The sequence below is a fragment of the Anolis sagrei genome, chromosome 6, assembly GCF_037176765.1.
Source record: "Anolis sagrei isolate rAnoSag1 chromosome 6, rAnoSag1.mat, whole genome shotgun sequence".
In the NCBI taxonomy this organism is placed as follows: Eukaryota; Metazoa; Chordata; class Lepidosauria; order Squamata; family Dactyloidae; genus Anolis; species Anolis sagrei.
Genome location: NC_090026.1, coordinates 134,157,655 through 134,277,561, shown reverse-complemented (window position 1 = coordinate 134,277,561; position 119,907 = coordinate 134,157,655). Strand labels below are relative to the sequence as shown.

Sequence of the window (119,907 nt, the reverse complement as noted above, 5' to 3'; positions counted from 1 at the left end):
AACTTATTAATCGCCCTCCCTCCGAGAATGCTCTAGGCGATTTATAGCTAAATTATAAAAGATAAAATACATACATACAAAATTAAAAATTAACAGAGATCGAATGCTCTAGTAAAAAGCCAGGTCTTAAGTGCGAGAATAAAAGGCCCTAAGTCATGCATGGCTCTCAGGTAGGGCGTCAAGGAATTCCATAAGGCAGGGGCAGAAATTGAGAAAGCCCATCTGCGCCTGGTCCTTTTCAAGTGCACTTCTCTAGGACCCGGTATATGGAGTAAGTCACGTTGGGCTGATCGTTCCGACGTCCAATGATGGGAGAAGGAGAGGCGGTCCCTAAGGTACGATGGACCCTGGCCGTAAAGAGTTTTAAAGGTCTCACCAATGAAAGGTCTCACCAAGTTGAAGAAAAGCTATAGAGGTTTATTAGCGATTAACCTGAAAAGGATGCGGAGTAGCAATCATTCGCCAAGCAGAGCATGTGGTTACAGAAGTAAAGGCCATTTTTATAGAAAATACAGAGTTGTGAGTTTCAAAATTCCCGCTCCCCCCTCCGGCCCAGCTCAAAGGGGATTGGCTGATGCGCAAACAGTTGGGAGGAGGCTTGGCCGTCCCCCATGCATCAGGGCCAATCACAGGGCTTTCACAGTGCACCAGAGCCTATCAGGAGGCTCCTGCTGCCTCTACGCTCCAGCGAATCAGAAGGGAGGGAGGCGGGATGAAGGGAGACAATGCATTCTGGAGTGGATTATGACAAAATTGTCCCTGAGGCTTAGCGAGATCCAGGTGGGGGGTCTGCCAGCCAAGCCATTCTATTATGTTTGTGAGTGAAGGCAATAAATATATGTTAAAGAAATTCGAGTTTTCCTGTCGCCATCAGATATGACACAAAGGGGAAGACTTGGGTGGAAGTTCTTTGTGGAGAAGTTTGAAAGAAAAACGGCTTGGAGGAAAAGAGGACTTTTCTAAGGTCATATTCCCCCCATTGTTATATGATTAAAAAGTCTGCCAAACGGAAATCCTAATGGTGGCCCAACTCCGAAGTCAAAAGGATTTCCTTTACTATTGTCCATGCAAAGAATGTCCAAAGATAAGGGTCTTCTCATGATCGCTGATTGCTTTTCCAGAGGCAGGGCAGCTTCCTTGTAGATTTCCCCCGAGGAGAGGGGAAGGGGGCAAAAGGGTCAGGGCAAGGTCAAATACATGAAGGGAAATATAGAAATACAGGAGAAAATATGAAAATATAGAAATCATAATACAGAGAGTAAACCCAACTACCTTCCCCCAGTGTCCATAGGTTCATATTATTCATAGGAAGGTCCATAAAGGGAAATATCCACGAAGGGGGAAGAGAGTCCCTTGTTTGTGAGATGGGGGACCCTCGGGAGCCCAGGTGTGCCTCAGGTGGGAAAATTCAAATACCTTTGTGGCATGATTTTCAGTAATAAATTGGTTACTTTCTGCTGTAAACATATGAAAATAGGGCACAAAGCCTTGATTAAATGATACACACCAAACTGACCAAGGCTTAACCCTTATTATCCAGCCTGGTGTCCTTGCCCTTAGCAAAACTATAAGTTACTATCTCTTATGGGGGGGGGGGAGGTCATGTTCGACTTCACTAGCAAACAAACCACACAATAGCATATCCACACTCTCTTCTGGACTACAGTTCCCACCATCCCCTACACCAGGCCCTTTCGGAGAGGAGGAGGATCCAAATGCTCTGCTTCCAAGATGCAAGCTTGCTTCTCCTTGGATTTCTTTGAGAGCATCCCAATCCCCGCATATTCCCAATTTCCTATCCCTGGACTGCAACTCCCAGCAATCCTCCAGATAGATTAGATAGCTAGAGGTAGGTAGGTAACTTGATCAGGAGGACTGCTGGGAGTTGCAGTCCAAGAATAGGTAGAGAAGGACGAAAGGGGAGAAAGAGGAAGGGAAAGAAAAGGGGGGAAGAAGAGAAGAGGAAGAGAAGGAAGGAAGAAGAGAAAGAAAGAGGGAGGGAAGGTTGGCCACAGCAACGTGTGGCGGGTACAGCTAGTTCTTAATAAAATATTTACCACCCAAAGAATGGTTGCATTTACAGTGGGACCAGAGCTATGTTTCATGGGAATGCTGGATAGACATCTAGAAACAACATTTGGAAGATGCCGAGAGTATCTGGTCAGTGCAGTAAGCATAGCTTATCCTCAGAGGTGGGAGGAGGAAGTCACTGCCCCACTCAAGAAGAATGACTGGTGAAGAGAGAATGGCCGCCCAAAAGCCTTTCCCTGGTGCTCCCGAATGATGTGCAACTGGAGACGGGAATAAAAAGAGCGTGTTTATGGGGGGGGGGGGGAATTCGGGGAATCAATGGAGCCTCCGGCGACACAGTGGGTTAAACTGCTGAGCTGCTGAATTTACTGACCATACAGGTTGGCGGTTCAAATCTGGGGAGTAGGGTGAGCTCCCACTGTTAGCCCCAGCTTCTGCCAACCTAGCAGTTTGAAAACATGCAAATGTGAGTAGATCGATTGGAAGGTAACAGCGCCCCATACAGTCATGCCCATGGCCACATGACCTTGGAGGCGTCTATGGACAATGCTGGCTTTTCGGCTTAGAAATGGAGGTGAGCAGCAGAGTCCCAGAGTCGGGCAATCTGCAATGCATCATTACCATCTATATTCAGTCTCCTCTAAGGGACTCTGGGCGGCTTACAACACTCAACAAATACAGAAAATAATATAGGCAACAAACAAAGAGCAATAACCAATTATCACTACATAAAATTGAAAAACATACTGTAGTGAAGTGTGAATTTTGATCAACAATCATGTATAATCAAGGATATGTGTTTGAAGGGATGAGTATTTAAAATAGGATAACTGGGGAGATGGTGGCCGGCTCAGCTCACTCTGAGCTGGGTTGCCATGGTAAAAAGGGGAGGAGCCAACTGCCACTTGGCAGGGGCAGGCATTTTAAATAGTCAATCTGTGGTCAGAAAACCGCAGGGAAAGTTGGTTCTGCCATGTTGAGAATCAGAAAGGTTTAGGCTTTTAGCCTATGTGGTTTAGATAGGTCAAGTTGATTTATTTAGATTAGCAGTTAGTGTATGAGCAAAACGGGGGAGAGGATCCCAGCAAGAATCTTTACTCCAGTAGAGAAAACTGAGGGAAGAGTAGGCTAGTTCCTTGAGTAATCTGTTAAGGAAAGAAACACATTTTGAAGGAAATAAGTTTAAAACTCATCTAGTGGAAGGAACAGCCCTCTTAAGAGTTGTTTTATGAAATGTTAAAAATGTAACCACTAAAGAAATGTGCCTCTAGGAGTTAAGAAACATTGAAACCCTTAAGCTTCTTCCATACGTCAATAACCTTATCACAATTTCTCTTAAATCCAAGCCTCTGCTTCATATACTTCCAAGTCAAGCCGCACTACACATCGAAGAAAAATAAACAAAATATTACAGGCCAGTGGCTGTGTCACAGATTTTGTAAATCCATTATAAATTATAGGAGACTCTGACAAATCAGTGACGTCCCAATAACGGGTGGCGTCGTTACACATACTAATAAAAATTAATAAATAACAGTTTTAATGCTATTTGGCCTCTTAAAACAATATAGACCCCATTTAACTAGTCCATTCCTGTTGTCAGAATATCCAGCATTATGTTCTAATAGGCAATTCAAATCCTGTCCAACAATTAAGTCCTACCCCTCTGTTATGTTAGCTCCACTGGCTGCAGATCCAGTTCCGAGCACAATTCAAAATGCTGGTCTTGACCTATAAAACCCTATATGGTTCCGGCCCAGCGTACCTGTCCGAACGTACCTCCTTCTACACCCCACCTTGGAGTTTAAGATCTTCTGGAGAGATCCTGCTCTCGCCCCGCCCCTATCACAAACGCAGTTGGCGGGGATGAAGGACAAGGCCTTCTCGGTGGTGCCCCCCCCCCCCCCCCCGTGGAATTCACTCCCCGGGGAAATTAGGTCATCTTCATCCCTCCTCTTCTTTAGAAAGAAATGAAACAAGTGGATGTGGGACCAGGCCTTTGGGTAATCTTGCAGACTTGACGATGATAATGACGACAATGGCTACAGAAATGATTTATGGATAAGCCTAGTGGAGCCTACAATTACAGAACTCGACAGGACGACGGCCACCAAACTGGCTCTCCGTTTTACTGGACTTTATTGTATTAATTTAATGTTTTAACTATGGATAATTATTGATTTTAATATGTATTTGATATGTATCTTATTGTATTTTATGTGGAGGCATCAAATATGTGCCGGCTGGAAGCCGCCCTGAGTCCCCCTTGGGGGTGAGAAGAGCGGGATACAAATACCCAAAATCAATCAATCAATCGTTTCCAACAAACTGCACAACCTCTGAGGATCCCTGCCACAGATGTGGGTGAAATGCCAGGAGAGAATGCTTCTGGAACATGGCCATATAGCCCAGAAAACTCACAGCAACCCAGTGATTCCAGCCGTGAAAGCCTTTGATGACAAATTTCAATGGCAATTGTTTCTTGGAGCAGAGTTTGAGAAACTGTTCAAGAGTTTCAGTGGTTCCCAACCTTTGGTCTTCCTGTTGTTTTGGACTTCAAACCCCAGAATTCCCAGCCAGCTTCCCAGCTGCGAGGAACTATCTGCTCTCGATGTGAGGGATGTGGAAGGAAGGTGCAGCCCAAGACCATTGGACTCGAATGTACGATCTCTCAAGTCTGCTGATTCCCGTTTGAGGTTTTGGGGGTTTTGGTTTTGTTCTCCAGCAGGTAGGTTTCCCACATGGCTCAAAACCACTGCAAAACACTACGTTTGCCTTCACAATCTCTAAAGAAATCTGAATAGTTGGCTGGAAATAAGTCAGGCCTGGTTTACTTAGGCAACCCCTCATTGTCCAAGTATGATGGCCTTCCAAGTGGCAGTAGATACATGGCTGTGGACTAGGAACATGAAACACTTCAAACTACAAGAAAGGGGATTCCATCTGAACACGAGGAAGAACTTCCTGACTGTGAGAACCGTTCAGCAGTGGAACTCTCTGCCCCAGAGTGTGGTGGAGGCTCCTTCTTTGGAAGCTTTTAAACAGAGGCTGGATGGCCATCTGTCAGGGGTGATTTGAATGCAATTTTCCTGCTTCTTGGCAGAATGGGGGTGGACTGGATGGCCCAGGAGGTCTCTTCCAACTCTTTGATTCTAGGATTCTATGGATTGCGGGAGCAAGTGGTCGGTCTAGCTGCAGCTATGAGCCTATTGACAGCCTCTGTGTCCAGCAGGATTAACTGGTCGAGGACGGGCCCAGCAAGTGGCCACGGAGTCTCCAGTTCTCTCACTGTATCAATTGTGGCGGGGAGGTCCCGGCGTAGTAGCGAGATCTTGTCTGCAAAATAGCTCTGAAATACCTCGGCTGGAGGGGCCTGATCACCACTTTTTGGGATGGTAGGAACCGTTGTTAGAGATCGAATTATGTGGGGTTGATTTAGCCTCTGTTTAGCTAAAATGAATTACCGTGTCATAAAAGGATGCATGTCAAAAGTGTCGTCAACATGAAAGGTTTGGAAAACTCAGTCTTAGAGACTCTCTCTCTCTCTCTCTGGGGCCAAGGGCCACTGTTCCCTCCCATGTGAATTCTATGTCTATGTAGAATTAAACTCTTAGAGCAGCTCTTAGAATCACAGAGTGGGAATAGACCTAGTGGGCCATCTAATCCAATCCCACTCTGCCAAGAAGTAGGAAAATTGCATTCAAAGCACCCCTGATAGATGGCCATCCAGGCACTGTTGAAAAGCCTCCAAAGGAGGAGCCTCCACCACACTCCCTCCCTCCGGGGCAGAGAGTTCCACTCCAGGGCAGCAGAAAGGAAGCTTGCTCCCTCCTCCCTAGGACTTCCTCTCACATATTTATACATTTATACATGGCCCTCATCATTATGCTTATTTATGTCCCACTTTTTCTCTCTATATGGAGACTCAAAGCATCACGAATTAAAAGCATTGCAATATAACTTCAAATATACATCTATACAAACAGTATTAAACATCATGAATATTTAACCAAAAACAATTTTAGTTAAAGCCATAAAATCATATAAAAGCACAGCAGGGTTAGATTAGATGGCCCATGTGGACTCTTCCAACTCTTTAATGCTATGGTTCTATATGCTATGTCTTTATAGGGCTTCTCCCCAGTGTGAGTAATTTATGTGAACGTAGATGTGCACTCTGAGTAAAGCTCTGTCCACACTCCAAGCATTCATAGGGTCCCTCCCCAGTGTGAGTCCTTTGATGTGAACGTAGATTTCCACTCTGAGCAAAACTCTTTTCACACTCCCGGCAATTATAGGGTTTCTCCCCAGTGTGAGTCCTTTGATGTTTATGTAGACTTCCACTCGCAGTGAAGCTCTTTCCACATTCCAGGCATTCATAGGGTTTCTCTCCAGTGTGAATCCTTTGATGTGAATGTAGACTTTCTCTCCGAGTGAAGCTCTGTCCACACTCTAGGCATTTATAGGGTTTTTCCCCAGTGTGAGTCCTTTGATGTAATCGTAGATGTGAACTCCAAGTGAAGCTCTGTCCACACTCCAGGCACTTATAGGGTTTCTCCCCAGTATGAGTTATTTGATGGTTACGTAGACTTCCACGCTCAGCAAAACTCTGCCCACACTCCAAGCATTTCAAGGGTTTCTCCCCAGTGTGAATCCTTTGATGTGAACGTAGAACTGAACTACACGTGAAGCTCTGTGCACACTCCAGGCATTTGAAGGGTTTTTCCACTGTGTGAGTTCTCTGATGGTTACGTAGATTTCCACTCTCCGTGAAGCTCTGTCCACACTCCAGGCATTTATAGGGTTTCTCCCCAGTGTGAGTCCTTTGATGTTTACGTAGACTTCCACTATGAGTGAAGCTATGTCCACATTCAAGGCATTTATAGGGTTTCTCCCCAGTGTGAGTCCTTTGATGTGAACGTAGATTTCCACTCTCAGTGAAGCTCTGTCCGCACTCCAGGCATTTAAAGGGTTTCTCCCCAGTGTGAATCCTTTGATGTTTACGTAGACGTCCACTCTCAGTGAAGCTCTGTCCACACTCTAGGCAGTTATAGGGTTTCTCTCCAGTGTGAGTCCTTTGATGTGAACGTAGAGTTCCCCTCCGAGCGAAACTCTTTTCACACTCCAGGCAGTTATAAGGCTTCTCCCCAGTGTGAGTCCTTTGATGTGATTGTAGACCTGAACTATGAGTGAAGCTCTGTCCACATTCAAGGCATTTATAGGGTTTCTCCCCAGTGTGAGTCCTTTGATGTGAACGTAAATGTCCACTCTGAGTGAAGCTCTGTCCACACTCTAGGCATTTATAGGGTTTCTCCCCAGTGTGAGTCCTTTGATGTGAACGTAGATGTGAACTACGAGTGAAGCTCTGTCCACACTCCAGGCACTTATAGGGTTTCTACCCAGTGTGAATCCATTGATGTGATCGTAGACCTGAACTATGAGTGAAGCTCTGTCCACACGCCAGGCATTTATAGGGTTTCTCTCCAGTGTGAGTCCTTTGATGTATTTTCAGATATGCGTGCCACCTAAACCTCTTTCCGCATTCAGTACATTTATGTGCTTTCTCCTCCATGTTGACAACGCTATGTACCTTTAATTGTAACATGGACACCCGTCACTTCTCTTTCCATTTCTGATTACTTGCAGCAATGGTTTCAAATCGAAGAAAAGGTGATTCCTTCTGAACATTAGGAAGAACTTCCTGACTGTAAAAGCTGCTCAGCAGAGGAACTCTATGCCTCAGAGTGTAGGGGAGGCTCTTCTGGGGACTTTTCTACCGAGGCTGGCCATCTGTCAGCCGGTTTGTTTCTCATCATGCCGGGGCGGCTCCAGAAACCCACACGTCCCTGGTCAAGAAAGAAGAAGCAAAGGGTTAAACATGAAGCCCCAAACCTCCTTGAACACAAAAATTATCCTCTTTTGCCTCCGTGGATCATGTTGACCACGGAAATACCAAGACACAGAGGCATTAATAATAATAATAATAATAATAATAATAATAATAATAATGTATTTGTAGACTGCCCAATCTCCCCAAAGGGACCCAGCGTGGTTTCCAACCTGTATGGCAAACATTCAAAACAGGAGAACATCAGAACAAACCACATAAAAGCAGCCTAACTCTAAAACTTAGTAACAAACAAGTCATGCAACAATACAAACGTAAATAACCTATATGGTTATAAGAGTTAATATACATTTGACACTAAATAAAGGCAACTGAGAATGATAGCTGGAACCCTTACAAAAAGGTGACATGTTATGCCACAAGCAGCGGTCTGAAGTCAGATCCAGTCTCTAGACAAGGTTTAACCTATCTAGGCGAAAGTATAAGCCGGGCATATTAGTCTCCCTCCTCTCCATACATCAAAGGGCACAAGTGGGTTTTCAGCAGTTTTCTAAAAGCGAGGAGAGAGGGAGAAGTTTAAAATTCTTTTGGGAGGGAGTTCCAGAGGAAAGGAGTGATCACGGAGAAGGCCCCGTCTCTCAGTCCCACCAGCCACTCTTGACACAGGGGTGGGACCGAGAGCAGGGCCTCCTCTGCGGATCACAAGGCTCAGGCCGCTTTGTATATGGACATGAGGCTCTGCAAAGTCTGGGCCTGAACCGTTTAAGGCTTTCTAGGTAACGACCAGCATTTTGTATTTAATGTATTGTCGAAGGCTTTCATGGCTGGAATCACTAGGTTCTTGTGGGTTTTTTCGGGCTATAGACCTCACACCTCTGAGGATGCTTGCCATAGATGCAGGCGAAACGTCAGGAGAAATGCCTCTAGAACATGGCTCTATAGCCCGAAAAAACCTACAAGAACCTACTTTGTATTTAGCCTGGAAGCGGATCAGCAGCCAGTGGAGCTGCCCCAGCATGGGAGTTGTCCTCTCACGGTATGGCGCTCCGGCTAGCAATCTGGCTGCCGATCCCTGCACTAATTGCAGCTTCCAAACTATCTTCAAAAGCAGCACCACGTAGAGAGTGTTGCAGTAGTCCAAATGGGATGTGACTAAAGCATGGACTACCATGGCCACTGAGACACAACCACCAGCATCCAGGGAAATACAGTAAAGAATTTTCGGGCAGGAGGGACCTATATTTTATTATCCCACCACTGCCACCATTAAATATATGTGGAACACACCACACCCAAAAGAACTGGGCTATAAGGAGAGTAAATAGTAGAGGTGTGTGTAGCGTAGTTGTGGCTGAGCACTGTATTATTTAAATATATATGCTAGTGTGATACTGGAGAGAGAGACTTGTATGAGAATTGAATGAGAGAGGTTTGACTTTCAAAACACCTCACTAGGCCTTCAGCCTTCTCTGCAAAACAATCTTGGAGAAAAGTATCTAACACTAAGATTATTTGGCAGAGAAGGCTAAAGACCTAGCAAAACTACAACTCCCATGATTCCATAGCACTGCACTATACACACACACACAGAGAGAAATATATATACCCCATACATGCACACCCTCCATATGTGTATGTTTATGTATGTACATATGCATTTGTGTTCACAGAAATATATTTATTTATTTATTTATTTATTTATTTATTTATTTCACTTATACCCCGCCCTTCTCACCCCGGGGGGGACTCAGGGCGGCTTACAGGGGAGGGCACAATTAGATGCCCGAACACACAACAAGTAATACAAAAATAACAATTCAACACATTAAATTAAAACATCAGTACATAGTAAAATCCTAAAAACCTAAAACAATCTCATGTCAGGGTCCATATATCAGAGTCCATAAGTCCGTTCTACTCCGTTTGTCTTTGTCTATTTCCAGGTCCTTAAGTTAATTATCAGAGTGACCAAAAGCTTGGTCCCACATCCAGGTCTTTAGTCTTTTCCTAAATGCTAGGAGGGAGGTCGCCGATCTAATCTCCCCGGGGAGTGAGTTCCACAGGCGGGGGGCCGCCACTGAGAAGGCCCTGCTCCTCGTCCCCGCCAGCCTCGCTTGAGAGACTGGCGGGGTCGAGAGCAGGGCCTCCCCAGAAGATCTTAAACTTCGAGGTGGGATGTAGAGGGAGATCCGTTTGGACAAATACACTGGGCCGGAGCCGTATAGGGTTTTATAGGTCAAAACCAGCACTTTAAATTCTGCTCGGAATTGGATTGGCAGCCAGTGGAGCTGACGCAACAGGGGGGTGGTGTGCTCCCTGTACGTCGCTCCGGTGAGCAACCTGGCTGCTTCTCGCTGGACTAGTTGTAGTTTCCGAGCAGTCTTTAAAGGCAACCCCACGTAGAGTGCGTTGCAGTAATCCAGCCGGGATGTGACGAGAGCGTGGACCACCGTGGCCAGATCCGACTTCCCAAGGTACGGGCGCAGCTGGCGCACAAGTTTTAATTGTGCGAAAGCTCTCCCGGCCACCGCTGAGACCTGGGGTTCCAGGCTCAGCGGTGAGTCCAGGATCACTCCCAAGCTGCGAACCTGCGTCTTCAGGGGGAGTGTAACCCCGTCTAACACAGGCTGTAACCCTATACCCTGTTCGGCCTTCCGACTGACCAGTAGGACCTCTGTCTTGTCTGGATTCAATTTCAATTTGTTAGCTCTCATCCAGTCCGATACAGCGGCTAAACACCGGTTCAAGGTCTGGACAGCCTCCTTGGTGACAGGTGAGAAGGAGTGACAGATTTGGACGTCATCTGCATAGAGATAGCATCTTAGTCCGAAACTCCGAATGATCTCTCCCAACGGCTTCATGTAGATGTTAAATAACATCGGGGACAAGATTGAACCCTGTGGGACTCCACACAACAACGGTTGTGGGGCCGAACAGGTGTCACCCAATAACACCTTCTGGGTCCGTCCCTCAAGGAAGGATCGGAGCCACCGCAAAGCAGTGCCTCCGAGCCCCATGTCCATGAGGCGGCCCAGAAGGATACCGTGATCGACGGTATCGAAGGCCGCTGAGAGGTCCAGCAGAACCAACAGGGACACACTCCCCCTGTCTAGTTCCCTGCGCAGATCATCTACCAAGGCGACCAAAGCTGTCTCAGTTCCATTTCCCGGCCTAAAGCCAGACTGTGCCGGATCAAGATAATCAGTGTCTACCAGAAACCCCTGGAGTTGTGTTGCCACCACACGTTCCATGACTTTGCCCAAGTAGGGGAGATTGGAAACTGGCCGATAGTTGTCAAATTGAGTGGGATCCAGTGATGGTTTCTTCAACAGCGGTTTTATAATAGCTTGCTTTAAGCTCGCTGGAAACTCTCCTTTCTGTAAGGAGGTATTAACCATCACCTTCACCCACCCTGCCAAACCCCCTCTGGCTTCCTTGATCAGCCAGGAAGGACAGGGGTCTAGGATGCATGTGGTGGGTCGCACCTCTCCAAGGATCCTGTCCACATCCTCAAGCTGAACCAATTGAAATGAATCCAACAAAACTGGACAAGCAGATGCTCTCGTTACATCCCCAGAGACTGCCGTTAACATGACGTCGAAGCCAGACCGAATCCGCTCAATTTTATCCGCGAAGGATCGAGCAAATGCTTCACAGCGAGCCACCGAGTTATCCGGGGCCTCGCTTTTCGGCGGGTTTAACAGGCCCCTGACAACTCGGAAAAGCTCGGCTGGACGATTCTTCGCTGATGCAATATTGGCTGTGATGAATGTTTTCTGAGCTGCCTCTATTGCCACACCGTAGGACCTTAAAAAGGCATTCAGGTGTGTTTGAGCTAGATTGGTGGGATTCTGGCGCCACACGCACTCTAGCCTCCTCTTCTTTCGCTTCATTGCTGCCAGCTCCTCAGTAAACCAAGAAGCTGGTTTAGCTCGGTTACTCGAGAGGGGGCGTTCCGGAGCGATAGTGTCAATTGCCCTGGTCAACTCCCTATTCCAGCCAGAGACCAGAGCATCGACAGTATCGCTAGCCAAGGAGGTGGAAAAATCCCCAAGAGCCATCAGGAAACCATTTGGATCCATCAGTCTCCTGGGGCGGACCATTCTAATGGGTCCACCACCCCTGCGAAGGTAATGATACTCACAAAATATTTGAAAAAAAATCACAAGAGATAATAAAGATATTCACAAAAGCATTGTCTAAATATCTGTATAAGTATTTGCAGAAAATTATTCACAAAAATATTCCTAAAGATACCAACAACAATATTCATAAAAATATTTGTGGATAAAACTATAAGAATATTAATTAAAATGTTATTTATTTATTTATTTATTATTTGCATTTGTTAACCGCCACTCTCAGCCCGGAGGCGACTCGTGGCGGTGTACAGAACATAGAACATAAAGACAACAGTTACAGTAATCAGGATCATAACACACATCTTACTAACACACAACTAATTAAACTAAAAATCCGCTTCGTCTTGTTTGGGTCATAATCCATCTCGTCGTCATAGTCCATTCCGGTGGTCATACCAAAAACATAGCACTTAATTAAAGGCCTTTTCGAAGAGCCAGGTTTTCAGGCCCTTACGGAAGGCCATGAGGGAGGGCGCCTGTCTAATTTCAGCAAGGAGGGAGTTCCACAGCCGGGGGGCCACCACCGAGAAGGCCCGCTCTCTAGTCCCCGCCAAGCGTGCCTGTGAGGCAGGCGGGACCGAGAGAAGGGCCTCCCCGGATGATCTCAAGGTCCTCGTGGGCTGGTAGGCCGAGATGCGGTACTCAAGGTATTTTGGGCCGGAACCGTTTAGGGCTTTGTAGGTTAGCACCAGCACCTTGAATTGGGCCCGGTAGCTGATCGGCAGCCAGTGGAGCTGGGACAGCAAGGGCGTTGTGCGCTCCCTGCGTCCCGCTCCGGTTAACAACATGGCTGCCGCGCGCTGGACTAGCTGGAGCTTCCGGGCCGTCTTCAAGGGCAGCCCCACGTAGAGAGTGTTGCAGTAGTCGAGGCGGGATGTGACCAAAGCGTGTACCACCGTGGCCAAGTCAGACTTCCCAAGATACGGGCGCAGCTGGCGCACGAGCCGAAGCTGTGCAAATGCTCCCCTGGTCACCGCTGAAACCTGGGGATCCAGGCTCAGCGATGAGTCCAGGGTCACACCCAAGCTGCGAACCTGCGCCTTCAAGGGGAGTGCGACCCCGTCCAGCACAGGCTGTAACCCTATACCCCGTTCGGCCTTGCGACTGACCAGGACTACCTCTGTCTTGTCTGGATTTAATTTCAGTTTGTTCGCCCTCATCCAGACCGTCACAGCGGCCAGGCACCGGTTCAGGACTTCGACAGCCTCCTTAGTAGCAGGTGGGAAGGAGTGACAGAGTTGGACGTCATCTGCGTACAGGTGACACCGCACCCCGAAACTCCGGATGATCTCACCCAGCGGCTTCATGTAGATATTAAACAGCATGGGGGACAGTATGGAGCCCTGAGGAACACCACAGGTCAAAGGCTGTGGTGTTGAACAGGAGTCCCCCAATGACACCTTCTGGGTGCGACCCTCCAGAAATGACTGGAGCCACCGCAAAGCGGTGCCCCCAAGGCCCATCTCTGCAAGGCGTCCCAGAAGAATACCGTGGTCGACGGTATCGAAGGCCGCTGAGAGGTCCAGGAGCACCAACAGGGACACACTCCCCCTGTCTAGCTCCCGGCGGAGATCATCCACTAAGGCGACCAAGACCGTCTCGGTACCATGCCCCGGTCTGAAGCCAGACTGTGCCGGATCCAGATAATCCGTGTCTCTCAAGAATACCTGGAGTTGTGAGGCCACCACGCTTTCCATGACTTTGCCCAAGAAGGGAAGATTGGAAACAGGCCGAAAGTTGTCAAATTTAGTGGGGTCCAGTGATGGTTTCTTCAACAGCGGCTTTATAATAGCCTGTTTTAGGCTCGCTGGAATCGTGCCTTCCCGAAGGGAGGCATTAACCACCACCGTTACCCACTCGGCCAATCCCCCTCTGGCCTCTTTCAGAAGCCAGGATGGGCAGGGGTCTAGGATGGACGTGGTAGGCCTCATTCCTCCAAGTATCTTGTCCACATCCTCGGGCTTCACAAACTGAAAAGAATCCATCAAAATAGGACAAACAGGTGCTTGTGTCACATCCACAGAGACTGCATTTAATGAGGCGTCCAGCCCAGAACGGATCAAAGCGACTTTGTCTGCAAAGAACCGAGCAAATGCTTCACAGCGCGTGTCCGAGTTGTCAGGGCTCCCACCTGAGGTAGGGGGAGTTAAAAGACCTCTGACAATCCGAAACAACTCCGCCGGACGGTTTTTTGCAGACGCAATAGTGGCCGCAAAGAAAGTTTTCTTTGCAGCTTTTATTGCCGCGGCATATGCCCTTAAAAAGGACACAAACCGTGCTCGATTTGGCTCATTTGGGTCCGAGCGCCACACGCTCTCTAGTTCCCTCTTCCTTCGCTTCATCGCTGCCAGCTCCTCAGTGAACCAAGGAGCTGGTTTAGCTCGGTTACTTGAGAGGGGACGTTCCGGAGCGATCCTGTCAATTGCCCTGGTCATCTCCCCATTCCAGAGAGCGACCAAGGCCTCGACATGGTCACCTACCGAGGTGGCGGGAAAATCCCCAAGAGCCATCAGGAATCCGTTCGGATCCATAAGCCTCCTGGGGCGGACCATCTTAATGAGTCCTCCACCCTTGCGGAGGTTAGGGGGCGCAGTGAGCCTAAATCTGATCAGGAAGTGGTCGGTCCATGGCAACGGAGAGATGGACAACTCCTCCACACCGCCACCTTGCTCCCATCCCTGGCAGAAAACCAAGTCCAATGTGTGTCCAGCACAGTGGGTGGGGCCAGTTATTTGTTGGGACAGCCCCATGGTTGCCATGGCAGACATGAAGTCCTGAGCCGCTCCTGTGAGGGTCGCCTCGGCATGGATGTTGAAGTCCCCCAGCACAAGAAGCCGTTGGGACTCCACCACCAGGCTCGAGACCACCCCCGCTAGCTCAGGCAGGGAGACTGTAGTGCAGCGAGGTGGACGGTACACTACAAGAATCCCTATTCTGTCCCGGTCACCCACCCTCAGGTGGACGCATTCGAAATTTGTGGTCTGCAGGATGGGGCTCCTGGTCAGATGGATGGAATCTCTATAGACCACTGCGACCCCGCCTCCCCGTCCTCCGGTTCTTGGTTGGTGTTGCACGGAGAAACCTGGAGGACAAAGCTGGGAGAGGTTTACGCCCCCCGCTTCATCCAGCCAGGTCTCCGTGATGCACGCCAGATCTGCCCGCTCCTCCAGGATTAAATCCTGGATCCAAGTTGTTTTTCCGTTGACAGATCTGGCGTTCAACAACACCACCTTCAAACCAGAGGGCCCGCTCACCTGGTTACACCAATTTACCTTAGGAGACCGGTTGGGGGTTGTTAATATGGATAAGCAGTCCGAATTAGGCCGAATTCGAGGTCTCCTTTTCCCGCATCTCCTCCTTCCCACCACGACCTCTATGGGGGCCCCTCGGCTCATGGAACACCTCCCCCCCTCCATGCCGCAGTCTAACGCCAAGGTCTTACTTCCAGCTTTATTCGTTGTTTGACTTTCCGGTCTTTGCCAATCTACTTTCCTCCCCACTACCCCCCTCCCCACCTCATTTTTATTTATAGGGTCCAACCCACCTCCTCCCCTGTCCCCCACACTATACAATAGTAACAGGGATAACACACAGAGGGGGATGGGGGACCACATAGATAACAGCGATACAGGCGGTGTTGGATGTTCTGGCCACACCACTAGAATAGTTCATAAAGTGCACAATAAAGAGCTAGATCTAAAGTGCAATCGCTATAGTAGCTAAAGTGCAGTAGCTAAAGTGCAGTATCTAAGGTGCGGCACGGAGGGCTAGGAAGGGGCGAAAGTGCTAATGCGGTTGGCGGCACAGGCGGGCGCCTTAAAGTGCTCTCATCATAAAGTGCTGTATCTCGACCGATATAAGCCCGGAATGTGCAAGCTGGTATATAATCACCCTCCTATGGGGCTGAGATGGTGATGAATTAACTTAATGCTAATTGACCCAGATGGGGTCTCAAGAGTTCACAAAAGTATCTGCATAAATATTTGTAGAAAAATAGTCACAAAAATATTTTAATTCACAAAAATATTCAGAAATATATTTGTAAAAATATTTACAAAAATATTCTCTAACATATTCCTTAAAATATTCACATAAATAATCGCTAAAATATTGGCAAAATATTTGTATTTCTATTCACATAAAATACTCATATATATACACACAAAATATTTGTGAAAATATTCTTAAAATTACAGTATACACAAATATATTTGTATATATTTTTGCAGAAGAATATCCACAAAAATATTCATTAAAATATATAGGAAAAGTATTTCTAAAAACATTATCAGAAAATACTCTCAGAAAATATTATTTTGCCCAAGAAGGACTCAAGGAACGTGGAAGGCGCGGCCGGGTCATTCCGCCTGAGAAGCCGGCTGTAGCAGAGCACGCGATGACCCAACCTGGGCACGGCGCATTATTCCTGGAGAACGCAGAAAGAATGCTGGACCACACGATTAGCATTTAACGGCCCAGCAGTTTTATTATTAGTATTGTTGTTATTATTATTAACTTTATTTATACCCCGCTAACATCTCCTGAAGGACTCGGTGTGGCTTACAAAGGCCAAGGCCCTCAATAAAACAACAGCATAACAAATACAAATAAATATAAAATAGAAATAAATAAATACAAATAAATATGCTGGGGAAAGTGGAAGGCAAAAGGAAGAGGGGCCGACCAAGGGCAAGGTGGAGGGATGGCATCCTTGAAGTGACTGGACTGACCTTGAAGGAGACCCTGGGGGTGGTGACGGCCCACAGGGAGCTCTGGCGTCAGCTGGTCCATGAGGTCACAAAGAGTCGGAGACGACTGAACGAATGAACAACAACAACAACAAATACAACAATAAATAACTCATAAAGCAAACCAATAAACATTAAAGCAATAACAATAAAACATCAAGACAATACATCACGACACATTTAAGACTAGGGCCGGGCCAAATGTAATGAATAAATGAAAAGTGCTGGGCAGGACAGGTGGAATGTAAGGGTTTTAGGGCAGGTGCGATGTGCAGGCAGTCTTAAATCCCTTAAATTTCAAGGCCTGGCTGCTGACTGCCTGGGGGCCTCCTTTGTTGGCAGGTGGTTAGCTGTCCCTGGTTGTTTCTTGTCTGGAGCTCCCCTGTCCTCATTGGCTGTCATGATTTCAGAGTCTTTTAATCCTGGCAGCCAGGCTCTGCCCACTGACCCAAACCAGAGAAGCAGAGCCCGTGGTCAGCCAGGATGGACACAGGGGATGATGGGAGGGCACGGAAAGGCTGGGCTCTCAAGTCCACGACCCCCGAGTCAGGCCAGGCAGAGAAGAAGCCGGGAAGCCCCCCTCGAGGAGGAGGAGCAAGAGGGGAATGTCCGGAGGAAGGAAAGAAGGAGGGAGGGAGGGAATCCCAGGCTGGGAACCACCGGGGACAGCACGTCGCCTCCCAGGCAAGGGGTGTCCCGGGCAGGAGGCAGCCAGGCCTTGAAGCTGCGAGGCTGTTCAGTGCTTCTCCTCAAGGCGGCCAAAGGCAACACTCACACTGGCCTCAGGCAGGCAAGAGCGCCTTCTTCCCCCTCCCACCCTCCCACCCTCCCGGGACACACCATTCCACGGGAATAGGTTTACACCCCCCCGGCCTGCCTGAGATGCGGGCGAAACGTCAGGAGAGCGTGCTTCTGGAGCCTCATGGCCGGGCAGCCCCATGGAAGACTCCCTCCTGGGGGGTCCGGCCAGGGAAGCCTTCCTTCCTTGGGGGAGGCCAGGCGGGGAGGGAGGGGGGGGCAGGCCGGGGCCTACTTGGGCCTTCCTTCCTTCTAGGCCTCCTCGGGCCCTTTCCTTTCCCCTCAGGCGCTGAAGAGGCCGGCAATGGGGAGCCGGAGTCCGAAGAGGGGCCCGGGGGAGGAGGAGGGCCGGGCTGGGCCGCCCTCAGCGAGCGAGGCCTACTACTACTACTACCACGGGCTCACCTCTCTCCCTCTCCGTCTGTCTCTCCATCCGGGTCTTCCTCGCCTCAGGAGACAATGGCGGCTTTGGCGGCGGCGGGAGAGGCTGTGCTGAGGCTCACGAGAAGAAGGCCCGCCCCCTCCGCCCTCCCATTGGCCCAGCCCGTGCCGCCCCGCCCCCGGAGGCCCCCCATTGGCTGCCAACAGCTCTGCAGCCTTGATTGACGGGGCGCCCGAAGAAGAAGGGGAGAAGAAGAGGGCGGCCTCCCTCTGAGGGGAGAGAGAGGGAGAGTGGAAGCCCACACACACACACACAACACACACACAAACACACACACAACACACACACAAAACACACAACACACACACACACGGAGGGAGCTCGAGGAGAACCCGAACGTTGAGCGCGCCAAGGAGCGGGGAGAACACTGCGGCGGGGAGTTCCGCGGGGAAACGTGGCTCCCGAGGAGTTTCCAGGACAGAAGGCACTCCGCAGCACCCTCCCCCGGCGCCCAGGAAGCCCAACCCCCTCTCTCCTCCCCCCCCCCCCGCTCCCCACATTGCCCTCTCTCACCTTCAATTAATGTCCCAGAAGCACTCTCTCCTGACATTTCGCCCACCACAATGGCGGCACGCCTCCTCAGAGGGGGAGGGGTCTGCCTGTGGGAAACTATGTATGGGGCCCAGGGTGGGAGAAAGAACTCTTGCCTGCTTGAGGCAAACGTGAATCACCTCGACTAGCATTGCAAAGCCTCGCAGCTCCCAAGCCTGGCTGCTCCCTCCCTCCCTGCCTGGGGGTCCCTTCCTGGGAGGAGGCGATGAGCTGGCCCTGATGGACCCCCTCCTCCTGGGATCCCCTCTTGTTTTCTGCTTCCCTGGAGAGAGACGAGGACGCAATGGAACAATGGCTTCAAACTACAAGAGAGGAGATTCCACCTGAACATGAGGAAGAACTTCCTGACTGGGAGAGCCGTTCAGCAGTGGAACTCTCTGCCCCAGAGGGAGTGTGGTGGAGGCTCCTTCCTTCTTTGGAAGCTTTTAAGCAGAGGCTGGATGGCCATCTGTCAGGGGTGATTTGAATGCAATATTCCTGCTTCTCGGCAGAATGCGGTTGGAGCGGATGGCCCAGGAGGTCTCGTCCAACTCTATGATTCTATGATTCCCAAGTGTGGCTCTTGCCTTGCTGCTCTGATCCTGGAAGGTTCTCAGCACCGTCTCCCTTCCCACGGTCCCTCCTCCTTCCCGTGGACATGGCCCACCCGCTTCTCATGGGTCCCACTGGCTTCTTCTCTGCCTCGCCTGGCACCGTGGGGGTGGGGGTGGTGGTGGTCAGGGTGGCTGGCCAGTGCCCATCTGGGTTAGCCAATGACCACCTGACCTCCCACAGACAAGAGTCCTCCCTCCCTCCCACCCGGGACACCATTCCACAGACAGACATGCCCTCCACTCACCTCGTTTCCAGGAGACCTTCAACCTCTAAGGATGCCTTTAGCCTCAGGTGCGGGTGAAACGTCAGGAGAGAATGCTGCCGGAACAGGGCCAGGCAGCCCGGAAGACTCACAGGAGACCAAATTTTTTAATTGAATTGATTTAATGTTTTATCCATTGTAATTATTGTATTGTATTATGTGTAGATAGGGACAACCAATCGTTGCCAGCTGTAAGCCTCCCTGAGCCCCCCCCCCCCCCCCTGGTATGTAGTTGCATGAGAAGGAATCCCTTGGATGTTCCTTAGAAAGGAGTCGAGGCTTTCTTTGGAAAATAAAAATCCCAAAAGCTGAACACCACGTAGATTGGAACGAGGCTTCTGTCATGAAAAGCCCCAAAACAAAAACTGCAAGGAAAGCTGAAACTTTCTACTGGCCAAAAAGCCTTTTGGAAACCCTCTGGCCACCACCAAAATTAAGAGCATTGTTCAGCCCTTGGCTTACTTGAGGGATCTCAGGCAAGAGTGTGTTGGATTAGCCCTCAGGCTTGTGTTCTGAGGGAACACTAAAAGATGGTTCTGATTGTTGCAGGAAATGGCTTTTAAAACTTCACCCACAGAGGCACACGTGAGGCAGTGGTTGTGAACAACAAAACAATGGTGTTTATTTAAGAGAACTGGAACAATTCAGGTATCACACTTAGCTGTTTCAAAATACTGACTTAAAAGCGAGTGGTTACTCTAAACAGTTCAGACTTAGTTACACATGAGACACTTCTCTCTCCCTCCACTTCCTCTCTGACAGTAATGTCTAAACTCCTCCACACAGGCAGTCCTTCTCCTTTGGGACCTGTCTCTCCACTCCCCAGCTATCCTTCCCAAAGAGCTGTAATCTTCTCACTGGCTATCTCTGCTAGCCAACTGACCAATCCAGACGTCTCTCTCTAACCCTCTTCACCACTCCAAACTCCTAACACCTTCTCCCTTTGACACCCAGGTTCACTCTCCTTGACGGGGTTTCATAACCTTTCCTTTAATGTCATTTTTTTTCCTTTTACCAAGTTAGGCTCCGCCCACTCTCACTCAGCCAATTACAGTCCTCCCTCATTTCCATCCAAGGCTGCTCTTTCTGAACACGCCCCCTTCAGGAAATGAATAGCTAAAATGGATTCCCCCGGCACTCTTTCCAATTGGTCCAGCGAGCGGCAGCCAGATTACTCACCGGAGCATCATACAGGGAGCACCCCCCCCCCCCGCTGTGTCAGCTCCACTGGCTGCCGGTTCAGTTCCAAGCACAATTCAAGGTGCTGGTTTTGACCTACAAAACCCTATACGGTTCTGGTCCAGCGTATCTGTCCGAACGCATCTCCCTCTACGTCCCACCCCAGAGTTTGAGATCATCTGGAGAGGCCCTGCTCTCGACCCCACCGCTATCACAAGTGAGGTTGGTGGGGACGAGGAGCAGAGCCTTCTCAGTGGTGGCCCCTCACCTATGGAACTCACTCCTGGGGGAAATTAGGTCATCAACATCCCTCCTCTCCTTCAGGAGGAAGGTAAAGACATGGTTGTGGGACCAGGCCTTTGGGCAATCTGACAACTAGATAAGGACTCAGACGACTAGGACTGACAGGACTGACAAAGTGGAATTGGAATTTGGACTATGATGGCGAACGCTGAGCGTTAATTAGGTGAAATTGGTTTTATTGGTTTTATTGTTGCAATACAGAAACTGATTGTAATTGTTTAATTCCTGCTATACTGTTTTTATTCTACTGTTATGTTGATGCCGGCATCGAATTGTGCCTTTGTAAACTGCCCTGAGTCCCCTCCAGGGTGAGAAGCTCCGGGTAGAAGTAACCGAAATAAATAAATAAAATAAATCCCTGTACTTCAATGTTCTCTCTAATAGCTTTGTACCTCCCTCACGACATTTTAAGGCTGATGGAACTCTAAGGCTACTGATTGAAGGGAATTAATTTTATTATAAAACAACATCGGAATAGTATCAGTGCTACTAAGGCCAGATAATATTTGTGAGATTTTGTGAATTTATTTCGGAAGGACTATTTAGAGTTAACATACTGGAATTGGGATAAGGGATGCTAAGGACTGAAAAACACGGAAATGCTAGATCAGTAGAACTGGAAAAATCTTCCCTCCAATCACTTTTCTTTCTCTGTTTTATGTACTTAAAGAATACTCTCTGATTATATATCTGTATATTCATAAGAATTATAAGAATTAGTTGCTATCCAGACTTATTTTCACCTGCATAGGGAACGGAAAAGAGAACCGGAGGCAAATATTATTATTATTAATTAGCATTACCTATTGTCATATGCTGTAACAAAGTAGATTCATTAAAAAAACCTCAATATAGAGTCAAAATCAGCTCAAGAAAATTAGGAATAGTAGACAAATATATAAACAAAGGATAAAGGAAAATAGAAAAAAGAGTAGAGATGATGTCAACACCGAAAATGAAGATGGATAAAGACAGAGAAAAGGAGAAAGGAAAATACAAGGTAGAAAAGACTCGATAACAGAAGAATTCACTATGAAAAACATAATGCGGGAAATTTTAAAATTACAAACTGACGTGCAAATAATTGAAGAAAAACAAGACAGACAATATAATACAATTAAGGGAGAAATGGAAGAAATAAAAAAGGAATTCAAAGAAGTGCAAATGACAGTGAAGGAAGAAGTAAAAACCATTTATAGGGAGATTGAGGTATTGAAGCAGGGAAGAAAAGAAGACGCTAAAGAGAGCAAAACAATAAAGTATCAACAGAAAGAATTGGAAAAAACTGTACACTCAATAGAGAAAAAAATGATGACATTACAAACACAACAAGAAACCTTAGAGGTGAAAGAGAAAGAATACCAACTAAGATTTAGAAATATTCAGGAGGAAGATAAAGAGAATATTTTAAAGAAATACTTTAAAATATGGTGGCCCAACTGCTTCAGGTTGAGGATAATATCGATAGAGTCTATAGAATTCAATGAAATTATGCAAAAAGATATAATGTACCAAGAGATGTTATAGTGTGTTTTGGAAAGAAAAGAGTCTGAGACAAAGTGTTAAAGGAAAACGCTAGAACCCCAACATTTTACAAAGGAAATAAAATCGCCATCCTAAAGGAACACCCGATGGCAGTCTTAGAAAGGAGACAAAAGTACTTTTTTTCTAACGGATGAACTCAAAAAGAGAAACATAAGATTTAAATGGTAAAGAAGAGAGGGGATGTGAGGAAGCCGTGTAATTATCACTATCAACTTAGGAGCTGAATGCCAAGGGACCACTATTCAAGGGGGCTTTACTTATTTGATAGCGTAGCTTACGTTTAATAACCCTAATTTGGTCCTTCTTCTTCGTGTACAGGGCTGTTTGACTTAGAAGAAATTGTATCTGAGTCAAGGCTTGAGAAAAACAGTAACAAGTTTATTGGAATATAACAGGAGTAGAATACATTCAATGTTACTTCACTCTAGAGGCACAAACTTAGCTGGTTACATTTATAGAGTTTCTTGAATGACTCTAGGCACTAAACAGATTTCAAAAGGTTTCTTTAGGCAAATGTTTCTTTTTTTAACAACCGTTCCGGTAACACAAATAAGGCACTTGACTTATTCACCTGTATTGGCTCCAAGCCAATTCTTGATTCCTAATCAAAGAACCAGTCCTCCCTGTGGTTCTATCACTACAGGATTCCTGTGGGATTTCTACTTCCACACAGGATCAACTACCTCTGTAGTTCACAACTACAGATCAGTTCCTTGATCCTCTCACTGAAGAATCCTCTCCTGTAACTCTCTTGTTACAGACTGCTGATTCACAGATCAGTCCTCTTCTGTAACTCTCCGGCTACAGACTGATAACTTTCAAAAAGCTGCGCAGCCAAGTGGCAGTTGGCCCCACCCCCGTTGCTATGGCGACTCAGCTCAAGGCAAGCCAAGCCAGTTACCATCCCTAATAAAATACAATTCTACATAATTACCATTACTAACTATTGTCTAAACAATACATGACTATAGGAATAAAAATACACAACATCACACCTCCCAACCCATAGGGATTATTTTTGACTTTTCTACTAACTAGAATGGTCAAAAATAATTTTGGTGATCTCAACATCATATAACTATATACAAACCATATATTGATCAGTCATCCAATAATATTGTTTAAGGCATCCTGGACAGTGAGTCCGCAACAACATTGGTTCTACATGCTGGATATCAAAAGTATAATCTTGTAATAATAAACTTTAAATTTAATTCAGAAAAAGATATTATATGGGATGCATCGAAAGCATATATGAGATGACATTTCAACAAAAGGCAAAACTGAACAAGATTAGGAATGGAAAACTTAAAAAGGAAGAGGAGGAAATTATAAAAACAGAAATATATACAGAACTACAAAATAATACAGAACTACAAAATTGTTTAAAAATAAGTTTCAAAAAGGGATTAAATAAGGAGGGGGGGGGAAGGAAAAAGAAGAAGCCCAAGGTCTCAGATTAGTTCTCTTTTCCTTTGTTACGTAGGATATTGTGTGAAAGAAGAAATGTACAGCTTCACTTGAGGGAATCTGGAAGTTCAAGGGGAAACTTATCTAGTATTTGTAAGTCATACAAGTCTTGTTGTTATTGTTATTGTTGCATTGTTGTACTTTTGTTTACATGTGTATTTGTCACGTCTAGTCTTCATTAGAAAATGAAATGCAAAAAAACAAAAAACAAAGCATGAAAATCCTACTCGGAGCCACGCGACCAACCTAGAAGGGGAAAACCATCTCCAAAAGGACCAGAGGTTTCCTATGAAACCCTCGCTCTGCCTGTCTTCCCAGTCTCTGATACTGATATTAAAAACTGGAACATAGTAATGTATGTATGTGTATGTATATATACACGCTAAAACTGAGCACCTCACAGAATTGCTGCCACAACTACAAAAGTATATCAGAAAGCACACACCACCAAAACACTCCTAAATAGATCTACAAAGTCCACCAGAAAACGAGCACACAGACCGGGGTCTAATTCTAAGAACCTGGCCCTGAGTTGTGTCCCCAATTGCTCTGTTCCCCTCAGATAATCCTACGCAACCACACTTCTGCTTTGGCAAGTCTTCTAATTCATACACCCCACAACTGACGTTTGCCCCTGTTGTTGTTGTTGTGAAGTAGTGATAAGGCGGCCCCGACCTTCCTTCCAGTGGGATCATGACGTCTTCCATCTCTACGAAACAAAACTCTGGTCTCACTGAAAAAGAAACCTTAACCATTTGTGTCCAGCATCGTAGGCTTCTGAGTCCAATATTTCCGGGCCTTTCTGCAAAGGCACCCCAATATGATAAGAAGACCCCAAGAGTGTGCTCTCGTTTGTCAGCATTCATGAGCACTGCCATTGTCTTGTCTTTGATCAGAGCCTTCCAAACTGTGTGCCATCGCACACGCGTGTCCGCTCTAGCCCACAGGTGCGTTGCATGAAAAAGGGTTCCCCCCCATGGACGAGACCCTCACAGGGCATCCACTCCGACTCCCTTTAGCCAGGCAGGAAGGCACAGTCAAAGCCCTCCCAGTACACAGCCATACAACCTCAGCTCAAAAACCTCCAGAGGAGACTCCACACTCCAAGGCAGTCTATACTTCACGGGGGTTGGAAGAGACCCCCAAAGGGCATGGAGTCCAGCCCCCTTCTGCCAACCCGGAAGGCCACCCGGCCTCTCTTTAAAGATATCCACAAAGGCTAAATTGCTACAGAGGTGAAGTGCTGGTAAGTTCAAGTGTAGGTTCAGCTGTAATCTTTCTGCACAATTTGTGGCTTGAGTTACATTAATTACCACTAAAATTAATATGTTTCTAATTAAGAAAATAAAACCCCTTTGTGATGAGAAAACCACATGGAGCGGCTATAGAGGAAACTACAAAAGAATTGTATATACAATAAAGAATACATGAAACCTATATATATTATTATATTATATATATTGAAAATCTTATATGGGATTGGTTTAACCTCTGTTTTCTGCAATTGAACTATCATGTCATGAAAGGATGCATGATTAGTGTGTGTAAACAACATGAAAAGCTTGGAAAGTGGTATTTAGGTCAAATGCCACTGTTGTCTCCAGTGAAAATCTATGTATATAAAGCTCTGAACTCTCACAGAGGCTCTATCAACACTCCACGCTTTCATGGGGTTTCTCCCCATTCTGAGTCCTTTGATGGGAACGTAGGTCTCCACTCTGAGTGAAGCTCTGTCCACACTCCAGGCATGTATAGGGTTTCTCCCCAGTGTGAATCTGCTGATGTTTACGTAGACTTCCACCCTCAGTGAATTTCTGTCCACACTCTCAGCATTTTTAAGGTCCCTCCTTAGTGTGAGTCTTTTGATGTGAATGTAGACTTCCACTGTGAGTGAAGCTCTGTCCACATTTTAGGCACTTATAAAGCTTCTCCCCAGTGTGAATCCTTTGATGTTTACGTAGACTTCCACCCTCAGTGAAGCTCTTTCCACACTCTAAGCATTTATAAGGTTTTTCCCCAGAGTGAGTTCTTTGATGTGAACGTAGGCTTTCACTGCGAGTAAAGCTCTTCCCACACTCCAGGCATGTATAGGGTTTCTCCCCAATATGAGTCTTTTGATGTCTATGTAGACTTCCACTCTCAGTGAAACTCTGTCCACACTCCAGACATTTATAGGGTTTCTCTCCAGTGTGAGTCCTTTGATGGACACGTAGATGTGAATTATTATTGAAGCTCTGTCCACACTTCAAGCATTTATAAGGTTTCTCGCCAGTGTGAGTCCTTTGATGTCTATGTAGAAGTCCACTCTGAGTGAAGCTCTTTCCACACTCCAAGCATGTATAGGGTTTCTCCCCAGTGTGAATCCTTTGATGTGAACGTAGGTCTCCACTCTCACTGAAGCTCTGTCCACACTCCAGGCATGTATGGGGTTTCTCCCCAGTGTGAGTCCTCTGATGTCTCTGTAGATGTCCCCTCTGAGTGAAGCTCTGTCCACACTCCAGGCATGTATAGGGTTTCTCCCCAGTGTGAATCCTTTGATGTGAACGTAAAGATGAACTTTGAATGAAGCTCTGTCCACACTCCAGGCATTTATATGGTTTCTCTCCCATGTGAGTCCTTTCGTGTTGCTGAAGAGAATCCCTCCAACTGAAACTCTGTTCACACAGCAGACATTTATAGGGTGTATCCCCAGTGTGAGTCCTTTGATGTGAACGAAGGTTTCCACTGTCAGCAAAGCTCTTCCCACACTCCAGGCATTTAAATGGTTTCTCCCCAGTGTGAATCCTTTGATGTCTCTGTAGATGTCCCCTCTGAGAGAAGTTCTTTCCACAGTCCAGGCATTTAAATGGTTTCTCCCCAGTGTGAGTCCTTTGATGTGAACGTAGACATGAACTACGAGTGAAGCTCTGTCCACATTCAAGGCACTTATAGGGCTTCTCTCCAGTGTGAGTCCTTTGATGTATTTTCAGATGTGCGTGCCACGTAAACCTCTTTCCGCATTCAGTACATTTATGTGCTTTCTCCTCCATGTTGACAACGATATGTACCTTTAATTGTAATATGGGCACCCGTCACTTGTCTTTCCCTTTCTGATTACTTGCAGCAATGGTTTCAAATCGAAGAAAAGGTGATTCCTTCTGAACATTAGGAAGAACTTCCTGACTGGAAAAGCTGCTCAGCAGAGGAACTCTATGCCTCAGAGTTTAGGGGAGGCTCTTCTGGGGACTTTTCTACCGAGGCTGGCCATCTGTCAGTGGTACTTTGACTGCTTCTCCTGCATGACAGGGTTTGGACTAGATGGGCCATGCAGTCTTTTCTATGATTCTACTCTATAATCAAAAGTGAATTTAAGAATTCAGCAAGATCGGCGCCTTGAGAGGACTTCTTTTTCAAATCGGACTGGTTTGCGTATTGGACTTTGGCTTCCAAATTCCTCAATATCCACCAGATGTTGGTTTGTTTCCCATCATGCTGGGGTGGCTCCAGAAACCCACACGTCCCTGGTCAAGAAAGAAGAAGCAAAGGGTTAAACATGAAGCCCCAAACTTCCTTGAACACAAAAAATATCCTCTTTTGCCTCCATGGAACATGTTGACAATGGAAATACCAAGACACAGAGGCATGAAGAGTCTTCACGGACATACACAGAATAATAATAATAATAATAATAATAATAATAATAATAATGTATATGTAAACTACCCAATCTCCCCAAAGGGACCCAGCGTGGTTTCCAACCTGTATGGCAAACATTCAAAACAGGATAACATCAGAACAAACCATATAAAAGCAGCCTAACTCTAAAACTTAATAACAAATCAATCATGCAACAATGCAAACTTAAATAACCTATCCGGTTATACATGTGACACTAAAAAAAGGCAACTGAGAACGATAGCTGGAACCCTTATAAAAAGGTGACATGTTATGCAACAAGCAGCGGGCTGAAGTCAGATCCAGTCTCTAGACAAGGTTCAACCTATCTAGGCGAAAGTATAAGCCGGGCATATTAGTCTCCCTCCTCTCCATACATCAAAGTGCACAAGTGGGTTTTCAGCACTTTTCTAAAAGCGAGGCGAGAGGGAGCAGTTTAAAATTCTTTTAAGCTTCCAGAGGAAAGGAGTGATCACGGAGAAGGCCCCGTCTCTCAGTCCCACCAGCCACTCTTGACACAGGGGTGGGACCAAGAGCAGGGCCTCCTCTGCGGATCACAAGGCTCAGGCCGCTTTGTATACAGACATGAGGCTCTGCAAACAGTCTGGGCCTGAACCGTTTAAGGCTTTCTAGGTAACGACCAGCACTTTGTATTTAGCCTGGAAGCGGATCAGCAGCCAGTGGAGCTGCCGCAGCATGGGATTTGCTCTCTCACGGTATGGTGCTCCCGCTAGCAATCTGGCCTCCAATCCCTGCACTAATTGCAGCTTCCAAACTATCTTCAAAGGCAGCCCCATGTAGACTGTTGCAGTAGTCGAAACACGATGTGACTAAGGCGTGGACTACCATGGCCACTGAGACACAACCACCAGCATCCAAGGAAATACAGTAAAGAATTTTCAGGCAGGAGGGACCTATATTTTATTATCCCACCACTGCCACCATTAAATATATGTGGAACACACCACACCCAAAAGAACTGGGCAATGAGGAGAGTAAATAGTAAAGGTGTGTGTAGCGTAGTTGTGGCTGAGCACTTTATTATTTAAATATATATGCTAGTGTGAAGCTGGAGAGAGAGACTTGTATGAGAATTGAATGAGAGAGGTTTGACTTTCAAAACACCTTGTTTGTGACTCTCCAAAATATGTATCCCAATACCATAAACTGATTCCAAAATTTATTATTTATTTATTTATTTACAGCTTTTATATTTGGCCATCTCCTTTGATGTAAATCTTCACTTCATTAACTTGACACAAGTCATTGTTATAAGAAATTTTATTCTCAGGCACATAAAGCTTATTGGTTACACAGTAGTTTCTTCACAGTACATAGATCTACAAAGTACACCAAAAAAACGAGCAAACAGACCTGGGTCTAATTCTAAGAACCTGGCCCTGAGTTGTGTCCCTAATTGCTCTGTTCCCCTCAGATAACCCTACGCAACCACACTTCTGCTTTGGCAAGTCTTCTAATTCATACACCTCAAAACTGACATTTGCCCCTGTTGTTGTTGTTGTGAAGTAGTGATAAGGCGGCCCCGACCTTCCTTCCAGTGGGATCATGACGTCTTCCATCTCTGAGGCGAAATGCCGCTTGCTGCAGTGATCCTCTCGTGGAGGCATCTTCCCAATTTTGCTTCTAGGTGACTCTCCGGCATTCCTACGAAACAAAACTCTGGTCGCATTGAAAACGAAACCTTAACCATTTGTGTCCAGCATTGTATGCTTCTGAGTCCAATATTTCCGGGCCTTTCTGCAAAGGCACGCCAATATGATAAGATGACCCCAAGAGTGTGCTCTCGTTTGTCAGCATTCATGAGCACTGCCACTGTATTGTCTTCGATCAGAGCCTTCCAAACTGTGTGCCATGACACACGCTGTAGTCCACAGGTGAAGTGCTGGTAAGTTCAAGTGTAGGTTGAGCTATAATCTTTCATGCATAATTTATTGATTGAATTACATTAATTACCACTAAAATTGATATGTTTCTTTGTGATGAGCAAACCACATGGAGCAGCTATAGAGGAAACTACAAAAGAAATGTATATCCAAAGGAGTATATGAAACCTATCTCTATACATTATTATATTACATATACATGGAAAATCTTACATGGGATTGGTTAAACCTATGGTTTCTTAAATTGAAGTACCATGTCACGAAAGGATGCATGTCTAAAGAGTGTGTACCCAACATGAAAAGCTTGGAGAGTGGTATTTAGGTCAAATGCCACTGTTGTCTCCAGTGAAAATCTATGTACATGTAAGTCTGAACTCTCACAGAAGCTCTTTCAACACTCCATGCTTTCATGGGGTTTCTCCCCAGAGTGAATCCGCTGATGTGAACGTAGATTTCCACTGTGAGTGAAGCTCTGACCACACTCAACACATTTATAGAGTTTCTCCCAAGTGTGTGTTCTTTGATGTCTACGTAGATTTCCTCTCAGAGTGAAGCTCTGTCCACACTCCAGGCAATTATAGGGTTTCTCCCCACTGTGTGTCCTTTGATGTGAACGTAGAGTTGAACTATGAGAGAAGCTCTTTCCACACTCGAGGCATTTATAGGGTTTCTCCCTAGTGTGAGTCCTTTGATGTGAACGTAGAGATGAACTTTGAATGAAGCTCTGCCCACACTCCAGGCATTTATAGGGTTTATCTCCCATGTGAATCCTTTCATGTAGCTGAAGAGAATCCCTCCGACTGAAACTCTTTCTACACTCCAGGCATTTAAAGGGTTTCTCCCCAGTGTGAGTTCTTTGATGTTTACGTAGATGTCCTCCCTCAGTGAAGCTCTGTTCACACTCAACGCATTTATAGGGTTTTACCCCACTGTGTGTCTTTTGATGTGAACGTAGCGTTGAACTATGAGAGAAGCTCTTTCCACACTCCAGGCATATATAGGGTTTCTCCCCAGTGTGAGTCCTTTGATGTCTATGTAGAGTTGAACTTTGAATGAAGCTCTGTCCACACTCGAGGCATTTATAGGGTTTCTCTCCCATGTGAGTCCTTTCATGTTGGTGAAGAGAATCCCTCCGACTGAAACTCTTTCCACACTCCAGGCATTTAAAGGGTTTCTCCCCAGTATGAGTCATTTTATGTGTACGTAAATGTGAACTCTGAGTGAAGCACTTTCCACACTCGAGGCATTTATAAGGTTTAACCCCAGTGTGAGTCCTCTGATGACTATGTAGATGTGAACTCTGAGTGAAGCTCTGTCCACACTCAACACATTTATAGGGTTTCTCCCCAGTATGAGTCCTTTGATGGGAAGATAGGTCTCCACTATGAGTGAAGCTCTGTCCACACTCCATGCATGTATAGGGTTTCCCTCCAGTGTGAGTTCTTTGATGTGAATGTAGATGTCCCCTCTGAGTGAAGCTCTGTCCACACTCCAGGCATGTATAGGGTTTCTCCCCAGTGTGAATCCTTTTATGGGAACGTAGAGATGAACTATGAGAGAAGCTCTTTCCACACTCCAGGCATGTATAGGGTTTCTCCTCAGTGTGAATCCTTTGATGGGAACGTAGAGATGAACTATGAGAGAAGCTCTTTCCACACTCGAGGCATTTATAGGGTTTCCCTCCAGTGTGAGTTCTTTGATGTGAATGTAGATGTCCCCTCTGAGTGAAGGTCTTTCCACACTCCAGGCATTTATAGGGTTTCTCCCCAGTGTGAGTCCTTTGATGTCTAAGTAGATGTGCTCTCTGAGTGAAGCTCTTTCCACACTCCAGGCATGTATAGGGTTTCTCTCCAGTGTGAGTCCTTTCATGTAACTGAAGAGAATCCCTCCGATTGAAACTCTTTCCACACTCCAGGCATTGAGATGCTTTCTCCTTCATATTAACAGTGAGATGGGTGTTTAATTGCAACACAGAAACTTGTCTCTTCCAGTTTTCTTTTCGTATCTGTAAGACAGGTCACAAGTTCAGCAACATCTTCACCTTGAGATGATTTCTTCATACATTCCTGGTTTCGTTCCTCAACCCAAGAGGTGGCTCCATAGAATCCTCATTTCCCTGGTCAAGAAAGAAGCAAAAGGTCAAGTGTTGGGGCCAAAAATGTGTAAAGTGCATTTCACAAATTAGAATGGGTTACTGAGGAATGTAAAGAGAAAAGGGAGGAGGGAGCAAAGAGGAGCAGAAAGGAGTAAAGGAATGTAAATTGGCAGTGCTTGCGGAGTGCCGGGAAAAGACACCTGGGTGAGAGGTGGAAAGAGATCAAGTTGACCTGAAAAGGTGGGAGTGGGAAGAAGACGTGAGCAGAATGGGAAGAAATGGCTTTCAGAATTGCGCAGAAAGAGTAGTTATGCTTTGCTTTGGAACAAAGAGAACACAAGGGATTGTTGATAGAACAAAAGGGAAAACAAGAGGGTGTTTGTGAGCAGAAAGAGAGAGGCATTGGAGCAGAGGTGACAAGCTCTGAGGAGAAAAACGGGAAGGAAGGTTTCGATATCATGTGTATGCGTGTGTATGTCGGCATCAAATTGAGACTATAAGATCCATGATCCAGAGACAGAGAAACGTGGCACTTTTCTTGACGCTATCTTTGGCTCCTGACACCGACCCCCTTTCTGCCATCGCAGGGAAAGCACCATCCAAGCCTTCCTGGCAGATGGCCACCCAGCTTCATGGGCATGATGATCTGCCTATCTGTCCATATGGCCATCTGTCGGGAGGCGGCCCTATGGACTGACAAGCAGAGGATTTTATGTATTGTTTATGTATCACAAAGGAGATTACGACGACGCCTTTCTCCAGGACTGGCCCAAGGCGGCTCACATCGCATCACAAATATACAAACCAATCATTAAAAACCATAATTAAATACGTATTAGAGAGGTTCAACAATCCTTAAAAACTTCCCATATTATCAAATATTATCAGATTTTCATAGGCAAGGAATACTTCGAGACGGTCTTGCCAGTTTCTTCCTCTGAAATATAGTCTATAGTACCAAGCACTTGTTGTTGGAAAGTTCAAATGGGTGTAAACTTCCCACTGGGTTGTATCCGCAAGTGCCTGGCTTCAGTTCCAAGCTGCTGCAAAGAGGGAAGTCTTCCCGCCTTCCCACCCTGTCACGAGGGGGGGGGGGGAGCAGATTTGATTTCCTCACAGAGTTGGGAAGGACCCACCCAGGGCCCCCCGGTCCAAGGAAGGAAGGGAGGAAGGCACCCCCCAAGCCCTCTTGGCAGAGGGCCATCCTGCCTCCAATGAAAGAGGGCGGAGACCAGGAGCATCCACCCCTCCTGCTCGGCCTTGCTGTCTGCAGAAGCATTGGTGTTTCTTCACGTGGAGATGGACTGCTTCCTCTGGCCCTTCGGCCAGATCTGGACCATGGCCTTCCACCAGATGCCCCTCGCCTGCTACTACGGCAACCAGGGCGAGCACTTCCTGCCTGCCCTGCGGCCTGGGGCTCTGTCTTCCGGTGGACTGACACCCAGGGGTGTCTCCAAGGCCCAGCCCTCTGGAGCCCTAACAACAACAACAACAGCCTCCTTTGGGTGTCCCTCCTTTGGGGTCCCCCCCCCTCGCCACTTCAAGGCCTCCCTCCCTCCCCAATGTATTTATTGAGGCAGGAAATGGGGAGGAACAGACCCTTCCTCCCCCCCCCCCCCCCCCGTGGCCTGATCTGCTGGGGCTTCTCACCCCAACCTGAAACCTTTCCCATAAATATCTGCAGCTCCGCCTGGTCTTCTCTGGTTCTCTGCGCTGGGCACCGAGAGCAGGGCCTCCCCAGAGGGCCGCACTGAATACTCGTCTTTGCTATTCATTCTATTATTGTTGTTGTTATTATTATTATTATGACACAAACACACAATATTTCACAGCAAACGAGATTTCTATGCTGGATTTCGTGTCACAAAATCACAAGTCGAACACTTCCCAGGCGTTAAGGACTGTGTGTTGTATTTTCGAATGATGCGCACAGATCCAAGTCAGGAGGCCTTTTGCAGTTGATGGATCGTGATTCTGTCAACGTTTATCGTTCTCAAATGCCGGCTGAGATCTTTTGGCACAGCACCCAGTGTGCCCGTCCCCACTGGGACCGTCTGGACTGGTTGATGCCAGAGCCTTTGCAGTTCGATTTTGAGGTCCTGTCACTATTACTATTACGGTCGTTGTGTCTGTGAACCCAGATTCTGTCTTCTAAAAATACATTTACGTTACCGAACACTTTAAGTGATTTAGCAGCAAGTTAATGTTATTTAAAGTTCTTGGCTGAGTGGGGTTGGACTGGATGGCCCACGAGGTCTCTTCCAACTCTAGGATTCTAGGAAACTGTCATCAACTGACAGGTGCCACGTGCCAGCTTGCTATGGGCCTACTCATGGCGGCCTCTCTAGGGATCGGCCAGGTCCTCCAGAGGAACTCTATGGCCCCTGGGACCAGAAGCCGGGCCATTTCAGGGCAGTTGGGGGTTTCTGAGGTGTCAGGGCCTTGCAGCTCAGCCAGGAATGGGTACCCCATAGAGAGGGAGGTGTTACTGTGCATATGTAGGAACATGTACACATAAATAGCCATACGGAATTGCGGGAATTGTAGTTTTGCTAGGTCTTCAGCCTTCTCTGCAAAAAGGTATCTAACATTAAGATTATTTGGTTCTTGTGGGTTTTTTCGGGCTATAGAGCCATGTTCTAGAGCAGTTCTCAACCTGGGGTCCCTAGATGTTTTTGGCCTTCAACTCCCAGAAATCCTAACAGTTGGTAAACTGGCTGGGATTTCTGGGAGTTGTAGGCCAAAAACATCTGGGGACCCCAGGTTGAGAACCACTGTTCTAGAGGCAGTTCTCCTGACGTTTTGCCTGCATCTATGGCAAGCATCCTCAGAGGTAGTGAGGTCTGTTGGAATTAGGATAATGGGTTTATATATCTGTGGAATGGCTGGGGTGGGGCAAAGAGCTCTTCTCTGCGGGAGCTAGGTGTGAATGTTTCAACTGACCACCTTCATTAGCATTTGAAGGCCTGGCTGAGCCTGGGAAAATCTCTTGCTGAGAGGTGTTAAGATGTGCCTGGCTGTTTCCTCTCTGTTGCTTTGCTGTTGTAATTTTAGAGTTTTTTTTAATATTGGTAGCCAGATTGTGTTCATTTTCATGGTCTCTTCCTTTCTGTTGAAATTGTCCACATGCTTCTTGTGGATTTCAATGGCTTCTCTGTGTCGCCTGACCTGGTGGTTGTGAGAGTGGTCCAGCATTTCCGTGTTCTCAAATAATATGCTGTGTCCAGGCTGGTTCATCAGGTGCTCTGCTATGGCTGACTTCTCTGGTTGAAGTCGTCTGCCGTGCCTTTCATGTTCCATGATTCAAGGAAGGCCACCTGACTGGAATCTGCACGCATCATTCACCGATACATCACACAGTCCTAGGCACTTGGGAAGGGTCCGAGGTGTGACCCAATACAACAGCCAGAAGAGTGTCTGCTGTGGACTCCTCTTGTGGGGTTTCTAATAATAATAATAATAATAATAATCTTTATTCCTCCCCCGCCACCATCCATCTCCCTGAAGGGGACTCGGGGTGGCTTACATGAGGCCAAACCCAACGACGCAATACAATAAATGAAATCAAGACACCAACAACAACATTATAAAGGAAATAAAACATAAGAATACCCCGGTGAGCCCTGTGCCGGCAGGACTGAAGACCGACAAGTCGCAGGTTCGAATCCGGGGAGAGCACAGATGAGCTCCCTCTGTCAGCTCCAGCTCCTCATGCCAAGGGGGCATGAGAGAAGCCTCCCACAAGGATCATAAAAACATCAAATCATCCAGTGTCCCCTGGGCAACATCCCCAATTGGCAGACGGCCAATTCTCTCACACCAGAGGCGACATGGGGAGAGAGAGATGGAGAGGGTGGTTTGGGGGGGGGGGGGGGGAATGGGGCCGAGGAGGGCGGGGGAAGCCAGGCCTTGAAGCTGCGAGGCTGTTCAGGGCTTCGCCTCAAGAGGGATCACGGCAACAACACTCCCCATGCTGCTGGCCTCCCGCAGGCACGAGCGCCTCCTCCTCCCTCCCTCCCACCCGGGACACACCACTCCACGGGGATAGGACTGCCCCCACCCCCCACCTCCGAGGGATGCCTGAGATGCGGGTGAAACCCTTCTGGAGCCCCACGGAAAACTCCCGGCCAGCAGGCCAGGAGAGCCTTCCTTCCTTCCTTCCTTGGGGGAGGCCAGGAGGGTGCCAGGCCGGGGCCTACTTGGGCCTTCCTTCCTTCTTTCCTCCTTCCAGGCCTCCTCAGGCCCTTTCCTTTCCCCTCAGGCGCTGAAGAGGGCGGGAAGGGGGAGCCGGGGTCCGAAGGGAGCCCGGGGGAGGAGGAGGAGGGCCGGGCTGGGCCGCCCTCAGCGAGCGAGGCCTACTACTACTACTACGACGGGCTCACCTCTCCCTCTCTCCGTCTCTCTCCATCCGGGTCTTCCTCGCCTCAGGGAACAATGGCGGCTTTGGCTTTGGCGGCGGGAGAGGCTGTGCTGAGGCCCCCGAGAAGAAGCCCCGCCTCCTCCGCCCTCCCATTGGCCCAGCCCGTGCCGCCCCGCCCACCGAAGAACCCCATTGGCTGCCCGCTCGCCGCCATGCACCCTTGATTGACGGGAGCACAGGAAGAAGAAGAAGGGGAGAAGATGGCGGCCTCCCTCTGAGGAGAGGGAGAGAGAGAAAGGGGAGACCACACACACGGACGGAGGGAGGCAGGGAGGCAGGGAGGGAGGGAGGTGGCCCAGGCCGGAGGGAGAACCCCAACGCCGCGGGACCCTCTCGCAGAGCGCGCCAAGGAGCAGGGAGAACACTGCGGCGGGGAGTTCCGCGGGGCAACGTGGCTACCGATGAATGTCCAGGGCGGAAGGCGCCCCGCAGCAGCCCCCCACGCCCAGGAAGTCCAACCCCCTCTCCAGGCATGTAGCCGGGGGGGGGGGGCTTGAGGGGCTTCAGCCCCCCCCCCCCCGAAATCCTCATGGTGGTCTGCGAGAAGGCCTTCCTGGTGCCTTATTTAAACTGTGATGTTTGTTCCTATCATGATCTGATCACCATGCTCCATATCTCCCATATGCATGGAGGGGGTCTTATTGGGGTCACGATACAAAAGGTTTGCTAGGCTAGACCCTCTTTCACTCAGAATCAACCCCCCCCCCCGAAACTCCCCCCTGAAAAAAATTCAGCCCCCCCCCCCCCGAAATGAAATCCTGGCTACGGGCCTGCCACTCTCCCTCCACCCGCTCCCCACATTGCCTCTATCTAACCCTCCAAGAATGTCCTAGAAGCACTCTCTCCTGACGTTCCGCCCACCCCAATGGCGGCAGGCCTCCTCAGAAATGCTGGACCACTCTCACAACCACCGTGTCAGGCTACAAAGAGAAGCCATTGAAATACACAAGGAGCATGTGGACAATTTCAACAGAAAGGAGGGAACCATGGAAATGAACACAATCTGGCTCCCAGTATTAAAAAACTCTCAAACTGCAACAGCAAAACAACAGAGAGGAAACAATCAGGCACATCTAATCACCTCTCAACAAAAGATTCCCCCAGGCGCAGCCAGGCCATTGTATGCTAATCAAGGCGGTCAGTTGAAACATTCCCACCTAGCTCCAGCAGACAAGAGTCCTTTGTCTCACCCTGGTCATCATTCCACAGATATATAAACCCTTTTTCCTAGTTGCAACAGACCTCACTACCTCTGAGGATGCTTGCCATAGATGCAGGCGAAACGTCAGGAGAGAATGCCTCTAGACCATGGCCATACAGCCCGAAAAAACCTACAACAACCCAATTATTAAAATATCTGAGAAATATTTGTAGAAGTATTCAAAAAGGAATTGAAGAAATATTCATAAAAGAATTTGTATAAATATTCAGAGAAATTTTCCTTAAAGTATCCACACAAAATAGAAGGAGGGAGAGAGGGATGCCGCCCGGAAGTCCATCTGCACTTGAGAATCCAAGGGATTTTCCAGGGTGAGGACTCTTTCTTTTTGAATGGTATTTGGCATGACCTTAGTTCGTTATTCGTCGGGGTCGAGCTCTCCTCGGGATCGCCATGACCTCCCTCTCGAAGGTGATACCAATTTACCTCAACCAGCCAGGCCTTTCTCTTTCTGGCTCCCTTTCCAGCTATCTTCCTCACCATGACGGAAGCGGCTTCGGTTCAGGTATGTTAGGCGGGCACCACTTTCTATACCATTAGGCTTAATAATAAAAAGAGAGAGAGAGAGAGACGGACAGAAAGAGCCCGGGGATTGTTTCTACCCTATGCCAAAACAGGCTGTCACAGCTAATACCATCTTGCTTTCCCCCCACTGAATTGTGTGGCCCATACAACTTTCCTTCCAGCCAGCCTGTCCCCGACCTTGCCTCGATCTATTCCCGTGGCGGGTCTCCCAATACCATCGGCCCTACGCCTTGGTCTTCTACTCGATACCGTGTCTAGGGTGCCTCTTTCACCCAGCTATGTTGGCTGAACTCGAGGTCTTATTCGGACATTACATTAGAGACATCTCTCCCCCCCCCCTTGTTTGCCTGACCCGATAGCTCAGGTGCATCGACACAAAATGATAACAATAATAACTCAAATTATACGCACTCTCAGCCTTTGGCTTCAATGTAGGTTTATTGTTTTTTCTTTTAAAAAATTAAATAAGTAAGGCACAGAGAGTAAAATAGAGGTTTTTCCCTCTCCGTGTCTTCAGATGTCTTACAAACTTAAGGTGACCCAAGCCATGGTGCTATTATCTATGGTCTTTCGTGCATATTCTTTGCGCCAGCCTTCTACGCCGTCCGCATTATGCCTCTATCATTGAGCCTGGGTTTTTGTCGGGACCTTGTATAGGTTCCCACATATCGAATTGCTTCATCTAAAGGTCTACTTACCGACACCTACTCCTACTGGAGTTTTTCTCTTCCTACACATGGGAAAGATCGCTTCCTTGTGGCTCTGGTGCCAGTTTGCATGTTTCCTGTCTCAGCTTGCTAGTCTCCATGTGTGTATTCACAGACACCACAAAGAAAAATGGTGGGTTGCATACCTGGGACCATCTTTCTTCGAGTGGTGGTCTGTGAAGTCACACGAACCCGCCCGTTCCTCCCCTCTCATGCAAACCTCCCCCTTTCTCGCTGCCTCTGCGGCGAACGAACTGGGGAGCGTACGGCCAGGGGGCCCTTTATACCCTTAGGAGGAGTGGGCGGGCATACCGCCAGAATTCAAAAATAGGGCTTGAGAAGTTTCCGTTGATTCCTGCACAGACGCAGTAACTCCATATTTGTGAATTCACAGAGCACCACTTGAAGAAAGAAAGATGGTCACAGGTATGTAACCCATCAATATTTTGACTAACTGAAGCATAAGACTCCAACCCAGAGGGATGAGACTGACATAAAAAGAGGGGAAAGGATATCCAAAGGGACCCCAGCCCTACCTGCCTTTCCCGTGTAAGGTTTCGACCCTTCCGAATCTCCTTTTCATAAACATGTGTTTTATTAAGAAAAAGAGAAACATGGTAAGTTTACAATACAGAATGCTAAAACCATACAGTTCATTGAGTGTCTGCCACAACTACAAAAATAAAACCAGAAAAGCCACACGCCACTGAAACACTCCTATAGAGACACACAAGGTACACTAACAAATGAGCAAACAGACCTGGGTCTAAGGCTAAGACCTCTCATAAAGTCAGTGCTGTCCCCGATTATTATTCTCCTCCCTTAGACAATCCTATGGAAGGACACTTCTGCGCCTGGCAACACTCTTCCGATTCATACATCCGACAGCTGGTATTTGCCCGTTCTCGTTGCTGTTGTTGTGAAATGATGATAAAGAAGTCCCAGTCTTCCCTGAAATTGGTCCAAGAGTTCCCTTGACTCGGCAGAGTGCCGTTTGTCCATCTCTGATCCTTTGTCGATCTCCGTCGGCCAATCGCCTTGCGGGGATGACGGCTTCCTCCCGCCTCTGGGGATCAACAAGGCTTGCGGCCGTTCTCAGACATTCTCGGCATCTTCCCAATTTTGTTTCCAGCATTCCTATGAAACAAGACTCTGCTCTCTTTGTAAACGGAGCCTTAACCATTTTCGTTCGGCATCACATGCACCGCAGTCCAATGTTTGCTGCCTTTTTGCAAAGGAACCACAATATTATTTAAAATATCCCAATGTTGTGGTCAGATTTTTCACCATTTACAAGCATTGCCTTTGTATGTCTTAGATCAGAGTCTTCCAAAGTGTGTGACATGACACACGAGTGTGTCGGCTGCAGTCCACATGTACATCGCATGAAAAATGGCTCTCCCCCTCTGGAAAAGACCCCCCCTCTCAAAGGGCATCCAGTCCAACCCCTTCACCCAGGCAGGAAGGCACAGTCAAAGCCCTCCCAACAGACAGCCTTCCAATGACCTCAGCTCAAAAACCTCCAGAGGAGACTCCCAGGCAGTCTATACTGTTCGAACTGTGTGTAAAATGTGAATTTTCAGTTGTGAGTTTAAAGCTAACCGTGTGTATATTTGCAAAACCATCCAGCAAGGATGGAGTTAAGGCTACAGAGGGAGTGGCCAGTTCCTAGAGAGGTACATTGCTAATGTTTCCTGCTTCCTCTGATGTAAATGGACATTTGGCCATGACTTCGGAATTTAGACTGGGCGTGTTTTACTTATAAGTGTAGTCATGGTCGCCATTACTGAACGGAATGGGCTTACTGACCGGAGCTGTGTGATTGATGGGCTTATTACTTATTTATTTATTGACAGTATTTATATTCCGCCCTTCTCCGCACCCCGCAGGGGACTCAGGGCGGATTACAATGTACACATATATGGCAGACATTCAATGCCAAAGACACACAACAGATATAGACAGTCAGAGGCTCTTTAACTTTTCTGGCCGCCAGGGGAGCTGTCGCTTTCATCGTCCATCTACGACACCGATGAAGTAGTTCCACATTCCCTGCATGCTTTTGCTGGAGTGCTTTGCCGGAGTCTTTTTTATGGCCTCGTAAATCAGTTAAATTAGCCTCCCCACACATAGGTGGTACCTAATTTTCCTACTTGACAGATGCAACTGTCTTTCGGGTTGCAAAGGTTGACAACAAGCTACACAATTGGTCGGAAGCTCACTCTGACCCAGGCTGGCTTCGAACTCATCACCTTGTGGTCAGAAGTCATCTTAATACAGCTGACACTCAGATAGCTGCACCACAGTCAAGACCCAGAAGCCTCAGAAAAGCCAAACACAGGATGCAAGGTCTAAACACAGTTTTATTGTTCACAAAAGAGTCTTAGAAACACTTACTTCAGTGCCTCAAGTTCAACCAAAGAATTGGTATCAAAAACGTGAAATAAGCAACTAAAATATAACCCAGATTATCCTGGCGTATAATCCGGTTTAATTGAAATGTGAAGCAATCCTCTTTAAACTCACAAAGTCCAAAGAATGTTCAAAAGCACATCAGGTAAAGGCAAAAATAGAGCCCAAAACCGGTCCAAAGTCATAGCACGATGCAAGCAAGATGAATAAGTCCAAGAGGTAAAAAAGCGTTGTCCAAAATGGTCCGGAGTCAAAAGTGGTAGAGTCGAAGCCATCATTCACGGAATCACAAGAGGAAAACACCGGAACACGGGAACACAGGAATCTGTAGTCCAAGGACCCAAGCTCGAGAATTGTGGCAGGAAGAAAGATTCACACCCCAAAAAGAGACACTTTGCCTTCTGCAAAGACCCATTGAAACAAACCCCATTTATATCTTAAAGTTCCTCCTCAGAAGATGAGCTGCACCCCACCCTTTCTCCTAGAGAATCAGTCTTCTCCTGTAGCTCTCTGACTACAGACTAACCATTTAAAATGGTTATCCTGCCAAGTGGCAGTTGGCTCCGCCCCTGTTTCCATGGTAACCCAGTTCAACATAAGCTGAGCTGGCTGCCATTTCCCTTGGTTATGCAACTTTAAATACTTACCCTTTAAACGTCTGTCTATAATTATACATAACATCTATAATTATACATAACTGCAGGTTAAAAATTTATACTTCACCACAGTCCCGGTGCTTACACAAGCCGCTACTCTGTATATAGTGTAAATGACTTTATGACTGCAATAAATGCTGTTTATAGCTTACTTGGCTGGTGAGCTGTGCTGCTGGGATGGATGTTCCTCAACTGGGTGTTTGTGTGGGACCTGCCGGCTGCTGAGTCCTCACCAGAGAGCAGAGACAAATAGGATCTCGCACCCACATTTCAACACTGGAGTTGGAAGAGACCCCCAAAGGGCCCTGAGCCCAGCCCCTTTCCACCAGCCAGGAAGGCCACCCACCCACCCATCCCGAGAGGTTTAATCACTTCAGAAGTGGCGTGTCGGAGTGCTCAAGTGTAGGTACTGTTAGCACTTTGGTTATTTGCTCAATGTGTTGATTGAGTTGCAAGCATTACCATTAAAATGGATAAGTTTATAATTAAGAAAATAAAATCTATTCGTAACGATGTTTGTGATGAACCGCATGGAGCGGCGAAAGAGGAAACTATACAAGGATTACTTAGACAGAAAGATGATATGAAACATTTCTCTCTATATTATTATATTATATGCATTGGAAAATCTTATGTGGCGTTGATTTAAGCCTCTGTTTTGCTAACGTGAATTACCGTGTTACAGAAGGATGCATGTCAAAAGTGTCATCAACATGGAAGGTTTGGAAAGCTCATTCTTAGAGACACACACACTCTCTCAGGGGCCAAGGGCCACTGTTCCCTCCCATGTGAATTCTAGGTCTATGTAGAATTAAACTCTTAGAGCAGCTCTTAGAATCACAGAGTTGGAATAGACCTAGTGGGCCATCCAGTCCAATCCCACTCTGCCAAGAAGTAGGAAAATTGCATTCAAAGCACCCCTGATAGATGGCCATCCAGGCACTGTTGAAAAGCCTCCAAAGGAGGAGCCTCCACCACACTCCCTCCCTCCGGGGCAGAGCATTCCACTCCAGGGCAGCAGAAAGGAAGCTTGCTCCCTCCTCCTCCCTAGGACTTCCTCTGACATATTTATACATTATACATGGCCCTCATCAGAGCCAATCTTAAGAAATGGGGCTACAGGGTGGAATCCTCGGCATGCGAGTGCGGAGAAGAACAAACCACTGACCACGTGCTGCAATGCACCCTGAGCCCTGCCACATGCACAATGGAGGACCTTCTTGCGGCAACCCCAGAGGCACTCCAAGTGGCCCGATACTGGTCAAAGGACATTTAACCAAATACCAAATTTGCAAAATCTGTGTGGTTTTTTTTTTCTTTCTTTTTTTTTCTTTTTCTTTTTAATCTCTGTGTTTGTTTTGCTCTGTTAGAATTGTAATACAATGGTTGCTGATGACACGATAAATAAATAAATAAAAATAAATATCATTATGTTTATTTATGTCCCACTTTTTCTCTCTATATGGAGACTCAAAGCATCACAAATTAAAAGCATTGCAATATAACTTCAAATATACATCTATACAAACAGTATTAAACATCATGGATACTTAACCAAAAACAATTTTAGTTAAAGCCATAAAATCATATAAAAGCACAGCAAGGTTAGATTAGATGGCCCATGTGGACTCTTCCAACTTTTTAATGCTATGGTTCTATATGCTATGTCTTTATAGGGCTTCTCCCCAGCGTTAGTAATTTATGTGAATGTAGATGTGCACTCTGAGTGAAGCTCTGTCCACACTCCAAGCATTCATAGGGTCTCTCCGCAGTGTGAGTCCTTTGATGTGAACGTAGATTTCCACTCTGAGCGAAACTCTTCACACTCCAGGCAGTTATAGGGTTTCTCTCCAGTGTGAATCCTTTGATGTTTATGTAGACTTCCACTCTGAGTGAAGCTCTTTCCACACTCAAGGCATGTATAGGGTTTCTCCCCAGTGTGAATTCTTTGATGTTTACGTAGACTTCCACTCTGAGTGAAGCTCTTTCCACACTCCAGGCATTTATAGGGTTTCTCCCCAGTATGAGTTCTTTGATGTGAATGTAGACTTCCTCTCCAAGTGAAGCTCTGTCCACATTCCAGGCATTTATAGGGTTTCTCCCCAGTATGAGTTATTTGATGGTTACGTAGACTTCCACCCTCAGCAAAACTCTGCCCACACTCCAAGCATTTCAAGGGTTTCTCCCCAGTGTGAGTCCTTTGATGTGAACGTAGAACTGAACTACAAGTGAAGCTCTGTGCACACTCCAGGCATTTGAAGGGTTTTTCCCCTGTGTGAGTTCTCTGATGGTTACGTAGATTTCCACTCTCCGTGAAGCTCTGTCCACACTCCAGGCATTTATAGGGTTTCTCACCAGTGTGAGTCCTTTGATGTCTACGTAGACTTTCACTCTGAGTGAAGGTCTGTCCACACTCCAGGCATTTAAATGGTTTCTCCCCAGTGTGAGTCCTTTGATGTGAATATAGACCTGAACTATTAGTGAAGCTCTGTCCACACTCTAGGCAGTTATAGGGTTTCTCTCCAGTGTGAATCCTTTGATGTTTACGTAGATGTCCACTCTCAGTGAAGCTCTGTCCACACTCTAGGCAGTTATAGGGTTTCTCTCCAGTGTGTGTCCTTTGATGTGAACGTAGAGTTCCCCTCCGAGCGAAACTCTTTTCACACTCCAGGCAGTTATAGGGCTTCTCCCCAGTGTGAGTCCTTTGATGTTTATGTAGACTTGAACTATGAGTGAAGCTCCGTCCACATTCAAGGCATTTATACGGTTTCTCCCCAGTGTGAATCCTTTCATGTTTATGTAGACTTCCACTATGAGTGAAGCTCTGTCCACACTCCAGGCATTTATAGGGTTTCTCCCCAGTGTGAGTCCTTTGATGTGATCGTAGACCTGAACTATGAGTGAAGCTCTGTCCACATTCAAGGCATTTATAGGGTTTCTCCCCAGTGTGCGTCCTTTGATGTGATCGTAGACCTGAACTATGAGTGAAGCTCTGTCCACACGCCAGGCATTTATAGGGTTTCTCCCCAGTGTGAATCCTTTGATGTGAACGTAGACTTCCACTATGAGTGAAGCTCTGTCCACACACCAGGCAGTTATAGGGTTTCTCCCCAGTGTGAGTCCTTTGATGTGAACGTAGATTTCCACTATGAGTGAAGCTCTGTCCACACACCAGGCAGTTATAGGGTTTCTCCCCAGTGTGAGTCCTTTGATGTGAACGTAGATGTGCTCTCTGAGTGAAGCTCTGTCCACATTCAAGGCATTTATAGGGTTTCTCCCCAGTGTGAGTCCTTTGATGTATTTTCAGATGTGCGTGCCACCTAAACCTCTTTCCACATTCAGTACATATATGTGCTTTCTTCTCCATGTTGACTTTATGTACATTTAATTGTAACATGGACATCCGTCACTTGTCTTTCCCTTTCTGATTATGTGCAGCAATGGTTTCAAATTACAGAAAAGGTGATTCCTTCTGAACATTAGGAAGAATTTCCTGACTGGAAAAGCTGCTCAGCAGAGGAACTCTATGCTTCAGAGTTTAGGGGAGGCTCTTCTGGGGACTTTTCAACAGAGGCTGGCCATCTGTCAGTGGTACTTTGACTGCTTCTCCTGCATGACCGGGGGTTGGACTAGATGGGCCATGCAGTCTTTTCTATGATTCTACTCTATAATCAAAAGTGAATTTAAGAATTCAGCAAGATCGGCGCCTTGAGAGGACTTCTTTTCCTATCGGACTGGTTTCCTTATTGGACTTTGGCTTCCAAATTCCTCAATATCCACTAGATGCCGGTTTGTTTCTCATCATGCCGGGGCGGCTCCAGAAACCCACACGTCCCTGGTCAAGAAAGAAGAAGCAAAGGGTTAAACATGAAGCCCCAAACCTCCTTGAACACAAAAAATATCCTCTTTTGCCTCCATGGATCATGTTGACCACGGAAATACCAAGACACAGAGGCGTGAATAATAATAATAATAATAATAATACTAATAATAATAATAATAATAATAATGTATTTGTAAACTGCCCTATCTCCCCAAAGGGACCCAGCGTGGTTTCCAACATGTAGGAAAAACATTCAAAACAGGATAACATCAGAACAAACCATATAAAAGCAGCCTAACTCTAAAACTTAGTAACAAACAAGTCATGCAACAATACAAACGTAAATAACCTATATGGTTATAAGAGTTAATATACATTTGACACTAAATAAAGGCAACTGAGAACGATAGCTGGAATCCTTACAAAAAGGTGACATGTTATGCCACAAGCAGCGGTCTGAAGTTAGATCCAGTCTCTACACAAGGTTTAACCTATCTAGGTGAAAGTATAAGCCGGGCATATTAGTCTCCCTCCTCTCCATACATCAAAGTGCACAGGTGGGTTTTCAGCAGTTTTCTAAAAGTGAGGAGAGAGGGAGCAGTTTAAAATTCTTTTGGGAGGGAGTTCCAGAGGCAAGGAGTGATCACGGAGAAGGCCCCGTTTCTCAGTCCCACCAGCCACTCTTGACACAGGGGTGGGACCGAGAGCAGGGCCTCCTCTGCGGATCACAAGGGGGGGGGGTGTTTGAGAAGGGTGGGTACAAATATTTGAAATAAAATAAATAATAATAGTAATAACAAAACACCCGGAGGGAGGGAGGGGCGGAGTTGCCCCCCCACCTGCCTGAGATCAACTGACCGGGTGACCTGCTTCCCGGCTCGCCACTCTAACGGATTCCGAAAACTGCCCTTGTCTCCGTTTTCAGGCGCTTTTCCCTTCCCTTCCTGGTGGGTGGGTTGATGCCAGAGCCTTTCCAGTTTAATTTTGAGGTGCTCTTACTATTACTATTACGGCCGTTGTGTCTGTGAACCCAGATTTTGTTTTCTAAAGAAACATTTAAGTTACCGAACCCTTTAAGTGATTTAACAGCAAGGTATTTAAAGTTATTTAAAGTTATTCAAGCTATTTCACATTAAGTTAACGTTTAAGTCATTGACACTATTCATTTAATTCATCCATGAGGCATTAGGGTTTCTTCCCACTCTAAAAACAAAATACTAATTCTGTAATATAGTATTTCCAAAAAGACAATTGAAGGGAAAAAATAGCTTAAAACAAGCTTTGGAAGAAAAGTGCAAGAAATGAGGATGGAAATATGGCTGGAAATGAAGCCAGAAAACAAAAGAAAAAGAAAGAAATAAGAATGGGAATAAGGATGATCAATAATAATCAAAATTATCCCTCTCAGGGAGGTTCCAAATAATAATAATCATCATCATGATGATTCTCAAATCATGTCTTGTGTTTTAATCTTTGCTCTATATATTCTAATATACATTTTATAGTAATGTGCTCTAATACCTCTATTTTAAAGAATGTTTTGGCCGATCATGTGTTCTTAGCGGTGTTGTAACCTGCCTTGAGCCACGAGAGGCAAGGGAAAAATAAAACTTACTATTAATATTACAATCTTCCTCAACGTTCATGTAAACGACACCTGCAGCAGATATGGAAGGATGGATATCTTGAAATGCTGGGTTCAGACGTGCGGTCATGAAAACCCAAGTCGTAACCAAAATAGCAACAGCCCGGCAGGTCTGACTCCTCCGTTGGCCACCTTCGATGGTGCCACCCTATCTCCATCGACCACTGTTAAGAGCTTGGGTGTCATCCTGGATTCGCAGCTGACAATGGAAGCTCAGGCGGCTGCTGCCAGGAAACAGGCCTTTTTCCATCTACGACAAGCGAGGCAACTGGCACCTTCCCTCTCTGACGAGGCTCTGGCAACTGTCATCCATGCCACGGTCACATCTAGGCTGGACTATTGCAACACCCTGAATGTTGGCCTTCCGATGTCTACGACTCGAAAGCTTCGTATTGTTCAGAATGCGGCAGCCAGGCTACTCACATGAACGCCCACGAAATGCCACATAACACCAGTGCTGCAACATTTACATTGGCTTCCCACTGAGTACCACTGTGGCCTGTATAAGATGCCAGTTCTGACCTTTAAAACTCTTTACGGCCAGGGTCCATTGTACCTTAGGGACCGCCTCTCCTTCTCCCATCATCAGAGGTCCCAACGCCCAGCCCAACGTGACTTACTCCCTATACCGGGTCCTAGAGAAGTGCCCTTGGAAAGGACCAGGCGCAGGTGGGTGGGCTTTCTCTCTTTCTGCCCCTCCTGCCTTGTGGGATTCCTTGCCGCCCTACATGAGAGCCATGCGTGACTTAGGGCCTTTTACTCTAGCACTTAAGACCCGGCTTTTTACTACAGCATTTGATCTCTGTTAATTTTTAATTTTTTGTATGAATGTATTTTATCTTTTACAATTTAGCTGTAAATCGCCTGGAGCGTTCTCGGATGGAGGGCGATTAATAAGTAATTAAATGATGATGGTGATGATATACACGTTAAATCTGGGCAGCTCACGGAGTGGCTGCCACAACTACAAAAATAAATCAGAAAACACACACCACAAAACACTCCTATATAGATATACAAAGTCCACCAGAAAACGAGCAAACAGACCTGGGTCTAATTCTAAGAACGTGGCCCTGAGTCGTGTCCCTAATTGCTCTGTTCCCCTCAGATAATCTTACGTAACCACACTTCTGCTTTGGCAAGTCTTCTAATTCATACACCCCACAACCGACATTTGCCCCTCTTGTTGTTATTGTGAAGTAATGATAAGGCGGCCTCGACCTTTCTTCCGGTGGGATCATGACGTCTTCCATCTCTGAGGCAAAACGCCGCTTGCTGCAGTGATCCTCTCTTCGAGGCATCTTTTGTTTCTAGGCATTTTGTTTTCGAGGCATTTTGTTTCTAGGTGACTCTCCGGCATTCCTACGCAACAAAACTCTGCTCTCACTGAAAAAGAAACCTTAACCATTTGTGTCCAGCATCGTATGCTTTTGAATCCAATATTTCCGGGCCTTTCTGCAAAGGCACCCCAATATGATAAGAGGACCCCAAGAGTGTGCTCCCGTTTGTCAGCAATCATGAGCACTGCCATTGTCTTGTCTTCGATCAGAGCCTTCCAAACTGTGTGCCATGACACACGCGTGTCCGCTGTAGTCCACAGGTGCGTTGCATGAAAAACGGTTCCCCCAATGGACGAGACCCTCAAAGGGCATCCACTCCGACTCCCTTTAGCCAGGCAGGAAGGCACAGTCAAAGCCCTCCCAACAGACAGCCATACAACCTCAGCTCAAAAACCTCCAGAGGAGACTCCACACTCCAAGGCAGTCTATACTTCACTGGGTTGGAAGAGACCCTCAAAAGGCATGGAGTCCAGCCCCCTTCTGCCAACCAGGAGGGCCACCTGGCCTCTGTTTAAAGATATCCACAAAGGCTAAATCGCTAAAGCCCTTTGTGATGAGAAAACCACATGGAGCAGCTTTAGAGGAAACGACAAAAGAATTGTATATACAAAAAGAGTATATGAAACCTATCTTTATATATTATTATATTATATATATTGAAAAACTTATATGGGATTGGTTTAATCTCTGGTTTCTTAAACTGAACTACCATGTCACGAAAGGATGCATGTCTAAAGAGTGTGTAACCAACATGAAAAGCTTGGAGAGTGGTATTTAGGTCAAATGCCACTACTATCTCCAGTGAAAATCTATACTCTGAGGTTGAACTCTCAGAGAGGCTCTTTCAACACTCCACGCTTTCATGGGGTTTCTCCCCAGTGAGTCCTTTGATGTGAACGTACGCTTCCGCTGTGAGTGAAGGTTTGTCCACATTCTAGACATTTACAGGGTGGGTTTCTCCCCAGTGTGAGTCCTTTTATGTGAATGCAGACCTGCAATATGAGTGAAGCTCTGTCCACACTCCAGGCATGTATAGGGCTTCTCCCCAGTGTGAATCCTTTGATGTTTACGTAGACGTCCACTCTCAGTGAAGCTCCATCCACATTCTAAGCATTTATAAGGTTTCTCCCCAGTGTGAGATCTTTGATGTGAACGTAGGCTTTCACTGCGAGTAAAGCTCTTCCCACACTCCAGGCATGTATAGGGTTTCTCTACAATATGAGTCTTTTGATGTCTATGTAGACTTCCACCCTTAGTGAAACTCTGTCCACACTCCAGACATTTATAGGGTTTCTCCCCAGTGTGAGTACTTTGATGTGAATGTAGGCTTTCAATGCGAGCAAAGCTCTTCCCACACTCCAGGCATTTAAAGGGTTTATCTCCAGTGTGAGTCCTCTGATGTCTTTGTAGATGTCCCCCCTGAGTGAAGCTCTGTCCACACTCCAGGCATGTATAGGGTTTATCCCCAATATGAGTCTTTTGATGTCTATGTAAACTTCCACTCTCAGTGAAACTCTGTCCACACTCTAGGCATGTATAGGGTTTCCCTCCAGTGTGAGTTCTTTGATGTGAATGTAGATGTCCCCTCTGACTGAAGCTCCGTCCACACTCCAGGCATGTATAGGGTTTCTCCCCAGTGTGAATCCTTTGATGGGAACGTAGAGTTGAACTAAGAGAGAAGCTCTTTCCACACTCCAGGCATGTATAGGGTTTCTCCCCTGTGTGAATCCTTTGATGTGAATGTAGAGATGAACTACGAGTGAAGCTCTGTCCACACTCGAGGCATGTATAGTGTTTCTCTCCAGTGTGAGCCCTTTCATGTTGGTGAAGAGAATCCCTCCGACTGAAACTCTTTCCACACTCCAGGCATTGAGATGCTTTCTCCTTCATATTAACAGTGAGATGGGTGTTCAATAGCAACACAGAAACTTGACTCTTCCCATTTTCTTTTCGTGTCTGTCAGACAGGTCACAAATTCAGCAACATCTTCACCTTGAGATGATTTCTTCATACATTCCTGGTTTCCTTCCTCAACCCAAGTGGTGGCTCCATAGAATCCTCATTTCCCTGGTCAAGAAAGAAGCAAAAGGTCAAGTATTAGGGCCAAAAACGTGTAAAGTGAATTTCACAAATTAGAATGTGTTACTGAGGAATGTAAAGAGAAAAGAGCGAAGAAGAGCAGAAAGGAGTGAGGGAATGTAGAAAGGCAGTGGTTGTGGAGTGCCGGGAAAAGACATCTGGGTGAGAGATCAAGTTGACCTGAAAAGATGGGAGTGGGAAGAAGACGAGAGCAGAATGGGAAGAAATGGCTTTCAGAATTGCAGAGAAAGAATAGTTATGCTTTGCTTTGGAACAAAGAGAACACAATGGATTGTTGATAAAACAAAAGGGAAAACAAGAGGGTGTTTGTGAGCAGAAAGAGAGAGGCATTGAAGCAGAGGTGACAAGCTCTGAGGAGAAAAACGGGAAGGAAGGTTTCGATATCATGTGTATGCGTGTGCATCTCGGCATCAGATTGAGATGATAAGATCCATGATCGAGAGGCAGAGGAACGTGGCACTTTTCTTGACGCTATCTTTGGCTCCTGACACTGACCCCCTTTCTGCCATCGCAGGAAAAGCACCATCCAAGCCTTCCTGGCAGATGGCCACCCAGCTTCATAGGCATGATGATCTGCCTTTCTGTCCATACGGCCATCTGTCGGGAGGCGGCCCTATGGACTGACAGGCAGAGGAGTTTATGTATTGTTTATGTATTACGGAGATTACGACGACACCTTTCTCTAGGACGGGCCCAAGGCGGCTCACATCGCATTACAAATATACAAACCAATAAAACCGTAAATAAACACATATTAGAGAGGTTCAACAATCCTTAAAAACTTCCCATATTATCAAACACTGAAAGTTCAAATCGGTGTAAACTTCCCACTGGGTTGTATCCGCAAGTGCCTGGCTTCAGTTCCAAGCTGCTGCAAAGAGGGAAGTCTTCCCGCCTTTCCACCCTGTCACGAGGGGGGGGGAGCAGGGCCACCACCCAGGGCCCCCCGGTCCAAGGAAGGAAGGCACCCCCCGAGCCCTCTTGGCAAAGGGCCATCCTGCCTCCAATGAAAGAGGGCTGAGACCAGGAGCATTCACCCCTCCTGCTCGGCCTTGCTGTCTGCAGCAGCAGCATTGGGGTTTCTTCATTGGGGAGATGGACTGCTTCCTCTGGCCCTTCGGCCAGATCTGGACCACGGCCTCCCACCAGATGCCCCTCGCCTGCTATTAGGGCAACCAGGGCGAGCACTTCCTGCCTGCCCTGCGGCCTGGGGCTCTGTCTCCCGGTGGATGGACACTCAGGCGTCTCCTTCCCTCCCTCCCCAATGTATTTATTGAGGCAGGAAATGGGGAGGAACAGACCCTTCCTTCCTCCCTCCCTCCCGTGGCCTGATCTGCTGGGGCTTCTCACCCCAACCTGAAACCTTTCTCATAAATCTCTGCAGCTGCGCCTGGTCTTCTCTGGTTCTCCGCGCTGGGTACCATGGCCCGTGCCGCAGGCCGGCCGGGACTGAGAGCAGGGAGATCGCACTGAATACTAATTCTAATATTAGCATTATTATAATACCATAACAACATTGGTGAGTTGTTATATTTGTTATTATAGATCAGAAGAACTCTCCAACCTCAGCCACACCCAGTGTTTCCTCCTTCCTTCCTTCCTTCCTTCCTTCCTGTCCAGTCAGGAATCCCTTGGATGTTCCTCCATCAACTTGTAAACCTTTGAAACCGTCTTGAAAACGGAAAAACTCAAGCAAATACTTTCAGTGACAGAATACTCCTCTTTGCTATTCATTCTATTATTATTATTATTATTATTATTATTATTATTATTATTATTCTGACACAAATACACAGTATTTCACAGCAAAAGAGATCTCTCTGCTGGATTTCGTGTCAGAAAATCACAAGTCGAACACTTCCCGAGAGTTAAGGACCGTGTGATGTATTTTCGAACGATGCACACAGATCCAAGTCAGGAGGCCTTTTGCAGTTGAGGGGTCGTGATTTTGTCAATGTTTATCGTTCTCAAATGCCGGCTGAGATCTTTTGGCATGGTGCCCATTGTGCCCATCCCCACTGGGACCGCCTGGACTGGTTGATGCAATCAGAGCCTTTGCCATTCCATTTTGAGGTCCTGTCACTATTAGTATTACGGTCGTTGTGTCTGTGAACCCAGATTCTGTCTTCTAAAAAAACATTTAAGTTACCCAACACTTTAAGTGACTGAGCAGCAAGTTAATGTTATTTAAAGTTCTTGGCAAAATGTGGTTGGACTGGATGGCCCACGAGGTCTCTTCCAACTCTAGGATTCTCTGAAACTTTGTTGTTTGCTGTTGTTCATTTGTTCAGTCATTTCCGACTCTTTGTGACATCCATGGACCAGTCCACGCCAGAGCTCCCTGTTGGTCGTCACCACCCCCAGCTCCTTCAAGGTCAATCCAGTCACTTCAAGGATCCCATCCATCCATCTTGCCCTCAGTGGGCCCCTCTTCCTTTTCTCTTCCATTTCCCCCAGCATCATACTCTTGTCTGAGCTTTCCTTTCTTCTCATGATGTGGCCAAAGGACTTCATTTTGAAAGTTCTATGAAACTAACTGTCGTCAACTTGGAGTCCTCGTGGACAACAAGTTAAACATGAGCCAACAATGTGATGTGGCGGCAAAAAAAAGCCAATGGGATTTTGGCCTGCATCAAGAGGAGCCTAGTGTCTAGATCTAGGGAAGTCATGCTACCCCTCTATTCCGCTTTGGTTAGACCACTTGACCTGGAATATTGTGTCCAATTCTGGGCACCACAATTCAAGAGAGGTATTGACAAGCTGGAATGTGTCCAGAGGAGGGCGACTCAAATGATCAAGGGTCTGGAGAACAAGCCCTATGAGGAGCGGCTTAAGGAGCTGGGCATGTTTAGCCTGATGAAGAGAAGGCTGAGAGGAGATATGATAAAGGCAATGTATAAATATGTGAGAGGAAGCCACAGGGAGGAGGAGGGAGCAAGCTTGTTTTCTGCTTCCCTGGAGACTTGGACGCAATGGAACAATGGCTTCAAACTACAGATGGCCATCTGTCAGGGGTGATTTGAATGCAATATTCCTGCTTCTTGGCAGAATGGGGTTGGACTGGATGGCCCATGAGGTCTCTTCCAACTCTTTGATTCTATGATTCTATGAACTAACAGGTGCCAGCTTCCTATGGGCCCACTCAGCCAACTCAAGGTCAAGTCCTGTCTAGAGGTGGGAGAGGCATGTGTGGGGCTCATGGGGGTTGTAGTCCAGAGCGCCCGTCTTCGTCCCAATGGATGCGAAGGGCTGACTCCTGCTGGGATTGGCCAGAGGGAGATGCCGGCACAAAGGAGCAGGCCCCTCAAGGTGGGACCCCATGGCGGCCTCTCTAGGGGTCAGCCAGGTCCTCCAGAGGAACTCTATGGCCCCTGGGACCAGAAGCCGGGCCATTTCAAGGCAGTTGGGGGTTTCTGAGGTGTCAGGGCCTTGCAGCTCAGCCAGGAATGGGTACCCCATAGAGAGGGAGGTGTTACTGTGCATATATAGGAACATCTACACATACATACCCATACGAAATTGGGGGAATTGTAGTTTTACTAGGTCTTCAGCCTTCTCTGCAAAACAATCTTGGAGAAAAGACCAAGTAAATCTACAACTCCCATGATTCCATAGCACTGCACCATACACACACACACACACACACACAAATATATATATATATACACACACACACACACACACCCCTTACATGCACACCCTCCATATGAGTATGTTTATGTATGTACATATGCATTTGTGTTCACAGAAAAATATTCGTAAATATATTCACAAAAATATTTGTAAAAATATTCACAAAAGCATTGACCAAATATCCAAATGAGTATTTGCAGAAAATTATTCACAAAAATATTCCTAATGATATCAACAACAATATTCATAAAAATATTTGCCAGCGAATCACCTCCCAACCAAGGATTCCCCCAGGCAGGCTTTGAAGCTGCAATAAACAAGCCATTAGAACCAAGGCCATCCAAGCCAGAACTGAAAAGTCAACGACAGATCCCAAGTGTAGACTCTGCAAGGAAGCAGGCGAAACACTCGATCCCATCCTCAGCTGCTGCAAGAAGATCCCGCAGACTGACCTCAAGCAGAGGCACAACACCCTCGCTCAGATGATCCATTGGGACTTGTGCCACAAACACCATCTGCCTGCCACAAAGAACTGGTGGGACCACAAGCTGGAAAGAGTTACAGAGAATGAACACGCCAAGGTACTCTGGGACTTCCGGATTCAGACAGACAGAGAGTTCTAGAGCACAACACTCCTGACCTCACAATCGTGTTAAAAAATCAAGTATGGATTGTCGATGTTGCAATCCCAAGTGACAGCAGGATGAAGAGAAACAACTGGAAAAGCTGATAGGACATGAGGATTTAAAGATCGAACCGCAAAGACATTGGCAAGGGGGTCAAGGCGGTCCCAGTGGGGATGGGCGCAGTGCCTCAAGACCTTGGCCTGCACTTAAACCACCTGCCAGCTACAGAAGGCAACCTGACTGGGATCTGCACACATCATTCACCGATACATCACACAGCCCTGGACACTTGGGAAGGGTCCGAGGTGTGATCCAGTACAACAGCCAGAAGAGTGTCTGCTGTGGACTCCTCTTGTGGCGTTTTAAATAATAATAGTAATAGTAATAGTAATAATAATAATAATAATAATATATCACACAGTCCTAGACACTTGGGAAGGGTCCGAGGTGTGACCCAATACAACAGCCAGGAGAGTGTCTGCTGTGGACTCATCTTGTTGTGTTTGAAATAACAATAATAATCTTCTTTATTTCTCCCCCGCCACCATCCATCCATCCATCTCCCTGAAGGGGCCTCGGGGTGGCTTACGTGAGGCCAAGCCCAACAACGCAATACAATGAATGAAATCAAGACACAAACAACAACATTATAAAGGACATAAAACATAAGAATACCCCGGTGGCGCAGTGGGCTAAAGCCCTGAGCCGGCAGGACTGAAGACCGACAAGTTGCAGGTTCGAATCCGGGGAGAGGCGGATGAGCTCCCTCTGTCAGCTCCAGCTCCTCATGCAAAGGGGGCATGAGAGAAGCCTCCCACAAGGATGATAAAAACATCAAATCATCCGGAGTCCCCAGGGCAATGTCCTTGCAGATGGCTAATTCTGTCACACCAGAGGCGACTTGCAGTTTCTCAAGGCGCTCCTGACACAACGAAACAAAACAAAATAACCAAACCAGCAAACAATATAAAATCCCAACATAATCCTTCCTGGCAGAGTCCCAGTGAGCGGGCCGAATGTCCAGAATGAAAGACTAAAGCTGGAAACACGGGGCGAGAGAGAGAGAGATGGAGAGGGTTGGTTGTGGAGGGGGGGGGGGAACTAACTCCTGAGGACTGGGGCCGAGGAGGGCGGGGGCAGCCAGGCTTTGAAGCTGCGAGGCTGTTCAGGGCTCCTCCTCAAGGCGGCCCACGGCAGCAACACTCCCCATGCTGCTGGCCTCCCGCAGGCAAGAGTTCCTTCTTCTTCCTCCCACGCGGGACATACCATTCCTATAGGGTATGTTTCCAACCCCCCCCCCCCCACCTCCGAGGGAGCCTGCCTGCCTGAGATGCGGGCGCAACGTCAGGAGAGCGTGCTTCTGGGGCCTCTTGGCCGGGCAGCCCCACGGAAGACTCCCTCCCGGGGAGCCCGGCCAGGAGAGCCTTCCTTCCTTGGGGGAGGACAGGCTGCCAAAGCCAGGCGGGGAGGGGGCTAGGCCCGGGCCTACTTGGGCCTTCCTTCCTTCCTGGCCTCAGGCGCTTTCCTTTCCCCTCAGGCGCTGAAGAGAGAAGAAGGGAGGGAGGCCAGGAGGGCGGGAATGGGAAGCCGGAGTCCGAAGGGGTGCCCGGGGGAGGAGAACCCCGACAAACTCACCTCTGTCCCTCTGGCTCTCTCTCCATCCGGGTCTTCCTCGCCTCAGGGAACAATGGCGGCTTTGGCGGCGGCGGGAGAGGCTGTGCTGAGGCCGCCGAGAAGAAGGCCCGCCCCCTCCGCCCTCCCATTGGCCCAGCCCGTACCGCCCCGCCCACCGGACGCCCCCCATTGGCCGCCCGCCGCTCTGCAGCCTTGATTGACGGGGCGCCCGAAGAAGAAGGGGAGAAGAAGATGGCGGCCTCCCTCTGAGGAGAGACAGAGAAAGAGGGAGACCACACACACGGAGGGAGGAACGGAAAGAGGGAGGGAGGGAGCGAGGGAGGTGGCCCAGGCCGGAGGGAGGACCCCAACGCCGCGGGACCCTCTCGCACAGCGCGCCAAAGAGCGGGGGAGAACACTGCGGCGGGGAGTTCCGCGGGGCAACGTGGCTACCCAGGAGTTTCCAGGATGGAAGGCACCCCGCAGCAGCCACCTCCCCCCCCCGCTCCCCACATTGCCCTCTCTCACCCTCAATGGATGTCCCAGAAGCACTCTCTCCTGACGTTCCGCCCACCTCAATGGCGGCACGCCTCCTCGGGGGGGGGGGGTCTGCCTATGGGAAACCCTCTCTCTCTCTCTATCCCTGTGGAATGGGGTCCAGGGTGGGAGAAAGAACTCTTGCCTGCTTGAGGGAAAAGTAAATCACCTTGCTTAGCATTGCAAAGCCTTGCAGCTCCCAAGCCTGGCTGCTCCCTCCCTCCCTGCCTGAGGATCCCTTCCTGGGAGGAAGCGATGAGCTGGCCCTGATGGCCCCCCTCCTCCTGGCATTCCCTCTTCCCAAGTGTGGCTCTTGGCTCGCTGCTCTGACTTCTGGAGGGTTCTCAGCATGGCCTCCCTTCCCACGGTCCCCTCTTCCCGTGGACACGGCCCACCCACTTCTCATGGCCCCACGGGCTTCTTCTCTGTCTCGCCTGGCACCCTGGGGATGGTGGTGGTGGTGGTCAGGGTGGCCGGTCATTGCCAATGACCACCTGACCTCCCACAGACAAGAGTTCTCCTCCCACCCGGGACACCTTTCCACAGACAGACATGCCCCCCACTCGCCTCGTTTCCAGGAGACCCTCAACCTCAGAGGATGCCTTTTGCTACAGGTGCAGGTGAAACATCAGGAGAGAATGCTGCCGGAACAGGGCCAGGAAGACTCACAGCCAGCCATTGACATCGGAAAGGGCGACTGCTGTGACCCGATGACCTCCCTGATGGCTCTCCCCATTGACTGACCTTGAGGCTGTCCTTACACCTGGGCCAACTTGGGCCCCCCTCCAGGTGTTTGGACTCCAACTACCACCATTCCTCACACCCCGACCCTTTTCCTTTCCTCTTAAGGGGCTGAGGGGGGAAAGGAAGGGGCCTGAGGCTGTGAGGAATGGTGGGACTTGGAGCCCCAAAAGGTTTTTAATTGAATTGATTTAATGTTTTATCCATTGTAATTATTGTGTTGTATTATGTGTGTATAGGGACATCCAATCGTTGCCGGCTGCAAGCCTCCCTGAGTGCTCCCCCCCCCCCCGGGGGTTGGGGGGTGTTTGAGAAGGGTGGGTACAAATATTTGAAATAAAATAAATAGTGATAGTAGTAACAACAAAACACCCAGAGGGAGGGAGGGAGGGGCGGAGTTGCCCCCCACCTGCCTGAGATGAACTGACCAAGTGACCTGCTTGACTGAGTGACCTGCTTCCCCGGCTCGCCACTCTTAACGGATTCCGAAAACTGCCCTTTTCTCCATTTCCGCAGGCTGTTCCCCTCCCTTCCTGGCGAGTGGGTCCGAGGGGGCCCACTCCCCTTCCCCACCACCCACTACACACCCCACTCCCCTCTCCCTCTTATCCAAATGGTGTTTCCCCTCATAGGCCTGTCCTTGTGCCAAGCCCTGGGTCCCACACGTGGTGCCCGCCCCAGTTCCTGCTGAAAAACATACGCATAGCAATTAAAAATAGTCTTTCAAACGTCTAAAGCGTGTCAAACATACCAAAAGACTCCCAGCAACTGACCCCCATTCTTCCGTCTTCCTTATGGGTGGGCCACCTTGACCCCCAAAGGCTTGCTTCGGTAGCCAGTCACCTGAAGACTCTTCCTACGCTTAAGAGCGAGGCAGCGGTTCTGATGCCACGGGGGAGGGGGTTCCACAGCCCGGGAGGGGCACCTCCGAGAAGGAAGGACCCGCCGTCTCTCGTCCCCGCCAACCGGGGCTGCGATGGAGCCGGGACTGAGAGTGGGGCCTCCCCAGAAGAGCGCACTGAATACTAATTACAATATTATATGTATTATTATGATATCATAATAACTTTGGTGAATTATATTTATTATTATAGATCAGAATAATGTAATAAGAAATTCAATGTGCAAATTTGATAAATGTGAATTTAATAATGATGGGTGGGAATGAATGGAAGGATAGAATCATAGAATCAAAGAGTTGGAAGAGACCCCATGGGCCATCCAGTCCACCCCCATTCTGCCAAGAAGCAGGAATATTGCATTCAAATCACCCCTGACAAATGGCCATCCAGCCTCTGTTTAAAAGCTTCCAAAGAAGGAGCCTCCACCACACTCCCTCCGGGGCAGAGAGTTCCACTGCTGAACGGCTCTCAGTCAGGAAGTTCTTCCTAATGTTCAGATGGAATCTCCTCTCTTGTAGTTTGAAGCCATTGTTCCATTGCATCCTCGTCTCCAGGGAAGCAGAAAGGAAGCTCCCTCCCTCCTCCTCCCTGTGGCTTCCTCTCACATATTTATCCATGGCTATCATGTCTCCTCTCAGCCTTCTCTTCTTCAGGCTAAACATGCCCAGTTCCTTAAGCCGCTCCTCATAGGGCTTGTTCTCCAGACCCTTGATCATTTTAGTCACCCTCTTTCTCTGGACACATTCCAGCTTGTCAATATCTCTCTTGAATTGTGGTGCCCAGAATTGGACACAATATTCCAGGTGTGGTCTAACCAAAGCGGAATAGAGGATGGGGAGCATTACTTCCTTAGATCTAGACACTATGCTCCTATTGATGCAGGCCAAAATCCCATTGGCTTTTTTTGCCGCCACCTCATGTGTGGTTGGAGTTAATAATTTTGGAAGCACCCGTATAATATTAAGGCCTGCAATGACTAACTCCCTGCTTGCTGCTTTGTGATTAAAACCTGTTAATGAGATCGGAAGAGTAAACTCTGATAAGAACTGGGACAGTGATAAAGGAAATGTTTGCAACCTTCCTTAAGTTAAGAAGGAAGTCAACACAAGCCTTGTGTTTGTTAACACCAATCCAGAAGATCAACACTGAGATGGATGCAGGATGGAAGGCGCCTATCATTAATTTACAACTTGGGGACAACATCAACAGAATATTTCTATAAAACACTCAGACTAATAATGCTCAAAGTGTGGCAGACCTGAGGAGTCTGTCCACCGCCATGCTCTGCTCCATGGGAAGGACAGAGGTGGTGTATTCGGAGAGTGTCAGATGTGCTCTGGGAAAGCATGATTCTGGTCACTTTGGGGCTTCTTTCTCAAGGGAAGAGGAGGAAGGAGTGCGCTTTTGGAGTCTTGGATTTTGTGCAGGGAATCAGGTTCTGCTGTGTGGAAAACAGAGATCTGGTCCTTGGCATTGTGCTTAGGGAAAGAAGTTTTGGCATTTCGGTGTTTTGAAGTTTTGGCGTTATGGAAGTAATAATAATAACAATAATAAACCTTTATTTATACCCCGCTACCATCTCCCAAAGGACTCGGTGTGGCTTACAAGAGGCCGAGACCCAATACATCAATAAACAGCACAACAACAATACAACAGTAGGTAACTCAAGCAATAAACATTAACAATAACAACATGACGCAATTAAAACCAATGTCAGGGCCAGATGTAATGGTTAAAATTTAAGAAGCTGGGCATGACTGGGTATTTATTTATGTGTCGTGTCAGGGCAACCAGTCAATTACCAGTCAATGACCGGGTGAAATGGATAGATATTTTGGAGATAGGTAGGGCATGCAGACAGTCCTAGATCTCTAGTAAAGTGCATTTGGGACAAAGTGCTTGGAGTTTCCTATTCTGGGAAGGCGCACTGGAACGGTCACATTTTCAAGCTCCTCCTAAAGACTGCCAATGTTGGGCCATGCCTGATATCCTTGGGGAGTGAGTTCCAGAGTCGAGGGGCCACCACAGAGCAGGCCCTGTCCCTTGTCCCCACCAATCGTGCTTGCGATGCAGGTGGAATCGCGAGCAGGGCCTCTCCGGAAGATCAAAGAGATTGTGTGGGTTCGTATACAGAAATGCGATCACACAGGTAGGCAGGTCCCAAACCGTTTAGGGCTTTGTAGGTAAGCACTTGGATCTTGAATTGGGACCGGAAAATGAACAGCAACCAATGGAGCTCCTTTTTACAGGGAGAGGTTGACCTCTCCCTGTAAGGAGCACCAGTTGGAATTTCCGGCCCGTTTTTAAGGGCAGTCCTACGTAGAGTCCACAGCGATGGACTGCCGAAAGACTACTGCGACCCCCTCCTCCCTGTCACCCAGACCCAACCTGCTGGTGAACCCCGAATTATGGAATGATGCCTTGGCAGGCTGTAGGAAATCAGGGTCTGGCCTAAGAGGTGCTTCTCCAAGGAGGGAGAAAAGGATATGGTAATATTTGGATGCATGTGGACGAATGCGTGTACATGTGTGTGAATGTAATTCCCCTTTGTTTGTTAACCAATGTAATTGTAAATCCAATGTAGTTGCATAGAATCTGTATGTCTATCTGTGCAATGTCATTCTTTGTCTAAATGTTTTTCTGTAATCTGATATACCTTCTCACACTGGAAATTGCAATAAAAAAACCTATGCTTCAAAGTCATTGAAAAGTCATTCATGACAATAACTCTCCCAACTCAGCCACATCCAGCGTTTCCTCCTTCCTTCCTTTGTGTCAAAGTCAGGAATCCCTGACTTTATAAAGGAGTTGAGGCTTTATCTGGAAAATAAAAATCTCAAAAGCTGAACACCACGTAGATTGGAATGAGGCTTCTGTCATTAAAAACTGGAAGGAAAGCGGAAACTTTCTACTGGCCAAAAAACCTTTTGAAAACCCTCTGGCCACCACCAAAATTAAAAGCACTGTTCAGCCCTTGGCTTACTTGAGGTATCTCAGGTAAGAGTGTGTTGGATTAGCCCTCAGGCTTGTGTTCTGAGGTAAAGATGGTTCTTTAAAATTATACACTGCCACCATAGACTCTTGATTGTTGCAGGAAACGGCTTTTAAAACTTCACCCACAGAAGCACACGTGAGGCAGTTGTGAACAACAAAACAATGATGTTTATTTAAGAGAACTGGAAAAATTCAGGTATCAAGCTTAGCTGTTTCAAAATACTGACTTAAAAGCGTGTAGTTACTCTAAACAGTTCAGACTTAGTTACACATGAGACACTTCTCTCCCCCCACTTCCTCTCTGACAGTAATTTCTAACCTCCTCCACACAGACAGTCCTTCTCCTTTGGGACCTGTCTCTCCACTCCCCAGCTATCCTTCCCAAAGAGCTGTAATCTTCTCACTGGCTATCTGCTAGCCAACTGACTGATCCCAGGCCTCTCTCTCTAACCCTCTTCACCACCCCAAACTCCTAACACCTTCTCCCTTTGACACCCAGGTTCACTCTCCTTGACGGGGTTTCAAAACCTTTATGTTAAAGTCATTTTTTTCCTTTTGCCAAGTTAGGCTCTGCCCACTCTCACTCAGCCAATTACAGTCCTCCCTCATTTCCCTCCAAAGCTGCTCTTTCTAAACACGCCCCCTTCAGGAAATGAGTAACTAAAATGGATTCCCCCGGCACCTTTTCCAAAATGGCTGCCCAACTTCCTGGGCCTACTTTTCTAGGCTTTTCCTAGCCTAACAGGGAGGGAATTCACTACATTCCTCCATCAACTTGTAAACCTTTGAACCCCTCTTGAAAATGGAAAACCTCAAGCCAATACATTCAGAGACAGAATACTCCTCTTTGCTATTCATTCCATTATTATTATTATTATTATTATTATTATTATTCCATGTCATGAAAGGATGCATGTCTAAAGAGTGTAAACAACATGAAAAGCTTGGAAAGTGGTATTTCGGTCAAATGCCACTGTTGTCTCCATTGAAAATCTATGTATATGTAGGTTGAACTCTCAGAGAAGCTCTTTCAACACTCCATGCTTTCATGGGATTTCTCCCCAGTGAGTCCTTTGATGTGAACGTACACTTCCATTGTGAGTGAAGCTCTGTCCACATTCTAGGCATTTATAGGGTGGGTTTCTCCCCAGTGTGAGTCCTTTTATGCGAATGCAGACCTGCAATATGAGTGAAGCGCTGTCCACACTCCAGGCATGTATAGAGTTTCTCACCAGTGTGAGTTCTTTGGTGTCTACGTAGATTTCTACTGTGAGTGAATATCTGTCCACACTCCAGGCATTTATAGGGTTTCTCCCCAGTGTGAATCCGCTGATGTTTACGTAGATTTCCATTGTGAGCGAAGCTCTGTCCACATTCTAGGCACTTATAGGGTTTCTCCCCAGTGTGAATCCTTTGATGTTTACGTAGACTTACACCCTCAGTGAAGCTCCATCCACACTCTAAGCACTTATAGGGTTTCTCCCCACTCTGTGTCCTTTGATGTGAATGTAGAGTTGAACTATGACAGAAGCTCTTTCCACACTCCAGGCATGTAAAGGGTTTCTCCCCAGTGTGAGTCCGTTGATGTGAATGGAGACCTGAACTCTGAGTGAAGCTCTTTCCACACTCCAGGCATGTATAGGGTTTCTCTCCCGTGTGAGTCCTTTGATGTGAACGTAGAGTTGAACTTTGAATGAAGCTCTGTCCACACTGGAGGCATGTATACGGTTTCTCTCCCATGTGAGTCCTTTCATGTCGCTGAAGTGAATCCCTCCGAATGAAACTCTTTCCACACTCCAGGCATGTATAGGGATTCTCCCCAGTGTGAATCCTTTCATGTGATCGTAGGTGTGAACTACGAATGAAGCTCTGTCCACACTTGAGGCATTTATAGGGTTTCTCCCCAGTGTGAGTCCTTTGATGTCTACGTAGGACTCCACTCTGACTGAAGCTCTGTCCACACTCCACGCATTTATAGGGTTTCTCCCCAGTGTGAGTCCTTTGATGTGAACGTAGAGATGAACTTTGAATAAAGCTCTGTCCACACTCGAGGCATTTATAGGGTTTCTCCCCAATATGAGTCTTTTGATGTCTACGTAGAATTCCACTGTCAGTGAAGCTCTTCCCACACTCCAGGCATTTAAAGGGTTTATCCCCAGTGTGAATCCTTTGATGTGAACGTAGAGTTGAACTCTGAGTGAAGCTTTGTCCACATTCAAGGCATTTATAGGGTTTCTCCCCACTGTGAGTTCTATCATGTCGCTGAAGAGAATTCCTCCGACTGAAACTCTTTCCACACTCCAGGCATTGAGATGTTTTCTCCTTCATATTAACAGTGAGATGGGTGTTTAATTGCAACACAGAAACTTGAATCTTTCAGTTTTCTTTTCGTGTCTGTAAGACAGGTCACAAATTCAGCAATGTCTTCACCTTGAGATGATTTCTTCATACATTCCTGGTTTCCTTCCTCAACCCAAGAGGTGGCTCCATAGAATCCTCATTTCCCTGGTCAGGAAAGAAGCAAAAGGTCAAGTGTTGGGGCCAAAAATGTATAAAGTGAATTTCACAAATTAGAATGGGTTATTTATTTATTTATTTACTTTATTTCTATACTGCTTTTCTCAGCCCTCAGGCGACTCAAAGCGGTTAACAACATCAATGCAAAACATCACCAGACAAGTATAAAGCAATTAAAAACAGATTATAACATCAACAATTAAATATCAGTATAACAATCATTAGCGCCTCAACAGTAAAATCAGAATCCAGTCTCGTCATCCATTATTCCTTATTCCTATGTTCAATTACACTGTTTAATCGAATGCTTGTTCGAACAGCCAGGTCTTTACTTTCCTCCGAAACTCCAGCAGGGAGGAGGCCGATCTGATATCGGCAGGCAGGACGTTCCACAGCCGAGGGGCCACCACTGAGAAGGCCCTGTCTCTTGTCCCCGCCAGGCGCGTCAGTGATGCAGGCAGGACCAAGAGCAGGGCCTCCCCAGATGATCTTAGTGTCCTAGTCGGTTCATAGGAGGAGATGCGTTCGGAGAGGTAAGTAGGGCCAGAACCGTTTAGGGCTTTATAGGCTAAAGCCAGCACTTTGAATTGTGCCCGGTAGCAGACTGGCAGGCAATGGAGCTGGCGCAACAGAGGAGTTGTATGCTCCCTGAGTACCGCTCCTGTTAACAACCTGGCTGCCGAACGCTGGACCATTTGAAGCTTCCGAGCAGTCTTCAAAGGCAACCCCACATAGAGAGCGTTGCAGTAGTCTATATGGGATGTAACCAGAGTGTGGACTACCGTGGCCAAGTCAGACTTCTCAAGGTACGGGCACAGCTGGTGCACAAGTTTTAACTGTGCAAATGCTCCCCTGGTCACCGCTGAAACCTGGGGTTCCAGACTCAGCGATGAGTCCAAGATCACAACCAAGCTGCGAACCTGCGTCTTCAGGGGGAGTGTAACCCTGTCCAACACAGGCTGTGCCCTGTTCGGCCTTACGGCTGACCAGGAGTACCTCTGCCTTGTCTGGATTCAGTTTCAATTTGTTCGCCCTCATCCAGACCGTTACAGCGGCCAAGCACTGGTTCAGGACCTGAACAGCCTCCTTAGTAGCAAGTGGGAAGGAGTGACAGAGTTGGACATCATCCGTGTACAGATGACATCATAACCCGAAACTCCGGATGATCTCCCCCAGCGGCTTCATGTAGATGTTAAGCAACATAGGAGACAGTATTGATCCCTGTGGTACCCCACAAGACAATGATTGTAGGGCAGAACAGGTGTGTCCTAACAACACCTTCTGAGAACGACCCTCTAGGAAGGACTGGAGCCACTGCAGAACAGTACCTCCAAGGCCCATTCCCGCAAGGCATCCCAGAAGGATACCGTGGTCGACAGTATTGAAGGCCGCTGAGAGGTCCAGCAGAACTAACAGGGACACACTCCCCCTGTCTAGCTCCCGGCGTAGATCATCCACTAAGGCGACCAATACTGTTTCAGTTCCATGTCCCGGCCTAAAGCCAGACTGTGCCAAATCCAGATAATCCATGTCTTCCAAGAATACCTGGAGTTGTGAAGCCACCACACGTTCCAGGACTTTGCCCAAAAAGGGGAGATTGGAAACCGGGCATTTGTTGACTAATTCAGTGGGGTCCAGTGATGGTTTTTTCAACAGCTATTTTATTATAGCTTGTTTTAAGCTCGCTGGAATGCTGCCTTCCTGAAGGGAGGCATTAACCACCACATTTACCCACTCGCCAATCCCCCTCTGGCATCCTTCAAAAGCCAGGATGGGCAGGGGTCGAGAATGCATGTGATAGGCCTCATTCCTCCAAGTATCTTGTCCACATCCTCGGGTTTCACCAATTGAAATGAATACATTAAAACTGGACAAGCAGATGTTCCAGCTACATCCTCAGAAACTGCCGTTAATATGGTATCCAGACCAGAACGGATCGAAGCGACTTTGTCTGCAAAGAACTGAGCAAAAGCTTCACAGCGGGTTGCCGAGTTATCAGGGCTCCCATCCTGAGCAGTGGGATTTAAAAGGCCTCTGACAACTCAAAGCAGCTCAGCCAGACGGTTCTTTGCAGACGCAATAGTGGCTGCAAAGAAGGATTTCTTTGCGGCCTTTATTGCCGCGGCATATGCCCTTAGAAAGGTCACAAACCGTGTTCAGTTTGGCTCGCTCGGATCCGAACGCCACGCGCTCTCTAGTTCCCTCTTCTTTCGCTTCAACGCTGCCAGCTCCTCAGTAAACCAAGGAGCTGGTTTAGCTCGGCTACTTGAGAGGGGAAGTTCTGGAGCAATCGTGTCTATTGCCCTAGTCATCTCCCCATTCCAGAGGGTGACCAGGGCATCAACACGATCACCTACCGAGGTGGCGGGAAACTCCCCAAGAGCCATCAGAAATCCATCCGAATCCATAAGCCTCCTGGGGCGGACGAACTTAATGGGTCCCCCACCCCTTTGGCGGTTAGGAGGTGCAGTGAGTCTAAATCTGACCAGGTAGTGGTTGGTCCATGGCAACAGAGAGATGGTCAACTCCTCAACACCGCCACCCTGCTCCCATCCCTGACAAAAAAACAAATCCAGCGTGTGTCCAGCACTGTGAGTGGGGCCAGATACCCGTTGGGACAGCCCCATGGTTGCCATGGAAGACATGAAGTCCTGAGCCGCTCCTACTAGGGTAGCCTCGGCATGTACATTGAAGTCCCCCAGCACAAGAAGCCGTTGGGACTCCAATGCCAAGCTCGAGACCACCCCTGCTAGCTCAGGTAGGGAGACCGTAGTGCAGCGAGGTGGGCGATACACTAACAGAATCCCTATTCTGTCCCGGCCACCCACCCTCAGATGGACACATTCAAAATTAGTTGACTGCGGGATGGGGCCCCTGGTCAGAAGAATGGTATTTCTATAGACCACCGCAACCTCGCCTCCCTGCCCTCCGGATCTCGGTTGGTGCTGCATAGAGAAACCTGGTGGGCAGAGCTGGGTCAAATTTACACCTCCCGCTTCATCCAACCAGGTCTCCGTAATGCACGCCAGATCTGCCCGCTCATCCAGGATTAAATCTTGGATGAAAGTTGTTTTTCCGTTGACAGATCTGGCGTTCAACAGCACAGAGTTACAAGGGCGAGAGTCAGTCTGTGGGCTACTTATGCTAAACGCTGGCAGTGCTTCGATCCACGGATGTCACGCTCCCTCTCTATTCTGTGCAGCCCTGATCAGGCCATATGACCTGGAATCACCCTTCATCCAAATGTGGGCTCTGCAATTGAAGGGAGAGGTTGACTCGAAGATGGAAGAATGCGTCCAGAGGAAGAGGGCGACTCAAAGGTCAGGAGAACAAACCCAGTGAGGAGTGGCTTCAAGAGCTGGCATGTTCAGGCTGCGGAAGAGAAGGCTGAGAGGAGGCAGGGCCACGTGTCAAGAGGTGGGACCGGGGAATTCAAGGGGGGAAGGAGGAGGTCTCCTTTCGGCTGCCCTGGAGACTAGGAGGCAATGGAGCCATTGCTTCAAACTACAAAAAAAGGAAGGAGATTCCACCTCAACACAAACTGATTCCTCTCTTTCTGCCCCTTGTGGAGTGTGCTGGAGGCTCCTTCCTTCTTTGAAGGCTTGGAAATAGAGGGTGGCTGGCCATCTTTCGGGTGTGCTTTGAATTTTCTTGCTTCTTGGCAGAAGGGGGTTTGACTGGAGGATGGCCTACCAGGTCTCTCCCAACTCTAGCATTCTATATATGTGTATGTGTGTGTCACAAAAATGTAATATGGAGATTCGATAAATGTGGATTTGAAATCATGCTGTGTGGGACTGAATGGAAGAATGTGTGGACGGAGGTCACATGATGAAAATGTATTAAGAAGCGACGATAATAAAAACTGCGTTGGAAAAACTGAATGGCCATCTGCGGGGAGGGCTTGGGTGGTGCCTTGCAGGGGAAGACTGGGGGGCCATGGGGGGGAGGGGAGTCTCTTCTGTCCTTCCTTGGGGGAGGGGTCTTCCTTTCCTTTCCCTCCCCCTCCTTGGCCTGCAGTGAGACCCCTCTCTCCCTCCCCCTCCTTGGAGGAGACCTCTCCCCACAAAAGCCTCCTTTGGGACCCACCCTCCCTCCAAAGCCCCCCTCCAACCCCCCCTCCCTTCCTCCCAGCCTCAGGGGACCCTTTAACTGAAGAAAGAGGCTGAATGGCCATCTGCAGGGAGGGCTTGGGTGGTGCCTTGCAGGGGAAGACTGGGTGGCCATGGGGGGGGGGGAGGGGGGTCTCTTCTGTCCTTCCTTGGGGGAGGGGTCTTCCTTTCCTTTCCCTCCCCCCCCCCCCTTGGCCTGCAGTGAGGCCCCTCCCTCCCTCCCCCTCCTTGGAGGAGACCTCTCCCCACAAAAGGCTCCTTTGGGACCCCCCTCTCCCTCCAAAGCCCCCCTCCAACTCCCCCTTCCTCCCAGCCTCAGGGGACCCTTTAACTGAAGAAAGAGGCTGAATAGCCATCTGCGGGGAGGGCTTGGGTGGTGCCTTGCAGGGGAAGACTGGGTGGCCATGGGGGGGAGGGGGGTCTCTTCTGTCCTTCCTGGGGGGGGGTGGTCTTCCTTTTCCCTTCCCTCCCCCTCCCTGGAGGAGACCTCTCCCTACAAAAGCCTCCTTTGGGCCCCCCTCCCGTCCAACTCCCCCCCCTTCCTCCCAGCCTCAGGGGCCCCTCTCTCTCGCTCCGGGTGTTTGGGGCCCCGACTCCCGGCCTTCCTTCCTTCCTTCCTCCCAGCCTGCCTCTCTCAGGCCCCTCCCGTTCCCCCCTCAGCCGCCGCTTCAGCCGAAAAGGCCTGGGACAGCCTGACCCATTTGGCCTGGGGTTCCACTCCCCCAGTCCCTCACCCTCTCTCCCCGAACGGCCTCTCCCTTTCGCCCTCAGCCGCTTCAGCCGCAAGCGGGAAAGGCCGAAGCTCGTGGGGAATGCTGGGAGCCGGAGTCCGAAACCCCCGGAGAAGGGAGGGAGGGAGGGAGGGTTGCCTGCGCCCGGGGTGCTATCACTCCCACAGTCCCTTACCTGCTTGTCTCCTCTCCCTTCGCCCGCCATGCCGGCCTTCCCTTTCCCGCCCTCTCCTCCTCCTCCTCTTCCTCCTCCGGAAGTGAGCGAGCTCTGAGGGAAGTGTCCCGCCCTGCTGCTCCTCCGCCGCCTCTCTAGGAAGCGGAGTCCTCCCTGCTCGCTGGACTTCCGCCCGGCCCAAACACGGAGGAGGAGGAGGGGCGCCAGGCCTCACACGCCCGGCCCTTCTCCGCCTGATTGTGGGCGGGGCTTCTGCCTGGACATCCCCCTTCAAAACGGGAGAGCGGCAAGCAAGCAGCCAATGGGGGGCCTCCACGTGGCGGAGCGTCACGGGCTGGGCCAATGGGAGGCGGGGGAGGGGCTTCTTCCTGAGCGGGAAAACAGTGGGTGACGTCACTCCCTCTCCCTCTAGGGGGCGGGGCCAGGGGGGCTTGCAAGCTGTCAATCCGAAATGGAGAGCGCGAGGCAGCCAATGGGAGGCCTCCGGGTGGCGGAGCGTCCCGGGCTCGGCCAATGGGAGGGTGAGGAGGGGCGGGGCTTCTTATCGGACGGTTTTCCTCAGCAGAGCCTTGGCGTCTTGGCGGGAAGGCGGTTGGAGTCCAGGCAGAGGGAGAGAGAGAGGTGTGTATCTCATCCGGGTTCCCTCAGGCCACTAACTGACTGACTGACGGACTGACTGACTGATCTCTCTCCCTTCCTCCCGGCTCTGAGGAGGGATGATGGAGGGAGCTGGAGGCCGGAGCACCTGAGGGGAGGGAGGCAGGGATTGAGGGGAGGGGGGCCCAGGTAGGCCCAGGCCTCTTCCCAAGGGTCCCTTCATCAGCCACGGGGCCAGCTCCCCCTCCCACGGCTCTATTACCCCTATAAATGCCTGGAGTGTGGACAGAGCTTCACTCTGAGAGGAAATCTACGGAGACATCAAAGAACTCACACTGGGGAGAAACCCTATAAATGCCCGGAGTGTGGACAGAGCTTCATTCGGAGTCCAAATCTACGATCCCATCAAAGGACTCACACTGGAGAGAAACGCTATAAATGTCTGCAGTGTGGACAGAGCTTCACTCATAGTACAGCTCTAAAAATACATCAAAGGACCGACACTGGGGAGAAACCCTATAAATGCTTGGAGTGTGGATAGAGCTTCACCCAGAAGGGAAATCTACATAGACATCAAAGAATTCACACTGGGGAGAAACCCTATAAATGTCTGGAGTGTGGGCAGAGCTTTGCTCAAAGTGGAAATCTAAGTTTACATCGAAAGATTCACACTGGCGGGAAACCCTATAACTGCCTAGAGTACGGAAAGAGCTTTGCTCACAGTGGAGTCCTATGCTCACATCAAAGGACCCACACTGGGGAGAAACCCTATAAATGTCTGGAGTGTGGAAAGAGCTTTGCTCACAGTGGAGTCCTACGCTCACATCAAAGGACTCACACTGGGGAGAAACCCTATAAATGTCTGGAGTGTGGAAAGAGCTTTGCTCACAGTGGAGTCCTACGTTCACATCAAAGGACTCACACTGGGGAGAAACCCTATAAATGCCTGGAGTGTGGACAGAGCTTCACTCATACTACAGCTCTAAAAAGGCATCAAAGGACTCACGCTGGGAAGTAACCCTACGTGTGTCTGGAGCAATCGTTCTCAACCTGTGGGTCTCCGGATGTTTTGGCCTTTAACTCCCAGAAGTCCTTACAGCTGTAGGCCAAAACACCTGGGGACCCACAGGCCGAGAACTACTGGTCTCAAGTGTGGACAGAGCTTGTCACAGAGTTCATATCTACATAGACATCATAGAATTCACACTGGAGAGAATGGTGATAATCAGGGCCGGCCCTAGGTAATTTTCAAGTGTAAGCAAACATCCCCCCCCTCCAACCAATCACTGAAAAATAAAAGGTAGAAGGTAGAGGTGTTATAAAAGAGTTACCTTACACGCCAGATGTTTACTAACAACATTATGTTCGTATAGTTACATTACATAGAATTAGCACAAATTAGCTTTTTTTAGAATGCAAATATTTTATAAAACTTAGCAACAATTTTAAGTTTTTGTTATTTTTGGTCTACAAGTACTACACAAAGATTTCCTGGTCATGCTGTGTCTTCAGAAGATCTTTCAGACTTTGGGCTTGCTAATAACAGAGAAGTGCAGTGCAGAAGGGGCCTCGGTGCATCTACGCTGTGGAATGAATGCAGTTTGGCACCACTTGAACAGCCATAGCTCAATGATATGTAATCAAGCAAGCAATCGTTTTACAAATCCCAGGATTTCATCGCATGGAGCCATGGCAGTTGGAGTACCAAACTCCTTCAACCTGACCCTGCTTGATGGAACCACAACAACTCAATGCTCTGGAATCATGGCCCTTGTAGTTTGGGGAGGCACCAAAGCCCTTGTAAAACTACAACTCCTGTCATGCCATACCACTGAACCATGGCAGTGAAAAGACCTTCTCTGGGCCCTTCCACACAGCTATATAACCCAGAACATCATGGTGGAAAATCCCACAATATCCGCTTTGAACTGGATTATCCGAGTCCACACTGCCATATATTCCAATTTAAAGCAGAAAATGTGGGATTTTATTCAGCTGTATGGAAGGGGCCTGGGTTATCTGAGGTCCCTTCCACACAGCTATATAAAATCCACACTGAACCGGATTATCTGGCAGTGTGGACTCAGATAACCCAGTTCAAAGCAGATAATGTGGGACTTTATTCAGCTGTGTGGAAGGGGCCTGGGTTATCTAAACCCACTTACACACAGCTGCATAAAATCCAAATTGAAGTGGATTATCTGGCAGTGTGGACTCAGATAACCCAGTTCAAAGCAGATAATGTGGGACTTTATTCAGCTGTGTGGAAGGGGCCTGGGTTATCTGAACCCACTTACACACAGCTGCATAAAATCCAAATTGAAGTGGATTATCTGGCAGTGTGGACTCAGATAACCCAGTTCAAAGCAGATATTGTGAGACTTCCTGCCTTGATATTCTGGGATATAGGGCTGTGCGGAAGGGCCGTTAGTGAGGTATTCTTCTTCGGTGGTTCTTAATTGGGCTGGGTGGCCATCTGTTGGGAGGGCTTTGATGGTGTCTTCTTGCCTGGAAGAATGGGACGGGACTGGATGGTCCTTGGGGTCTCTCCCAATTATGAATCTGTGAGTCCATAAAATCTGTAAATTAAATTCCAAAGCATACAGACATTAAACCAGAATTAAACACAGGAATTATTTAAAATACATAAGTCCACACTGATAACCCAGTTCAAAGCAGATATTGTGTGATTTCCTGCCTTGATATTCTGGGATATGGCGGCTGAGGGGGGAAAGGAAAGGGTCCGAGGCTGTGAGGAATGGTGGGAGTTGGAGTCCAAGGTCCCTGGAAGGCAAGCCCGGGGCGGTGTGGTGGAGAAAGAGCCCTTACCTGCCAGTTGGCAAGCTTGATGAGCATTCACTAGCCTTGCAGCTGCAAATCCCGGCTGTTGCTGCTTGGGGGCATCCTTTGCTTGGGAGGTGTTGGAAGACCACTCAGAAACAGCCGGGGAATTCCAGGCAGCAAGCAATCAAGTGCCAGTTAACACCCCCCCCCCCCCCAAGCAGAGGATGCCTCCAGGCAACAACAGTGCGGCAGCCAGAACATTGTCCTCAATGAAAAGGTAGGTGAGCAGGCGGGCCGTCAGACAAGCAGCACTCTCTCCTGAGGTTTCTCCCGCCTCTGTGGCCAATGGCATCTCCAGAGGTTCTGTTGCTAGTGAAGCAAGTGGAGCGTTTCCCCCAGTCCCCTCCTGCCCTTCCCTCCCTTCCTCTCTCTTCTCTTTTGGAGGCAGAAAGTGAAGGAAAGTTTGGATCCCAAAAGGTCAGGAGGAGATGTTGGACGGGAGAGGAAAAGTGTCTCCATGAGACCCTGTATTGCGTACTCCTGATATAGAATCCTAGAATGGCCCTTGGGGAAGAGATCCCCAAGGGCCATTCAGTCCAACCCCCTTCTGCCATGCCAGAAGGCACAATCAAAATACTACTGATAGATAGACAGCCTCTGCAGAAAAGCCTCCCGAGAAAGAGATTCTATCACATGCTCAGGCAGCCTCAGTCGCTGTCCAGGAAACTCTCCCTCATCTTTCCAGTGGAAACTGACTATCTGGATACGTCGCAGTCGGTTTCAGACCGGGACATGGAACTGAGACAGCCATGGTTGCCTTAGTGGATGATTTCCACAGAGAGTTCGGCAGGGGGAGTGTGTCCCTGTTGGTTCTCCTGGACCTCTCAGTGGCCTTCGATACCGTAGACCAAGGTATCCTTCTGGGGTGCCTCGCGGGGATGGGTCTTGGAGGGACTGCTCTGCAGTGGCTCCAGTCCTTCCTGGAGGGTCGTACCCAGAACGTGTTGCTGGTGGACTCCTGCTCGGCCCCACAGCCATTGTCCTGTGGTGTCGCGTAGGGCTCAGTATTGTCCCCATGTTGTTTAACATCTTCATGAAGCCGCTGGGTGAAATCTGGAGTTTTGGAGTCCGATGCCATCTGTACGCAGATGACGTCCAACTCTATCACTCCTTTCCACCAGATGTGAAGGAGGCTGTCCAAGTCCTGAACCGGTGCCTGGCCGCTGTGACGGTCCGGAAGAGGGCGAGCAAAGCTGAATCCAGACAAAACAGGCCCTCCTGGTTAGTCGCAAGGCCAAACAGGGTATAGGGTCGCAACCTGTGCTGGACGGGGTCACACTCCCCTTGAAGGCACAGGTTCACAGCTTGGGAGTTCTCCTGGACTCATCACTGAGCCTGGAATCCCAGGTTGCAGAGGTGGCCAGTGGAGCGTTTGTACAATGAAAACTTGTGTGCCAGCTGTGCCCGTACCTTGGGAAGTCAGACTTGGCCATGGTGGTCCATGCTCTCATTACATCTAGGATAGACTACTGCAACACACTCTATGTGGGGTTGCCTTTGAAGACTGCTCGGAAGCTTCAAATAGTCCAACGAGAGGCAGCCAGGTTAATGACGGGCGGCATACAGGGAGCATACAACTCCCATGTTACGCCAGCTCCACTGGCTGCCAGTTTGCTACCGGGCACAATTCAAAGTGCTGGCTTTGGCCTATCAAGCCCTAAACGGCCCCAGCCCAATTTACCTGTCCGAACACATCTCCCCCTATGAACCATCGTGGAGATCAAAATCCTCTGGGGAGGTCCTGCTCTCCGTTCCACCATTGTCACAGGCGCGATTGGTGGGGACGAGAGACAGGGCCTTCTAGGTGGTGGTCTCCCAGCTATGGAACTTCTGTCCTAGTGAGATTAGGTCCACCCCCTTTCTCCTGTCCTTCAGAAGGATGGTGAAGACCTGGCTTTTTTTAGGACAATGAAGCAGCAATAGGAAAGATGACCAGGCCAATTAGATTTGATGCAGATGACTAGAACAGTTTTAAATTGTGTATTTTAATATTTTAATCAATGTTTTTTAATGTTTTTGTATTGTATGTGAATCTGTGTCCCGGCATTGAATGTTTGCCGTGTATATGCTGTGCTCCGCCCTGAGTCCCCTTCCGGGTGAGAAGAAGGGCAGAATATCAATGTTTTAAATAAATAAATAAATAAATATCTCTCCTGCCATTTGAACCCATGGCTCCCTTCTTCTGCCCTGGTCAGTCTGTAGAACAGAATAATAAAATAATAATAATAATAATAATAATAATAATAATAATAATAATAATAATAATCTTTATTTATACCCTGCCACCATCTCCCCAAAGGGGACTCGGGGCGGCTAACATGAGGCCAAGCCCGAAAATAATACAGCAAACATCAAAAACATCCGGACATCCCCTGGGTCCTGCCGTCCGAGCAAATGCACGATGGTTCACTTCAAGGATATGTCCTTTGGGCAGGGAGGGACCTTTTGGCTGGAAAAAAGGGGGTGCGACTATTATGTGGTGAAAAGCCTTGTCTCCTTCCAGCTGCTTCACTTGACAGAGCCCACAAGTAAGTGCTGGGTCGAAGGGGGTCAGTCTTGTCTCTCTTCAACCCAGAGATTTTGAAGTTGGCCAAGTGAAGCGACTCACCTGGAAGCGGGTCTGTGGGCGAGCAAACGGGTGACAGATCCCAGCTGCAACTACTACTCAAGGAATGGGGATGGGCAACAAAGGAGGTGTGACTCTTATGCCAAGACGACTACAGGCTCTGAAATATGAGATCCAGTTCCTGTAACAGTCAAAGGCATATGAGATCTCTGATATCATTCTCCCTGTGGTGCCTCCGGCCACTGACCATTCCTGGGGGCAGGAGGGGCTGGGCGGGGCTTGCCCACAACATTACTCCCCTCTTTCCCTCCAGACCATCATCATGAAGGACTGCATCATCCGGGGGGATCTGGCCAACGTGAGGGTGGGCTGCCACTGCGTGCTGAAGAGCCGGAGCATCATCCGCCCGCCCTTCAAGAAGTTCAGCAAGGGGTAAACGCCGGGGGGGAGGGGGCAGCCCTGCAAAGCAGCAAGGTCAGGACTCTCAGGAATCGCGCCTTTGCCAAAGACACACAGTAGTAGTTGTAGTAATAATAATAATAATAATAATAATAATAATAATAATAATGTTTATTTCCTGCCCCATCTCCAAGTTGGACTCGGGGCGGCTCACAACATAATCAAAACAATAAAATACAATACATTACCTAAGGCAGGATAAACAATAATACCGACAGTCAACATAAGACAAGATAGTCTAACAGTACTCAGTTCTGGTAAATCCATGTTCCTAGATGCCCGTGTTGGGATTTTCCTCCACGCTTTGGAGAGCCATTCCTATGAAATTAGGAGAAAAATGGGTAGAAAGTCTAAGGGCCTTTTTGGGGGTGGCACCCTGTCCTCGGAAAGCACCCCCAGAGAGGTTTGCCTGAAACCTGCACCAGAGCCAGAGCCTTTTCTCATCCAAGCAGAGGCTGGGTGGCCATCTGTCAGGAGTGCTTTGTCTGTCGAGTTGGAAGAGTCCTCGTGGGCCATCCAACCCAACCCCCTTCTGCCAAGAAGCAGGAACATCTCTGTGACTTCCTTTTTGTTGCCTTTCCAACATAGCGCTGTTCCATTTTCCTGCTGGTTTCATTTTGGTTTTTACCTCCTTGAGCGTGTTTTATTTTCCGGGGATTTCTCTTCTTGCTCTGGCTGTTGTTTGCAGTCCGCATTTCATGCTTTTGATCTTGTGAGCAGCCCTGCAATTAAGGCGGCTGCCCGTCCGTCTGTTCACTAGAGGCATCTGTTTGCGGCAGACATGGGCCAACTTTGGCCCTCCATCTCAGGGGTCTTCGAACTTTTTAAACTTTTGACCCTGAGTGAGGGCCGGGTAAATGACCTTCGAGGGCCGCATCCAGCCCCCGGGCCATAGTTTGAGGAACCCTGCTGTAGATGTTTTGGACTCCAACTCCCAGGATTCCAGGAGGCTCCTTCTTCAGAGGCTTCTAAACAGAGGCTGGACGGCCATCTGTCAGGGGTGCTTTGAATGCAATATTCCTGCTTCTTGGCAGAACGGGGTTGGACTGGATGGTGGCCCAGGAGGTCTCTTCCAACTCTAGGATTCTATGATTCTATTCTATGATTCCTCTCAGCAGAAAAGGAAAAGGAAGGGGCCTGATGCTGTGAGGAATGCTGGGAGTTGGAGTCCAAAACACCTGGAGGGAGGGAGGGAGGTCCCAAGTTGGCCCATGCCTGGCCTATGGGTAACAATGGAACGATCTGTGATTTTGGCCATTTGGACCAGGAAAGGCACGCCAGTTACACCCTCCCGTCTAAAGACAAGCAAACACAGGAGTTGATGCTTTTTTAAAACTTGGTGTTAATGAATGTGGGCATTCCTTTCATTTTAAACTGTTTCAACGCGTGTGCTGCCAGTCTTGGGCTGGGCTTCTTTGCCCCAAGGTTCGGAGAGCAGTCTGGAAACGTTTTGGGATAGGGCCAAAGGCACAGAAGAAGTTCTGTCCGTGGAGACCCACAAATGCCCCCCCCCCCACCATCTCTGAGAACAGGGCCTCAGCCTTCCAGCCACCAAGGAAAAGCGGAACTCCTCCGTGGCAAAGGGGGGCAGGGCCTGGAGTTTGTTTGGGGCAGGGCAGATGCGGCTGCAGGAGGGTGCCCAGCCCAGCCCAATGTGTCCTGGCCTTGGGCCCTTGACCCCTTCCCCAAAATCCACCCAGCTTTGCCCCCCTCCTCTGCTCCCCCCCCCCCCCCAGGGTGGACTTTTTCCCGAGGGGCCCTGCTCTTCACCCTCAGAGGCCTGGGCAGGCAGTGCTGAATGCGTGCTGGCTTGCGGTGTCTCCTTGCAGGGCCGCCGGTGTGTCCTGAAGGACTGCTGAAGGATCCTGGACAACATGGTGTTGCCCCCAGAGACGGTGGTCCCGCCCTTCACGACCTTCTCGAGATGCCCAGGTCAGTGGGGGGGGGGGGGTGTCGGAGAGAGGTGTGCATGTGTGTGCGCGTGAGGGAGGCCGGACCCCGCGATGCAGCCCTTTTCAAGATCCTTGCTGTCCCTTCTGCAACAGCAAGGGTCTCCCTCTGGCCAGCTCAACCAGGTAATCCCAACTGGATCCCCCCCCCCCCCACGAGAGGGTTTCCTCTTGGGGCAAACCAAGAATGGGCAACTTGGAAGTCCGTGAACAGACTCAGAAGCGGAGTGGGCAGATCCAAAGGGAACCTGGCCAAATGGCACCACCTAAAAGAATCCCACACCTTGTGTGACTGTGGAGCAGAACGGACAACTCTGCATCTGCATGCTTGTCCACTGTGCCCTGCCTCATGTACAGAGGAGGAATTGTTGGGAGGCTACAGACAATGCCGTTGCTGTGGCCCGTTTTGGGTCAAAAGATATTCAGCCGCCTGCACTCTTTTATTTTTTATCAGTTTTTGTACTAATGTATGCAATGCTTTTGATATGAAATGAGGGTCCTGGCCTTGTGCTCACGCACCCCTCCCCTCTTCAGGGCTCTTCTCTAGAGAATTCCCCGAATGCTGCCAGGAGCTGATGACACAGTTGACCACAATCTTCTGACGCACCGCCTTGCTACTGTTGGAGTCAGGGGGAGAGCTTTAAACTGGCTGTCCTCCTTTCTTCACAACCGTGGACAGCGAGTGGAGAGGGGAGGTCTGGTCTCTGAGAGGTCCCCTCTCTCTTGTGGGGTTCCTCAGGGGGCCATTCTCTCCCCTCTGTTGTTTAACATCTATATGCGACCACTTGCTCAACTTGTTCGAAGTTTTGGGCTGGAGTGTTACCAGTACGCTTATGACACTCAGCTTGTGCTGACAATGGAGGCCCAGGTATCCGCCGTGAGCAGAACCGCCTTCTTTCACCTGCGGCAGGCTACATGGCAGGCCCCCTCCCTGTCCTGTCATAAGAAAACCACATGAAGCAGCTATAGGGGAAACTACAAAAGACTTGTATATACAATAAAGAATATATGAAACCTATCTCTATATATTATTATATTACATATACGTGGAAAATCTTATATGGGTTTGGTTTAACCTCTGGTTTCTTAAACTGAACTACCATGTCACGAAAGGATGCATGGAGAGCTTGGAGAGTGGTATTTAGGTCAAATGCCACTGTTGTCTGCAGTGAAAATCTATGTATATGTAGGTTGAACTCTCAGAGGCTCTTTCAACACTCCACGCTTTCATGGGGTTTCTCCTCAGTGTGAATCCATTGATGTTTACGTAGACTTCCACTGTGAGTGAAGCTCTGTCCACATTCTAGGCACTTATAGGGTTTCTCCCCAGTGTGAATCCTTTGATGTTTACGTAGACTTCCACCCTCAGTGAAGCTCTTTCCACATTCCAAGCATTCATATGGTTTCTCCCCAGTGTGAATCCTTTGATGTTTACGTAGACTTCCACCCTCAGTGAAGCTCTTTCCACATTCCAAGCATTCATATAGTTTCTCCCCAGTGTGAATCCGCTGATGGTTACGCAGACTTCCACTGTGAGTGAAGCTCTGTCCACATTCTAGGCACTTATAGGGTTTCTCCCCAGTGTGAGTTCTTTGATGTGAACGTAGGCTTTGACTGAGAGCAAAGGTCTTCCCACATTCCAGGCATGTATAGGGTTTCTCCCCAATATGAGTCTTTTGATGTCTATGTAGACTTCCACTCTCAGTGAAACTCTGTCCACACTCCAGACATTTATAGGGTTTCTCCCCAGTGTGAGTCCTTTCATGTGAATGTAGACCTGAACTCTGAGTAAAGCTCTTTCCACACTCCAGGCATGTATAGGGTTTCTCCCCAGTGTGAGTCCTTTGATGTGAACGTAGACCTGAATTATTATTGAAGCTCTGTCCACACTCCTGGCATTTATAAGGTTTCTCACCAGTGTGAGTCCATTGATGTGATTGTAGACCAGAACTACAAGTGAAGCTCTGTCCACACTTCAGGCATTTATAGGGTTTCTCCCCAGTGTGAGTCCACTGATGTGATCGTAGACCTGAACTACGAGTGAAGCTCTGTCCACACTCCATGCATTTATAGGGTTTCTCCCCAGTGTGAGTCCACTGATGTGATCGTAGACCTGAACTACGAGTGAAGCTCTGTCCGCACTCCAGACATTTATAGGGTTTCTCCCCAGTGTGAGTCCATTGATGTGATCGTAGACCTGAACTACACGTGAAGCTCTGTCCACATTCCATGCATTTATAGGATTTCTCCCCAGTGTGAGATCTTTGATGTCTACGTAGATGTCCCATCTGAGTGAAGCTCTGTCCACACTCCAGGCATGTGTGGGGTTTCTCCCCAGTGTGAATCCTTTGATGTGAATGTAGACCTGTACTCTGAGTGAAGTTCTTTCCACACTCCGGGCATTTAAAGGGTTTCTCCCCAGTGTGAGTCCTTTCATGTGATCGTAGATCTGAACTACAAGTGAACCTCTTTCCACACTCCAGGCATTTGTAAGGTTTCTCGCCAGTGTGAATCCTTTGATGTCTATGTAGATGTCCCCTCTGAGTGAAGCTCTGTCCACACTCCAGGCATGTGTGGGGTTTCTCCCCAGTGTGAATCCTTTGATGTGAATGTAGACCTGAACTCTGAGTGAAGCTCTGTCCACACTCCAGACATTTAAAGGGTTTCTCTCCAGTGTGAGTCCTTTGATGTGATTGTAGATGTGAACTACAAGTGAAGCTCTTTCCACACACCAGGCATGTATGGGGTTTCTCCCCAGTGTGAATCCTTTGATGTGTACGTAGATTTCCACTCTGAGTGAAGCTCTTCCCACACTCGAGGCATGTATAGGGTTTCTCTCCCATGTGAGTCCTTTCATGTTGCTGAAGAGAATCCCTCCGACTGAAACTCTTTCCACTCTCCAGGCATTGAGATGCTTTCTCATTCATATTAACAGTGATATGGGTGTATTATTGCAACACAGAAACTTGACTCTTCCTGTTTTCTTTTTGTGTCTGTAAGACAGGTCACAAATTCAGCAACGTCTTCACCTTGAGATGATTTCTTCATACATTCCTGGTTTCCTTCCTCAACTCAAGAGGTGGCTCCATAGAATCCTCATTTCCCTGGTCAAGAAAGAAGCAGAAGGTCAAGTGTTGGGCCAAAAATGAGCAGCACATGCAGTAATAGCTTAGGGTTGGAAAGGAAAAAAGAAATGGACACTTGAAAAATGGTACGAATATATGTGGGACCAAATACAACTGGATATTATGGACACCATAACAAGCAAAAAGACATGGTCAGACAAGCAGAAGAAAATTAAAGAAATTTGGACTCCATTTAAAAGATGGTTACAGGTCGTTAAACCAGACGATGAAAGCTGGAAGAAAAAAAATGGATAGAATCGAAAAAAAGGGTCATGTAACGGGAAAAAAGGATTACATTGTCAACAGGGAAGAGGGAGGGGTGGGAGTGGGGAGGGAGAAGGGGATGAAAAAGTATAAAATGTATGGTAATTATGGTTATGCATAATTGTTTTATAAGAATAATAAATAACAATAATTAAAAAAAAGATAGGCAGTGGTTGCGGAGTGCCGGGAAAAGACATCTGGGTGAGAGGTGGAAAGAGATCAAGGCATGACGATCTGCCTTTCTGTCCATATGGCCATCTGTCGGGAGGCGGCCCTATGGACTGACAGGCAGAGGAGTTTATGTATTGTTTATGTATCCCGAAGGAAATTACGACGACGCCTTTCTCCAGGACGGGCCCAAGGCGGCTCACATCGCATTACACATATACAAACCAATAATTGAAAACTGTAAATAAACACATATTAGAGAGGTTCAACGCTCCTTAAAAACTTCCCATATCCTTAAAAACTCCCCCCCCCCCCCGCCACTTCAAGGCCTCCCTCCCTCCCGTGGCCTGATGTGCTGGGGCTTCTCACCCCAACCTGAAACCTTTTCCATGAATATCTGCAGCTGCGCCTGGTCTTCTCTGGTTCTCCGCGCTGGGCACCGTGGCCCATGGCGCAGGCCGGCCGGGACCGAGAGCAGGACCTCCCCAGAAGATTGCACTGAATACCAATTCTAACATTAGCATTATTATAATACCATAATAACTTTGTTGAGTTGTTATAATTGTCATGATAGTTCAGAAGAACTCTCCAATCTCAGCCACACCCAGCGTTTCCTCCTTCCTTCCTTCCTTCCTTTTTGTCAAGTCAGGAATCCCTTGGATGTTCCTCCATCAACTTGTAAACCTTTGAAACCCTCTTGAAAACAGAAAACCGTTGCACTCCAGGTCAGGAAGAAGCCCTCTGACTTTAAACACACCACACAAAGAGTGAAGAAACAAATCTTCTTTTATTGAAGCTTAGCAAATGACCAGAAGAAATAAATGCTTATAGGAAAATTGAAAGGTTTCAAAAAGTAATTAGTCCATAAAAAGGCGTAACATAAAGCAATGTCCACACCAGGAAAAAAAAGCAATCCTAGACAGCATTAATCCAGACAGGAATCAAACAGCATGCAAAAATAACCCAAAAGGTTAAAAAAAAAAACTCCACAAAAACAAGATCCCTTGAACAGGCTTTCCATAGCACATGAACTTGGTTTCCAAATGATGCCTAATCTAACAGGTTTTCCCTTGAAGCAAACTTTATATCCCAAGACTCAGAAATTGGTTTCGCTTCCCCCCACATTTGCCCCTTATCAGACGAAGCCTTTCAGAGCGACGTAAACACTGAGTTTGCTGTCGATTGTGGCTGATCTCCAGTCGCCTATTCTTCAGCTCCCTATCTGGCTGCTCATTAAAATTCCCAGGTGACAGATTGTTTTCCAAACCCAAACCTTGAGAGCTCACAGGCAGACGGAGTGAATTATCATTGCTAGGCCCAGCAGGGATATTCTCATGAGAAACTGCCCTTTGCACTGGGGCCTCTCTGTCAATGTCTGACTGAAAATCATTGGCACATCAGGATTCTGAAAGACAAACACAGGCTGATTCCCAACAAAAACCTCAAGCAAATACTTTCAGTGACAAAATATTCCTCTTTGCTATTCATTCTATTATTATTACTATTATTGTTTTACTGACACAAACACACAGTATGACACAGCAAACGAGATCTGTATGCTGGATTTCGTATCACAGAATCACAATTCAAACACTTCCCAAGCTTTTAAGGACTTTCGAATGATGCACACAGATCCATTTCAGGTGGCCTTTTGAGGTTGATAGATCGTGATTTTTTCAGTGTTTATAATTCTCAAATGCCGGCTGAGATCTTTTGGCACGGCACCCAGTGTGCCCATTACCACTGGGACCACCTGAACTGGTTTTTGCCAGAGCCTTTGCCATCGATTTTGATGTCCTTTTACTATTACTATTACAGTTGTTGTGTCTATGAACCCAGATTCTGTCTTCTAAAGAAAAATTTAAGTTACTGACTGAACATTTTAAGTGATTAAGCAGCAAGTTATTTAATGTTATTTAAAGTTATTCAAGCTATTTCACATTAAGTTAACATTTAAGTCATTAATACTTTTCATTTAATTCATCCATGGGGCATTAGGGTTTCTTCCCACTCTAAAAACAAAATACTAATTCTGTAATATAGTATTTCCAAAAAGACAATTGAATGAAAAAAAAAATAGTTTAAAGCAAGCAAAATCAAGATTTGGAAAGAAAGTACAAGAAGTGAGGAACTCATGTCTTATATTGTTTACTGTTTTTTTTTAATCTATTATGTTTTATTTTTTTTACTAATTTGTTGGAAACCGCCTTGAGTCGCCAATTGGCTGAGAAAGGTGCTATACAAATACAGTAAATAAAATAAATAAGTAAATATGACGAAATGAAGCCGCAAAACAAACGAAAAACAAAAAAATAAGAATGGTAATAAGGATGACTAACAATATTAATAATCCACATCTATATCTTCTATATATATATATAATAAAAGAGAGTGTTTGTATGTATGTACGTATGCATGTAAGTGGGGGAGGTGTATGTGGCAGCTTTCTGATTGGCTGCCACTGTGGTACTTTTTGCATATGGTCTCTGATTGGCCAGCCTGAAAACTCCAACATCCTCAAGTGGCTGAGAGGGTAAAGGAAATTTGCATATGGTTTCTGATTGGCCAGCCTCAACAGGAGCCCCTGGTGGCGCAGAGGGTTCATGAGAGAAGTGGGGACACGAGAGAAGTCTCCTATAAGGATGGTAAAACATCAAAACATCTGGGCAACGTCCCCTGGGCAGCGTCCTTGCAGACGGCCAATTCTCTCACACCAGAAACGACTCGCAGTTTCTCAAGTCGCTCCTGACACAACACCCCCCCCCCCCCAAAAAAACCATTCTAACATTCTCAAGTATATGAAAGGGGAAAGGAAAGGGCCTGAGGGACTTGCAGTACCTTCACTCACTCAATGAAACCACTGCAACCCTCATCCAATGACTGATCAAGACCAAACTTGTCACACAGGTCCCCCAAGACCCACTCTACATCCTGGTGCAGTTTGAGGGAGGATGGACCATGGATGACGGGACTTACAGTACTTTAACTCACTTCTTTAGAGCACTGTGTCCCTCAAAAATGACGGATCAGGACCACATTTGGCACACAGAGGCCCAATGGCCCACTTTACAACCTGGTGTGGTTTAGGGCATGATGGGCCACGAATGATGGGATTTGCAGCACCTTCACCCAATTCCCTTCCCACAGAAAACTGTAGCCCCTAAAAATCACAGACCAGGCACAAACTTGGCACAGAGAGTACTCATGATTAACTCTACATCCTGATGCAGTTCTAAGGGGGACAGGCCGTGGATGATGGGACTTGCAGTACCTTCATTCACTTACTGAAACTACTGCGACCCCATGACCCACTCCACATCCTGCTACAGTTTGGAGGAGGCAGAGAGCTTTATTTATTAATTATTTATTACGGAGATTACTATGCTGCCTTTCTCCAGGATGAGGTACAAAGGAAGACCGAAACTAAGAAAAGTCAAACTTGCATTTTGGACTTTAGGAGAGCTGACTTTCAAAAAATGAAGGAAATACTGAGCAGTATTCTGTGGACACAGATACTAAAAGACAAGGGAGTTACGGATGGATGGGAGTTTCTCAAGAGTGAATTACTCAAGGCGCAATTGCAATTGCAAACAGTGCCACCAAAGAGAAAAAAATAGGACAAGTGCAAAGAAGCCAGACACGGTCCTACAAGGGCCAGAAAAATAGTACAGGTCTATAACTGGCTTAGAAAATGGTGTCAGGAGGAACGCTTTGGCTTCCTTGACATGGCCTACTTTTCCAGGAGGATGGCCTACTGACAAAGGGATGGGGTGCAACTCACACAAGTAGGAAAACACCTTTTTATTTATTTATTTAAGATATTTATATGCTGCCCTTCTCACCCCGAAGGGGACTCAGAGCGGCTTACAAGGTATATATACATACAATATATTATTAACATAGTTCTATATCAGTTTTAAATATTGCTATATTGCACTATATCAATTATACTGTAATATTATTAGTAATATTACATGTAATATAAATATATAATTATAATATCATATTATTATTAGTAGTATTATATTGCTCACAGACTCGCAAACCTCATTAGGCGCACTTTGAACTAGGTCCACCGGGGGAGGGGGACAACAGCCTTGCGAACACTACCCACAATGTCAGGGAACTGCCAGAAAGCTAAATGGAGGGCTGCACAAACACAACGAGGACCAAGTACCAAAAGCACAATAATCCCAATCAAACAGCTCAGGGGAAGATCTCAGGGGCTCACAGGCCTTTACACTAAGGCACAGAGCGTGGGAAATAAACATAACGAACTCCAACTTTTAGCACAACACCATAAATATGATATCACAGCCATCACTGAAACCTGGTGGAATGACTCCTATCGCTGGAATGTAGACATCGAGGGCTATAACCTCTTTCACAGAAACCGAACAAAGGGCAGAGGAGGCGGAGTAGCCTTATATGTCAAAAACTGTTATGCTGCAGAAGAGATGCAAGGCAGCAATCCAAGAAACCAGCTTGAAAGCATCTGGATAAGTTTCAAGGGAACTGGGACTCTCGTTGTAGGCGTCTACTACAGACCTCCAAGCCAGGAGGAAGAACTTGATGAAGTCTTCTGCCAACAGTTGACCAAACAGGCACAGAGAAGAGATGTAGTAGTCATGGGCAATTTCAACTATCCCAATATTTGCTGGAAAACTCAGCCAAGAGTACAAGGTCCAACAAACTCCTTGCTTGCCTTGCAGACAATTTCATGGTCCAGAAGGTAGAAGAGGCAACAAGGGGGTCGGCTACTCTTGATCTCATCCTAAAAAATAGGGAGGACCTGATCGATGCGGTCGAAGTGGTCGGATCCTTAGGGGCAAGTGACCATGTGCTCCTGCAATTTGAGGTACAAAGGAAGGCAGAAACTAAGACAAGTCAAACCCGCATTTTGGACTTTAGGAGAGCCGATTTCCAAAAAATGAAGGAAACAATGAGCAGCATTCAGTGGACACAGATACTAAAAGATAAGGGAGTTATGGATGGATGTGAATTTCTCAAGAGTGAAATACTCAAGGCGCAATTGCAAACCGTGCCAACAAAGAGAAAAAATAGGACAAGTGCAAAGAAGCCAGAATGGATGTCCAAAGAACTTCTAACTGTGCTAAGACACAAAAGAGACATGCACAAGAAGTGGAAAAGGGGAGAAATCACCAAAGAAGAATTCAAACAAATAGCCAACTCCAGTAGGGAAAAAGTTCATAAGGCTAAAGCACAAAACGAGCTCAGGCTTGCCATGGACATTAAAAACAATACAAAGGGCTTCTTTTCTTATGTCGGTAGAAAAAGGAAGAACAAGGAGGCCATATGGTCTCTTCAAGGAGAAGATGGGGCAATGCTGACAGGGGATAGGGAAAAGGCAGAACTACTTAATGCCTTCTTTGCCTCGGTCTGGATTTCGAACCATGTGACTATTATAGTGGAGATAAAGCAAGTGGAGCCAGATGAAATAGAGGGAATAAAAACTTGGAGATATAAAAATTTGATAATCAAGACAGAAAAACTTAAGAAAGGACTATTAGAAGAGATAAAATGTTATTTCAAGGAAAATAGAAGCTCAGCAAGTATAGAAACACTCTGGGATGCAGCAAAAGCGGCTATTAGGGGTTATTGCACCGGGATTGTGGCGCAGCTGGCTGAGTGTCAGCTGCATTAAGATCACTCTGACCAAAAGGTCATGAGTTCGAAGCTACCAATTGTGTGTAGTCTGTGGTTGACCTTTGCAACCCAAAAGACAGTTGCATCTGTCAAGTAGGAAAATAAGGTACCACCTTAAAGTGTGTGGAGACTAAATTAACAGATTTATGAGGCCATAAAGAAGACTCCAGCAAAGCATTCCAGCGGGAAAGCATGCAGGGAATGCGGAAGTGCTTCATCAGCGTCGCAGATGGACGATGAAAGCGACAGATCCCCTGGCGGCCAGAAAAGAGTTAAATAGCCTCTGTGTATGTCTGTATATGTTTGCATGTCAAAAATGGGCATTGAATGTTTGCCATATATGTGTACATTGTAATCCGCCCTGAGTCCCCTGCGGGGTGAGGAGAAGGGCGGAATAGAAAAGCTGTAAATAAATAAAATAATTGCATAGCAAAAGAAGTGGCAGTAAAGAAACGGCAAGATAAAGAAAGGAAAAGAATGGTTAGAGAAATAGAGGAAACAGAAAAACGATTACAAAGTAAATACCAAGTGCAGGGGAAAGTAAAGTTGGAAAAATTAAAGAAGCAGTTAGAAGAAATGGATAATTTGGACTTGTGGAGAAAGGAGATATTTGTCAAAAATGATGTTCAAAGACAAAATACAAAGGCAATGAAAAAAATGGCTAATTGGACACAGCATATTATTTGAGAACACAGAAATGCTGTACCACTCTCACAACCACCAGGTCAGGTGACACAGAGAAGCCATTGAAATACACAAGAAGCATGTGGACAGTTTCAACAGAAAGGAAGAAACCATGAAAATGAACAAAATCTGGCTACCAGTATTAAAAAAAACTCTAAAATTACAATAGCATAACAACAGAGAGTAAACAATCAGGCACATCTAATCACCTCTCAACAAAAGATTGCTCCAGGCACTGCCAGGCCATCAAATGCTAATGAAGGTGGTCAGTTGAAACATTCACACCTGGCTCCAGTAGTCAAGAGTCCTTTGTCCCACCCTGGTCATCATTCCACAAATATATAAACCCCTTTTCCTAGTTCCAACAGACCTCACAACCTCTGAGGATGCTTGCCATAGATGCAGGTGAAATGTCAGGAGAGAATGCCTCTAGAACATGGCCATATAACCCGAAAAAACCTACAACAACTCAACAGCCACCGTCTGCACTTTAAATCACAACTATTATTTGAAAAATGCAAAAGAGAAATTTATTATTTTATTTACTTTGCTTATATACCGCTGTTCTCAGCCCGAAGGCGACTCACAGCGGTGTACAACATAGAAAAAACAGGGTTCAAAAATCAAGGCACAGTCTAAAACAATCCACAGTCCAGCATTAACAACAACATTATCATCAACAACATCATCAATTACTACAAAAGCCATTCCGCGTCGTCTCATTGTCCAAACCACAATCCAGTATTATTTTCCGTTATTCCATTCCTATCGTCCTTACCAATCATTGCACTTCTTGTTCGAACGCCTTCTTAAACAGGCAAGTTTTTAATTTTCTGCGGAAGACCATCAGGGAAGGTGCCAGTCTGATGTCCACGGGAAGGGTGTTCTCTCTCTGTTTCCCCCTCTCTGTCCACCCTTCCCGTGGACATATTAGAGAGAGAGAGAAAAGAAGAGTCACCCAGTTAAGGAATAAATATAATAAAAAGGCAAATTCAAGTAAGGAAATAAGACCCGTCGCAAACTAGGCTCCTGCGGGAGCAAACCTTGCCAGCACGTCCCTGACGTCACGAGACTCCGCCTCTCGCCCCACCCCTTTCTCCGTGCCAGCGTGGTTTTTCCTTTGCTAGCGCAGCATTGCCAGCGTACTCTCTCAGTTGGCAGACTTCAACTGAGAGAGAACGCTGGGAATGCTGCCCTAGCAAAGGAAAAACCAGTGTTTTTCTTCTCTAGCATGGAGAAAGGGGCGGAGAGAGAGGCACAGTCTCATGATGTCAAGGACGTGCTCGCAAGGTTTGCTCCCGCAGGAGCCTAGTTTGCGGCGGCTCTCAGAGAGGCATTTGAGGACTTGGCGCAGTGGGTTAAAGCACTGAGCTGCTGAGCTTGTTGATTGAAAGGTCGCAGGTTCGATTCTGGGGAGCGGCGTGAGCTTCCGCTGTCAGCCCTTGCTTCTGCCAACCTAGCAATTCGAAAACATGCAAATGTGAGTAGATCAATAGGTACCGCTCCAGCAGGAAGGTAACGGCGCTCCATGCAGTCATGCTGGCCACATGACCTTGGAGGTGTCTACGGACAACGCTGGCTCTTTGGCTTAGAAATGGAGATGAGCACCACACCCCAGAGTCAGACATGACTGGACTTAATGTCAGGGGAAAACCTTTACCTACCTATACAGAACAAATACATGGAGAAAGGTTTGATGAAAATATACCCAAGATATTAGAGAGAGAGGACGAGAGGAGACTGGGAGCAGAAAGAACATGTCAGGAAAGAGAGCCGTGGGAGGGGGGAGGGCTGCGGGCCCCGTGGCCCCTGAGGGCCCCTTGGGAAGAGGCCTGGGCCTAGCTGGGCCCTCCTCCCTCCCTCTCTCCCTCAGGTGCTTTGGTCTTGGGCTCCCTCCAAAATCTCTCCTCAGAGCCCGAAGGGAGGGAGGGCCCCACCTGAGCCAGGCCTGGCGGAGAGGGCGGAGGGGGAAACAGGGAGAGAGAGAAGTCAGTCAGTCAGTCAGTCAGTGGCCTGAGGGAACCCGGATGAGATACACACCTCTCTCTCTTTCTCTCTCTCTGCTGAGGAGACCCGTCCGAGAAGGAGCCCCGCCCCGCCCCTTTCACGGCCCTCCTCGCCCTCCCATTGGCCGAGCCCGGGACGCTCCGCCGCGTAGAGGCCCCCCATTGGCTGCCTGGCGCTCTCCAGTTCGGATTGACAGCTTGCAAGCCCCCCTAGCCCCGCCCCCTGAAGGCCTCCTCTCCCGTCTCGGAGGGAGAGGGAGTGACGTCACCCCCTTTTTTCCCGCCCGGGAAGAAGAAGCCCCTCCCCCGCCTCCCATTGGCCGAGCCCGTGACGCTCCGTCGCGTGGACGCCCCCCATTGGCTGCCTGGCGCTCTCCACTTCGGATTGACAGCTTGCAAGCCCCCCTGGCCCCGCCCCCTGGAGGCCTCCTCTTCTGTCTCGGAGGGAGAGGGAGTGACGTCACCAACTGCTTTCCCGCCCGGGAAGAAGAAGCCCCTCCCCCGCCTCCCATTGGCCAAGCCCGTGACGCTCCGTCGCGTGGACGCCCCCCATTGGCTGCCTTCTCTCCGGTTTTGATTGACGGGTTGCGAGGAGGGGCTGGAGGCCTGAAGCTTCTCGGGCAGGTGAAGCCCCGCCCACAAGCAGGCGGAGATCCTCCTCCTCCTCCATGTTGACGCCAGGCGGAAGTCCAGCGAGATGGGAGGACTCCGCTTCCTAGAGAGGCGGCGGCGGAGCATCAGGGCGGGGCGCTTTCCTCAGAGCTCACTTCCGGAGGAGGAGAGGGCGGGAAAGGGAAAGGGAAGGCCGGAATGGCGGCCGAAGGGAGAGGGAAGCAGGTAAGGGACTGTGGGAGTGGCACCCCCGGCGCAGGCGAAAAGGGTCCCTCCCTCCCTCCTTCTCTAAGGGTGTTTCGGGCTCCGGCTCCCAGCATTCCTCACGGTCCCAGGCCTTTTCGGCTGACGCGGCTGAGGGGGGAAAGGGAGAGGCCTGAGAGAGGCAGGCTGTGAGGAAGGCCGGGAATCGGAGTCCCAAACACCCGGAGGGAGGGAGGGAGGGAAAGCCAAAGTGTCTGTGCGAGAGAGAGAGAGAGAGGGTCCCCTGAGGCTGGGAGGAAGGGGGGGGGGGTTGGAGGGGGGCTTTGGAGGGGAGAGGGGGGTCCCAAAGGAGGCTTTTGTGGGGAGAGGTCTCCTCCAGGGAGGGAGAGGGAGGAGGGGCCTCACTGTAGGCCAAGGAGGGAAGGGAAGGAAAAGGAAGACCCCCCCCCCAAGGAAGGACAGAAGAGACCCCCCTCCCTCCCCCATGGCCACCCAGTCTTCCCCTGCAAGGCACCACCCAAGCCCTCCCCGCAGATGGCCATTCAGCCTCTTTCTTCAGTTAAAGAGTCCCCTGAGGCTGGGAGGAAGGAAGGGGGGGTTGGAGGGGAGAGGGGGGTCCCACAGGAGACTGTGGGGAGAGGTCTCCTGGGAGGGGGGCGAGGGAGGGAGGGCCTCACTTCAGGCCAAGGAAGAGAATGAAGGGAAAGGAAGAAGGGCTGCGAGCTCTCCCTCTTCCTTGGCCTGGAAACAGGACAAGGGCGGAAGAGACCCCCCCTCCCTCCCCCATGGCCACCCAGTCTTCCCCTCCAAAGCACCATCCAAGCCCTCCCCGCAGATGGCCATTCAGCCTCTGTCATCAGTTTTTTCAACACGGTTTTTATTATCATTAATTTTATTATTTATTTATTTAAAAGTTTTGTATCCCGGCCTTCTCACCTCTCTTGGGGAACTCAGACCGGTTTCCAACCATAATATCACATACAATCTATAAAACATCATAATACATATTACAGTAAAACATTAAAACAGTAAAACATTAAAACAGTTATTAATTACAATCAATAACTATCATGGTCAGTCGTCACACTAAAATCGTTGCTCATCATCCTCCATCATCACTTCTTAATACATTTTCATCACGTGACCTCCGTCCACACATTCTTCCATTCACTCCCGCATATCATGATATCAAATCCACATTTATCAAATCTCCATATTACATTTTTGTGACACACACACATATATATAGAATGCTAGAGTTGGAAGAGACCTGGTGGGCCATCCTCCAGTCCAACCCCCTTCTGTCAAGAAGCAGGAGAAGGGCATTCAAAGCACCCCCGACAGACGGCCATCCAGCCTCTGAGTCAAAGCCTCCAAAGAAGGAAGGAACCTCTACCACACTCCACAAGGGGCAGAAAGAGAGAAAGAGAGTGTGTTGAGGTGGAATCTCCTTCCTTTCCTGCAGTTTGAAGCCATGGCTCCATTGCATCTTAGTCTCCAGGGCAGCCGGAAGGAGACCTGCTCCTTCCTCCATGACTTCCCCGGTCTCACCTCTTGACATGTTGCCCCCATCCTGTCTCCTCTCAGCCTTCTCTTCTGCAGGCTGAACATGCCCAGCTCTTCAAGCCGCTCCTCACTGGGTTTGTTCTCCTGACCTTTGAGTGGCCCTTTTCCTCTGGACGCATTCTTCCATCTTCAAGTCAACCTCTCCCTTCAATTGCAGAGCCCAGATTTGGATGCAGGGTGACTCCAGGTCATATGGCCTGACCAGGGCTGCACAGAATAGAGAGGGAGCGTGACATCCGTGGACCGAAGCACTGCCAGCGTTGAGCATAAGTAGCCCGCAGACTTACTCTAGCCCTTGTAACTCTGTGTGTGATAAAGTAACTCATAAAAGAAAAACACACGAGTCTTCAGCTTTAAGTAGAAAAGAAATAAAGTTGTAAATCAACAGTGATAAATGCAAGAGACTCCACTTAGACAGAAAAAACGAAATGCAAAGATACACAATGGGGGATGATGAGGCCTGGCTCGAGAGCAGTACGTGTGAAAAAATATTGGAGTCCTTGTGGACAGCAAGTTAAGCACGAGCCAACAATGTGATGCAGCGGCAAAAAAAGCCAATAGGATTTTGGCCTGCATCAATAGGTTGTAAATAAGCAGTTGTCCTATTTAAATAAGCTTCAGCATAGGTACAAATTTAAGTAACTTCAATAGTGACACAAACAAAATATATATGGTTTACGACATAATTTCATAGGACATATCCATCAATGAACATATCAAACGTAAAGGCAGTTCACATTGTGTTTAGTCCACTTGAGAATATGTCCATAATGTTACAACAAAAGTTCACGTTGTAGTCCACAAACTTGAAAGTATCAAAACTGGAAACAGTTCGTGTTGCTTTCAGCCAACTCGAGAGTCCACATCAAGGTTCCTCGGGCGCTTTGTGTCCTTGTTTCAAGAACCAAATTCTCTTCTTTCATTAAATCAATGGTAATAGTACTTCTGTGGTTTTTACTAAATTTAGAAGGGACAAAACAATAGATATGCAAAGTGGCACCCTGTTATATTTTGAAAATTCTTATATACACAAAAAAAAGGAATTTACTTACTGCAAAGAAACTTCAATATAATGTAGCCTGTTTCTGTTTTCAATCGCGAGCAATAAGATACAAGAGGTTACTCCCTTTTAAGGATATCAGTTTGTTACCGGTGATTACAGAAAGCAAGTGAGCTCTAATTTGTCATTTCACCCTTGTTGCTGTACTGTTTGTAGTTTAGAGATCCAAAATGCTTCTCTCTGAAGTAAAGTGCTATTTTGATCTCCATGAGGCTTTGTGATTATTCTTTCTAAAGCACAGAATTTAAAACTAGTATATGAATGAGATTTTTCTATGAAGTGTGAGTAGAGAGTAGAGTCTGAAGCTTTGTTTTTGATACGAGAGCGATGTTCAAGAATTCTAGTTTTTAAGCCACTGCTTGTTTTACCAACATAAAGTAGTCCACAGGGACTTCCCTGGATCGGAACACTAACTTGTTTAACTTGTTGTCCATGAGGACTCCAAGATCTTTTTTACACGTACTGCTCTCAAACCAGGCATTGTTCCCCATTCATTTGATTTTTTCTGCCAAAGTGGAGTATCTTGCATTTGTCCTCATTGAACTTCGTTTTGTTACTTTTGGCCAATCATCTCTCTAATCTGTCAAGATCATTTTGAATCCTGCTCCTGTCTTCTGGAGTCTTGGCTATTTCTCCCAATTTGGTGCCATCTGTAAACTTGATGATCATGCCTTCTAACCCTTCACCTAAGTCAGGGGTTCTCAAACCTTTTGAACAGAGGGCCAGGTCACAGTCCTTCAAAATGTTGGAGGGCCAGATTATATTAATTTTTAAAAAAACCCATCGCAGTTTGGTTTTAGACCTGGCTATGGTACTGAGACGGCTTTGGTCGCCTTGGTGGATGACCACGGAAGAGAGCTTGACAGGGGGAATGTGTCCCTGTTGGTTCTTCTGGACATCTCAGCGGCTTTCGATTCCATCGACCATGGTATCCTTCTGGGGTGGCTCTCCGGAATGGGTCTTGGGTGCATTGCTCTGCAGTGGCTCCGCTCCTTCCCGGAGGGCCACTCCCAGTTGGTGAAGCTGGGGAATACCTGCTCAGATCGTGGCCTTTGACCTGTGGGGTCCCGCAAGGTTCCATTCTATCCCCCATGCTTTTTAATATCTACATGAACCACTGGGTGAGGTTATCCGGAGGTTTGGAGTTGGGCGCCATCTGTACGCAGATGACACCCAACTCTACTACTCATTTCCACCGTATTCCAAGGAAGCCTCCCAGACCTTGAACCAGTGTCTGACGGCTGTGATGGACTGGATGAGGACTAATAGGTTGAAGCTTAATCCAGATAAGGCAGAGGTCCTCCTGGTCAGTCGCGGGGCTGACCGGGGTATTGGGTGGCAACCTGTGCTTGACAAGGTTACACTCCCCCTGAAGGTGCAGGTACGTAGCTTGGGGGTTCTCCTGCACTCAACGCTGTCGCTTGATGCTCAGGTGTCAGCAGAGGCCAGGAGGGCCTTTGCACAACTCAAATTTGTGCGCCAGCTGCTACCATAGGCACACAAGGCCAAGAGTACCAGGAAGGCTGCGATGGCAGAAAGGGGGTTGGTGTCAGGAGCCAAAGATAGCGTCAAGAAAAGTGCCACGTTTCTCTGCCTCTCGATCATGGATCTTATAGTCTCAATCTGATGCCGAGATGCACATGCATACACATGATATCAAAACCTTCCTTCCTGTTTTTCTCCTCAGAGCTTGTCACCTCTGCTCCAATGCCTCTCTCTTTCTGCTCACAAACACCCTCTTGTTTTCCCTTTTGTTCTGTCAACAATCCCTTGTGTTCTCTTTGTTCCAAAGCAAAGCATAACTATTCTTTCTGCGCAATTCTGAAAGCCATTTCTTCCCATTCTGCTCACGTCTTCTTCCCACTCCCATCTTTTCAGGTGAACTTGATCTCTTTCCACCTTTCACCCAGATGTCTTTTCCCGGCACTCCACAACCACTGTCTATCTACATTCCTTCACTCCTTTCTGCTCCTCTTCGCTCCCTCCTCCCTTTTCTCTTTACATTCCTCAGTAACCCATTCTAATTTGTGAAACTCACTTTACACATTTTTGGCCCCAACGCTTGACCTTTTGCTTCTTTCTTGACCAGGGAAATGAGGATTCTATGGAGCCGCCTCTTGGGTTGAGGAAGGAAACCAGGAATGTATGAAGAAATCATCTCAAGGTGAGGACGTTGCTGAATTTGTGACCTGTCTTACACGAAAAGAAAACAGGAAGAGTCAAGTTTCTGTGTTGCAATTAAACACCCATATCACTGTTAATATGAAGGAGAAAGCATCTCAATGCCTGGAGTGTGGAAAGAGTTTCAGTTGGAGGAATTCTTTTCAGCGACATGAAAGGACTCACATGGGAGAGAAACCCTATAAATGCCTGGAGTGTGGACAGAGCTTCTCTCGGAGGGGACATCTACATAAACATCAAAGGATTCACACTGGGGAGAAACCATTTAAATGCCTGGAGTGTGGACAGAGCTTCACTCAGAAGGGAAATCTACATTCACATCAAAGAATTCACACTGGACAGAAACCCTATAAATGTCTTGAATGTGGACAGAGCTTCACTCAGAGTTCAGGTCTACGATCACATCAAAAGATGCACACTGGGGTGAAATCCTATACATGCTTGGAGTGTGGGAAGAGTTTCACTCAGAAGGGACATCTACAAAGACATCAAAGAATTCACACTGGCGAGAAACCTTACAAATGCCTGGAGTGTGGAAAGAGGTTCACTTGTAGTTCAGACCTACGTTCCCATCAAAGGATTCACACTGGAGAGAAACCCTATAAATGTCTGGAGTGTGGACAGAGTTTCACTGAGAGTGGAAGTCTACGTAAACATCAAAGGACTCACACCGGGGAGAAGCCCTTTAACTGCTTGGAGTGTGGGAAGAGCTTTGCCCGCAGTGAAAACCTACATTCACATCAAAGAACTCACACTGGGGAGAAACCTTATAAATGCTTAGAGTGTGGATGGAGCTTCACTGAGGTTGGAAGTCTACGTAAACATCAAAGGATTCACACTGGAGAGAAACCCTATAAGTGCCTAGAATGTGGACAGAGCTACACTCACAGTGGAAGTCTACGTTCACATCAAAGGGCTCACACTGGGGAGAAACCCTATACATGCCTGGAGTGTGGACAGATCTTCACTCACAGTAGAAATCTACGTTCACATCAAAGGACTCACACTGGGGAGAAACCCTATGAATGCATGGAGTGCGGAAAGAGCTTCACTGAGAGTGGACTTCTACATAGACATCAAAGGATTCACACTGGTGAGAAACCTTATAAATGTCTGGAGTGTGGACAGAGTTTCACTGAGAGTGGACATCTACATAGACATCAAAGGACTCACACTGGGGAGAAACCCTATAAATGTCTGGAGTGTGGACAGAGTTTCACTGAGAGTGGAAGTCTACATAGACATCAAAAGACTCATATTGGGGAGAAACCCTATACATGCCAGGAGTGTGGGAAGAGCTTTGCTCGCAATGAAAGCCTGCATTCACATCAAAGAACTCACACTGGGGAGAAACCTTATAAATGTCTGGAGTGTGGACGGATTTTCACTGAGGATGGAGACCTACGTAAACATCAAAGGATTCACACTGGGGAGAAACTCCATACATGCCTGGAGTGTGGACAGAGCTTCACTCAGAGTGGAAATCTACATTCCCATCAAAGGACTCACACTGGGGAGAAACCCTATAAATGCTTAGAATATGGACAGAGCTTCGCTCAGAGTGGAAATCTACATTCACATCAGAGGACACACAGTGGGAAGAAACCCTATAAATGCCTGGAGTGTGGACAGAGCTTTGCCCAGAAGGGAAATCTACATAGACATCAAAGAACTCACACTGGGGAGAAACCCTATAAATGCTTAGAGTGTGGACAGAGCTTCACTCAGAGTGGAAATCTACGTTCCCATCAGAGGACTCACACTGGGGAGAAGCCCCATGAAAGCATGGAGTGTTGAAAGAGCTTCTGTGAGAGTTCAGACCTACATATATATAGATTTTCACTGGAGACAATAGTGGCATTTGACCTAAATACCACTTTCCAAACTTTTCATTTTGGTTACACACTCTTTAGACGTGCATCCTTTTGTGACATGGTAGTTCAGTTTAAGAAACCAGAGATTAAACCAATCCCATATAAGATTGTCAATATGTATAATATAATAATATATAGAGATAGGTTTCATATACTCTTTATTGTATATACAATTCTTTTGTGGTTTCCTCTATAGCCGCTCCATGTGGTTTGCTCATCACAAGGGGTTTTATTTTCTTAATTAGAAACATATCAACTTTGTAGTAATTAATGTAACTCAATCAGCAAATTGTGCAGAAAGATTACAGCTGAACCTACACTTGAACTTGCCAGCACTTCACCTCTGTTGCGATTTAGCCTTTGTGGATATTTTTAAAGAGAGGCCGGGTGGCCTTCCGGGTTGGCAGAAGGGGGCTGGACTCAATGCCCTTTGGGGGTCTCTTCCAACCCCAGTGAAGTATAGACTGCCTTGGAGTGTTTTGAGCTGAGGTTGTATGGCTGTCTGTTGGGAGGGCTTTGACTGTGCCTTCCTGCCTGGCTAAAGGGAGTTGGAGTGGATGCCCTTTGAGGATCTCGTCCATTGGGGGGACAAATGTCAGTTGTGGGGTGTATGAATTAGAAGACTTGCCAAAACAGAAGTGTGGTTACATAGGATTATCTGAGGGGAACAGAGCCATTAGGGACACAACTCAGGGCCAGGTTCTTAGAATTAGACCCCGGTCTGTTTGCTCGTTTTCTGGTGGACTTTGTATATCTATATAGGAGTGTTTCCGTGGTGTGTGTTTTCTGATTTATTTTTGTAGTTGTGGCAGTCACTCCGTGAGCTGCCCAGTTTTACCGTGTACATATACATACACATACATACATTACTATGTTCCAGTTTTTAATAAAACGTGTGTTTGCTGAAAGTATCAGAGACCGGGAAGACAGGCAGAGTGAGGGTTTCATAGGAAACCTCTGGTCCTTTTGGATATGGTTTTCGGGTTTGGGTTCTCCCTCCGGCCTGGTTCAGCCCCCTCCCTCCATTCCTCCGTCCGTGTGTGTGGGCTTCCCCTCTCCCCCCCCCCCCTTTCTGGTGGCAGTGGTGGGATAATAAAATATAAGTCCCTCCTGCCCATGAATTCTTTACTGTGTTTCCTTGGATGCTGGTGGTTGTGTCTCAGTGGCCATGGTAGTCCATGCATTAGTCACATCTCGTTTAGACTACTGCAACACTCTCTATGTGGGGCTGCCTTTGAAGATAGTTTGGAAGCTGCAATTAGTGCAGGGATCGGCAGCCGGATTGCTAGCCGGAGCGCCATACCGTGAGAGGACAACTCCCATGCTGCGGCAGCTCCACTGGCTGCTGATCCGCTTCCAGGCTAAATACAAAGTGCTGGTCGTTACCTAGAAACCCTTAAATGGTCAAATGTATATTAACTCTTATAACCGTATAGGTTATTTACGTTTGTAGTGTTGCATGACTTGTTAATTACTAAGTTTTCGAGTTAGGCTGATTTTGTATTGTTTGTTCTGATGTTATCCTGTTTTGAATGTTTGTCATACAGGTTGGAAACCACGCTGGGTCCCTTTGGGGAGATAGGGCAGTTTACACATTTATTATTATTACTAGCTGTACCCTGCCACGCGTTGCTGTGGCCCATTGTAGAGAAATGGGGAAAAAAGAAAAGAGGGAGAGCTGGTTTCTAAGCTATCAATACACAACGGAAGTGGCAAACTGTCACCCTAATACAGGCCCATTTCAGTCTCCTCGAGGCCAAAGGGTTCTATGGATGTGTGGAAGGGCCCTGGGTCACCTGAGTCCACACTGCCATATAACCCAGTTCCAAGTTACTATATAGGTATTGTTGTCATTATAGACATATAGCTATTATTATAGGCATTTTGATATTATTATTATTATAGATACAAATATTATTATTAAAGCTATATAGGTATTAGTGTTATAGATGTTATTTATTTATGAATTTCATATCAAAAGCATTGCATAAATTACTATAAAACTGATTAAAAACAGAAGGAGCAGAGGGCTCAATATCTTTTGAGCAAAAATAGACAACAGATGTATGGATATTATTACAGACCTATAGATATTATTACTTACTTACTTACTTACTTACTTACTTAGTCGATCCCTCGCTTTCCGAGGATGATTGTGTTCCAATATTCTTGTGGGTCCGTATGTGGCTGTGGAGCCCTATTCTTGCTCTGCATCTTCTTCCGCAGTGAGGGCATTGGTTTTCAGGTGGAAGGCGGTCCCGGTTGGGGTTGGCTTGACGCGCCTTCCTCTTGGCACGCTTCTCCCTTTCGCCCTCCATTCGTGCCTCCTCAAATTCTGTAGCACTGCTGGTCACAGCTGACCTCCAGCTGGAGCGGTCAAGGGCCAGGGCTTCCCAGTTCTCAGTGTCTATGCCAGAGTTTTGAAGGTTGGCTTTGAGCCCGTCTTTCAATCTCTTTTCCTGTCCTCCAACATTCCGCTTTCGTTCTTGAGTTCAGAGTAGAGCAACTGCTTTGGGAGACGGTGGTCGGGCATCCGGACAACATGGCCGGTCCAGCGGAGTTGGTGGCGGAGGACCATCGCTTCGGATTTTCCGGAGGCAGCGCTGTTGGAATCGTTCCAGGAGCTGCATGTGACGTCTGTAGACAGTCCACGTCTCGCAGGCATAGAGCAGGGTTGGGAGGGGAATAGCTTTATAGACAAGCACCTTGGTCTCCCTACGGATTTCCCGGTCCTCAAACACTCTCTGCTTCAGTCGGAAAAATGCTGCGCTTGCAGAGCTCAGGCGGTGTTGTATTTCGGTGTCGATGTTGACTTTGGTGGAGAGGTGGCTGCCAAGGTAGCGGAAATGATCAACATTTTCTAATGTTACACCATTAAGCTGTATCTCTGGCATTGGAGAGGGGTTGGCTGGTGCCTTTTGCTGGAACAGCACCTTGGTTTTTCAATGTTCAATGACAAGCCGAGCTTCTCGTATACTTCTGCAAAGGTGTTTAGAGTGGCTTGTAGATCTTCTTCTGACTGCGCACAGACCACGTTGTCATCAGCATACTGGAGTTCTATAACAGATGTTGTTGTAACCTTGGTTTTGGCTTTCAGTCTGCTGAGGTTGAATAGCTTGCCATCTGTCCGATAGATTATTTCCACTCCGGTGGGAAGCTTCCCATCAACAAGGTGAAGTATCATAGCGATGAAGATGGAGAATAGAGTTGGGGCAATAACACATCCCTGTTTGACACCTGATTCCACCTTAAATGGGTCACTTTGGGAGCCACTGCTGTCCAAGACTGTTGCCTTCATGTCATCGAGGAGGAGCCGCAGGATGTTCACAAATTTGTTTTGGTACCCGATTTTGTGGAGGATGGTCCAGAGACCGCTGCAATTCACTGTGTCGAATGCCTTTGCAAGGTCGATGAATGCCATGTACAGAGGTTGGTTTTGTTCTCTGCATTTTTCTTGGAGCTGTCGTGCAGTGAAGATCATGTCCACGGTTCCTCTGGAGGGGCGGAAGCCATTCTGGGATTCTGGGAGGGTGTCTTCTGAGAGGGGTAGAAGGCGGTTTGCAAGGATTCTTGCGAGGATTTTCCCAGCGGAGGTTAGAAGGGAGATCCCTCGATAGTTTCCGCAGTCTGTTCTTTCCCCTTTTTTGAAGAGGGTGATGATGGTGGCGTCCTTGAAATCTGCTGGGATTTTCTCGGTCACCCACACTTTTTCTATGAGCTGGTGGAGTTGGTGTGTCAGCTCAGGTCCTCCCTCTTTAAAGATTTCAGCAGGGATCCCATCTGGTCCACTGGCTTTGTTATTCTTCTGTTGGCTGATGGCATTGCTGACTTCTTCCAAACTAGGCAGTGCTGCAAGCTCATCCCTGGTTTGTTGTTGCGGGATTTGTGAGAGGACCTCTTCGGCCACATTGGAGCTGCGCTTCAGGAGGCTTTGGTAGTGTTCTTTCCAACGTAGTGCAATTGAGTTTTGGTCCTTCAGGAGTTTGGTTCCATCTGATGAGCGTAGAGGCTGTATGCCATGGTTTCTTGGTCCGTAGATGACCTTTGTGGCTTTGAAAAATCCCTGAGCATCATGGGTATCTGCCAGGTGTTGGATTTCTTCAGCCTTCTTTGTCCACCAGATGTTCTTGAGTTCTCTTGTCCTTCTTTGGACTTCAGCTTTTGCCCATCCCCACTGGGACCCTCTTGACCCCCTTGCCAGAGTCTTTGCAGTTCGATCTTTAAATCTTCATGTCCTATCAGCTTTTCCAGTTGTTTCTCTTCAATCCTACTCTCACCTGGGATTGCAACATCGACAATCCATACTTGGTTTTTCCCCACGATTGTGATGTCAGGAGTGTTGTGCTCCAAAACTGTCTGTCTGTCTGTCTGAATCCGGGAGTCCCAGAGGAGTTTGGCATGTTCATTCTCTGTAACTCTTTCCGGCTTGTGGTCCCACCAGTTCTTTGTGGCAAGCGGATGGTGTTTGTGGCACAAGTCCCAATGGATCATCTGAGCGAGGGTGTTGTGCCTCTGCTTGTGGTCAGTCTGCGGGATCTTCTTGCAGCAGCTGAGGGTGGTGGGATCTAGTGTTTCGCCTGCTTCCTTGCAGAGTCTACACTTGGGATCTGTCGTTGACTTTTCAGTTCTAGCTTGGATGGCCTTGGTTCTAATTGCTTGTTTATTGCAGCTTCAAAGCCTGCCTGGGGGAATCCTTGGTTGGGAGGTGATTCGCTGGCAAGTATTTTTATGAATATTGTTGTTGATATCATTAGGAATATTTTTGTGAATAATTTTCTGCAAATACTCATATCCGGATATTTGGTCAATGCTTTTGGGAATATCTTTACAAATATTTTTATGGATATGTTTACAAATATGTTTCTGTGAACACAAATGCATATGTACATACATAAACATATGGAGGGTGTGAATGTATGGGATATATATGTGTGTGTGTGTGTGGTGCAGTGCTATGGAATCATGGGAGTTGTAATTTTACTTGGTCTTTAGCCTTCTCTGCCAAATAATCTTAGTGTTAGACACTTTTCTCCAAGATTGTTTTGCAGAGAAGGCTGAAGACCTAGTAAAACTACAATTCCCGCAATTCCATATGGGTATGTATGTGTACATGTTCCTATATATGCACAGTAACACCTCCATCTCTATGGGGTACTCATTCCTGGCTGAGCTGCAAGGCCCTGAGACCTCAGAAACCCCCAACTGCCCTGAAATGGCCCGGCTTCTGGTCCCAGGAGCCATAGAGTTCCTCTGGAAGACCTGGCTGATCCCTAGAGAGGCCGCCATGGGGTCCCACCTTGAGGGGGCTGCTCCTTTGTGCCCACATCTCTCTCTGGCCAGTCCCAGCAGGAGTCAGCCCTTCGCATCCATTGGGACGGAGACGGGCACTAACTCCCCTCTTCGCATGAAGAAGGGGGTTCTCTGGGGCTTCAGGGCATAGTGTTTGGTAACGTAAATGCATTTTTAGAAGACGGAATCTGGGTTCACAGACACAATGACCGTAATAGTGACAGGACCTCAAAATGGAATGGCAAAGGCTCTGGCATCAACCAGTCCAGGCAGTCCCAGTGGGGATGGGCACACTGGGCGCTGTGCCAAAAGATCTCAGCCGGCATTTGAGAACGATAAACATTGACAAAATCACGATCCGTCAACTGCAAAAGGCCTCCTGACTTGGATCTGTGCGCATAATTCGAAAATACATCCCAAAGTCCTTGATGCTTGGGAATTGTTCGATTTGTGATTTTGTGATACGAAATCCAGCATAGAGATCTCGTTTGCTGTGTGTTTGTGTCAGAATAATAATAATAATAAGAAGAAGAATAGAATGAATAGCAAAGAGGAGTATTCTGTCTGAAAGTATTTGCTTGAGGGTTTCCATTTTTAAGAGGGTTTCAAAGGTTTACAAGTTGATGGGGGAACATCCAAGGGATTCCTGACTTGACACGAAGGAAGGAAGGAAGGAAGGAAGGAAGGAAGGAAGGAAGGAAGGAAGGAAGGAAGGAAGGAAGGAAGGAGGAGGAAACACTGAGTGTGGCTGAGGTTGGAGAGTTCTTCTGATCTATAATAATAAATATAACAGCTCACCAAAGTTATTATGGTATTATAATAATACTAATATTAGAATTAGTATTCAGTGCGACCTTCTGGGGAGGCCCTGCTCTCGGTCCCGGCTGGCCTGCTTCACGGGCCTTGGAGCCCAGGGCGGAGAACCAGAGAAGACCAGGCGCAGCTGCAGATATTTATGGAAAAGGTTTCAGGTTGGTTTGTTTTTGTTTGTTTGTTTGGTTTTTTTATTATTTATTTTTGTTGTGTCAGGAGCGACTTGAGAAACTGCAAGTCACTTCTGGTGTGAGAGAATTGGCCGTCTGCAAGGACGTTGCCCAGGGGACATTGCCCGGATGATTTCAATATTTTTATCATCCTTGTGGGAGGCTTCTCTCATGTCCCCGCATGAGGAGCTGGAGTTGATAGAGGGAGCTCATCCGCCTCTCCCCGGATTCGAACGTATGACCTGTCGGTCTTCAGTCCTGCTAGCAGAAGGCTTTAACCCACTGCGCCACCGGGGGCTCCATGTTGGGGTGAGAAGCCCCAGCAGATCAGGCCACCTGAGGGAGGGAGGAAGGTCCGTTCCTCCCTATTTCTTGCCTCAATAAATACATTGGAGGGGGAGGGAGGCCTTGGTGAGGGGGGGGACCCCAAAGGAGGGAACCCCAAAGGAGGTGGCTGTTGTTGTTAGGGCTCACGGTTGGGTGTGCCATGGAGACACCCCTGGGTGTCCGTCCACCGGGAGACAGAGCCCCAGGCCGCAGGGCAGGCAGGAAGTGCTCGCCCTGGTTGCCGTAGTAGCAGGCGAGGGGCATCTGGTGGGAGGCCGTGGTCCAGATCTGGTCGAAGGGCCGGAGGAAGCCGTCCATCTCCACGTGAAGAAACACCAATGCTGCTGCTGCAGAAAGCAAGGCCGAGCAGAAGGGGTGGATGCTCCTGGTCTCCGCCCTCTTTCATTGGAGGCAGGATGGCCCTTTGCCAAGAGGGCTTGGGGGGTGCCTTCCTTCTTTCCTTGGACCGGGGGGGCCTGGGTGGGTCCTTCCGAACTCTGTGAGGAAATCAGATCTGCTCCCCCCCCCCCCCCCCTCGTGACAGGGTGGAAAGGCGGGAAGACTTCCCTCTTTGCAGCAGCTTGGAACTGAAGCCAGGCACTTGCGGATACAACCCAGTGGGAAGTTTACACCGACTTGAACTTTCAGTGTTTGATAATATGGGAAGTTTTTAAGGATTGTTGAACCTCTCTAATATGTGTTTATTTACGGTTTCTATTTATTGGTTTGTATATTTGAATTGCGATGTGAGCCGCCTTGGGCCCGTCCTGGAGAAAGGCGTCGTCGTAACCTCCTTCGTGATACATAAGCAATACATAAAATCCTCTGCCTGTCAGTCCATAGGGCCGCCTCCCGACAGATGGCCATATGGACAGAAAGGCAAATCATCATGCCTATGGAGCTGGGTGGCCATCTGCCAGGAAGGCTTGGATGGTGCTTTCCCTGCGATGGCAGAAAGGGGGAGGAGCCAAAGATAGCGTCAAGAAAAGTGCCACGTTTCTCTGTCTCCCGGTCATGGATCTTATAGTCTCAATCTGATGCCGAGATGCACACGCATACACATGATATCGAAACCTTCCTTCCCGTTTTTCTCCTCAGAGCTTGTCACCTCTGCTCCAATGCCTCTCTCTTTCTGCTCACAAACACCCTCTTGTTTTCCCTTTTGTTCTATCAACAATCCCTTGTGTTCTCTTTGTTCCAAAGCAAAGCATAACTATTCTTTCTGCACAATTCTGAAAACCACTTCTTCCCATTCTGCTCACGTCTCCTTCCCACTCCCATCTTTTCAGGTCAACTTGATCTCTTTCCACCTTTCACCCAGATGTCTTTTCCCGGCACTCCACAACTACTGCCTATCTACATTCCTTCACTCCTTTCTGCTCCTCTTTGCTCCCTCCTCCCTTTTCTCTTTACATTCCTCAGTAACCCATTCTAATTTGTGAAATTCACCTTACACATTTTTGGCCCAACACTTGACCTTCTGCTTCTTTCTTGACCAGGGAAATGAGGATTCTATGGAGCCACCTCTTGGGTTGAGGAAGGAAACCAAGAATGTATGAAGAAATCATCTCAAGGTGAAGATGTTGCTGAATTTGTGACCTGTCTTACGGACACGAAAAGAAAACTGGAAGAGACAAGTTTCTGTGTTGCAGTTAAACACCCATATCACTGTTAATATGAAGGAGAAAGCATATCAATGCCTGGAGTGTGGAAAGAGTTTCAGTCGGAGGGATTCTCTTCAGCTACATGAAAGGACTCACACTGGAGAGAAACCCTATAAATGTCTGGAGTGTGGAAAGAGCTTCACTCGGAAAGCACATCTACGTTCACATCAAAGGACTCACACTGGGGAGAAACCCTATAAATGCCTGGAGTGTGGAAAGACCTTCACTCAGAGGGGACATCTACATTCACATCAAAGAACCCACACTGGAGGGAAACCCTATAAATGCCTCGAGTGTGGAAAGAGCTTCTCTCATAGTTCATCTCTACGTTCCCATCAAAGGATTCACACTGAGGAGAAACCCTATACATGCCTGGAGTGTGGAAAGAGCTTCTCTCATAGTTCATCTCTATGTTCCCATAAAAGGATTCACACTGGGGAGAAACCCTATACATGCCTGGAGTGTGGACAGAGCTTCATTCAGAGGGGACATCTACATTCACATCAAAGAACTCACACTGGAGGGAAACCCTATACATGCATGGAGTGTGGACAGAGCTTCACTCAGAGTGGAGACCTACCTTCCCATCAAAGGACTCATACTGGGGAGAAACCCTATAAATGTGTTGAGTGTGGACAGAGCTTCACTCAGAGTTCACATCTACATAGTCATCAGAGGACTCACACTGGGGTTAAACCTTATAAATGCCTCGAGTGTGGAAAGAGCTTCACTCAGAGTTCACATCTACGTACACATCAAATGACTCATACTGGGGAGAAACCCTTTAAATGCCTGGAGTGTGGAAAGAATTTCAGTCGGAGGGATTCTCTTCACCAACATGAAAGGACTCACATGGGAGAGAAACCCTATAAATGCCTCGAGTGTGGACAGAGCTTCATTCAAAGTTCAACTCTACATAGACATCAAAGGACTCACACTGGGGAGAAACCCTATATATGCCCGGAGTGTGGAAAGAGCTTCTCTCATAGTTCAACGCTACGTTCACATCAAAGGACACACAGTGGGGAGAAACCCTATAATTGTCTGGAGTGTGAACAGAGCTTCACTGAGGGAGGACATCTACGTAAACATCAAAGAACTCACACTGGGGAGAAACCCTTTAAATGCCTGGAGTGTAGAAAGAGTTTCAGTCGGAGGGATTCTCTTCAGCTACATGAAAGGATTCACATGGGAGATAAACCCTATAAATGCCTGGAATGTGGGCAGAGCTTCATTCAAAGTTCATCTCTACGTTCACATCAAAGGACTCACACTGGGGAGAAACCCTATACATGCCTCGAGTGTGGAAAGAGCTTCGCTCATAGTTCAACTCTACGTTCACATCAAAGGACACACAGTGGGGAGAAACCCTATAATTGCCTGGAGTGTGGACAGAGCTTCACTCTGAGAGGAAATCTACATAGACATCAAAGAACACACACTGGGGAGAAACCCTATAAATGTGTTGAGTGTGGTCAGAGCTTCACTCACAGTGGAAATCTACGTTCACACCAGCGGGTTCACTCTGGGGAGAAACCCCATGAAAGCATGGAGTGTTGAAAGAGCTTCTGTGAGAGTTCAGACCTTCATATACATAGATTTTCACTGGAGACAACAGTGGCATTTGACCTAAATACCACTCTCCAAGCTTTTCATTTTGATTACACACTCTTTAGACATGCATCCTTTCGTGACATGGTACTTCAATTTAAGAAACCAGAGGTTTAACCAATCCCATGTAAGATTTTCCATGTATATGTAATATAATAATGTATAGAGATAGGTTTCATATACTCCTTTGGATATACATTTCTTTTGTAGTTTCCTCTATAGCTGCTCCATGTGGTTTGCTCATCACAAAGGGGTTTTATTTTCTTAATTAGAAACATATCAATTTTAGTGGTAATTAATGTAATTCAATCAATAAATTATGCATGAAAGATTATAGCTCAACCTACACTTGAACTTACCAGCACTTCACCTGTGGACTACAGCAGACACGCGTGTGTCATGGCACACAGTTTGGAAGGCTCTGATCGAAGACAAGACAATGGCAGTGCTCATTAATGCTGACAAATGAGAGCACACTCTTGGGGTCCTCTTATCATATTGGGGTGCCTTTGCAGAAAGGCCCGGAAATATTGGACTCAGAAGCATATGATGCTGGACACAAATGGTTAAGGTTTCGTTTTCAATGAGAGCAGAGTTTTGTTTCGTAGGAATGGCGGAGAGCCACCTAGAAACAGAATTGGGAAGATGCCTCAAAGAGAGGATCACTGCAGCAAGCGGCGTTTCGCCTCAGAGATGGAAGACGTCATGATCCCACTGGAAGAAATGTCAGGGCCGCCTTATCACTACTTCACAACAACAACAACAAGAGGGGCAAATGTCAGTTGTGGGGAGTATGAATTAGAAGACTTGCCAAAGAAGAAGTGTGGTTGCGTAGGATTATCTGAGGGGAACAGAGCAATTGGGGACACAACTCAGGGCCAGGTTCTTAGAATTAGACCCCGGTCTGTGTGCTCGTTTTCTGGTGTACTTTGTAGATCTATGTACTGTGAAGAAACTACTGTGTAACCAATAAGCTTTACGTGCCTGAGAATAAAATTTCTTATAACAATGACTTGTGTCAAGTTAATGAAGTGAAGATTTACATCAAAGGAGATGGCCAAATATAAAAGCTGTAAATAAATAAATAATAAATTTTGGAACACAAATCAGTTTATGTTATTGGGATACATATTTTGGGGTGTCACAACACGGTGTTTTGAAAATTAAGGACTATGCATTTGTGGATTTTGCTGTGGGATTAAGAATCAACTCTGTTCTTTTTTATGGATTATATTTGCCTGCCTACCGGTTTGGATTGTTTTTAGATTTTCTTGCATAATCCTCTACTTGCCCTTTTCACCCTTTTTAATACTGCTTGTGATTATTCAGTAAACTGTGTCAAGACCCAGAAGCCTTAAGTAGAGCCGAACACAAGGTAAAAGGTTCAAACACAGCTTTATTACACAAAAAGAGTATTTTACAGCACTTAACTTCAGTGCAAAGAACTAAGACAATAATTTGGCATCAAAAACGAAGCAATGCCAGAAACAAAAATATAACCCGGATTATATTGCTGTTTAATCCGGGTTAACAGAAGAATTCAGCAATCTGCTTTAAAGTTTACACAGTTCAAAAGTACAATGACAAGTGGCAAAAAACGAAGTCTCAAAATGATGCAAGGTCCAAACACGAAGATAGCAATGGTTAAGTCCAAAAAGACAAAAGCGTTGGTCAAACCAGTCTGTAGTCAAGCCGTTGAGTAATGTAAACACAGCAACACAGGAAACGGTAGTCCAAGGACCCAAGCTCGAGAGTTGGCAGTAACAAAGATATATGTCCCATAAAGACACTTTGCCTTCTGCAAAGAGCCATACAACCAAAACCCATTTTTATCCTAAAGCTCCTCATTAGAGGATGATGAGCTCCCCACCCTTTCCTCATCGCTCTCAGCTACTTCCATCCCCGCAACTGAACCCAAGAGCCCATCTGTCAAGACTTAGATCTTGCCAAGTGGTCCCCGGTTGCCAATCCCCTGTGAAGGCCTCAAATTCATCACTGGAGGTGGGTTGGTTACAAATGTCCCTAAACACAGGTCCAATCCAGCTCATCCTCCTCTCCCATATCACTCCCAGACCCATCACTCCTTTCAAACCCCATGAAATCCTTGTCCTCTGTAGGAGCGCTAAGTATTTCCCAGATGTGCTTCCTCTGAAGCTCCTCGTCGGACTCTTGATCGCGAGTAGCCCGCTTTACTGCCCTGCTCTCCTCTCCATCCCCATTTCACAATTGGAGAAGCCCTTTAAAGTACCTTTAAATGTGTTTTAGTATATTATGTCCTATGGATATATTTGTAGCAAATGTTGATTTATATAACAATTTGTAGCAAATGTTGATGTATATAACAATTTCAGACCACCAGAGGAAGACCTGGAGTAAGGCCGAAACAGGTCGTGGGCAGCTGATTCATGTTCAACTCGGCATAAGAACACACAATGTCAATACCATTGCAGAGTGATTGTAAAATCCATGCAATATTGTTTGCGAGTAGACGGATGATTTATGTTCAGCTTGACCAAAAAACACACGGCGTTGATACCAATTCAGAGTGAGCCGTGTGTTCTTAGAGTGAGCCGAGTCTCTTGCCCAGAGACACCCGGCGTCCCTGGTTTCCTGGATTGTGGGATTTGTAGTCCAAGGGAGTCAGAGTTTGCTCTTTGGGGAGGGAGCTACAACTCGCACTCCCACCCAGCGCTCTGCATTATGGGACCTGCAGCCCACACAAGTCACTCCTGCCCCCTTTTGGGGAGGACTACAGATCCCATCACTCCCGGTTTCTGTGTTGTCATGCTTAACCGCTCTTGCCAGCCTTTCTCAAGGGAAAGGCAGTCAGCCCCACCCCCTTGCAGAGGATGTGTTATTGCTATTGCTGTTAGTATGCTTGTATCTCTCTCTCTTTTATCTCCGCCATTGGGGCCATTGAAGACCAATGTGATTTGAAATCTCCAACATGGAGACATATGGGATTATACCATCCCGCTTTCCTCTCAGGAATGAGGCTGGCGCTGTCAAAGGAATGCCATTTGATACCCTTTCGACTGCCCAGGCTCAATGTTATGGGATCCCAAGAGTTGTCGTTTCATTAGGTCCTTGGCCTCCTCTGCCAAAGCGCACTGGTGCCTTGCCGCACTAGACATCCCAGGGTCCCATACCATTGAGCCTGGGCACAGACAGTGGCATCAAAGAGCATGCCATACATCCATTCATGTCCTGGGAGGAGTGCCAGGCAGCCATTGTTGTTGTTGTTGTGGGTGGAGAACACCTGCCTTGATGAGATATATATTTCAACGAGGATCCTTAAAAGTCCTCAAGATGAGAATATGATGCGGCCACGGAAAAGGCCAGTGTGCTTTCAGGCGGCTTCCATGGGAGCCTAGTGTCAAGATGGATGGATGGACGGAGGAAAGCCCTCACCCCGCTCACTCTCCCTGAGGCTTCTCCTCCTCTTCGTCTCTCTTCCCTGGAATCCCCCCCCCAAGCCAGTCCTGCCCCCCCCCCCCACATGGAAAGAGGGAGGGAGAAGAAGGAAAGAAGGGGCCAGAGGAGAGCCACCCAAAGCGTCAAAGGCTATGGAGACCAAGAATCCCCCTGAAGAAGAGCCAAAGGAGGAACTGGAGATGATCGTGTCTCCTTTGGGGAAAGAAGGCTGAGAGATGGGGGCACGCCGTGTTTCCATGTCTGGGGTTGGGGTCCCATGAGGAAGGAGGGAGGGAGGGGCCAGCTGGGTTTACTAAGACAATGCTTACTCCTTCCTTCCTTCCTTCAACAGTGCAAACAATAAACAAGGTCATTAAATAACAACAAGAATGAATTAAACCAACAAGATGGCCAAGATGACACTATCAATAAAAAGGACTACTCAATATAATGCCTTCTTTGCCTTGGTCTTCTCACCAAAAGAAAGCCATCCTCAACCTCAGCAACATGGAGTGGATGAAGGATTAGAGGGCATCCAACCCCAAATTGGGAAACAAGTCGTTCAGGAATACCTGGCCACTCTCAATGAGTCCAAGTCCCCTTTCAGGGCCAGATCAACTACACCCAAGAGTATTGAAGGAACTAGCGGAAGTCATTTCGGAACCATTGGCAATCATCTTTGAGAGTTCTTGGAGAACAAGAGACGTTCCAGCAGACTGGAGGAGGGCCAATGTGGTCCCTGTCTTCAAGAAGGGAAAAAAGGAGGACCCAAACCATTACCATCCGGTCAGCCTCACGTCGATACCAGGCAAGATTCTGGAAAAGATCCTTAAGGAAGTGGTCTGCAAACACTTAGAAATGAATGTGGTCGTCGCTAATAGTCAACACGGATTTATCGATAGAGCTACAAGCTGGGTAGATGCGGGGAATGCCATGGATGGAGCGTACCTGGATTTCAGTCAGGCCTTCCTCCCTTCAACAAGGTCCCCAATGACACCTGGCAAAGAAACTAGTCTAATGTGGACAAGCCAAAACCAGTGAGGTGGATCTGTGATTGGTCAAGCGAACGAACCCAGAGGGTGAGTCTCCCCAAGGCTTCCTCCTCTTCTTCCTGGAAAGAAGTGACGAGCAGAGTGCCATCAGCAGGGCTCCCTCCTGGGCCAAGTCCTGATCAGGATCTTTATTGATGACTTAGATGAAGGGTGAGAAGGCGCGATCATCAAGTCTACAGATGGGACCAAATTGGGAGTGGGAGGCAATATTCCAGAAGACAGGAGCAGAATTCAAAATGATCTCAACAAATTAGAGGTGATGGGCCAAAACTAATAAAAAGAAGTTCAACAGGGACAAATGCAAGAGACTCCACTTAGGCAGAAAAAACGAAATGCAAAGAGACAGAATGGGGGACAATGATGCCTGGCTCGAGAGCAGGACATGTGAAAAAGATCTTGGCGTCCTCGTGGACAGGAAGGTAAATATGAGCCAGGAATGTGATGCAGCAGCAAAAAAAAAAAAAAAGCCAATGGGAAGTCATGCTCCCCATGCTGTATTCTGCTTTGGTTAGTCCACACCTGAAATATTGTGTCCAATTCTGGGCACCACAATTGAAGGGAGATGTTGACCCTAAGCTGGAATGTGTCCAGAGGAGGGTGACTCAAAGGACAAAGGGTCTGGAGAACAATCCCTATGAGGAGCGGCCTAAAGAGCTGGGCCTGTTTAGCCTGAAGAAGAGAAGGCTGAGAGGAGAGATGATGAGGGCCATGTATACATATGTGAGAGGAAGTCATATGGAGGAGGGAGCAAGCTTCCTTTCTGCTGCCCTGGAGACTAGGGCGCAATGAGGCCATGGAGGTGAGCACCTGACCTCGAACTCCCCAACAAAGATTGTACAATGAAGCTTGCGGTCTCATTTGGATAAAAGATTGGTCCAGCCGAAGCAATACTAAGAATCTGTCACTAGAGGGATTCGACCTAAGAAGGGGAAGGTATGCGTACATGTGGTACGACAAAAAGGAAAAAAAAACTGGGAATCATTTTCTACGATCGGCCCCACTCAAGATATGGGAAAGCTACATATCGAAATTCTACCAAAAAAACTCCAGTATGGGTCTTGCCCTTGGAAGCCGCCCAAAGAGGAGAATGGGGCAGAGGAAACGGCCAACGTATACAGAGAGCCTAAAAATACAAAAGGGAGCCTATGACAAACAAGGGGAGGTTGACCTGGCAGCTTGGGGGACCCCACCCATTACAGGGGTCCCAAAACGGGGAGGGCGCTGGCCCCTTTGTCTCTAGTAACTCTTATATACGAGTGCTGCCACCACTTAATTGACTTCAACAGGCTCCCTCCTGTAATGCACAGAATGTATGGGAGGCACACGGAGACGTTTTGTCATTCAAACAGGAAAAGAGGTTTATTTACTGAACAGGAAGTATCCGCCAAATGGTTGCCGTTTACTGGTTCAATGCTTCATGGTTACAGAAGGAGTCCACACTTGGACCACGTTAGCCAGGTTACACACCCTTCACCTTCCCACGGGAATCTTTGAATCAACGGTCTTAAAAGTTCCTAATACACAAGCAGCCCTCTCACCCTAGGGCAGCCATTCTCAACTTGGGGGTCAGGACCCCTGGGGGAGGGGGTCACCAAAGACCATCACAAAACACAGTATTGTCTGCATCATGGGGGTTCTGCGTGGGAAGTTTGGACCAAGTCTATCGTTGGAGGAATTCAGAATGTTATTTGATTGGGGGTGAACTATAAATCCCAGCAACGACAACTCCCAGGTGTCAAGAACTATTTCCTCCAAACTCCACCAGTGTACACATTTGGGCATATTGAGTATTTGTGCCAAGTTTAGTCCACATACATCATTGTTTGAGTCCACAGTGCTCTCTGGATGTAGGTGAACTACAACTCCCAAACTCAAGGTCAATGCCCACCAAACCCTTCCAGAACTCCCAGATGGTCATGGGAGTTCTGTGTGCCAAGTTTGATTCAATTCCATCGTTGGTGGAGTTCAGAATGCTCTTTAATTGTAGGTGAACTATAAATCCCAAATGACATTAAAAACATCAATTCAAAAAAGGCAGAAATCATATAGAATGCTTGAACTACACAGCAAGCGAACTAATTCATAAAGTCCAATACTAAATTAGAAACAAACAAGCCAGTGAAACAGACACCGACATAGACACACAAAGTGAACTAATAAACAAACAATTAGTCATGGGCACATTTCCACAAGCCTCGTTCCCTCTCCTTATCCCTTATTATTCTACTCCCTTTAAATAACGCGATATAATGACACTTCTACTTGTGATAAAGCTCTTCCAATTAATAAATCTTACAGCTGCAGATCTTCAAAAGCTATTCTTTCCCCGTCGGAATAAGACGTCCCTTCCCTCTCTGCGCGCAGTGTCAATTCACACTGTGGAATCTCACAGTAACTATCCAGTTTCTTTCTTCTTGCATTCTGAAGAAATAAAGCTATGCATTGAAACTTGTTTTCATGACGGAATGCATTTTAGTCCAAAATGTGTACAATACACCATACATGATAAAATGTCCCAACTATGTGCTTGCATTTCTGACATCCAAGAGTTGCTTTTGTACTTGTTAGAAATACCTTCTGATATCATTTATCACCATTCCCTCCAGTGTGAATTCTATGATGTCTACGTAGATATGAACTCGTGTGAAGCTCTGTCCACACTCGAGACCAGTGGTTCTAAACCTCTGGGTCCCCAGGTGTTTTGGCCTTCAACTCCCAGAAATCCCAGCCAGTTTACCAGCTATAAGCCCTTCTGGGAGTTGAAGGACAAAACATCCGGGGACCCACAGATTTGGAACGACTACTCCAGACACTTGTAGGGTTACTCCCCAGTGTGAGTCCTTTGATGTTTATGTAGATTGCCACTCTGAGTGAAGCTCTGTCCACACTCCAGGCATTTATAGGGCTTCTCCCCAGTGTGAACCCTTTGATGTCTACATAGATGTGAACTCTGAGTGAAGCTCTGTCCACACTCCAGGCATTTATAGGGTTTTTCCCCAGTGTGAGTCCTTTGATGAGAATGTAGACCTGAATTATGATTGAAGCTCTGTCCACACTCCCAGCATTTATAGGGTTTCTCACCAGTGTGAATCCTTTGATGTTTACGTAGACTTCCACTGTGAGCAAAGCTCTTCCCACACTCCAGGCATTTATAGGGTTTTCCCCCAGTGTGAGTCCTTTGATGTGATCGTAGATTTCTTCTCTCAGTGAAGCTCTGTCCACACTCCTGGCATTTATAGGGTTTCTCCCTAGTGTGAGTTCTTTGATGTGAATGTAGATGTGAACTCTGAGTGAAGCTCTGTCCACACTCCAGGCATTTATAGGGTTTCTCCCCAGTGTGAGTCCTTTGATGTGAACGTAGATGTGAACTCTGAGTGAAGCTCTGTCCACACTCCAGGCATTTATAGGGTTTTTCCCCAGTGTGAGTCCTCTGATGAGAATGTAGACCTGAATTATGATTGAAGCTCTGTCCACACTCCCAGCATTTAGAGGGTTTCTCGCCAGTGTGAGCCCTTTGATGTTTACGTAGACTTCCACTGTGAGCAAAGCTCTTCCCACACTCCAGGCATTTATAGAGCTTCTCACCAGTGTGAGTCCTTTGATGTGACCGTAAATGTCCACTCCCACTGAAGCTCTTTCCACACTCCAGACATGTATAGGGTTTCTCCCCAGTGTGAGTCCTTTCGTGCCTTTTTAGATGTGACCTACTAATGAAGCTGTGTCCACACTCCAGACATGTATAGGGTTTTTCCCCAGTGTGAATCCTTTGATGGATATATAGCTTTGAACTCTGAATGAAGCTCTGCCCACACTCCAGGCATTTATAGGTTTTCTCCCCAGTGTGAGTCCTTTGATGCCTACGTAGAATTCCGCTCTCAGTGAAGCTCTGTCCACACTCCAAGCATTTATAGGGTTTCTCCCCAGTGTGAGTCCTTTGATGTGAACGTAGCGTTCCACTCTGAGCAAAGCTCAGTCCACACTCCAGGCATTTATAGGGTTTCTCCCCAGTGTGAATCCTTTGATGTGAACGTAGGTGTCCACTCTGAGCAAAGCTCTGTCCACACTCTAGGCATATATAGGGTTTCCCCCCAGTGTGAGTCCTTTGATGTGAACGTAGGTGTCCACTCTGAGCAAAGCTCTGTCCACACTCCAGGCATTTATAGGGTTTCTCCCCAGTGTGAATCCTTTGATGTGAATGTAGGTGTCCACTCTGAGCAAAGCTCTGTCCACACTCCAGGCATGTATAGGGTTTCCCCCCAGTGTGAGCCCTTTGATGTATCTTCAGCTTTCCATGCTGACTAAAGCCCTTTCCACATTTAATACATTTATATGCTTTCTCCTCCATGTTGACAGTGTCATACACATTTAATTCTAATATAGACACCTGACACTTATTTTCCTCTTTCTGATTAGTCGCAGCAATGGGTTCAAATTACAGGAAAGGAGATTCAATCACAACGTTAGGAAGAACCTCCTGACTGTAAGAGCTGTTCAGCACTGGAACTCTCTGCCTCAAAGTGTAGTGGAGGCTCCTTTGGAGGCTTTTAAACAGAGGCTGGATGGGGCCCTGCTGAAGAAAGGAAAAGCAAAAGGTTAAACATGAAGCCCCAAACTTCCTTTACCTCCAACATTATCCTCTTTTGCCTTCATGGATCATGTTGAAAATGGAAATACCAAGACATAGAGCCATTACGTGTCTCAAGGACACACATGGAAACCAGCCAAAGTGGTCACAGATTCAGAAAAGCGAGGAATGAATTCAGATGCTTTGTGTAAACATAAGAGAAACAAAAACTTTCTGTGGTTCAAAGGAAGGAAAGTAGGAAGGAATGAGGGAAGGAAGGTATATAGGAGGGACAGAAGAAAGGAAGGAATAAAAGAAGAACAAAAGGATGGATCGAAGGAAAAGAAGGAGTGATGGGATGAAGTCAAAAAAGGAGAGAAGAAAGGAAGCCAAGAAGGAAGGAAAGCGGAATGAATTCAGATGCTTTGTGTGAATGTAACAGAAACAAAAACTTGTTGTGGTTCAAAGGAAGAAAAGTAGGAAGAAATGAGGGAAGGAAGGTATATAGGAAAGACAGAAGGAAGGAAGGAATAAAAGGACAAAAGGATGGATCGAAGAAAAAGAAGGAGTGATGGGATGAAGACAAAAAAGGAGAGAAGAAAGGAAGCCAAGAAGGAAGGAAAGAGGAATGAATTCAGATGCTTTGCGTGAACGTAACAGAAACAAAAACTTGTTGTGGTTCAAAGGAAGAAAAGTAGGAAGGAATGAGGGAAGGAAGGTATATAGGAAGGACAGAAGAAAGGAAGGAAAGAAGAACAAAAGGGTGGATCGAAGGAAAAGAAGGAGTGATGGGATGAAGACAAAAAAGGAGAGAGGAAAGGAAGCCAAGAAGGAAGGAAAGAGGAATGAATTCAGATGCTTTGCGTGAACGTAACAGAAACAAAAACTTGCTGTGGTTCAAAGGTGATTCAACAAACACAAGGAAGCAAGCAAGGAAGGAAGACAAGGAGGAAGGAATGCGGGAGGGAGGGAGGGAAAGATAGATGGGTGGAAGTAAGATATATTGGAAGGACAGAAGGAAGGAAGGAAGGAAGGAAGGAAGGAAGGAGAAAAGGATGGATCGAAGGAAAAGGATGAGCAAGGGAACGAAGGCAAAAAAGGAGAGAAGGAAGGAAGGAAAGAAGGGGAACCACTTTCTGTGTTAGAGGGTCACACTGAATTTATTGGGTCAATCCCAAATGTGGTTATAGGAACAGAAGAGAGGCAAGGATTCATTCTAGATAATGTGTTTCAGTGAATAATCAGCATGTGCTTAATGCTCATTTCATTATTCATTATTCCATTATTCATTATGACCCCTCACAAACTAATACCCATGACCACATAAGGGCAGATCAGATAGCACACCAGCTTCCTTCCTTCTTTCCTCTGTCCTTATATATCTTACTTCCACCCATCTAACTTTCCCTCCCTCCCTCATTCCTCCACCCAGCTCTTGAAGAACGGGAAACCCAACCTTGCCACCAAAGTAGGAAAGAAACCAATAGGCAGATCACCGGATACTGAGAAGAACAACCTCCATGAATTTATTATTTATTTATTTATTTACTGTACTTGTATACCGCTGTTTCTCAGCCTAGCTGGCGACTCAACGCGGTTTACAACAAAATACAACAGTCAACAGTATACAATTTAAAACCATAAAAACATAATACACAATATTGGCACATCAATAACAATCCAATGCATCTCCTGACTAAAATCATGATCCAGTTTCATCGTCCATATTACCAATCCTTTAATCATCACATTCATTGCACCGAATTAACCAAATGCCTGTTCGAACATCCAGGTTTTTAATCTTCTTTGGAACACCATCAGCGAGGGGGCTGATCTTACCTCCATCTACTGAATTGGACATGGCTCTCAACAAATGCAAAAATGGCAAAGCAGCTGGCTTGGACGATCTATGGATGGAACAAATCAAGAACTTTGGTCGCAAAGCAAGGCACTGGCTGCTGGAGTTGATGAACAACTGCACGGCATCCTGTCAGATCCCCAAAATCTGGAGGAAAGCAAGACTCATCGCCATCTTGAAGCTAGGCAAAGATCGTAATGACCCAAAAAGCTACAGACCAATCTCCCTGTTGTGCCATCTTTACAAAGTTCTGGAGAGACTTATTTTGCATGTTGTTGTTGTTCATTCGTTCAGTCGTCTCCGACTCTTCGTGACCTCATGGACCAGCCCACGCCAGAGCTCCCTGTCGGCCGTTACCACCCCCAGCTCCCTCAAGGTCAGTCCAGTCACTTCAAGGATGCCATCCCTCCATCTTGCCCTTGGTCGGCCCCTCTTCCTTTTGCCTTCCCCTTTCCCCAGCATCATTCCCTTCTCTAGGCTTTGCTGTCTCCTCCTGATGTGGCCAAAGGACTTCCGCTTTCCCTCTAGTCTCCTTCCCTCCAGTGAGCAGCCGGGCTTTCTTTCCTGGAGGATGGACTGGTTGGACCTTCTCGCAGTCCAAGGCACTCTCAGCACTTTCCTCCAACACCACAGCTCAAAAGCGTCTATCTTCCTTCGCTCAGCCTTCCCGAAGGTCCATCTCTCACCTCCGTAGGTGACTACAGGGAAGACCATGGCTTGGACTAGGCAATGGATCTTGGTTGCCAGTCTGATGTCTCTACTCTTCACTATTTTATCCAGACTGGACATTGCTCTCCTCCCAAGAAGTAAGCGTCTTCTGATTTCCTGGCCACAGTCTGCATCTGCAGTAATCTTTGCACCTAGAAATACAAAGTCTGTCACGGCCTCCACGGTTTCTCCCTCTATTTTCCAGTTGTCAATCATTATTGTTGCCATAACAATTATGGAATAGAATTATGCATAGAATTATGCATAGAATTATTGCATAGAATTATGGAAAAAATATACCCATGTCTGATCCCACAGCAAGCTGGCTTCAGAAAAGGCAGAAGCTGCACATCGCAAGTGCTGAACCTGACCCAGCACATAGAAGATGGCTTTGAAAAGCAGCAGATCAGAGGAGCTGTCTTCACAGACCTGTCAGCGGCTTATGAGACTGTGAACCACTGCTGCCTCCTCCTGAGAGAAATGTATAATATCACCAAGGACGACCACCTCACCCGCCTCAGAGGAAGCTTGCTAGAGAACAGGCCTGGCGGAGAGAGAGAGAAGCCAGCCAGTCAGGGAGGCCCGCCCGGCCGCGCCTGAGGGGATCCGTATTCCTCCCCCCACCTTCCCGCCAAGACGCATCCGAGAAGACCCGCCCCGCCCCTTCCCCGGCCCTCGCCCTCCCATTGGCCGAGCCCGTGACGCTCCGCCACCCGGAGGTCCTCCATTGGCTGCCTGGCGCTCTCCAGTTCGGATTGACAGCTCGCAAGTCCCCCGGCCCCGCCCCCTAGAGGTCTCTTCTTCCATCTCGGAGGCAGTGACGTCATCCACTGTTTCCCCACCCTGGAAGAAGCCCCTCCCCCCGCCTCCCATTGGCCAAGCCCGTGACGCTCCGCCACCTGGAGGCCCCCCGTTGGCTGCCTGGCGCTCTCCATTTCGGATTGACAGGTGGCAAGCCCCCTGGCCCCGCCCCCCGGAGGCCTCCTCTTCCATCTCGGAGGGAGAGGGAGTGACGTCACCCACTGTTTTCCCGCCCGGGAAGAAGCCCCTTCCCCGCCTGCCATTGGCCGACCCCCAGACGCTCTACCTCGTGGACGCCCCCCATTGGCTGGCTGGCTGCCTGCCGCTCTCCGGTTTTGATTGACGGGTGGCGAGGAGAGGCTGGAGGGAGGGGGATGTCCAGGCAGAAGTCCCGCCCACAATCAGGCGGAGGAGGGCCGGGCGTGTGAGGCCTGGCGCCCCTCCCCCTGCTCCTCCATGTTTGTGCCAGGCGGAAGTCCAGCGAGCGGGGAGGACTCCGCTTCCTAGAGAGGCGGCGGAGGAGCCGGGCGGGGCGCTTTCCTCAGAGCTCACTTCCGGAAGAGGAGGATTAGAAGGCGGGAAAGGGAAGAAGGGAGGGAGAGGGAAGCAGGTTAGGGACGGAGGGAGAGGCTCTCCTCTTCAGCGGCTGAGGGGGGAAAGGAAGGGGCCTGAGGAGGCGGTGAGGAAGGATGGGAGTCGGAGTCCGAAACTCCAGAGGGGGCCCAGGCCTGTGCGAGAGAGAGGGGGGGGGCTGAGGCTGGGAGGAAGGGGAGAGTTGGAAGGGGGGGCTTTGGGGGAGAGGGGGGTCCCAAAG

The 119,907-nt window shown here is 47.6% G+C and overlaps 8 protein-coding genes and 2 pseudogenes across 11 annotated transcripts; 3 read left to right on the top strand and 7 right to left on the bottom strand.

Annotated features, from left to right (window-relative positions):
• Positions 1–6,091: 6,091 nt before the first annotated feature.
• On the bottom strand, positions 6,092–18,056 carry LOC137097412 (zinc finger protein 420-like; annotated as a pseudogene).
• A 4,745-nt stretch (positions 18,057–22,801) lies between these two features.
• LOC132769671 (zinc finger and SCAN domain-containing protein 2-like) lies at positions 22,802–36,053 on the bottom strand. Its single transcript, XM_067470490.1, has 2 exons — positions 35,950–36,053; positions 22,802–27,414 (listed from the first exon to the last, which is right to left on the bottom strand). The coding sequence occupies exon 2, from the start codon at positions 26,941–26,943 to the stop codon at positions 25,750–25,752; it is 1,194 nt and encodes a 397-aa protein (XP_067326591.1). The 5' UTR covers positions 26,944–27,414; positions 35,950–36,053; the 3' UTR covers positions 22,802–25,749.
• Positions 28,835–56,406, bottom strand: LOC132779116 (oocyte zinc finger protein XlCOF6-like). 3 transcript variants are annotated; one of them, XR_010910214.1, is made up of 3 exons: positions 56,309–56,406; positions 48,500–50,381; positions 28,835–29,395 (listed from the first exon to the last, which is right to left on the bottom strand). XR_010910214.1 is itself a non-coding variant. In XM_067470482.1 (3 exons), the coding sequence occupies exons 2-3, from the start codon at positions 50,202–50,204 to the stop codon at positions 45,286–45,288; spliced, it is 954 nt and encodes a 317-aa protein (XP_067326583.1). In that variant the 5' UTR covers positions 50,205–50,381; positions 56,309–56,406; the 3' UTR covers positions 44,905–45,285. The 3 variants fall into 3 exon arrangements, 2 of the variants coding, with proteins under 2 accessions (XP_067326582.1, XP_067326583.1); XM_067470482.1 differs by lacking the exon at positions 28,835–29,395 and adding an exon at positions 44,905–45,341 and having other exon boundaries at positions 49,307–50,381; XM_067470481.1 differs by lacking the exons at positions 28,835–29,395; positions 48,500–50,381; positions 56,309–56,406 and adding exons at positions 43,177–45,341; positions 48,196–48,278.
• LOC132779114 (zinc finger protein 420-like) lies at positions 29,568–48,278 on the bottom strand. The gene is made up of 2 exons (XM_067470483.1): positions 48,196–48,278; positions 29,568–31,588 (listed from the first exon to the last, which is right to left on the bottom strand). The coding sequence occupies exon 2, from the start codon at positions 31,409–31,411 to the stop codon at positions 29,864–29,866; it is 1,548 nt and encodes a 515-aa protein (XP_067326584.1). The 5' UTR covers positions 31,412–31,588; positions 48,196–48,278; the 3' UTR covers positions 29,568–29,863.
• Positions 56,407–62,361: 5,955 nt separating the features above from the next.
• On the bottom strand, positions 62,362–69,130 carry LOC132779126 (zinc finger protein 135-like). The gene is made up of 2 exons (XM_067470489.1): positions 68,997–69,130; positions 62,362–63,966 (listed from the first exon to the last, which is right to left on the bottom strand). Exon 2 carries the CDS (start codon positions 63,787–63,789, stop codon positions 62,590–62,592), a length of 1,200 nt encoding a protein of 399 aa, XP_067326590.1. The 5' UTR covers positions 63,790–63,966; positions 68,997–69,130; the 3' UTR covers positions 62,362–62,589.
• Positions 69,025–70,860, top strand: LOC132779100 (zinc finger protein 501-like; annotated as a pseudogene).
• A 6,716-nt stretch (positions 70,861–77,576) lies between these two features.
• On the bottom strand, positions 77,577–89,415 carry LOC137097410 (zinc finger protein 420-like). Its single transcript, XM_067470480.1, has 2 exons — positions 89,360–89,415; positions 77,577–80,515 (listed from the first exon to the last, which is right to left on the bottom strand). Exon 2 carries the CDS (start codon positions 80,336–80,338, stop codon positions 78,623–78,625), a length of 1,716 nt encoding a protein of 571 aa, XP_067326581.1. The 5' UTR covers positions 80,339–80,515; positions 89,360–89,415; the 3' UTR covers positions 77,577–78,622.
• Positions 89,416–90,117: 702 nt separating this feature from the next.
• Positions 90,118–107,705, top strand: LOC137097411 (zinc finger protein 420-like). Of its 2 annotated transcripts, none has more exons than XM_067470485.1 (2): positions 90,118–90,162; positions 104,921–107,705. In XM_067470485.1, the coding sequence occupies exon 2, from the start codon at positions 105,098–105,100 to the stop codon at positions 106,643–106,645; it is 1,548 nt and encodes a 515-aa protein (XP_067326586.1). In that variant the 5' UTR covers positions 90,118–90,162; positions 104,921–105,097; the 3' UTR covers positions 106,646–107,705. The 2 variants fall into 2 exon arrangements, with proteins under 2 accessions (XP_067326586.1, XP_067326585.1); XM_067470484.1 differs by lacking the exon at positions 90,118–90,162 and adding an exon at positions 94,882–94,931.
• On the top strand, positions 94,898–98,221 carry LOC137097409 (zinc finger protein 420-like). The gene has a single exon (XM_067470472.1). The coding sequence runs from the start codon at positions 94,913–94,915 to the stop codon at positions 96,743–96,745; it is 1,833 nt and encodes a 610-aa protein (XP_067326573.1). The 5' UTR covers positions 94,898–94,912; the 3' UTR covers positions 96,746–98,221.
• A 4,789-nt stretch (positions 107,706–112,494) lies between the features above and the next one.
• On the bottom strand, positions 112,495–115,729 carry LOC137097415 (zinc finger protein 420-like). The gene has a single exon (XM_067470491.1). The coding sequence runs from the start codon at positions 115,505–115,507 to the stop codon at positions 113,984–113,986; it is 1,524 nt and encodes a 507-aa protein (XP_067326592.1). The 5' UTR covers positions 115,508–115,729; the 3' UTR covers positions 112,495–113,983.
• Between the last annotated feature and the right edge of the window lie 4,178 nt (positions 115,730–119,907).

Bases quoted from the DNA above. Each gene is read 5' to 3' on its own strand.
- LOC137097411 (XM_067470485.1), top strand. From the start codon at position 105,098: ATGAAGGAGAAAGCATATCAATGCCTGGAGTGTGGAAAGAGTTTCAGT.
- LOC137097409 (XM_067470472.1), top strand. From the start codon at position 94,913: ATGAAGAAATCATCTCAAGGTGAGGACGTTGCTGAATTTGTGACCTGT.
- LOC132769671 (XM_067470490.1), bottom strand. From the start codon at position 26,943: ATGGAGGAGAAAGCACATAAATGTACTGAATGCGGAAAGAGGTTTACG.
- LOC132779116 (XM_067470481.1), bottom strand. From the start codon at position 44,909: ATGTCCATGTTACAATTAAATGTACATAAAGTCAACATGGAGAAGAAA.
- LOC137097415 (XM_067470491.1), bottom strand. From the start codon at position 115,507: ATGGAGGAGAAAGCATATAAATGTATTAAATGTGGAAAGGGCTTTAGT.
- LOC137097410 (XM_067470480.1), bottom strand. From the start codon at position 80,338: ATGAATGAGAAAGCATCTCAATGCCTGGAGAGTGGAAAGAGTTTCAGT.
- LOC132779114 (XM_067470483.1), bottom strand. From the start codon at position 31,411: ATGAAGGAGAAAGCATCTCAATGCCTGGAGTGTGGAAAGAGTTTCAAT.
- LOC132779126 (XM_067470489.1), bottom strand. From the start codon at position 63,789: ATGAAGGAGAAAACATCTCAATGCCTGGAGTGTGGAAAGAGTTTCAGT.